Consider the following 133888-nt stretch of genomic DNA (forward strand, 5'->3'; position numbering starts at 1 on the left):
GGAGGAAGGATGAGCCAAGGCGGAGAGAACTGCTGGCTCCCGCATAGTCCTCCCTGCCTTCTAAAGCCCGACCCACGGCTGCCCTGGCTTGATACCGGCAGCACCTTGTTCTTGCAGGGAGGAATGGGATTGTAGTTGTGGACTTGAACGTGTAGGGTTCAAACTTTGTCTCATCTTATTTAACCTGAGCACTCTAACATTTGTGTCTGAAGCCTGAACTTTCAGAGAAAATTAACTCTATCTCAGCTGAAACCAGGACACCTCCTTCCTTGTGGTCTACAGAGAGAACGGCACTTCCAGGCTGTCATTTCATACCGTCTGGGTTTGGCGCGTGGTTTAGGAGGAGCTGAATTAGCTTCCGCAAGGACCCGTCTCTCGCCGAAAGCTGTGAGGAGCGTAGGCAGCTGGGGTAGGCTGGACTCCTAGCACTCAGGTGGGTTCGGCTAGAGGAGGTTGTTTGGATCCCATGGTTGGCCATGAAGGAGAGAAGGGTTGGGTAAGTCTGTCTGTCTCTATGAAATATCACCGTTCTAAGGGTGCTGCTTGGAATCTGGTGCTAAGAGTAATAGTGTTGCTGCTGCAGGACCAGAGGGTGCAGAAAAGGGTTAGAGAGGCCTCCTGGTGCTTTAGTCCGAAGAATATAAAAGTAAAAACCAGCAGAAGCTGTGCAGCAAAGTTGCTAAAAGATGCCAGGGAGGGATTAGGGAAACGGTGCAAAGGCTGAGAAAATTTTGCAGAAAAAGCACCAAGGGTAGTTTGATGCCTCGTATTTTGGGGGTTTGTCTCCTTTGTTCTCATGTCGGGCAAGGAAACTGCAAAATATCTCCTGTTGGCATGGGCTTTGGAGATCTGCTGAGCTTTTTCTGAAACCCTCATGGTTGCACTGCAGCCTGAAGATCCGAACCTGTCATCAGATTGTGGGTTAATCAGCTTCGCTCTGCGTCGTGCTGCTGGTTGGTTCTTCGGGTGTTAGACTGTATAGAAGAAAGAAAGAAAAAATAAAGAAATCAAGCCGGTTGTCGTTGGGCTGTTTGAAAGGACTGTGCTTGCTATCACCTACCAGTTTGTTTCAGTTTGGTAGCCGATGAGGAACTGGGTTGAATCGACGTTCCATACTGGGTCTTTTAGGCTGCGCTGGAGCAGGTGCCCGCGAAGTAAAACATTCCGCTTTCCGTCATTAGCTCCAGTCTGCTCGGGATGCTTCCTCTGCGTCTTTTTCCTGACCGCCTCTCTCTTCTGTCCAGGTTGTTGCTGGAAGGCACAGACGTGAACGCGAGGCACAAGCTGGGCTGGACTGCTCTCATGGTGGCAGCTATCAGCAGAAACTCCAGGTACGTTTGTCTCAGCGTTCACCATCACGTAGCGGGTCGGTCGCTTCACAGCTGCCCCACCTTCTCGTAAGGTCACACTGAGCTCCACAGAGAGTTTCCGTAAAGTTTGGGCTGGTTTGGGATGTGTTGTCGAGCTAAAGCCGAGGGAGCTTTTCACCCTTCCTTTGCCCGGTACGTTGTGTGACAGATGGAGGTAGGCTGCTCTGCAGTCCCAGAGAGGTGGCTGCTGAACTGGCAGTAGATTTTGGCCTCTGATGAGTCCGTAACCTTGGGATGTCATTGTGGTAGGTAGTCTAACACTCAGAAAGAGCTCCCACAAGAGCCGCCGCGTCCCTCCTAGCTTGTGGGGCCATTCCTGGGTCTTTCATGCTAGGCCTTTATGAAGCAAAAAGGCTGAACGCTGTGCCCTCCCTCCTTAGTTCCCATGATGATCGCTGTGGCTTCTTGTAACCTTTTAAAGACACTCTTAAATATATTCAGTCTACAACTAAATTCAATTAGTTTTTTTATTTAAGGGAAAAAGAGAAAAAGAAATCCAATTTTGGAAAACGTGGGACAGACGGGAGAATGAGCTTTGATGTTACAACCTCTCAGGGATGCTTTACTTAGTCACAAGTTCATAAGCAAAAAAGCCTAATTACTTGGCAAAACACAGGATTAAAGCAGTGCACAAAGGCTGAATATCCGCTCTCGGGTGACACGATTCGAATCCATGTGCCGAGTTCGTGTGTGGTGCAAACTTTGATGTGTGCTATGACAAGCTGAAAGTCGTGACCTCCTTGGGGAGCTCCTTAAGATGGGCACAGAGGCGGGGGCTTGGGTCTGTTTGTTTAACTTTGATGTCCGAGCAGCAACGGGCCCCGTTGTTTGCCCGTCCGCAGAGGGACAGGCTTTGGAGCCTCCCACCTTTGCCAGTGGACAATGGTCAGCAATGGAGTGTGACGACTGTTGACCATTCCAAGTGACTGGTGGACCAGAACAGGGCTTCCCGAGTTGCAAAGGCTAAGAGGAGAGAGGGAGAAAGGCTGTTCATGGTACAATAATTACCTAAAACCAGGCCTAAAATCAGGCAGAAATGCTAATGAAAACATCTAGGCAGCAAAAGGCGTCCAACACCCAGGCTCGTCCCTCGTTACAGACTGGCAGAGCGATAACGACGGTGTGTCTTGTTTGGGTACCTGGCAAAAAAAAAAAAAAAGCTTTTGGCTGCATTGGGCAAATTGTGTTTATTTTTCCCACATTTCGGATGAATACTGACTTTAATTGAAAATTAAGAAGGCCTTGAGTATCTGAAGCTTGGTAGGACTTGTCTCCGACAATATAGTAGAAGAGTAATTAGGTACTTCATGGAGGCAAACATAAATGCGAGCCAGACCTACTCCTGGTGTAGCAACTCTGTTGGTACCGCTGGGGTTGTGCCAGACGTGGTTTCGGCCCTCCGTACCGTTTCTAGCTCCGCACTGTCCGACAGTGGGGTCTCGCTGCTGGCTGGGAAATGTATTGAGCTGGAACATGACACAGGGAGTGTTTGAAAGTCCCTACAAATCATTTGCTCGCAGACGTAGTCCACAGGGTGACCTTTTTAACCCGAACCCGGCAGATCTGGGTGCTGTGTGTGCGGTGGGCTGTGGAAGTGGAGAAGGCAGAGCCTGGGGAGCTGATGCCTTTGACTCCGTGGCATGGGTTTGCCCACAGAATTTTCAATGTTTATTAACTTTTCCCTTCCAAATGCAGAGTGCCTGCTGGTTTTCTGAATCTCCTGCAATCCTTTTACATACATTAGGCAGGAACTAGGCTAAATATGACTTACTCTGCGTTGCAGCAGGATGCAGGATTTTTTTTTTATTTTTTTTTTAGAACATGGTCCCTCTGTTAAGAGCGATGATCTAAAATTGGGTTTTCCAGCCACAGCAGCTGATTTGGTGGATTATAAGTTGTTATGACTTTTGGTTCTTAACCCATCAGTCAAACAGCCTCCGGGGAAGGTGAGCCGGGTCTTTCTCTGGCTTGCACATCAGCGGAGAGGTAACGAGCGGCTCGGAGGTGGCCGAGATGCTGAGCGAGGGTCTGCACGTATTGTTAGCCTGCAACAAGGACAAGGTCATTCCATTGTGTGGAACCTGCTTGCTCTGTGACCGCTTCTGTTTTTAAGGTTGTTGATAGCTGAACAAGTTACCCAGCGTGGCTTTAGGGAGCTGTTGGTAACTGGAATGAGTGTTTTCAGCTTAGAACTGCTAAGAAAAAGTAAGCCTTCAGCCCCAAATTACTGTCTTTCCAAAGTCTTTTCTCAGAGAAGAACTATGTTTTCGGTCTCTGCTGTGCTGCTGGAGATTTCTGTGACCTGTCCGTTAGCTTGGTAATGTTTCCCAATTTTCACAGCCCTCACTCTTCCAATTAGACAGCTACAGTCCATATGTTTAATTTAATTTCGGAGGCACTGCATTAATGATGTTTGTCAGTTGCCATCAGCTACGAGATAAAACCCCGTGTGCCAGCAGGGAAATTTGGGGTCTGTCTTTCCTTTTTACAACAAAACAACCATCATTCTCTTCCTCTTGAAAATGTCCTGTACCCGAAACACGGCAAGGCATTCAGAAGAGTTCTGGTACGTTCCTACTAATAGGTTTCAAAGGGGAGATGGGTGCGTGGCTGGGAAGGAGCGGGGTCAGGACTTCATGTCTCGCTGAAGCAGAGCCTTTCTCCTGGGCTCCCAAAGGCTCCCAGTCCAGATGAATTTAGTACCCTGTGAACTGGGAGAGGCACTGGCACGTCCAGCAGCTCCAGGTCCAGGCAGGGTTTCCTTCCCATTGCCTGCGCTCCAGGGGATCGCTCTTCTGCAAGCCGGGAGCGTCTCTAGTCCTAGCTGGCATCTTCCCCTGCAGAGCATCCTGCTGTGAAACGCAGAGGCAGGGCGTGCAGCGTGGCTGCAGCGCAGCTTTGCCACCTCTCCGCCCGGGGTAGTTTGTGATCTACTGGAGAGGGACCGGGCTACCGGGACGCCTGGGACCCGCTCCGGTCTCTGCTCAGCAGCTTGCAGGAGTTATTTCTTTTTTCCAGTGTCCCTTATACCCTGTGTCTGTCTTTGCGTGCAGCTGGGGCTCTCTCTTGTGCTACGAACACGGTGCCAGCACGTTAAGCCCCCAAACATTGCTGTGGTGATAGTTATAAAAGTAAAGGGGAATGGCCAAATACTTCAGTCTGGCGTCTAATTTGGCGTTTGTGTTTTAAAAACACTTCATTAAGGTAATTTAGATGATATAAAAATATTGTTGAGAGAATTGTGTTCCTTTTATTTATTCTTTTAATTAGCTTATTACCTTGTTTCAGACCCATCCTGACGTGTGGATAGATTCGTTTATGGTTCTTTTTGTCTGTGAGAGGGAGTCCAGGTCCAAATTCCTTGGCTCTGTGATCATACAGGTTGTAACTGGGTTGTGGGCTAAAGACAGGTCAGCTGCGACCGTGTTTACGTGAGCAAAGGAAGATTTTACGCTGTAATTCCCATCGCTGGGGGAATTTACCTTAGCTTTAACACAGCTGATGGGGCAGCGACACTAGTTTTAGTCTAAGCATAGCGACATATACCTGTCACTGTAGTCTGCGATGCTGTGTTATAACCGTGCGTTTCTTTTAAGGCCTGAAGAGTAAGGCAGGCGAGTGGGTGTTCACGTACACACACACACACGTTCCACCTTACTTTTCATTTGCGTTTTTCAGCTGGAGTGACTCCTAGTCTGTTTTATTTTTAGTCTTTGCGAAAGCCTATAGCTCTTCTGGATTTCAAGACCTATTTTAAAGTGGTTTCTTAATTCTCCTGGAAAGACATCAGTTTTAAAAGGGAGGATTTATAGTCTGTGAAAAACACTGCTAGGAGCTTCTTTCCCTTGGCTGCACCTGCTAGCTTTGCACATTTAACATATTTATAGCAATTAAGCTTTAATTAAATGCTTACTGAGAGCTTTGTGGGGTTTGTGCCTTTGTTAAAATAAGCAACAAAACTATCATAAATTAAAAGCCAAAGCAGTCAGGACCTTAGCAGGCTAAGTATCTATGCGTTTGTAGCGTAGTGACCTTTTCTGCATACAGCTACGCTGTTTTTCATTGTTTCAGCAGAAATAAAATGGCAGTGAAATACTGAGTCATCCTCTCAGCCCCTTACAAGGTGGAAAACTGATTGCGCGGAAGGGGAAACTAAGGCGCAGAGCAGCACGGAAACGCAGAGTCCCGGTGGGATGAGTTTGGGCAGTTATAAAACACCGGCACCTGGTTCTGCTTCTCGTCCTCACCATCGCTGCAACCCCCGTGCACCAGTCCTGGGGGGAGCGAGGGGCTCGGAGCATGATTTTAGGGCTTCCGAAGTTATGTGCATAGCTCAGGTGGTGGGGAGGAGCACCCGGCTCTGCTCAGACGATGACCTTCTGCTCAGGGATGACCTTCTCGGAGCAGTTCAGGCCGCTGCAAGGCTCGGTAAGGGCTTTCTCAGCAGCAGCAGTACCCACGTTTTACAGGTGGAGAGAGAAGATAAAGAGAAAAAGTCTTGGCTGCAGCTGGGTCTGTGTCGCGACGAGGTCTCTGTTTGCTGGGACAGAGACACGTGCGGCTCCGGGGAGGGGGATGCGGGTGAGAGCGACGGGCACGTGGCTGCTTCCTTTAAGTACGTTTGTGCGTGTTTTCTCAGGTTTAACAGTCAATCCTCTTCTTTCCAGCTTCCCTTTTTCTTCTTTACTAATACACAGCTACAGCACTTCTGCCCATCTTCCTCCCCCCTTTTTGCACAGGCCCATCTTGTTTTACACATAAACGAGCCCTTCGTTCTCACCCCAGATGCCGTGAGCAACGTGGATCTCGGCGAGATACCCTCCGTGAGCGCAGGGAAGGCGGGAGGAGGGACCAGAGCAGCGTGCAGCTCTGCCTGAAGAGCATTTCTTTCGCTGAAGAGGTGCTTTCTCTTGGAAGCTTGTCCTCGTCTCCCCGCGCCCGTGGGTGTTCTTCTGTACGGACTGCTTCACGTTCTCTTAGAGCAGGAGGGGACAACCTTAATGCCCTGCGCTGGTGAACCATTCCTTCCATGTGCTTTTGAAGGAGTCCTGCTTGTTCATCCAGCTGACGGGATAAGCACCTCCCAGGCACGCCTATTCTTGTTTCATCGGGGCTTTAGCCTCTGATTCCTCTCAGCTATTCCCAACATCACCTCCTCTCCTCCATTTTCTTTTCGCGTCTTTGCCTTCTTGCACACCCTTTCTCCTTCTCCCTCCATCTTCAGGTCTGGATCTCTTTGCCTTTGCTTCTCAACACCTTCCTGCTGGGGATGAGCGACGACAAGTGACTCTTCCCTGTGCCTCGGCTCTCCTTTTCCTTCCTTGTCTTTCTATGTACATCGAAAGGGCTGTGGGTCAGAGGCTCTCACATAGAACCAGAACCGGCAGAGCTTGGCCCAGCATGGTCCTGTCCCTTCCCTTGCCCTCCGCCTCCTCCTGCAGCCTGCTCTCCTCCAGCCGTCCTTAAGGAGAGGAGTCGGGAAGCGGCTCGCTCTCTGCCTCGGCGCAGATTGCTGGCACTCGTGCCTCTTCTACGCGTGCCTAGACTTTGTGCATTGAAGGTGCCGTGTAGATGTTTTATATTGGTAATAACAGTACATCATGCATAGTAATATTCTAGTGGGTATGTTCTAAGACTTATAGCGAAGGGTGACCTATCTGGAGCTATTTTCTGTCTATAGGCAATGACATGATTAACTGGCGCAGTCTTGCTACCTATATTAGGTACATACATCTGTTCCGTGTGATTTTTTTCACTCCTTTCACTTCAGGCAACTCATTCAGAGCTGTCTGCAGCAGAGCTGGAGAAATATCTGGCTGCCTTTGAAAGCACGTGTGGCCCATAGTGTTGCCTGTCAAAGAGCCGAGGAGTCGAGCATGGCTTTCAGCTGTGATGACAGCACATTTTGAGGGCTCATTCCCACAAACCGGGACATTATCTTTCAACTACTCTCCTTCTGGGTCTCTTTGAGGGACAGTGTCCGCTCGGCCATTCCTGCGTTGTACCTGCCCACCTGAGGACAGACCAACGGCAACTGTTCCCCACGCTGCTGGTCGGCATCCCTCCTTCCAGGGATGAACCGCGTCCGCTGTCCTGCAGGTCAGGCACAATGAGGTGTCGTCAGCTTAGCAGGTTACTGCACCTCTCCGAGCCACAGAAACTTCCCCCCTGCATATTTTCTTACTAACAAGACTCCTTGCAACTCTCCTTCGCTGAGGGCCGATGCAGCAGCGGTGCTGTACCTTGACCGTGGCTCTGAAGCGTGATTCACCTGAGTCACCGTTGTGAATAATCTAACAATTATCACCCTTCAAGATTTTTTTTTTTTTTTTCCTTTTGGATTCCGTAATGCCTTTTTATCCCTTTTTTGGGGAGAGAATCGTTGTCATCTGGGTCAATAATAAACCGCCACGGAGTGAGGGAATGCCACGGCTGCCCTGCTTTCTGTGCCACAGGTAGGCGTAAACATGTTCCTGGGAAGGCGCACATCCACATTTAGACCTCATCTGAGAAAAAAAAGGAGAGAACAGGGGCTGGAGTGTAAACAGCAGCTCCCCCCGGCCCTCCTGCCCCTGCTGAGTTTTACAGAGAGTTAAGATATAGCCGCACAAGGGATCTCCTTTGTGTCCAGGCAGGACCTGTGGCTTCTGCCAGAGCTCGGGGCAGCCGCATATCAAAACGCGTCAAGGCTTTTGCATTGTGCTGATAACTCACGGTCATGGGGATCACTGGACTTCTTGGTTCACCAACCCCAGCTGCCGGCGCGTTGGTCCAGGCACAGTGCCTCTCCTGACGCAGCCCCGGTCACGTCCAGCCATCTTGTCATTGATTTCCCCACCCCCTGTATTGTACGTATGTATTTATTTATTTAACAATATGTTGGTCCAGCCATTAAAAGCAGAAAGCACTTTCTCCAATCGATTGAACTGCCCGGCCAACTTCAGTTAAGCGTTGCCCTCTGAGTCATCACCAGGGTCGATTCAGATTTATATTCACGCTGATGAATAGGCTCTGCCTCTAGCCTAATGAAAACTTGATCAGCAAATTAAAACTCGGCTTGTTGAGGCTGTTGAGCACAGGTGAGTTATGGAGGGAAGCTGGCCTCCCTGGGCCAGCTCAAGCCTGCCGTCGGCATCCCTCTCCCTCTAGGTATGTGGCGTGGAGTCTTGTTCTGCCCCAATACCTGGCAGCAAGAGGAAGAAAACAGGAGGTATATGGGCCAGGGAATCCTCCATTTAATAACTAATTATCCAATAACTAACAGTGGAGCTGGTATAGAAGAGAAAGATGCCTTCTGCCTTCTCTAGCACCTTCACCAGAGCTTCCTTAATTGACCCCCACAACTGCCTTCTGAATTGGGAAGTAGTTACGCCTGTTCTCCCTGGGAAACCTGAGGTTTTTACCCAGGGACTGGATTGTTAGACCACGCTTTGTGACTGTCATCTGATTTTGCAATTCCCTTGCTTATTCCAATGACATTCACATGCTTTATGCTGATGAGCGCAGTTACTCTGTATTTTGATGGCTACCGTTACCTTTCCTAAAGGCTAATTTGCTTGAATGTCCCATTACCTGCAAATTGGACAGGTACGATCAATATTTGTGATTCCAGGAACGTCTGGCTGGTGCAGAAGTGCCTGGAGGGGACAGCACGTCCCAAAAGCAGGAGGTTAGATTGAAAATGATTGGAGAGGGAGGCTGAATGTGCAACGCGTTGTTATTAGACCAGTGAGTCCTTCCTGTTTATGGAGCTGGATCGCTGCCCGAAATGGGGCCAGGCTTTTGGAACACCAGATCTTGCCAGTAAGAGATGATATCCGTGCTTATTAAACTTGAGCCTCCCAGCTATCTTAAGAGCTAAGGAAATGTTTCTTATCACTGGGGGGAAATGGTGTAGAGGGTCGTTAATGGAGAGAGCGGTATCATCACCTCCCGCTTTCATTCTTAGACCACCTTGCACCTAGCATTTGTGGTCCTCTGCTAAACTTTTCATGAAAGGTCACTTCCCAGAGAGAAATGCTGAAGGTGTATGCGATGAATGAAGAGGAAAGGGCTTCCTGAGAGTCGCTGAGAGCACATGGAGGTGATATTTGCTGAAATGCCTGGGAAGAACATTCATTTCAGCGTAGTCACTAAGAACCGGAAGGGAAGATGGATGGAGCTACCGAGGAAATGACAAGTCATTGTGTGTTATCGTATGACGCATTCGGTACCCATAGCTCATCCCTGGGCCGCAAGGTTGTGGATTAAAGTCCTACACTGGGACTTGGGATCATTTCTCTTAAAATGAGGAAGATACGTGGTCCTTAAAATACATCATAGCCTGTCAGCTAAAATTGGAGTAGAGGGATCTCTTAGGTGTTGCCAGCCATGAGGACAGGGTCCAGGAAGGGAGGTTTGACCATATCAGAACCTGTACTTCTAAGGACTTGAATGAGCAGAAAGGCCCGGCTTTCTGGTGTAGACGCTGGAAGCCCTGATGCAAGAATCACAAGTCAGCTGCTGGGGCACGGTAATCAAAGGCTTAATTGACTTAAGGCTTTGACTTAAAGGCTTAACTACTGCACATTGCACTAATGATGGCTTCTGTGCAGTAGTTAATGTCCATCTCTAGGAGCATGGAGGTCATCAACACAGATCCCATTGGGCAACAGGGCAGTGCCTGCCCCACCATCTTCCATCCTGTACCTCCTGCTTTCCACGGGCCCTACAGCTTCAAGATCGCTGATGCAGTTCTCTTGATGAGTGGGCTGACCGCAGTAGCACCAAGTACTGGAGATGCAGGATGTCTCCAGAGGAATCCAGCACGGGATCTTCCAGAAGGACTGTGCACAGATCGATGACCTGTGCTAGAGCTTTCCCAGGTAGAAAGCCTGGCTGTGGCACCTTTAGTTCTCCTGTTTCATAGACTTGGACAGAGGGCACACCTCCTGCCAGGCACCAAGAGTAGGATTGACAGGCCTCCTACCTGATGACCTACCTAATGACCGGAGGTGGAAGAGCCTGGGCTGGTGGCCTTTGACTATAGCTGTTCTATATCTACGCACTTGAGCTCACATGGCTTTACTCGTGGCCAGACCTCTCTTGCTTTCCATTTGCTTTCCGTTTCCATTTTCCACACCGTCTTGCTGTGGCCATAGAAGTCAGTGGTAACGGTCATGCAGCATCCCTTTAGGGAACATGTTGAGGCAACGTGTCGGAGGCAACACGTTGGAGTTGTGAAGTAGAGGTGAGTCTGGAGCTAGGCGTGCTGAAAAGCCCTCGCTAGAGGTGCTAAAGGACTTTTAGGGTAGGTTTTGTGCCCCGTGCCTTATTGATGCTCCTAAGGTGGTCCAGAAGAACCTACAGGCTTGTCGTGTGGCTGGAGAGATGGCACTCCTACGTAGATGTCCTCATTGATGAGGCCTTTAGGAGCAGTGTAGCAAGGCAGTGTAGACGTGGCTTTTCTGAACATGGGCGGGGGAAGATTTATATCAGCGTCTTTTCCCTGGCAGCAAATTGTCTGTTCTGAGAGGACTGAGGATGAGACAGTAAGGTTATATCTTGCTGAAACTATGCTGAAGATAGCAGATGATCCCACACGCTGACCCTTGCACCAAGACCAAAACCGCTGAACGAACTGAAGGAAAATTCAGGCTAGTTGGAGGGAGTTGACTGGTAGAGAGTGGGCACATCTATTATGGGAGGCTACTTCGGGCTTCACGTCCTCCATTGCTGATGTCTGAAAGCAGGTGAGATGATCCCCCTCCTTAGGGCCAGTCCTAAACCATCAGGTATCTCGTTCGATCATGGCTGTGCAACTCAAACCATTCGAGAAAATCTTCAGTGTAACGTGCTCCTGACTAGGTTACAATTGTGAAAGATCGTAGTTGGTAGTTGCCATTTGAGGAGTGAGATCCAGCGCATCTCAGCCTAAATATTTTAGAGCTAAGGGCGTTGTTAAAATACAGGTATAAATGAACTCTGTATGCTCACACGGGAGACGGCGGGAGGGTTTCCTGGCTCCCAGCCTGGTGCTTTGCTCACTAGAAGTAACTTTGTCCGTGGTGAAGAGCGAGGAGCTGGCCTCTACTGTGCTGTATTCAAAGAATAAAATAACCACCTTTTATTCCTCTAATGCATTTATGGGGTAAATGGGAGAGGAGCTTAAGTTAAATTCTAAATGTGACTTGACAAGGCACAGCCTGCAGATACGTGTCAGTCAGGCTGTGGTGCACGTCGCTGTCAGCCCGTGGGCCATGTCACCAGTGATGAATGCTAACTAACGAGTTACTGTCTAGTTGTCATGGAAAGCTGGGAAAAAAAATTAAGAATTAACTGGCTTCAAGCTGCTTGCAGAGGTGGTGAGAAATCTAATTCTTGCCTGATGATTGTTTGGGTTTGGAAGCAGAGGTGGAGGACTTCCACGCCAAAACTGCCTGGCCCGTGTGCCTCCTGCTGCTCTGTCCTGCTGCAGCGTGTTGGTAACTTTACAGGTCTGGAGACCGCAAGCCTCGGTCCCAACGCATAAGGAGAGTTGTCGTATGGGATGTCCTGCCTGTGCTGCCATGCTGGTCAGCCCTAGGAGGACCTGCCTCTCCAGTGAGCCCTGCAGCTACGCTGTAAAGTACCGGAGAAGTTCTCTACAAATTCAGAGATTAAATCTTTCAGAAGTCCTGGCAGCTGCTGGGCTGGTTGCAGATGGTCAGGCTGTCTTCGGTGGTGATCTCGTACGAATTGTCTGGTTCTCAGAGACGGGGATCTGACTGAACTTCATGCGGCAGTCAAATGCTTTTCTTCCAGACCTCCATATAATTAATGCGACTGAAATTTATTTTTGAAATGCTGAGGTCAGTGCTTCATCTTGCGAGGGCAGAAAGAGGCAAAGACAGACGGGCTGTCTCTCACAGCCAGTGTGGGTGCAAGAGATGTCTTTTTCAGGGTGGCTTCCATTAGCTGCATCCATGTAGAGGGACCGCTCGAGTGCACGCTAGAAATGGTAGGGCAGAAACCTCGGGGGTGAATAGTGCCCTTCCAGCCTTGTCGTGCTTCATACTGAAACGCTATGCGCTGCTTCTCTTGGTAGGATGGCACCTTTACTAAAGGAGCCTTAGGTGCTGTAGTGGTTGCATCCCCAAAGCAGAAGTAACAGCACAACGCAGTTTTGCTTCCCTTAACCTGAAGAGCGTTACAAGAATCTTCCTTTGCGCAGGGGCACGATGGCCTTGGAGCCAGGATCTGGCTCCGACTGTGGATTTACTGCGGCTGGGGACAGTTTCCACCGCTGATCCAGACCTATGAAGCCATGGGGAGGTGACTGATGCCCGTGGTGGACAGGGAATATGACTCATGCTAAGGGGGTCTTCTCTGCAGGTCTTTTTGGGAGGGCTGTGCTTCCCTACAGCGTCACCCCTGCCTCAAGTGCCTCCCACATCGAACTGGTTTCAGAATATGCTGGCGTGGTTGTTATTTGGTGAAATGTTCAATTACGGTTGTTGCTTTAACTTTCCCTGCGCCAGCTGGGAATGTTTGAGGAGGGCTTTCTGAGCGCTGTCTCCCTTCTCAGTCTCGGAAGGACTTTAATTACTCATGTTCTACCTCTGCCTTACTTTTTTTGTAATTTTTAACAGTGTGGTGAAGATCCTGCTGGCAGCTAATGCAGATCCAAACCTTGGAGATGATTTCAGCAGCGTGTACGAGACTGCCAAGGAAAAAGGCCTCCATTCTTTAGAAGGTAATATTGATTGTGTGCAGCTACCTGCATTTGCTTTTCAGGTCCCAAAATTTTGTTTCCTGGCTTTGAAATGGAAATTTGACCTCGTTTGGGTTTTTTAGAGCTAGCTTCAGCTCGCATTTAAATGCAGAGTAACTGATGGTACGTGGGTGAGCGTACGTCTGAAGATGAGAGAAAACATTCTGTAGATGTTTATGAGAAGCAATCCTTCAACGTCCTAGAGATAACCCGTTTTTATATAGCCAGAACATAACACAAAGTTGTAGATAGGAGCGTCAGCCCATTGACCCACATGCTGGGGAAGGAGAGGGGTTCAAGGCAGTGTATTCCACCAGTAGCCTCACTCCAGATCTTATAAGTAGATATAAAACGAAGAGAGACTTGTCCAACTGAAATAAAGCTGACTGATGTAACCGGTTGCGATGACTGCTGCTGGGTTTGGGGCGGGCGTTAATGCTAGCTTTCAGCCCTTGAAGTCTTTGCATGAAAACGAGGACATTTTCTGCAGCGTCATTTCATCTCGTTAGGATTTTTCTTGGCCCGTGTCTCAAGTTCCAGTCTCACCCTAACGTTATCCCCGTTGCTGGGATGTTGATGCAGACTTAGAATCGCAGAATCGCGGAAGGGTTTGGGTTGGCAGGGACCTTTAAAGGCCATCTAGCCGACCCCCCTGCCGTGAGCAGGGACATCTTCCACTGGAGCAGGGCGCTCAGAGACCTGCTCCGTTTATTCACACCAATTTAAATTTCCCAGACTGTTTCCATTTTTTATAACGATAAATGGTGGTTAAATTTTCTTGGTTTTGTGATTATCGATGGAATCTCAGGGGGGGATGTCTGGATTCTCGGTGCCCAGCTGTGCTTCAAAGAGACCAGCTGCACGTTTCAAGGATGCTTCTGGTCCCCAGGCTCACAGCTCCCGGGCTGGCAGGAGCGCTGGCAGGACTTGACCCCGCTAAAACGTCCCCGGCTGTTGCCTTCCCCGTTCCAGAAGCTTCTTCCCCACCCGAGCGCTGCGCTGACCTGCCGGCCTCGGCTCGGAGCTGGTGGACCACGGTACGTGTCCCAGCCATCCCCATCACCCTGCCAGAGCTCAGCCAGCTGCCGGGACTCGCGTTCCCGGGGACTGCTGCATCCGCAGTGACTGCGTTTGTGTGCTCTGACCTTCTGCTTTGAAGCTGAACCTTTTCCTAGCTACCCTAAGGAGGAAATTGGAGGAAACCACTCCGGTTGTCCAGAGCCTCCGTTTGCCCTGCGCGGTTTGCAGAGCCAAAATCACAGGGTGACGTTCTCCATCGGTCTGTCTGTGCTGTTTGCCTCACCGCTGAGAGCTGAAAGCTGTATAAAGATCTAATGAAGGTGTAATATTTGAACCTTTCATAAAACACAGGTTGAGTTAAGAAGATGAAGCAGTGAGGGGACAGTTTTGACAGGGCGTTATTTTATTTTTAAAAGCTCTCCGCTCTCATCCCTCACCGTAACCCACCCGTGCAATAGACCTGCTCCTTGATGGAAGTGAGAACACGCATATATCAGATCGCTGTCGCAGCGAATGCAAAATGGATGAAACAACATTAAAAAATGAACAATGGAATGCCAATACATAATGCACGTACATGGACTTTATTTAAGACAAAGTGTATCAACCAATAAAGTTAATTGTTTTTGTCTGCATTCATCCCTCTATAATGTTATATATTTTTGGGGTGAAGAAAAGATAAGGCCACTCAGGAAGAAGTTGCATTAATTCTTTGGTTGACATGTTTTATTAAAAAGAATAAATTCAGCTGCATTTTTAAAAAGAGAGGGAGAGAGAGAAACTGCCTTTGTTTTTTACTTTTTTTTTACCCATTTACATATTTTGTGTATAAATATTTTTTCATAAAAACATCCAAATCGAGAGGGTATGCTCCACAAACACTGCACAAAATATATTACAGACATTTATATGGATGGCAGGAAGGGAGACAGAGGGCTGAAAATTTCCAGGCACCCAGTGATTGATGGTAGACGAGGCTTCCCCTGACGCTTTATTGAGTTTCCGATGATTATCTCTCTCTGAGACATTTTTTACAGATGACGGCCGAGCTGTCACAACGGACCATGGGGGAAAAAACCCAACAATAATAACACTTTAATCTCTTTACTGCACTGCTCCCTAGTATCTCAGATTCATCTTCCCTGACGCACGCAGTTCATTATCCTGCTCCTCCCTGGGTAGGAAATGACGACAAATAAGTAAATATACATACTCACCCCGTATGCTTGGAGAAAAGACCCAGGAAAGGAAAGGAGCCAGGGCATTAATTGATCTTCCTGGAGGTACTGCGGTTCATTAGCGGAGATGCTGGGCTAGGACGGCATCAGGTATTCATTACAGCGTTTTTCTCTTCTGAACTTTTCAAATCTTCTGGAAATCTGTCGGTAGCTCTTAGGAGGGAGCATGGAGTCTGCACTGCAGGGGATCCACCGTCCGGGTCCGCTTGCTTTGCCGTGACAAAGTATTAGGAGCTGAGAGCCCTTTCAAGTTCTCGATGGCAGAGTCCCTGAACGTGGCCTTCCTGAGTTTTGGTTAGATACCCATTCACCAAGGAGCTGAACGCACCTCCAGGAGCAGAATTTGGCCCACCGGCTGGGTGGCATTCATCCAACAGGAGACAGCACATGCCAGCCCCGCCGTCGCTTAGGCTCCGCGGTGGGGCTGTGCTTGTGGGGCTTCCTCATCTCCCAAAGTTGGGGAGAGGGGTTACGGCCAGGCCTGGCCCTATTTCCCGTCCCCTCCAGCTCAGCGAGAGGTGAATTAGTCTCCATTAACTCTGGAATGGGTGCGACAGCCTCCCTTTCCTCAAAAATCAGATAGAAAGTGCAGTAGCTGTCAAAACCTGCAGCCCTGAGCGACAGCATCTCCTTGTCGATAAAAGAGCCAGTGAAGATGGTGAATGCTGAAGTGAGAGAGGGATCTGCCCTCCCTTCAGACACGCGAGAGGCATTCACGTTGCATTCCTGACGATGGAATACTTGACCTCTTTGGGGGCTTTGATTGTCCGTCTGGCCAGGCTTTAGACCAGGCTTCTCTCTGGTGTGCTGAACGCTCTCAGGACTGATGTTGTGAAGACGCCGTCTCTGCTCCCCTAAGTCTCCCTTCCTGCCTAATCAGCAGCCTGGTATTGTTATTTCCTTCCATACTTACAAAGAGCCACTCTTTTCTCCACTGTTCATTTTTGCTGATGACGAGAGCGAAGGGCTTAAAAACCAGGAGGTTTCCTAAAGCCTGACCCTGAGACCAGCTGCAGAAGAGCATCGGTGCTGCGGACCCGGGCAGGCTGCTGGGCCCCTGGGTGCCGGAGCCCTGCCCAGACACACGGGCTGATCCGCTGGAGACTCCCAGAATACGGAATTTTCTTGAAAGCCAAGCGATGGTGGGGCAGCGTCCTCCCCGGTCACAGCTTCCCTTCTGTTGGCTGAAGTCCCCGCTGCCTTGTAGTAATCGGTTTGAGTATCGGGAGAGAGTTTCTCCTGACTTGGGAGAATATTCCCTCCCATTGTAGAAACAGCATCTCAGACTAGGCCTTCGATTAGCACCGGAGCATCAGCACCGGAGGCACTTTCACCTCTCCCGCCGCGTCTCTGAGTCTAAGCTTGCACGTGAACGTTGCAGATGTCGTTAGCTCTGTGCTCGGGGACCGGCCGGAGCTGCGCTTAGCAGAGAAGGGCGATGCCATTAGTGCCATCCGAGAGGTGCCCTGTGCCTGGGCGGTAGCGGCACAGCCGGCTCTGCTAGCCACGGTGTGTTGCCCGAGCCTCAGCTTGCCTACGAATCTGCCACTTCCCCAGCTCCTGCCCGCGTCTGCTGTGGAAAGGGGATGGATCTAGCGAGAGCTGGGCTTGGAGCTGGAGCGGTGCCGGCTGCCCCGCGGAGAGCCTTTGCCTCTGTCCGGCGGTTTGATTTAACGCGTTCCTCCATCTTCCAACTTTGCAGTCCAAACTCTGATTTTGCACCTGATCTGGAAGATTTAGTGTTTCGGAGCGTCTGTCTCACCACACAGTCCTTCTCCTGTCCTCCTGGGAATGCCTTGGCCCAGCTCTGCTCTGGCCTGCGAGCACAAGTCGTTGGGCTTTCCCTTGTGCAGGGTATCCGTGCATGTTGGCATTCAGTAGAAGGGAGCTCAAGGGAAGAAAAAATTACAATTAATCAGCTTCGGAAAGCATCAGTTTCTCTTCAAAGAAACATCACAATTTCTAGGTCTGATTCCACACAACCTGCCAGGGCTTGGTGTAATTGCATTTGCTCAGGGGATTCCAGGCTTTCTAGCGAGTTGTAAAACGTGTTATTATGAATTATTCCCGTGCCGGTAGCGTCGAGGAATACACCTCGTGCAGCACACTGTACTGGTGGCTAAGCAAACGCGGAGTGAAAACTCCAGATCCCAAAGAACAGCCGGTTTCCACACCAGCCCAAAGATGGCAAGCAGGTAGATACGGACAGGAGCAGAGCTGGGTTGAGTATCATGCTCTGCAGCACCTTAACCCGTATTACTTTTCAGTTAACAAAAGAAGTATTTTTATAAGAGTTCCTGCTTTTAAATGGCTACTACTTGACGTTTCTGGGAAGTGTGGGATAGAGGAGGCAGCTCCTGGTGGAGACGGGCACATGAGCAATCAGAGCGGTGCGATAAGGGAGGCTGAGCATGACTCTGAGGAGATCCGCTGGGCATTCCCAGCTGGCTGCTGTCCCCCCCCCGAAACGCTGTTGTCCTTCAGCCTCTCTGGCTTTTTTCTCTTGGTTATGGCTTGTAGGTTTTGGTGCTTTGTGCTTCCAGTGGGTGCAGACTGCTGGGATCATGTTTTGGCTGGGGGAGGAAGGTGGGGTGGAGGAAGCATTGAATGGTTGTTCTCTGGCCCTTCTGGACAGTAAAAGGGGAAAAAAAAAAAAGGCAGAAGTCTCTGTATCGCTTGCTCGTGTTGCATCCTGGTTGCACTTTGAAGGTGCAAAGAGGCTGCGGTTGGAACAAGGCCGAGAGCTCTTCTCTTGGCCTTTCTCCAACCACCTCCTCCCCTGCCTGGGCGCTGTGAAGGCAGTCCCTGGGATTTGTGGAAACCATGTTGTCTTCATCGCCACTGCTGCTGGGGACAATAGCCACCAGAAACCCCCACCGGGGTCCTGATTGTCTCCTGGAAAAGGCAGTCAGGCCCCTAGCAAGCTTCCAGACCCGTGGTGGTGGTCCGTGCTGCTGGTGCACGTTCAGGCAAGCAGTTCTTTACTTTGTCTCAGTGAGCTGAGCTTTTGTTCTTCTTCCCCTGCAGTCCTTGTAACCCGGGAGGACGACTTCAACAACCGCTTGAACATCCGAGCCAATTTCAAGGGCTGCACAGCTCTACACTACGCAGTACTGGCTGATGACTACCTGACGGTCAAATTGCTGCTGGATGGAGGTGAGTTTCGTAGCTCCGACAGGCTCTTGGGCCAGGAGCACTTCTTCTGAGTAGGCCTGACCCACGGAACCGTCAGGCTCGGACAGGGCCCACGCTCTTTCATTGTCAGGCTTAGATGTGATTTACTGTTTGCTTTAATCTCTTTATTTTTTAGTTTCTGTGTTCCCGTTCATCTCCCATGGTTTTTCTCATGTACTTCTGGCGGCCGTTCTCATCTTAATCGTTGAGTCTTCCCTTCCTTCCTGCAGTTCCGTGGAGATGCATCCCCCGGTCTCTCTGTTCAGTACTTTGAACGTTTCCCTTTCGCAATGTGCACTCTACTCATCGGTCATATCCGTGACCGTACATATCGGTTATGTACCCGTGTGGTGTGGAATCAGAGATGGGAACGGAACTGCTCTGGAGACAAGGCACTGGATAGGTACCGGTACCCACGTTAAATGGTTGGGGCTGTTGGTACCTGGGCGATGCGGCTCTTGTGAGAATTGGTAGAAATTAGCTTGTGCAGTTATTGGTCCTCCCGGTTAGATCACAGACCCCTTCTTCTCCTGGGTCCTGCTCTACTGTCATCTCTTAGGTACTCGCAACTCTAGATTACAGATCCATAGATATACTTACGGTTGGACTCGATGATCTTAAGGATCTTTTCCAACCTAAATGATTGTATGATACTGAAGAGATGAAAATTGTTTGGATTATAGCATAGTTTGGGTTGGAAGACGTCAGGAGGTCTCTAGTCCAACCTCCTGTTCAAAGCGGGGTCAGCTGTGAGGCCAAACCAGGTAACTCAGGCCTTTAGCCACCTGGGTCCTGAACACCGGCAAGGATGGACACTGCCCAGCCTCTCTGGGCAACCTGTTGCCATGCTTGACTGTCTTCCTGAGGAAAAAGCTCATCAGCACCAGCGGAGGAAAAGAAGAAGATGCGGTTAGCTAACAGAATAGAGATGTGCTGCCATGACAACAGTTTTTTATATTTACCCTCCCACTGATCTTTACCAGGATGACATTTGCATCTGTGTTACGCTGTTACCCGGAACCGGAGCCCGCTGAACGTGTATCTAGATGCGCCCGGTGCTGTTAAATTAGCCGCGATGCAAATTGTTCTGCAGACCGCAGAGCTAGCCAGTAGAGTTCTGCTTTCCTCCAGGTTTGTGCCCTTAGCCCCTAGCGTTCCTCCTGCTTACAACAATTTCAACTCCTCTCTTCCCTGCGGGGTCACCTAGGGCACCTTTGTATGAGCAAGAAACAGCGATGCTGTGCCAGCTTTCAAGTGTGTGCTTGCCAGCAGCCTTCCGCCAAATGCAGCGTATAGCAGCTGAAGGCTGTCAGCCTGTCCCTGCGGCGGAGGGACTCTCCAGCCTCTCTCTAACCACATGCTGATTTCTGCAAAAATTTTAGGGATGTCATAATCTTTGTGGTGTGGGTGTCTCAGGAGTTCAGGAGTTAATTCGAGGGGAGCAGGCAGGCAGATAATTGTAGGACGGGCTCACGTAAGGCTCATTCCTTAAGAAAGCTACTAAAAAGATAATGGAAAGTAGCATCCGTGAAGGCTAAACATCCCCAGAAGAGAGGAAGAAAAATAATTGTAGGAACATTGAACCTTGATACTCCTCTGTACCATATGCTTGTTATCTTTCACAAATAGAAAAATAAGAGTGAAAGGTTGAGATTCAATACCACTGAATTCCACAGTTAACTCTGGGTCAGGATTGCTCTCTGGGAGCCTGCCAGATACCAGAACCCTATCTCTTGGCCATAAATTAACCCAAAAAAAAAGGAGCCACTGAAAGAAAACCTATTGCAAATGGATTTAGCCAAGGTTCCTCGGGGACGCTTGCAGAGAAGGGAGCTGAAAAAGCAGACAGCTGCTCTGCGGGCTGTGGGAGTATGTGCATGTGGTGACTGGGAAGTCCTCAGACAAAAATATTGGCCCGTGTGCGGTCCAGCACATTTGTCTGGTGCAGCAGACCGTCTCCGTGTTTGCAGCACACGCAGACACTGCACGAACACCGAGTCGGGCGCTTTCCCGGCGCATCTGACTCGCTGCACATCCACTGCACGTGTTCAGCGGTTGCTTGTCCACGGGCGCTGGTGGCCAGAAGAAACTGCTCCAGCAGGGACCTCTGAGATCCCGCAGTCGTGGGCAGGGATGCCCGTGGGAGGAGCGGAGCGGGCTTCACCCTCTGGAGCCGTGAGTTGTGAATGCACAGAGCAGGAAGGGCTTTGATGGTGAGTGCGACAGGCTCTGTGACATTCTAGAGAGCGGCAACGCGGCTGAAGTGCCGGCGTGGAGAAGTCCTCCTCGCAGCAGTGTTGTGAACAGATCTGAGCAGAGCGAGTCTGTGGTTCTTGAGGCTGGGGAGTATCGCACGTGTGTGAATCTCAACAGCAGTGTTTTATCTCTAAAAACACCTAAAATATAGACATGGACTAGCCGCGAGGGCAGAGAGGCAGTCCGCTGCGAAGATGGCACAGAGGCACAGGCCACGGCAGCGGCAGGGACGTGCGTATGTTGGCCGCAGTGGTTGTGAAAGAAGGCGACGGCAGAGCTGCCGAGGCTGAGAGCTCTTTTTCCGTCTGTTGAGTTTGGGCTGGCAGCCCCCCCCCATACCCTCTGGGGAAAAGCTGGAATAACATTTTTTACAAAGATACCTGCTTCTCGTCTCTGCCTTTGAAAGTCTCCTTGCAAGACGTGTGTGTTATTATTAGCTGATGGAAAGTACCGAGCCAGCTGCTTGGTTATCCTAAGTACAGGTAAAATATGGGTGCAAATAAGTGAAGTTGGCACTAAAGAATTTTGCCATACTGAATAAATAAGTGCAAGTAGCAAGTCCAGCTCATTTCTACAGCTGTCCCCTGCTCAGCTGTCTGCGTGCTGTTACAACACTTAATAGAGAGGACTGTTCTTTTTGTTCAAAAGCTGGTTTTGTATCCGTACTGCAGCCACTGCCGTCTTTGTGGATGACCACTTCTGCTGCTCGATGCTCATAGAGAGTTCTTTGTTCGTGGCAAAGTGTCTCAGCTCAGAAGAACTCGCTTGGATCTCAGCAAAAAAGCACGTAACAATCTGTAGGACTGTGTTTGAGTACAGCTGAGGGGATTGTGTACCAAATCTCAGTGGAAATTCTGGATTTAGGCAGCCATAGCGCTAAAATGTGACGATCGCTCATCACTGTTCCATTCTTAATCCAGCCCCACGGAAATCCTGGACACAGATTCAAAAGAGTCTACACTTCAGAATGCATTTCCAAATGAAAATCATCATCTTGCAAAGACAGGAGCGCGTCCCCGTGCTTAGACCCTGGCAATAGCAGTCTCCACCAGCACGAATCTCCGCTTGGCGCGTGATGTGGAAGATGTCACTGGAGTCCTTGTAGGATCCCGAGGCTGAGTTTGCAATGTTCTTCAGGTTAATCTGTACTCACCAGCCCATCCGCAACATCCACTTACCCTTTGCAGTCATAGTTGTGATGAAAATTTATGACGACTTACTTGCTAAATCAAATACGTCTCCCTCTTTTGTCAGGTGAATTCTTCCGAGCTGGTGGTGTTCCAGCCCACCCTTCCCTTCCCTTCCCTTGCAGTGAGTTTTGCACGCCGCAGTTCGATTTCACGATTGGCGCCTGACACGAGGTTTTCATCGCATTGACCGGGGCTGTTCCCCTCCTCCCGGTTCGGCGCGATAACAAAGCCGTCGGTCCCTGCATCCTTGTTAGTATAATCTGCGATGAATACATGGCTGAAGATCTCAAAGTGGAGATCGAACACCTTTCAAAGTGTGCCTGCCCCGGGCCCTTTGTGAGGGTAATTTCCCCATGCCGCCTGCCATTGACATCCGCGCCTAGGATGTCTCCTGTTTGCTGACATGGAACAGGCTCCCCTCGCTCCCTCCCTTACACTTCCCTACACCTGCCTTTTTACTAACTCTCCATTTACTCTCCCGAACACTTCCTTCGCTTGGCGCCCTGCCCTCGGGGCCAAAGCCATTAACTGCCAAGGCCCCTCTCTGCTAAAACAACTACCCCGTTGTGCGGCGCTGGGGTTTTTTTAAGGGAAGCCCCCGTGAGCTTGCCCCTCACCCCACATCCCTGGCCTTTTGTGGCCCATTCAGTGACTCGCTTGACCCCTCCAGGACCTTATCGCCTTGTGGTCAGCATGTGTGTGCCCAGCAGACCGCGAGACGAAGTCGCTGCTCTGTTGTCCTTTTGGGCAGTTGTTGGTGACATTTCACAGTCTCCTGACCTGAGCTGACACCATAAATATCGGTGTTTATGGGAAGGAGTGGGTGGGAGCTCACGTCCACAGAGTGCACCAGTTGCTACTGCAGGCACGATCGATTCAGAGGGCTTTGTGTTTGGCTTGGAGGAAGGAAGGCAGGGTCTCCAGCTCGTTGACGATGGAAGTCTCTTCATTTTAGAGGGAGCTTTTATTATGTCAGTATTTAAATCTGCTACATGAAATAGCCGGTATTTGGTTCACCTTTCTCCCTTGCCATAGAGCTCAGCCACCTTCTAGCACCCTTCTAAGTCTGATTCTGCTCCAGAACCTGTCGCTGAAATGCAGGTAGCCGGAGGAGCCCAGGCAGGCACTGATCCGTGGGGAACCGGGACGGGAGCTCAGCTCCTGTGAGCCGCAGGCCAGTCTCTGGAAGCACGGCGGGTGTATTCCTGCCCTCCTTCCTCCTCTTCGCTCCGGACGTTTGCTGATAGTCAAAGCGAACCTCCCTGATGGCTCTCGTTGCTACCAGCCCTCTTGCCCTCCAGCAAGTCTCTGCAGGAGACTTAGGAGCAGGCTGGAGTTCAGGACTGGCTTGAATTCAAAGCCTGGCCCTTCAAGCCGTGTGGATGCAGCGATCTCAAACCCTGCAGCATGATGGTAAAGGCAGCAAAGCCACAACCTGCAGCGCTTATATTTCCACGCGTAGAGGCCTGTCCGTTCTCACGCTGTCGGTGCTATTGCAGATGAGGGGCATGGGGTGTTTTGCAGTGGAATGAGCTGTGATTCATTTTGTTTAATTTCTTGGGACGTGCTTGTGTTCTTGTTTTTTGGATTCTTTTTTTGTTTTGTTTTTACTCCCATGGGACAAATACACAGCAGGGTTTTAGGTCCAAAGAATACCTGCAGGCTTTAGATTTGAGCAGCGAGTACCTGATATTACTTTATTGGGATAATGTGGGGAGAAGAATTCAGGTTTGAAATATTCTGACGATCTCCAACCTGGCGTGGGGCTCAGAAGTGGGGCTCTGAAGAAGGGCAGACCCTGACCAGGGGAACTGAGCAGTAGGAGGCTTGAAGAAGCTTAGAAACCAGAAGAGGCTGGAGAGGTTCACCAGAAGTTGTCCCTGTGCATCTCTGAGTGGCCCCTCCTTTATTAAACCAAGCACAATCTGCTTGCCTTCCTTGTAAAAGCCCTTCGCAGCCTGTCCCAGCCCCGTGCATCACGCTGTCATTTGCTATTGAGAGATCACGCTGCTGACAGCCACCGTGACGTCGGCCGCCACTGCCTTGTGGATAGACTTATCCAGCAAGCGCGTTCGCTTGGAAGGAGCTCACCTGGACGCTGCAGAGCTGCTCTTTTCTCTCCCCCAGTGCTCTCTCCAGCGCTCAGTTGTCTGCAGGAGACTTTGCAAGTGGCTTGGTGATGCCTCGTCTGTTGCTCAACAGTGTTTCATTGCTGGCATGTGTTCCTCTAACCATTTCCAGCTGCTGTCTCATACTTCACGCTCTGTGAAGAATGGTGTCTTTGCCCCCGACTAAAGCAGCGAGGTCCAAATATACTCTGGAATAGTCACGAGGGACAAAGAGGAAGCTGAGGGGAGAGTTGTGTTTCCCCATCAGGGTGCTGGGGCATTGTAGAACCCCAGAGACATGAAATCGCTGAGGTTGGCAGGGGCCTCTGGAGACCACCTAGTCCAACCCCTGGCTCAAAGCAGGGTCACCTGGAGCGGGTTCCCAGGACTATGGCTGGGGTTTGAGTATCTCCAAGGATGGAAACTCCACAACCTCTCCAGGCAGCCTCTTCCAGTGCTCAAGATCTGTTACGGTAAAGTTTTTTTCTTATGTTTTGAATGGAATTCCTTGCATGCGTTTGTGCCCGTTGCCTCTTGTCCCGTCACTGGGCACCACTAGAAAGAGCCCGGCTCCATCTTCTTCATCCTCTCCCATCAGGTATTTATACACATTGATAAGATCCCCCTGAGCTTTCTCTTCTCCAGGCTGAACAGTCCCAGCTCCCTCAGCCTCTCCTCATCTGAGAGATGCGCCAGTCCGTTCATCGTCTTCTTGGCCCTTCTCTGGACTCACTCCAGTAAGTCCATGGCTTTCTTGACCTGGGGAGTGCAGAACTGGACACCAGATGTGTCTCCCCAGTGCTGGGCAGGATCCCCTCCCTCGACCTGCTGGCAGCCGTCCTCCTAACGCAGCCCGAGACACCGCTGGCCTTCTTTGCTGCAAGGGCACCTTTTTGGCTCGTGGTCAACTTGGTGCCCCCCAGGACCTCCTCTGCCAAGCTGCTTTCCAGCCGGTGGCCCCAGCCTGTGCTGGTGCCTGGGCTTGTTCCTCCCCAGGGGCACGGCTTTGCACTTCCCCTTGCTGAACTTCATGAGGTTTTTGTTCACCCATTTCTCCAGCCTGTCAAAGTCCCTCTGGATGGCAGCACAACCCTCTGGCGTATCAGCCGCTCCTCCCAGTTTTGTATCTCCTGCCATGGGGCTCTGCCCCATCATCAGGGTCATTAATGAAGCTGTTAGACAGCTTCAGCATCAGTATCAGCCCCCTGCGGTACCCCACAGGCCTCCGCTGTCTTTCTGCTGCTTGTCATGACCCTTTGAGCCTGGCCAATGAACCAGTTTTCAATCCCACTTCACTGTCCACTTACCTAGCCTGCATTTTATCTGCTTGTCTATGAAGAAGTTATGGGAGACGGTGTTGAAAGCCCTACTAAAGTCGAGATAAACAACATCCACTGCTGTCCCCTTCATAAATCCATGCTGACTACTCCCAATCCCCTTCTTGTCCTTCGTATGTTAGGAAAGGGTTTCCAGGATGAGTTGTTCCATCACCTTCCCAGGAATCAAGGTGCCGCTGAGTGGTCTGTAGTCCTCTGGATCCTCCTTCTTGTCCTTCTTGAAGACAGCCGTGACATTTGGTTTCTTCCCGTCCCCAAGGGCCTCTCCCCATCACTATGACCTTTTAACCATCGTCAAGAGTGGCCTCACAGTGACATTGCTCAGGTCCCTCAGCACTCGTGGGTGCTTCTCTAAATGTTCCCTGCCCTCATCCTCCTCCACCGAGGGTCAGTATTCCTTGCTCCAGATGTTCCCACTGGAGCCCACACCCCTGCGGTCGGGGAGACCCCAGGTCCTGCCCTGTGCCCTGGGTGAGGCTCAGCAAGGCTGCGTGGGAAGGGGAGCAGCATGGGGAAACCTCGTGAGCTTCAAACCTAGGGACAGCACCGCTGCTGAGGGGTTTGCCCTGCAGGGAGATGTCCCACCTCCCAGCGTGGGACGCTTTGCCTTTCACAGCCTTGTGCCGGGAAGAGTTGTCGTGGCTGTGGTACCACTGTAATCAATTAAAGTTACGCTAAACAAAGCACGGAAGAAAATGCCGCAGAGACCCGTCTTGTTCTTGGGCTAGAGCTTATGAAATGCAAAATCAGAATATTGTGACCGCTTCCTCCCATACACACCTGAGAGACTTGAGCACGGAAAGAAGCGTAGAAGCAAGGTTTCCTTGGCGCGTAACAGCTCAGCTGCCATTTTTCTCGGGTATGGAATTGCTTTTCCAAGTGCTTTTCCAGGGCATGTTTTGTGTGTGTGTCCATGTAGTGAGGGGTTGGCTGAACTGCCAGCTGCTGCTGTGTGAGAATTCCCGGCTTTGCTGATGGCCGGGGGTAGGTGGGGTCTTACATCTCATGTCTTTGCTTAAAAGCAGAGCAACTCCCTCCTTCGGAGACCGACCCCTTGCCCGTTGGCGGGACCTCCGCTCTCCATCCCCATCACGGGGACAGACACGTCTCCCCATGGCAAACCTGAGCACCCTCATTATGTGTCTCATTCTCCCCAGCGCTCTCCGAGTCGTCGAGCGCCTTGCTTTCTACTTCCCATCTCCAGAAATCCCCTTTGCTTCCAGCTCCTCCCAGAGCCAGCGTTCAGGCTGACCAGGCTGCTCCTGCATGGGAAGTCCCTGCTCCGAAACAGCCTTTGCCTCCTTCTTCCTGCGTGGGACCCTCGCTGCGACTCCGGCACTGGTCTCTCGTCTCATACAGGCGCTTACTTCTCATACCAGCCCCTCATACCAGCTCTCTCCTCACACCAGCCTTTCTGCACCTCCCAGACCATCAATCCCAGTCTCTCGGATTTTCACAAGTGCACTCTTTAAAGCTGACCTTCTGATTGTTAAAGCAGTGATGTATTTTTTATTTTTAATTGATAATCCTGATTGGGGTGCACTTGGTAAAACAATTCGGTCTTTTTTGTAGAATGTTACATGGGTTTGAGACTAGCGCTGAGCCTGCACAGCATGTGTTTCCTACAGCGTTTTAAGTTGCAGGGACAAAATGGTCGTTTGGTGGACGCAGTACTGAAGTACTGCCTCGGCCTGAAGCTGGCTGCTGCAACAACCTGAGCTCCAGGCAGCGTTTGTGCGGGGAGTGGGTTTTTTAATTCGCACGTGCCCTCACACAACCCTATAAAGGCATTAAAAATAGCGTGGGTCTCCAGGCATCTCAGCCCTCTGCTGTAGGTAGAGGGCATTTACAGACCTCTCTGTTCTAGATGCAGCGTGGCTGCTTGGAAGCTGCGATATGGCCTGGTAAATACTATGCCAGTTAACAATTTTGGTTTCCTTAAAGTTGGCGGGTGAATGTCTTGGCACCATCAAGGACCGTGCCTTTGTGCCTTGTGACATCCGTTGGCGTGGAAGGGGAGGGGGCGCGGACCTACAGGACTACGTGTACGCCGAACGGTCCCACGGCGTTAGCCTTGTGCCGCTAACGCCGGGATGCTAAGGAACCGGTCAGAACGGCCTTGAATAGAGGAGCAGGCCTTCCTGGGTTGTGCCTGTCTTAATTCAGATACTCATTGACACTCTAGGTAATATTCCTATTTTGCTTCCTGAACATGTAGTTTTAATATTAGGCCGTTAAAATGTTTCATCGTAACAGTCTCTTGGACTGGGATTGATGGTCTCGGAGGTGCAGAAAGGCTGAGAAGGTGAGGTCCCGCAGCACGTAGCCGGGGAAGCTGGGAGCGGAGCTCGGGTCTCGACTCCAGCCACGTCTCGCTGGAGCAGCCTCACCGCCCCGCCACCCGGAGAGGCTCGAGCACGCACGCCTACGCCTCGTGCTCGAGTCTCTCTTGTAAAACGTGAGCGATCGAGTCAGCTCGGTGCACACATCTCTAATTAGAGGAGAGAGGAAGGAAAGAACATGCATTTATGAAAACATTTTAGCTGAAGCTGCAATAACCCAGACTTCTGAACTCGATTTGCCAGTAAATTTAGCACAGTACATTTGGTGGTAATGCTCCACGCTAACCTATTTGGTGCAGTATAATTGCAGATATTGTGAGGAGGATGAACGATGGGTAAATGAATTACAGAGCCGGCATTGCAAGGGATGGTCTTTTGACATCAGAAAGTGAAAGTGCTTGTGGTATTCTCGGGAAAAATCAGGTTGTAATTAGAGCTGGCTTTCTTGTGTTTGAATTCTGCATGATATGTCTCGGAGCGTTTTCAGTTGCATCCCAGATGGAAAGGGCTGTGTTCGTGCAGAGGGAGGGTGAAGGAGATCACTAGACAGCTGTGGCTCCCAGGTCCCCAGCAGCCGGCGCGTGGTGACACGGAGGAGATACCTTGGGCCTGATCACATCCTGCAAAGGTGACATCCTTCTTTCCCTGCCCTCAGTGGCATCACCAGCGTAAGCACGAGCAAAACTGGGGAAACTCCGTGAGAAGCTGAGGAAGTCAAGCTGGCAGAGGTCTGCTAGGCTGGCAGAACAGGAGGTCTTTCCTAACAGGTGGATCCCCCAAAATTTCCAGCTAAGGTGCAGATGCAACTGTACAGTGAGTTTAAACCTACTGAATTGTTCTGCTTTGCTTGGTTCTCCGTTGAGCCCTGGAGATTGATCAGCTTGAAAGGCGCTGCCCCGGGGCCCAAGACAGTAGATGGGGCACTCGAAAAGTTCCCACGTGAGCTGGTTCCCTTCAAAAATCATTTCATTCATTCTAAAGCTACCTTGGCAGCTTTTCCCGTCTCACCCTTCATCTCTGGTGGCTCTGCCTCTGCCTTGGCATCAGCCAGGGCTTTGGCAGGACCGGTGGGGCAGGTATGGCAGTGCCAGCCGACAGGACAGGGCGGCACAGGAGTCTCCTTGGTCCATGGCACCCGTTATAAGTGCACAGCGTTATAAATGCACAGTCTGCAGGGGGCTGGGAGAACATGCGTGTTTGTCTTGAAAGCCAGTGGTGTTGCAACTCGCTTTGGGGAAATGAAAACCCCAGGCTGCTCTGTCTTCACTGGGGTTTTTTGCCTCACATTAGCTTGAGTTAGGAACCTCTTTGTCTTGGGAAGAACAAGGCTGTAACTCAGTCCTCATGAGCAAAACCAGGCCAGGGTGAAATCATAACTCTGCCTTTGCTGTCCGGGATCCTGCAGGCATGCAAGTGGTAAGCGCTCATGCCAGGGGAGCATCCCTGCTCCCGCAGATCCCTTATTGCCCAGGCCCCGGTGTCGGAGGGAGCGTGGCTGAGTCCTCCCCTGAGCTCCTGCCAGCGCTTCAGAGGACACCGAGCCCTTCCTCAGCCCGAGGCGGCAGCGGGGTGTCAGGGTCGGTGTTTTCGGGGAGCCACGAGCGTGGCAGCTGCCCCCAGGTGCTCTGTCCTGGAGGTTTGCTCCAGGTCTGGCGCCTGCCATAACGCGTCCATCCCAGGGCAGCTGTTGTGCAGGAGTGCCTGAAATCCCCTCTCCCTCTCCATGCTCATATTTACAAGGGAATGTGATAAATTCAGTATTGATTCCTTCTGTTGCACTGTAAATTTTGCAAAAGATGATTAAATAGTGCAATAGAGTCTGCAAGCACCGTGGCTCAATAAGTTCTGGGCCAGCGTATCGACCCCCTCCATTTGAAGGCAGCAAGTTCCACTCCCAGCCGCGCCAGACCAGTAATTAAAATCCTGTGAGACTGGGATTTAGAAACCAATCATATCACAGCGTCGAAGCGTCTAACGTCCCACCGTGGCGAGAGCAATAAGCGTATAAGTGCAAGCACATTTATGTCCATGTCGGAGTGCTTAAGAATAGTTTCCCCATAGGGCAGGGGAGCAAATAGATCCCTCTCTAAGTGTTTCTGGGTACAAAACTCCACAGCGACATAATGTTTGTCGTGAATTTAATAGCTCTGCACACATGTGTAGAGATAGAGAGAGATGAGGATTCTTTAGTTTCCCTTCCCATACTGTTACCTTACAAACAAGAATAAGGTAGATTGTTTTCACACCCAGGTATTAAGTACGCATCAAGCAACATACCCGCACGTTACAATAAAGCGAGACTGAATGGAGCAGGTAGGTCAACTTGTTTTAAAAGGCATTGCAAAGAATAAAGGTTTTTTGGAGCCCAAAACAGAGAGTCCAAATTGCCCGAGCCTTTCCGTGCTCTGGTCCTTCCCGTGCATTGCTGGAGAAGATTGTCTTTGAAAGCAGTTTGAATTTAAGCACCTGTGCAAGTTGAAAGCAGCTTGAGATAAGACTTAGCTAATATTCGTAACGTCTGGAGGGAAGCCTGTATCTCCTCAGATACGTCAAGTCTTGTGCACAGAGTGCAAGAACTCGCAAACTTGGCTCCCCTTCTTCATCCTCATCATCAGGTCTGCATCTGAGCGGTACGTGCGGTGCTGTGTAAGGCACAGGGGACCAGCAGCGATCGCGGCGATCCCTTCGCCGGCTGCCCTGGTCCACAGAGCTGCAGGAGGGAGGCTGCCGTGCCGTGCCGTGCCGTGCCGTGCCGGGCGTGCACCAGCAGCAGGACCCTTGCTCAAAGAAGCACTGCTGGAGGGCACACTTCTCCGCTGGAGCTCTCGGAAGGCAGATCCAAAATAACGTATTTCTATTTAACACACACGTTAATTTATTTTTTTCTCCTTCTATTGCAACCTTCCCATTCGCCATGCCAGTGAACTGGTTTATGCATGGGGAGGGAGGAGGGTTTATGCATTCCCCGTGAAGGGAAAGACGGTCCTCTATTGTTATTTTTCTGGAGGGCAGGTTCTGGTTGGGATTGTACCTGTGTGCCGGGCATACCTCTGCAGAGCACTTTATTTTCCCGAGTTCCGCTGGGGCCACTGAAAGCAAATTTGATCCTTTTGTTGTATTTTGTAATTTTATACTGAGGTGAAAAATCTATGGGCAAGAGTCTACCCATAAAGAAGGGCAACAGCCCTTGTCCCAGCGCTGAACAGCGTAAAAGAGAGCAAGTAACTGTGAAGGGCTTGTTCTGAGTTCTGCAGTTCATACCCTGAGGTGTACGATGCTGCGGTACGCGGTGCTGAGGACACCGAAACGCCTTCAGGACACGACGTGCCTGAATAAATACATAAATAGATAAGCGTTGGGCTGAGTTTCAGGAGATCTGGGGTGCTGTTCTAGATATTCTAGGCTGATGTGGGCTCGCGGTTCTAGATATTCCTCTCTTTCTTCCATCCTTTATTGTTTCCCTCTGCCCAGCAAGCTCCTCGAGGCAGGTCGCTTACTGCTGGCGCCGAAGGACGCAGCCATGCAGGGCTTAGCACCGCGTCTGACCACGTCCCTGCACCTCCGAGAGCAGCCGGGAGCAGCGCTTAGGAGGAGAACTCAGAGCAGGGCAAGTGTCTGGCATTTTCTCCTTTCTGAACTAATTCCCACTTCGATTCAGCAGTAAGTTAATGTTTTCATAGAACTGTTCGTGGCAGCTCCAACGCCTCACGCCCGATTTCCCGGTGAGAGGTGGCTCGGTGCCTGTCACTTGTATGTAATTCAGATGGGTTTTTCCATGCGCGCAGTGGTTTACATGTATTATCTGAGTTGAGTTTCGCTTGCCAGCTCATCGCTGTCGCTCAAATGGCTCTGAATAAATTAGTATCGGTAGTCATCCTTGTCATGTTGGTGTTAGCCCTCACTCCGGTCGCCCGCAGAAGGTCTGGCATCAGCAGAGATCCCTTGGATGCCCTTGGGCAACTTTCTTCCCCTGTGGACACCGACGACTCCTTTAAATCCTTTGTTTTCAGTGTTTGAGTCATTATTTATCCGTGAGGAGCCTTTTTTTATGTAACAGCTTGCTTCTTAGGCGAGGAACTCTGAGGTTCTTGGACAGCAGAGGTGCATCTGCATCGAGCAGATCCCGGTTTCCACCCGACCGGAGGCACTGCCCCCGCCTCGGGAAGGCAAGGCTTTCTGCCCAAACAGTTGCGCTGACTTTTCCTCTTACGTGTTTTCCCCACGTGTCTGCTGCTGTGTTTCCTTGCATGAGCGTTTTTTACAGATTGGTGTCACGTTTGCTGCCCTCCGCCGTCGTCCCGTAGTGGATGTGACAAGCCGTCAGTCGTTAGCGCTGGTGGATAATTTGGTCTTTCGGCTCCTTCTGAACTCCTCAGTGAAAAGTCTCTGGGCCCGGCAATTTGTTAACACTCAGTAATGTTTTAAAACCGTTTCTGCTCGCTCTTCAGCCTGAGGCGGTTCCTGCGGCGTGGCCCCCTACGAGGTGCGGTGTGGGAGCCTTTCGGTGGCAACCGCAGATGCAGTGCAGTTAGCCGTTCCTCGCATCTTCTCAAGCCCTCCTGCTTCACCCTGGGCACCTCTGGAAACTCACCTCCTCGGGCTGGCTTCCAGCTTCTGACGTGGCTAAAGAGAGGTTCTAGTTTTCATTCCTGAAGCGAGGGCTTCTTTTAAATCCTTTTTGACCTGTGGTTTTTTCCATTTCACTTGCCAGAGCAAATGCTCCCTTGTGTTTTCCTCATCTGGACGCAGCTTCCAGGCTTTGAAGGATGGGGGGTGGTTTATTCTTAAGATCCTAACTTTTCTCATTATACAGACTGTTTAGTAAATAGCATGGCTTTCTTTAGCCTTTAACATCCATTTCTGAAAGTTTTCTGCTGGTGGGCTGCCGCTTTATTTCTAGCAAGGTTCTTGTGCTCCTCTTTTGGAACAAAGCTCCTTGGCAATGGATTCTTCATCGGGTTTTGCTCGTAATGAAGTTCAGCAGCAGCGTGTGTCCTGCTGCGGCGCGGTGCTTAGGAGCTAAGTTTTGGAGAAAGTCATTTGCTCTGTCCAAGACTGGATTAAGGCTTGCTTCTTGTCCCGTGAGCTTTCTGACGAGCTGCTTCAGGAAGCGCCTCTTAGTCTCCGGTTCTTACCAATTTATCGATTTATTAGCACCATGCTTTTCGCCCTTGCAGTCTCTGCAGTTTTTCTGAGCACGTCGTGCCCTTCAGTCTCTCAGAGGTGTGATCCTAGCACTGGATTTTCCCTGCTCGGTCAGGACTTTTCATTCCCTACAAATTGCGTGTTACTGGCTGGTACAATCAACTTACTTATCTTCTTTTTGTTTCCAGTCTTTAATACCTAACATCACTGCTGCACCCCTGGGACTTGTTCCTTCACTGCAATACAGTTTATACGCTGGCATTAAGGCATCCTGCTATTATCGGTCTCCTCTGACGCCTCCGCTCCAGCTTGCACGTCCTAGTTTTGGACTTTGCCGCTGCCGTCTGTCAGAAGCACGCGCAGATTCGTTCTCAGCCTGGTTCACGAGGTTTGTGAGCACTGGTTAAGCTGGAGGACCTCTCCCTGCTGTTTCTTACCTGCCCTTGTCAGCGTCTGCCCTTCATCTCGGGAGCTGGGGATGTTTCTGGTTTAGAGGATCCCTCCTTTCTGCGTAGACTCTCTCTACTCCAGAAACGTCTAGTTCTTAATTAAGTCTGAACCCTTCCTTCCTACATCACTTTTTCAACTGTGTATTGAGGCACCCTCTCTCCGTTTGGTCGTGCACGTGTTAAAATTTATTACAAACCACGCACAGCTGTAGTAGTGACCGAGTAAATACATTGAGAACAAATCCTCGAGAGATGGACAAGCTGCCAGTGTGGTCGGTTGGGACAAAATGTATTTTTAATGCCGTCGGATGCAAAGTTGTGCTCGTTGGGAGAGGAGTGCGGAGTGGTACCGACCCTTGGAAAGGGGAGGCTCTGGAAAGGGTGTGGAGTCACAGCCGGGTAAGCCGGAGCAGGAGGAAGCACTGAGAGCTGAACCACAGCAAAATGAGCCGCTCCTAGGCTGTATTAACAGGGGAGCAGTCAGAGGGCGAGAGGGTTTTTAGGAAGGAGAGGGAAGGAGGGGTAGGACGAGGACGAATGCACGATGCTGGACAAAGTCATACTGGAAAGGCTTCCTGTGCTTTAAGAGTGCGGGTGGACCAAGGGAGCCCAGATCCTGTTCCCCAAAAGCTCCTGGGTGCGGCTGCTGCCATGCCGGGGCCGTGCGTTAACCGGCCCTCGTTGTGATGGTGCTGAGCCGCGTTCCAATAATGCAATATTCTGCGCTGCCCGCGATATCGCACCCGCCGTGCCTGCTGGCCTCGGCCACCGGGAAACCAGGAGGGAGAACGGCATTTCACAGCCGTCTTCATCTGCACGTGTGGTTCTCCTGATGGAGGGTTTATGCCAGGCGAAAAGAAAGTTCTTTCATGTGGGTCCTCGTTAAAGCGATGCTTCATTCGGTGACAGAAGGAAAGGGTTCGAGGAACTGCCTAGAGGTAAGCATTGCAAATCCCACCGAACTGCGTGATATCGCCGCGTTCAGGCACAGCAGCACGCTTGGGAATCATTTCCTAAATCTTTTTTGCACCCTGTGCTTAGCGTTTGTGGTATCGTTGGGCCGTACAGCGCTAACATTTTTAACCAGGGTCTTACGAATCGCTAACGAGCGGTTCTCGTCGTGCGGTGCGACGTATCTGCAGGTGCCTTCTCAGCTATATTTGTAGTCCCCTCAAAGAGGGACTGCACGCGTGGACGTGTGTCCGTATACAAGTCCTTCTGCTTCCACCCGCTACCTTTGAAAAGTTTGCTCTGGCTCTTCCCGTGATGAGATTTGAGGGTATTCCCAGGGGAGCGTCTGTTCACATTGAAATTCAAGCGCTCGGGAAGATTCATTCGATGTAGGAGCAGGGGCAGGTCCTCAGCAAGAGCTAAAGTCATTGCCCAGCGAGGGGAGCCGTGCCCTGTGATGTGTCTCTTGTATTTATGGAAACACCGGGCAGGAAAAGGGTGGTAGGATCACTGGCTGGGGTGGCTACTTTCGTTTTAACGTCGTATGTTAAAAGCTGCTTGTGAAATACGTGTCTTATTGATTTAAAAACAGGTTTACGTTACTGGAAAAAGGGGTGATCATGCTAATTCAATCACTGAAGACTCAGGAGGACAGAAGTCTTTTTATATTACTTTAACTAGCCGTGTGGAGCAATAATAATGTCATTCCTTGTCAAAGCTGATGGCTGATGACATCGTGTAATCCCCAGCAGGTAGTAGGGGCTGCTTCCTCCTGGTGAATCCCAGACTATGGGATGTTTGAACAGGGCCACGGAGAGGTGTAACTGCAGGGGCAAATTGCGTTTAGAGCACCGGAGTTGTGCGGTTCGTCCCAGTGCTTGTCTGCCGCTCGGAGCTTCCCTGGTTCAGGCTGACAGCCGCTCTCTGTGCCCACCTCCAGCACCCTCAGCAGCCTGCCCACTGTGGGCTTGGGGATTGCCCGGCTCTTCTTTCTGGGATTTAGTCTGCTTCGCCAGAAAGATTAGTTTATTTCTTTATTCCTCCCAGGGGAAATTCTGGATTGGGGCTGCTGCAGGGAGAGGGGTGCTCCCCGAATCCCCTCCAGCGTGCTGGAGCACGGGGTGGGCAAGCGGGGCTGTGATGGGTCCAAGGCGGTGGTTTTGGCAGAAGGGGTGCTCAGGGAGCCTGCTGAAAGATCTTGGGGTGCTCCTCGGTGCGGGGCAGGGTGATGAAGCCTGCACAGTGCCGTGAAGAGCAGGAATAAGTGCCCCGGAGGTCCACGATCTGAATACTGTCCATCCCTCTTGCTGCGCCGAGGACGGGCAGAGCCCAGCTGCCGGCTGGCTGGCTGCCGTGTCCGCGCCCTGCCTCTACCTGTCCCCTTCCATTCGGGAGAGGCTCAGAGCTGGGGCTGAGCCTGGGTTTGTGCTGTGGCCAGGGCTCGGTCCATGCCGACGTGTCAGCGTAGGCTCGGCAGCCCTGCCGGCGCCGCGGGCGAGGGCTGGGCTGGGTGCTTTCCTCACCGGGAAGGGTCTGGTGAGGACCTGAACGAGTGGAGGGACCTCGAGGAACCCTTGCTGAAATGAGTTCCTGATGACTAGACAACTGCTGTAAAGAGAAGTTTGCAAGATCAGTCCCTGGTCGACAACCTGATGTAAGAAGTTAGCAGCTCTGCTGCTGGGAGACCGGAGGTGGCTTTCTACTGGGGAGAGTGGCTTTCGGTGGCTTTCTTGACTGAAGCTGTGCTGTCTTCTGCACCGGAGACTCGCCCAAGCGCTTGGTTGCCACCTTCACAGTATCATATCTTCAGGACCCAAGCAAAGGAAGACGACAAGACGTCGAACGTTTTGGCGTCTTGTCTACCATCCAGGTCACCACTTCTGTCCGGCTTTTTTGCAGACAGGACCTTCGGAGCGGCAGCAGGACAGAGACCATCTCGTGCTGGTTCGTAGAAGCTGCGTCCTCTGTGTCCCTCTGTCCTGTTGAGCCGTCTGCAGAAGCGAAGCTCAGACCCGAACACTCAGCTGGAGGTTACCTCTGGGGATGCCCAAGAGCAGCAGTCCATGCAGGAGATTTCACAGCATCTGAAATGATGTGCCACGAAATGAGGTCCTCACGCTTCCTCCTTTCCTTGTCTCAGTGCCCAGGGCTTGCCCAAACCGCGCCGTGTCCAGTCTTTGCAGAAATGTAGCTCTCTGCGTGTCCGTATGGGCCAGCTGGTGCCGCTGTGAGCCCCGCTCTCTCTGTCTGAGCTATGGGACTTGTTCTTGCTTCAGCAGGCACGCATTTGCCTACGTGCCCTGAGCCGGATCTCCACTCCTCTGCCCTGCCAGGACAGGCTGCGGCGGAGGACGGAGAGCAAGCAGGGCAGGGTGCCAGGGCTGCCGAGCTGCGGAGGACGCAGGGCTGCCCAGAGAGCATCGCCGGGCCCCTCCAAGCCCTGCGCGAGCCCTGCGAGCCCCTGGCATCGCCTGCGAGCCCCTGGCATCCTCCCACACCTCCCCGCCATCTCCCCCTCCTCCTGCCATCCCCACCTCCTCCCTGACGGCAGCGGAGGGCCCGGGTACCGGCGCCTGCCGTGTCGCGAGCTCTATTGACAGTTATCCAGAATCTGAAGGAATTCAAGACAAATTGTTAAGAGGATGGAGTTAATAAAATTTGAAAAATTGAGGCCTGTCACTCTACTAAACTTTTTTCGATACCGCTGACAGAAACATATTTCCCCAATGAGTGACCTTATGCAGCTGCTCCAGCGACGCGACGCTGCGCGGGCGCTGGGAGTGAACCAGCCTGCTATTTATCAAATATTATAAGCCGGGGCCTCCTAATATGAGCAGGGAGGTGTGGGAGGAGGCGATGGACTCGCACAGCCCGAGGTGTTGCCCAGGTGTCGATCTCCCGCTACAGACAGCTAGTGGGAGGTGACAAATTGCCTTCTATTAAGTCTCCAAAGGTTGGCGTCCCCTCCGCCGCCGCTCGAGCCAGCTGCCGGGGTGGGAGAGGGCAGGGGAGGAGGTGGGGATGGGGAAGGGGGTCAGGCCAGGGCGCTGACGAACCGGTCGCCACTTTTACCTTCTATTAGCAAGCAAAGTGACACCGTTATTTATTGCGGCGTAATATTTTATTGCTGCCGGTACTCGAGGTTGGAATCGACCAGTTGTAGGAGTCGGGTTCTATCAATTATTGCAGCAATTAGTCAAGTCGTCAAAGCCATTAACAGGGGGATTAGGCCAATATTGGATAGCCATTATTGATAGATCCAGGGGAAGGGAGAAGCCGAACAAACCCTCCACCTTCATCTGAAATGAGAGCAGGCCTAGCCTCGAGGTTGTCATCATTTGGAGAAGCCAGAAAACTTGCCCCCCTCCTCGCTGCCCGGAGGAGCACAGACCCGGGGTGGGTTTCGGCAGCGGGGGGGGCCGTGGGAGCACTGTCTCTTTAAAAGATATTGAGTGGCCGGCCTCGGCAGTATATAATCTCACCTGTCTCGATCATATTCTTTATTTGCAATGACAAGGCTTGCAATAGAAATTACTCTGTGTCGAATGTTTATGGAGCACATTTTTCATTCTGTAAGCAAATATAGATCCCTGATGCCAATGCTTAGAAATGGCTAATCTCTCTGGCTCCCGCTCGCAGAGTCCTCGCACTTCTTTCATATATTATGATTGCTGCTCGCTTTTATTGAGCGCTCCTGGTGCTCTGCGCTCCCCTGCCTTGCAGAAGCAGAAGCTGCAGCCTGGTTTGCATGTGCCAAGGTACCCGCTTCGCTCCCGTGTTTCCAGCGGGGTGGAAGATGTTTGCCAAGCCTCTTTGCAGAGCCGGGGATGCCGTAGCAGTGCCCAGGCTCATGTTTTTCGCAAGTCGGGCACAGGCACCGTCCGCCCGCCCTTCCCAGCAGCTCGTCACCGCCGTCCCCACCGTTTTACAGGCGAATGGGCCAGACCTACTGAGCAGAATAACGGGCTCTTCCCTCGCCGGGCCGCTTCTCCAGGCTCGATAAGCGCTGTGCCTTGGAAACCGGCGGGATGCTCAGCTCACGCACCAGCTTGAGGGGTTTGAGGCCGATTTGGAGGTTCGTTCTGATAAGCCTTGGTGTCTGGTTGGTGACAGCAAGCTGCCGTGGAGTCACAGAGCGCCCCAAGATTAGTGCTGAGTCCCTCCGCCTTAGAGAGATCTCCTGAGATGCCGAGAGCCATCTCGGAGAGATTAATCCTGTGAGGCCTTGCTTGCGTCGCTGGCTATTCCCCAGTACCCCTCTCTCCTGATCTCGGGCTGCCCTCTCCAGGATCACCTCTATGTCCTTCCCATCACTGCAACTGGGACCAGTTTGACTATGCGTGTTCTTGCGCAATCCAGTGTGTCTGGGAAAAGGGGACGGGGAGCTCTCTCCGTGCGAGTTTGTTTCTGTGAGGGTTTGTTTCCATCTGACTCCCTCCAGTTCAGTCTTTGGGGTTTGTTGACTTCTTTTTTTTTTTTTTTTTTTTAATTAAATTCTAAAGAAGGGTGTGATTTTCCCCCAGAAGCCGCTCCAGTGGCTTAGGGTGGCAGCTGTTTAGCGGACTACAGCCATCTCCAGCTCCAGCTCGGAGTAACAGAGAGGAAGGGCAGCGTGTCCAATCGAAGCCGTAATGGTCCCATGTGGCTCCCACAGGACGGGGAGCGGGTGCTTTTGTGAAGCTGTATTTTCTTCTGGTGACCATGTGCTCTCATCCCCCACAGCAGCTCTTCCCTGCCAAGCCAATTGTTAGCAGTGACAATTCCTTTTCTTGTTCCCCGGACACCCGTGCGTGTAACCGCTGGTTGTACATTGTCCCTTTCTGATCCAGATACCCTTTGGAGCAAAGGTTAGGAGGGGACACGGACCGGGACGGCAGGCACAAGATGTGCTTCCTGCTCATTCTGCCCCAAGACTGAACTCTGATCCCCTGATCTTATTAATTTCTTCCTGCCATCAGGTGCCAACCCCCTGCAGAAGAACGAGATGGGACATACGCCCCTGGATTATGCCCGTGAAGGGGAGGTCATGAGCCTTCTGAGAGCGTCGGAGACGAAGGTGAGCCCGAGATTCAGGTGACTTTGTGTTCCCTTTCCCGCTACAAGAACAGTTTTAAAGAAGACCTGGTGCGAGCAACGGAGGAGCGCCTTAGCACACCTCCAGCTCCATGCTTTTTCCAAAGAGGTCTGTATAAATTAACGACGCCTAAGGAAAAAACCCCACTTCTGAAGTGTTTTAGCTGCGTCCGTGGCTGTGTGCCCTCCTCTTCCATTTTAACATTTCTTCCTCGGCGGTGACCTGCCCAGGAGCAGTCACGCTGTTGTGTAACCCCCTGGCAAAAATGCAGTAAAGCCAGGGGGTTGTTTTTACTGTATTTTCTGAAACTCCTGGTAAAAGAACCAGGTCTGAGAATCCAGAGTCCAGCTGCAGGCCTGGGATCCATGCACTGACGAGCACCAGACTAAGGCAAAAGACACCCATTTCTGCTGTCTGGTTGTGAAATGCCCATCTCATCCCTTCAGCCTCGCTGTCTCCTTGAGTGGGCTGGAGCACACCGTGTCCTGTTCGTGAGTCGCTCTTCTAAGGTATTTTAAAGAGGGAAAAGAACCACGTTTGCCGTAGTGGTTCCAGGAGTAAGTAGATTTGCAGAGTAGCAGGTGATTAGACGAGGAGGGATCTGCAGCCTGCTGTCAAGGATTTAAAATTCCTGGGTATGACGTCTTATTCAAGTAGGAGTAACTAATTATCCATCGGTAGGCGAGGCCGCCGCAGCAGTGATGAGCGATGCCTCTTGAGCATCGTCTCTCCAATAATCTGCGGTCAGCCAGGGCGGGAGGGTCCCCCCGCTGCCCGGGGAAGGGGGGTGCCAGTGCCACCAGGTTGCAAAACTGAGGCACGAGGAGCTCAGGCTTGCTCACGGTCGCAGACTTGTCCTCTGACGTTGGGCACCTTGGAGTTTGGGCTACAGGTTTGCAATTTGAACTTGCATGCTGGAAAACCTGAGGTTAAGAACTTGCCCACAAGTGGAAGATGAAGGTAATTAAAACTGTCTCAATGGCTGCCCTTAGTAGATATTACCGTGAATTAAACCTGCCAGGCAGTCAAAACTGCTGCGCTGTCTGTGCTCGCCTCAGGAAATCTTTGCTCGAGCAGGAGTTCAGACCACAGCCCCGAACGCTGAAGCTCCGTCCTAAGCAGGGAGACGGTGCTCCTTCCTCTTGGCTCTCCGCGCTCCGTCACGGCAGAGGAAACCCTGACCGTGGTGCTCCTCTGCAGAGCGGACGGCTTCTCGCGTTAGCCCGAAGCGCTGCTTGGTGGCCTGGACAGCTCTCCAAGCAAGTTTTAAGGAAGAAAAGTTGAGAATAAAATACTTGAAATCTTTCCGAGAAGGAGGTGGGGGGGAATTATCTGCCGGGCAAATGGTCTCTGGAGTCCCGCATTGGCAAGGAAACCTGCCCCTAACAGCTTGAAAAGCGGCGTTGGTTTTTATGCTTAACTAATAGATGGAGGAGAGAAAGGAAATATATCTGTGGAGATGTTCCTGATGAAAATGATTGTACTTGTATATAAAACAGAAGGCAGTCAAGCCAGCTCGGGATGAATATTCAGCTGGGGGGCATATGGTGCTCCCGGGGTTGCATCCACCCCAGTATCTGCATTCCACCGAGAGTCTTTGAGAATTTATTGCTCATTTTAATCACTGCTAGAGAATGAGTTGGCAGAACTATTACTGGATGGGCACATCCCATAGATTTTATTTACATATCCTTGTGACAGAATAACAAGGAGTTTTCATATGTATTTTTAATTTATTTTGATTTCCTTTATTCTTTTAAAAAACCAAAATTCCGCGTGTGCTTTCCCTGTGCTAAACCACGCTTGCCTGGTGTTCGGGACTCTCGAGCTAGTTCACATTGCTAAGCAGTCTGGTGAAATTTAAATAAGCTGTCGTGGATCTAGGGCTGAAGGGAAGGGAGCAGCCCTTGAAGCGAGCGTCTTCTGTATGGAACGGGAAGGGGAGCAGCCCCGGGACTGCTCCCAGCTCTCCCAAGTCTTTCTTTGCCATCCAGCTCCTCTTTCCCCTGGTGTACTGGGCCCAGTCCGATCCATCCAGTGCTCTCTCCTGCCTCCATCAGTGGCTGCCAAGGGATTTTTAAGGAGCGTTTCAGCCAGGACGAGCATGCGGTTGCCCTTTCCCCAGGCTCTCTTCCGACAAGCAGTGGTGTGAGGACCTCCTGAACCGGAGCTCCTGTCCCCTTCATCGTATCGAATCGCCTTTGGTGGACCTTGTAAAGAAAACAAACATCCGGCTGTGGCTCAAGCGTAGGCTGCTTTCTCCATCCAGAGCATCCCCGGGTTGTTGGTTTGAGCGCATTTTATGAGAAAAATGTCTTCTTTGGGTTGTTCGCAAAGCGTCTCTTCGTCAAGCCGCACACAACCCTGTATGTAGCGTCAGGGGCAGAGCAGCCTTGCAGTGAAAGCTGATTTTACGCTTTCTGCAAACCCACGAGAATTACCTCGAGACGGCGTTTGCAGAAGAACCGCTCTCCAGATCTCCAAAGGCTGGCACAGCTTAGTTCACGTCCCTGACATCTTCTGCAGTTTATCATCCTGCTTTCCTTTAATCTTTTAAATTCCTTTCCCTGTAAGGCAAAAGATACCGCCCCCTCCAAGTCTGCAAGTTTTCGGCAAAGGTTTGGTTCCGCCGGTGCCGTGCTTTTGAACCTCTTCCCTCTGCGTATTTTCCCGTGAATGCGGTCCTGCTTGGGAGGGATGCCGTGCCGGATAACGAATAACGAAAGCCGGTGAACACGAGTGCCGTGCCCATCTTCGTGACCGGCAGGCAGCTGTTATTATCTCAAGGTGAGCTCTGCCAAAGCACGGATAGAGTGAACCTCTTATTAAAAATTAACATCTCCCGTGCTTTTGGCATCGCGGCAGGAGACCCTCGTAGCCCAGGTGAGCGCAGGAGTTCGGTTGCCTTCGACGCGAGAGCAGGGTGCCGCTCCCTGCATTTCTCTCAGAGCACGTAACGCCGCTGTAACCCGCTTAAGTGCCAGCGACGTGCCGTAAAAGTTTCGTCGGGAGAGCCGAAGATCGCTTGTCGGAGGGTGAGGAACACAGTCCCCGCTGACACCATTTCCCACCGCAAACCAGGATCGGGCGTTGCTTTCTCCGGCTGCTGCTTTCCTCACCGCCAACGCTGAGGACTGAAGTCAAATGCAAACGAGGTCGAAATTTCCGGCAGAAATGTCTGGCGGGAGCGAGCCCCGGGTCAGATGTGCCGCGCCGGCTGCCCCTGGTGTCAGGATAGCGGGGAGGAGGTGGGAGAAGCTGGGTGCGTAGCTATGCAGGAGGATGGAGGAGGAAACGGAAGAGAAAGGAGTGGAAGCTTGCGTCTCGCATAAAACCCCAGATTGGTGGGGCTTTTTGTCGCAGGTTGTATCACAGACTGATCTAAAATACGTTTTTCTTGGTGGATTTTTCTCCTCCCGGTGTCCCCTGCTCGGTGTGGGTTCTGCCAGCCGCTGAGGGTGCCCCAGGCTGGCAGCACGACCTGGCTGCGAGGTGGTGGTGGCACTGCAGCTCCCGGAGATGGCACGTGGGAGGACAGCTCTCTCCGGAACAGATCCTGAGCAGAAAACCGTAGCGGGACAGCTTGGGAAAAGCACTGTAACTGGTGCAGTCTTTTACCCATGAGAGGGACGTTCTTCCTACCCAGGGACTTTTACAATGTCGGTTTTCCAAGGAGGGAGGAGAGGGCGTTGCAGAAGAGGAGCGTCCCCTCCTGCTCGTCGTGCATGTCTTCCCACCTCTCCGTAAACCCCTGCGAATCGTTCGGTATCCTGACGACACAGATCACCTTCTCTGCACCTTAAGAAAGGCAAGAAGAGGAGGGAGGAAGAAAAGATTTGTCCAGATATAGAGAAAGACAGAGATACACGGCAAGAGCAGCGCTTTGAGCCTCGTGGTGTACGCAGAGCCGGGGGGAGATCGCTGCAGACGCAACGGTGTCTGTCCCGCAGTGCTGTTCCGCTGGGACCCGCAGGGAAGTTATTGCTCCGAATGAGGCATCAGGGCTGATGGCATCTCTCCGTTACACACGAGACTGATGGCACTGGCCAAAATTGGATTGTTTACTTTTTTTTTTTTTTTTTTAACTTCTATCAGAGTCAGTACTAGCCCAGGAAAAAGGGGCAGCCTGGCTGGGGGGTTTTATCCGCTCTGGCTCTGGCAGCAGGACCCTGCTGCAGCTTCTGTGACCGCTCTCTGGTTTTGTGAGAGGTGTTTCCCCTTCAGGAAGGCGGGTTCAATGCTGGGGCCAGTTACGTGTCTTAAGTTACTCACTCTGCAAACCCTGTGGGCTCTTTACGTTCTGTCCTTAGCTAAGTCTGGGCCTGTGGGACGCTTGTTTCCAGAGCAGTGGTTTCACTGGGGAGATGGCCAACCTCTGCTTGTGATGGGGAAGGGTGCTCAGCAGAAAGTTTTGCAGCGTTTTCTAAAGCTGAGCAGGGGCTGGATTCATCCTCTTTCCTCTACGAGTTCACCGCACCGTGAGACCTGCTCCCGCTTTGGGATTCTGCCTGTATCCCGTCCCCAAGCGTCTCGGCGGTGTGCTTGTGTCGCATGTCTCTGTCAACTGCTCTGTCTCAGCCTTCAGCTCCAGCAGATGATCTGGGTGGAAGCAGTACACAAACCACTGGCTCTCGAAGGCCCTGCTTCCTTGTGAGCTGGAGGTGGAAGAAAGCAAATGTCCCGAGTAAAGAGCTTTTCCCAGTGCCGCCCTGCATGCTGCTGTGGCTTTGTCCGCACAGCAATGCTGTCCGACTTCCCCAGCGTACGCAACAGGACACAGCGATGCTCTTCCGTCCCTATGCGATGTTGTTGGAGTCTTTAAATAGGAGCTGTGTGGAAGGTGGGAAAACAAATAGAATAGTCAAGGCCTTATTTTTCACAATAAGCGAGCTCATAATGCGTTACGAGCTCATTAGGAAACTGGAGCAGTGTCAGCGTTCCCTCTGTGGCACCGTTACAGAAGCAGTGCAGCGTCTGGTTTTCCCATCAGCTGCAAAGCCAGTTCCCGAGTGCTGCCCACGGCGCGGCAGCTCGCCCACTCTCTCCATTCCCGCTTACCCCAGCCCCTATCCCCGGCAGATCCAGAAATTTCCTCTTGCCGTGGCTCGTGCTGGTGCTTCCAGACTGCTACCGAGCTGCATCTGCCCCGGCTGCTTTCCGGTGCCAGGGAGCAGTGCTCTGTCCGTCGGGGCGTCAGACCGCTATCCGTGCAGGGCTTTGCAGTCCTGGGGTGGGGAAAAACTCCATGTACGTACATGATGCTCCTGTTGTTGCTCCGAAAAGCCTCTGATCCCAACGTTTTCTTCCCTCCCACAGTTCCAGGAGGAGCAGCGCCAGAGGGAGGTAGAGGAACGCCGGAGGTTTCCGCTGGAGCAACGGCTAAAAGAGCACATCATCGGTCAGGAGAGCGCGATAGCGACAGTGGGAGCAGGTAGGACCCCTCACCCGCCGCCCGCTCTGCCCTCCCGCATCTTCTGCTCCACGGGGAAAGCGAGCCGTTCCCTCAAGCCCTGACCTGGGGCTGCCTCCGAGCAGGTCACCGAGGTTGGTGGGGGACTCACGGTGAGATCCAGCAGGTATTTGTTGGCTGTGAGAGAGAGAACATTTGCTCTTCATCACAAAAGAGGCTGTTTCACTTGCTCTTCATCACAAGAGGGGCTGCTTCAGGTGCAGCAGCAGAGCGGACTGTCAGATGCTTTCTTCCCAGGCACTGGAGTGAGGTGCCTGCAAGCCTTTTCATTCAGGATGATTTCTCCCCAGACTAAGCGTAGTGGCTCGAAGGTCAGAGCTGGCCACCGAGATGCCCACTGCGGACCTTCGAGCACGCAGGCAGCCCTCAGCTAAACACCGTGGCTGAACGCGACGACGCTTGAACATCGAGCTATCTTTTTACAAGACCGTTTGTCTTAAGGCTATCGCTCATGAATAATTCACGAGCAGTTCTGTACAGCTTTACGTACAGAAGCCCCTCACGCACGGGCTGCTTTGGGGAATTTTTCTCTGTCCCTTACAGATTTGGGGCTTCATTCCACATAAAATACAGGCACATACTTCAGCCACACTTCCCTGGCCCTGCGTGCTACGTCAGATCAAGGCCAGTGTCCTGTCACTGGTACCAGGGAGCTTTAGCAAGGCAAATACAGTGTGGTATTTCCCCACTCTTCTCTCCCGATGTCTACCGATTTGCAAGCCAGGAATACCCTGCACCAGAAGTTACAGCTTTGTGTGCAGCAGCCCTCGAGAGATTTTTCTTCCGTGAATTTGTCCAAGTTTCCCTTGGATCTCCTGTAAATGTCTGGCCTCTGCAGCGTCCTTTGGCGGGGAGTTGCATAGCTAGTGAAGAAATAGACCCTTTTACTCATTTTAAATCTGCCTCCCGATAGTTTCGCCTGGTGCCCTCTAGTTCTTGCGTCAAACGAAGCGTTTGCTGCTGAGGAAACGCTTGCTCAGCCGAAGCAGCTGCAGTTTATGGCACAGAGCTCTTCTTGCCTCCTAACAGACTGATTTCAGCTGGAGTTCAGAGCCTGGCCCCGTTTTGGTCAGCGCGGGTTGCGATCCTGAGCTCTCAGAGTGTGTTTGGTGGTGGTTAGTCGTAAGATACCCAGGCTTTGGGGGAGGATGGGGTGGGTGATAGCTAACAGAGGGGTTATTTCCCTCCTGAGCTCTTTCCATCTCCACCTTTCTGGAGGTGTTGCCAGTAAATACCGCAGATAACATCAAAGCAAAACCTTTTGCAGCAGCACGTCCCTGCGACGTTCCCTGCTGCATCCGTGAGCCCTTACAGATGCAAGGGGACACCATCTTCTCTTGCTATATCCACTGCCGAGAGAGGAACGCCGCACGAGGCGCCTCCTTCAGAGGCTGCGCTTTAAAGCACGTTGCCTTTACGAGTCTGCTTCCGTTGCTTTCTGCCTGCGTTGTCTGTGCTATCGATCAGGTACGACACGTGGTGGCTTCTGTCTGAGTCCGTTGCAAATAGGGTGAGCCCGGAGTATTTCGTTAGCTGGTGTTTCCTTGTCTGGGTCTGCTGAAGCCCCTCGGCCCTCACTCCCAAATTAGGGCGCTGGTGCCTTTTTCTTCAGGTGTTTTTCCTGCACTTCAAATTCTAAGTTTTCACTGTTTAAAAAAAATTTAAATAAAGACAGGGAATAAATGAGGAGTCTGGCCTCTTGTGGCTGTGACGGAACCGTACAAGTGCAGCGAGGTTTGGAGGAAAAGGTAACGGCTTATATCAGGCCAGAGGATGGAGTTGGGGGAAAAACCAGATCAGCTTTTAGGCACGCGGGCCGAAACGGAATTTCAGATGAGCACAGACAGTTGCTCCGAGCGTAACTTCGTTATGTTAATCAATTAGGCGCTTTGAAACGAAAGGGTGTTGGGCATCTGTGGAGCAGAGGGGGATGATGTCTGACTGTATCGGTTAGCCTAGTAAATGCTATTATCTCTCGCTCAAACCTTGCTTTGCTTATACCACCGCGGCTCCGGCAGCAGCACCCTGCAAAGCCTGAGCCTGGGGCATCAGCCTGGCCCTGCAGAGAGCCTGGGGCTGCGGCTCCCCGAGCTCCGAGCCACTCGCTTTCCCTCCCGAGGAGCGCTGCCCTTTGCCTCTCGCCGGAGGCACCGGCCAGGGAGCGTTGCACCTAACGGAGCCCACGGCCCTGACCAGAGCACCCGCAGGGGAAGGAAAAGAGGGGTTGTCGTGGTTTAGCCCCGGCAGCTGAGCACCACGCAGCCGCTCGCTCACTCCCCCCCGGTGGGATGGGGGAGAGAATCAGAAGAGTAAAAGTGAGAAAACTCGTGGGTTGAGATAAAGACAGTTTAATGGGGAAAGCAAAAGCCGCGCACACAAGCAAAGCAAAGCAAGGAATTCCTTCCCTCCTTCCCATGGGCAGGCGGGTGTTCAGCCATCTCCAGGAAAGCAGGGCTCCATCACGGGTAATGGTGACTTGGGAAGACAAACGCCATCACTCCAAATGTCTCCTCTTTCCTTCTTCTTTCTTCTTCCCCAGCTTTATATACTGAGCATGACGTCATATGGTATGGAATAGCCCTTTGGGCAGTTTGGATCAACTCTCTTGGCTGTGCCCCCTCCCAACTTCCCGTGCGCCTGCCAGAGCATGGGAAGCTGAAAAGTCCTTGACCAGTGCAGCAACAACTAAAACATCCCTGTGTTATCAACACTGCTTCCAGCACAAATCCAAAACACAGCCCCATACCAGCCACTATCAAGAAAATTAACTCTATCCCAGCTGAAACCAGGACAGGGGTCCCAGTCGTTTGTGCGAGGTGGTTTTCCTTGGTGTCCCAAGTGGGTCCAGCTTGGGGCAGCCTCTCAAAACTCAGGAGCAGTTTATTTCATGCTGGGCACTAAAAGACTGTAAGGAAATCAAGGCTCCAGCAAACTGGGCTGGGTTCGGTTTGCCAGTCCAGAGCCTGAAAGCCTCTGGATCCTGTTAATAATTCCTTGAACCACCCGTGCATCCCAGTTTAGTGCCTGAAAACAGGACAGCGAGGTAAGACCGGGCTGAGGTCAGGGCAGAACTGCGAGCAACGTGCTGTCGTAAATACAAAAACCATAGCGGTCTAGTTAACAAAGACGAGTCCTGCGTGATCTGGAAGCCCTGGAAAGAGCCGGCTCTCCCCCTGCGAACACAACAGACCCCCTCTGTGTTTGGAGAGCGGCTGTGCCTGGGGGCAGCAGGACGGGCTAATTGGGAAGCTGTGATTAATGGGTAGTGCCTGTTCCTGACACAGGTGGTGTTTCTGCACATTAAAGTGGCTGCCTTTATGGAGGTTCCTCTTATTGAATTATAGGGAATGTGCTTGATACCCCCGCAGCCTCGGGATATCAGACCACAAGGTAGCAGGAGAGTCTCCGTCCCCTCCTCCCCCTCCTCCCTTCTGCCCCATTTTTGTCGTTTTCTCTCAGGAAGGGTGAATGTAGAGACATGACTTGTTCTTGCAGGCACTTCCCGTCTATTTTTGTTATTTATTTTATTCCCAGCTGGTTTTGCTGCCACTTTGCGGACTCCACGTGCCTCCTCTTTTGCACTCGCCGATGCGAGTTTGTTGGCTAGGAGACTTGCCGCACACCACGTCTCGAGATTTACCCAGCCTAGCTGATATGTTTAATTTATAACTGCTGCCTTAATTGAATAATCTGATTTAATCCGTCACTCGGTGCATGATCCAAACAGTCTCCAGAGAGGCTCAGCCGAGAATACAAAGGGAATGTGCGCTCTGGGGTTTGCTGCGCAGGTCCGGGGTGGTGGGGATGCACGGGGGCTTGCGGCTGCCGGGATGCTTGCACAGAGCTTGCCGCAGTCGCGGCACCAGCAGCCTGACGTCTCTACCGCAGAGGGAAGAAACCCTTCCCTGTCGTTTCCACGGGATATATCCGAGCCCTGCTGCTCTCTTTTCTGCTACGTGAAGCAGGACAGGCGACGGCAGGACAGCGAGAAGGTGGATGATGATTAACCCGTCAGAACAGGGCATCTCCGAGGGTGCAGGATTCCTCCTGGTGCTCTGGCTAGGGACGGCGATGGTGGGAGGCAGCTTGGCCGTGGCTGAATGACGCTCTCCCCTGTGCGGGCGTAGGTGTTTGTTTCATTTTAACAAAATCCAAATTAAATATTCCATCTCCTAACATGTCCGAAAGAAACAGGCCGTTCCTACGCTCCCAGGAACGTGGATGCTACGACCGGTTCATGCAAATGAACAGCTCGAAGGCTTGCGATTGCGTTTCCAGGGCACTTTCAGAAATAATCATGCCCTGAGTCGGGTTAGGTCTCATTTGCCTTTTCACTTGAAGATGCAGAGGCACCAGGGTGAAGCAGCGCATGCTTCTGGGGGATCAACAGAAAGCATCTCTGGTCTGAGGTTCTAAACCAAAGGAGGGCATTTTTTGAAAGTACATTTTTTATTGTTTTGTGATCTCCTATCCTAAATATCATGCCAGAGAAAGAATACTCTTCTATACAGACACATAGCGTTCGCCAGGCAGTGGTCACTTAGAGGCGGGGGGGTTCAAAACCACCGCTTCCCAGTGCTGATTTTCTAAACCTTTTGGGTTGAAGTAATCTGTTACGACTCATCCAGAAGTTGAACAAAGAGGGAGGAAGGAAAAGCGTTGTTTATTTTTTAGCGTAGAGATTTTGAAGAAAGGGTAGTGCAGAAAATCTACTTTTTCATTATAAAATTGCAAACTTTGAACACGCCGAGCAGCTATAATATAGAAAATCAATCGGTGTTTCAAAGCTGAAGGAAAACAGGTGAGCAGGAATGTCATCCTGCCCCCGTCCGAAGGAAATTGGTTTTATTTTGGACAAGATAGGATCCTTTACAAGTTCGGTGTTTCAGAGTGCGTAGCGCTCGTTATGGCGAGGCAGGTTGCCTGCAGGTCAGGTCAGTCTTTGCGAGGAAACGGCTTTGGTCTGGTTTGAGGTTCATCTTCTTCCGCATCCCAGAGCCACCGACAGTGGGGCCGGACGGGCGGTCCTGCACCCGCCAGCGCCTTCGTCGGGGATGCGGCAGGCCCCGGACCGTGGCTGCGGAGCCTGGACGGAGGAGAGCGATCCCACGGTGGGTATGGACCTGGAGACATCACCCCGTGGTACCCTGAGCCCGGGCGGTCTGAGAAGCACCGCTGAATGAATTGATTTGATAAATGGACATTTATTACACTCACAAATTGGCTGAAACCAATTTTGGTCACATCAACCCCTGATAACTGCTAGGGTATTGATTTGTGTAAAGTAATACAGTGAATTTATCAGTTCAATAGCAGGCTGAAGGGCCTCTCGGAGACACCACGCTACAGTTACGCTGTTACAGATGTACAAAATAAAGTGAGAGCACTGCAGCGACACTGGAAATGGCTCCAAAGAAGAAGGCCCAGGCGTCATCATCAGCCTCTTTGCTTGGACATTGGGTCTGAATGTCTTAATGAAATTTCGGTAAAGCAGTGTGACCTACCGTCTTTTATTTATTTCTTTCTGCCATCCCCAAAGTTACAGGAGGAAGGGGACAGCTTTCCAGGAGGCATAGCACGGATTTCTTGCGTGGCTATCGGCGTGGTCAACGTGGCCAGCGGCTGCTTTGTGGGTACAGACCCCAAGGAGAGGAGCGCTCCTGCGGGCTTTCCTAGCCGCGGTTTTCATCCTTCGACCCGGCGCTGATGTCCTGCGCTGCCCTAGGATGGCATCTTTGTTCCTCTTGCTGAAGCTGAACCGTGCAGCGGCCAACCTAGGAGAGCTGCCTACAGCCGTGGCTGCAAGACCTGGGGGTGCGGTGGCCCCTCTCTGGTGACACCCGGAATTTTTCAGGTTTTCCAAACCTCAAGAGCACTGAGGCAAGGCTGCTAGAATATCTCGTCCTTTTAAAGCTGCTTATAGAAAAGGTTTTGCGCCTCCTCACTCTGTCGACCGAGCTAACCCACTAATTAACGGCGATCAACAACCTGCCAGCCGGGATCTCACACCGAACCACAAGCACTAACTTTATGGTAGTTTTTTATGGGGTGGTTTATATCCCTGGAGTTGCTATGAGCGAGACGAGCGTTTACCCATAAAGTCTGGTATCCTGCTGCAGAGGGGAGTGAAAAAAGACCGCACTTAACCTCGCTGCCTTCGGACCGTTGAACGTGCTGACCCCTGCAAGTGGTCACTCCGTGCCCCGAAGCAAAAGTTTATTACCTTTATTATCTTAGCTGAGATAGCTGCAGAAATTGTCGGCGGTCATGTTATTCCCCATCAATTTTTTAAAAATATATCCACCCCGGGTATTTGACCTCACGTTTGCTGCGATAAAGGGCAGGGAAGGAGCACGTGCACCACCGGGAGGGACACGCGGTGGGATGCCCTCGGAGATGTGCAGGGGCTGGGACGGCTGCAGCACGCCTGGGCTCGCACAGACCCTCCTTGCACCTCCGTGTCAACGGCACAGCTGCATCCTCCTCTTCCTCCTCCTGCGGCGGCTGTTCCATGGGGGGGACGTGGCCGGTGAGCGGCTGGAGGACAGGACTGGATACCCGCCGAGCTTTGCCCCCGATTTCCGAGAGAACAAAGCCGCACCGCCGGCCGCAACCTGAGCTGGTCCGTGGGGCCGCGCGGAGACACCCGGGCAGGGTGAGACAGAGCCGGACGCAGGCCGGTCCCGCAGCCTGGCTCTACGCCCGAGCTAATTAAGCCTTGACAGGAGTCAGGACTTATTAGCGTGGCGAAGGCACGGGGTAATGCTTCTCGATGGCGTCCAGGCATTCAATGGCAAGTCCTCGTGGCGCTGGGGCTTGAGCTCCCACTAACTTCACAATCCCTGCTCTCGGTCCCCTTGCGCTGGGTGGATGCGCCCCTGGATTTTAAGGTTAAATTGGGCTTTTTCGACTGTTTGGGCTACTTTGCGTAGCGCAGCGATGCAAGCCTTCATCTTCTGGCTGAGCTACCACCAGCTTTCAGGAAGACCCCTCATCTTTCCCTGCAGAGCCCGCAGGGATTAGGGATTCGGTCACACTCCTCTTTGTAAGTCGCTGCAATGGTTAATTACCCTCATTATTAAAAAACGTCCTGCCTTATTTCTAGCTTGAATTCACCCGGCCCCTGGAGCACGTTAATTTTGTCTGCTAGATGAGTGAGTTGTGTGCTTTCTTGTGGAGATACTTAACGCCTGTGGTCAAGTCAATCCTCAAACCTCTCGTTGTTAACCTCAGCAGATTGATTTTTTTTCTTGCCGTTTTCAGGCTCACTTGAGGCTTCGTACTTGTATTCCTCATCCTCACCACATCTATCAGCTTCCGCCCTACCTGGGTCTCCTCAAACACAGGCACGGGCTCAGAGGAGCTCGGCTGCGTGCAGGTCTTCTCAGCAACAGGAGCCACTCCGAGAGCTGCGTGGCAAATTCACGCCGCAGCTGTACGATCCAGCTGCTGGAATGTTTCACCTGAGCTGCTGTTATTTAACATCTTCCCACCGTGGCTCCTGCTGGCAGAGCCAGCATGGCACCGTCAGGCTGTAGGCTGTGATTTTTGACATGCAAAATGGAAATATTTGTTAAATGGTTTTACATGCAAATCTTTTTCACATGCGAAATGGAAATATTTATTAAATATTTCCCTTGTCAGTTTGCTTTCCCTGTTCCTGCAGGAAGACGTCTTCGCGTGCCACGGCTAGGATGCCTTTTCTTAGGGAGCTTTTGTTTTCCCCACCAAGCAGAGGGTTTAGTGGTCAGCCTTTCTTTCTTTCTTTCTCAGGTCAAATTCGGATTTCCCCATTTATAAAGGTTACTGTCATGCTCTCCTGCCAGCTCCAGGGAAAAAACAAATCCGCAGCTCCCCGCGGTGCCATCCAGTGCCCCGTTCCGGGGAGACATGGGCAGCTGAGGGACAAGGACAGAGGCTCAGTCCCAGGCTGCATTTTGGCGATGGCGGTCACAAAGAGAGGAGAAGCGGTTTTATTCCCATGTTTGCTGTGGAAGCCACCGAAAGGCAGAGACCGCAGAGCTTTGCGGTGCCACCTGTGCAGCGGCGTTTAAAGAGCTTTATTTTAAAAGCGCGGTCGAGCTGCGGATCTCTGAGTGATTTCTCTCTGTTCTTCATTCTACCTCTGATGCTGCTATTTTCCTCTGCTACCTTAAAAATAACGTAGAGTTATCATTCTCAGGCATCTTGCCCATTCCGTGCCCTACTTCTATCGAACATAACGTGCAGCATCTTCGGTCTCGCTGACATCTGGCAGCTGCCGTGCGCCGTTCGAAAAGCACGCTTGCAGGGACCTTGTTCGGCGGAGCCTCCCCGTCATTTATAACGGTTTTAGTTTCTGTCGTTCCTTACAAAATACCACAAAAGGCTTTACAACGTGCACCGAGCCGTATGAAGAATAACTCTTTTTAAGAGCTGTAATACAGGCCATGTTTAAATAATGCAGATAAATCAGGAAGGCTGAGATGTGAGTCTGTCTCCCTGCATCCGAACTAGGGGCTGGGAATTCGGTGGATTGCAGTGCCGCCGTGGTTAGCTCCCAGGGCACAAGCTGTGGTCTGGTGAGGTCTGCGCTCTGCTCTGGAGCCTTGCACCACGTCGTTTTGCTGGAGACAGTTGCCAAATTATGTCCAAGCCGTGGTCCCGGAGTGTTTCATGTCCCGTGGTCCCTTCCAGCTCGGTCCCAGTCCATCCCCGGCGCTCGGTGGGAAGCAGCACGTGGTGCTGCACCCAGAGGGCTGCTGGAGCAGAGCAAGCTCAGATGATTTTGGTTTCCTGGGGCTGGGGTTTGGTTCGGGGGCAGAGTCAGCAGTCTGGGCACGGGGATAACTGCGCTGCTGTCCCCCGTCAAGGCTTGTTCTGCTCTCAGGGGGAGAGCCGTGCCCTTGGGCAGCGCCTGCTCCCCCACTTAAGACAAACTGGGAGACAAATCCCAGCAATGCTTTCCTTACGTGTCCCCAGGGCTTACCTCCTTGAGGACATCCTGAAACAAGAGCTTGGTTCATCCCTTACAAAATCCGGGAGAGATTTTTTGGGGGGAGATCTGAAGCCCCTGCAGATCAAAATTCAGAACGGAGCCCACAAAATACCTCCTCCTCTCCCTGCCCCCTTTAGCCACTGCCTGCACTGCGGCAGATTAGCCACCCTACCCGCCTGCACCCCTATTTCACATTTACTGGTGGTCACTTCAAAATGTTTCAGGGTGCAAATACCCGGGGAGCCTGTTTTCCATAGGCTGTGCTCAGCAAGGGCTTTGCTCAAGGGTTCGCGGCGCTGGCTTGGACTCCAGGGGAGGCTGGGCAGGTACTTGGAAGCGAGACCGTGGAGGATCCACGCCACGGCGGGCACAGGAGATCCCCAGAGCTGAAGATAGCTGGGGGGCAGCAGAATACGGGAGGGGGGGTCCCACTGAGGGGACTTACTCGTCCCTGAGCCTCCTTCTGTGGCTGCTGCTTCGCACACCGCTCCGGGGAGCATCGCTGCACCAAGCTGATGCCCGCAGCGGATAGAGGAAACACCTAGTCCATCTCCCGGTGCCCACCAACCACCAGATATCAAGTCCCGTCCAACCAAGGGGGTATCTAATATTAAAACGCTGAGAATTATTTACTCAGACAAAAAGCCAAGCAGCAACGGACCCTTGATCTGAACCAGGGCAGTCGATTTTGTGCCCCACGGGCCAGATCCAGCCCGCAGGTGACTATGTTTGATCCTCTTGACCTCAAAAGCCGTTCCTTATCTTCCAGATAAGCCTTGTGCAGTGCTGTTACGGGTTTGGTGATCGTGCTCACAGGGTCTGAGGCTGCTCAGTGGGGCTGAATCGCACCTGGGGTGGCTGTGGGCACCCACGGGGGTGGGAGGCATCGCCAGCTCTCATCCCCTGTGTCTGTCCTGAAGAAGGGTGTGCTGTTAGGACTAGGACTTTGGGAGGTTAATTGGGTGTTTCGGTTTCCAAACTCTCCTTGCCTGTTGTAAAATCTTCCCTGGGTATCAACCAGGACGCCCTTGGACGTCGCCGTCCAGACGGGCACGCAGATAACCGGCTCTCCTTCCCCAGTCCTTCTAGACTTGCACCGGTTCAGAGCTTTTGTGACCTTCAGTCACCTCCCTCTTCCCATCTGCACGCGAGAAATAATGCAAAAACCCCTTCAAACCTGCTTTTTTGCAGAAAGGTTGCGCTTGCGAGCTGGCAAGGCGGCGTGCCTCTCGCGTCCTCCCCTCGCTCCATCCATCCGTCCGTCCGTCCGTCCATCCCTCCCTCCATCCCTGTCCCCCCTCCTCGCCGTCTCCCTGGCAACGCTGAGTGCACATCCTGGAAAACTTTATCCGAAATCTGCTCTGGGCAGCTTTCCAAATCCATGCTAACCTGATTAGGTGTCTCTGGGGCCTTGGCTGGCTAATCAAATTAGATAGCACTAATGGCAGCGAGGACTTGGAGTGGGCAGAGAGCAGTAAAACATAGTGTATACTTAGTGATAATTATACTTGCTTTTGTGTCATTGATTTATATGCCTTTCCCCCTCCCTTTTTGTTTTCGGTGTCTTTAAATGCAGCTATTCGGAGGAAGGAAAATGGCTGGTACGACGAGGAGCACCCACTGGTCTTTCTTTTCTTGGGATCCTCTGGAATAGGTAACGGCTGGGTTGCGGCGAGAGGGACAGAGAGCCCGGTTGGAGCGGCTGGGCTGGGAGAGGGGGCTGCGGCAGGGCTGCTCCCCGGGCTCACCGCATGCCCGTAGCTCTTTTCGCCGGCTCTGCATAAAATACCAGTTAAAAAAGTGCTGTCATCCTCCCAACTGGTCACCCAGCCCGTGCTCGTGCCGCACAGCCACCGCCGGACTCCAGCACACACGTCACCTCCCGTGCTGGGGCCCAGGCGGCCTCACGCTGAGCTGTCCCGAGTCTCAAGAAGGGGCGATTTTCACAATAAACATGTTATTTAACAGCCCTGTGCTTTCCAGGAGGAATGCCTCCGTGGGTGGGGTAATAGAAATCTGCTGCTTGCAAACCGAATCTCTGCTCATCTTGGTCCTGAGGGCCAGGATTGCTTTGTAATGACGGGATTTTATTGACACCGATAATATTTGTCCTCAAGCACAATAAAATGCAACACGACAGCTGATCAGTTCACGAAATGGACAAAATGACTTTTAGTCAGGGAGGGGAAAAAAAAAAAAAGGCAGCTTTAAAGTAACCGACCTGTGACACTTGAAACAACCTCGGTGCCTCTCCTGCATCCGCCGACTGCCGTGGTCCTTGGGCAAAGGCCGGTGCTGGAGGGGTTAATGCAGCGGGACGCACACACCGATTGCTGCCTGAGCAGGCTCCTGGTATTAACTCTAAATGAGTTGCTATAAAGCTGTATAAAAACCGGTAAGAAACGTTTTTGAGACTTCATTGCACTGCCTATAGCAGGTCTGAAGGCTCAGTCATGTAAATTGTCAGCTCTTCAACTCCCGTGTATTTCCGTGGGGTTTGGGTTTTTTTTCCCCCTTCTTTTACTGCCCTAAAAATGAATATTGAAATAAAAAAGCAAAACGGTTGACAACTGCATTGTATCCAACAGATATTTTCTATAGGTCTTGATGTAACAGCAACCTGGAGGCCCAAATCTCTGCAGGCTAAAATACCTGGTGTGTCTCCACGTTTCAGTGGATTCCCACAGCGGTGAAGCTCTTTAAAGACCCTTTCATCTACCCGTATATATATATATATATATACACACAGTAGGTGTCAGGACACAGGCAGACCCTACGCGCACACGGTGGGGTCTACGATATCGCAACACACGAAGTCAGCAAAGCTTGCACTGAAGTAAGAGGCTGAATGTTGGCGGAGGTTTTACCTGCCAGCGCAGGCTGCCGAGCACAGGGATCAGTCCCCCTCTGTGCAGCCCCTTGGCGGTGCTCTGATTAAGTGATCCTGCGGCTCTGACCCGCCAAATCCATCGTCACCGAAGTACGGCTGTGGCGGGGTGGGGCCGCGGCAGACGTGAAATACGCCGCTAAGGCTGTCCTTTTTTTGGCTTTTTATATAAGGTACAATCTTTTTATTTAAGATACAGTCTTTTTATTTAAGATACCATCTTTTTATATAAGATACCATCTTTTTATTTAAGATACAATCTTTTTATTTAAGATACAATCTTTTAATATGAGATACAATCTTTTTATTTGATACCATCTTTTTATATAAGATACAATCTTTTTATATGAGATACAATCTTTTTATTTAAGATACCATCTTTTTATATAAGATACAATCTTTTTATATGAGATACAATCTTTTTATTTAAGATACCATCTTTTTATATGAGATACAATCTTTTTATATGAGATACAATCTTTTTATATGAGATACAATCTTTTTATTTAAGATACCATCTTTTTGTATGAGAGACAATCTTTTCATTTAAGATACAATCTTTTTATATAAGATACAATATTTTATTTAAGACACAATCTTTTTATTTAAGATTCCATCTTTTTATTTAAGACACAATCTTTTTATTTAAGACACAATCTTTTTATTTGACACAATCATTTTATTTGAGACACAATCTTTTTATTTAAGACACAATCATTTTATTTAAGACACAATCTTTTTATTTAAGATTCCATCTCTTTATTTAAGGCACAATCTTTTTATTTAAGACACAATCATTTTATTTAAGACACAATCTTTTTATCTTAGACACAATCTTTTTATTTAGGATTCCATCTTTTTATTTAGCGATATGGCATATTTTGTGGCATATCTCTGTGCCCGCTCTCTGCCCTACCACATCAGAGGGTTTATTCTCCAGTTAAATATGAAGCGGATCTATGTGCAGTGCAGCCGGACCGGGTGCGAGGTACCGCTGTCGCCCCTCAGAGCATCCTCCGTGGCTGTGAAGGGCTGCACCTCGCCCTCGCTGGTAATCCCAGGAGCCGAAATCAGCCCAAATTCTCCACCTGATAAACCTGATAAACCCAGCAATTACGCGCCAGCGGGTGGCAGCAGGGAAGCCCCAGGGAAGAGGGGTTTGCTGGGGGCTGTCTCCCACCCAGGGTAGAGCCTGGCTGTTTAATGCAGTTTTTTTTCCCTGAATGGATGGGTTGGGAGGACAGGATCCGGCCTTTCGTGAGCTGGGGTGCGTGTTCGTCCGTGTCAGTGTGGATTTGCCCCGTTACCGATTGGTCCTATCCTAGAATTTTATGGCAGGCACCTTGTATAAATCAAAAAAAAGAAAGAACATCCCATTTCCCTGAAATTCCTTATCCAGAGAGTAAAAGACATTGCACGTGAAACTTAGAATATAGAGAGTAAATGTAGCAAAAACCTCATCTGACCACACCTTTTTGTGGAAAAAAATAAAGATCTCTCTGCCCATCATGTAAGAATCAACTATTACAAATGAAGCAGCCGGCACCGCCATACCGCTCTCCTTCTTCACTGCCCGGCTGCGTCCGGCCCAGGGCCCTCGGCAGGGCGTTATCGGGGGTCCGACAGCGATACCCTCTTCCCACGAGCGCATCTGCAGCAAAAAAAAATACGCGTGTGGGTTACGCCTGGCGTTAGCACGACGGACGGACGGACAGACGGCGGGCAAACCTGCTTTAACACGAGTCTTTTCTTCCCGTCTTTGCAACAGGTAAAACCGAGCTGGCCAAGCAGACAGCCAAGTACATCCACAAGGACGTCAAAAAGGTAAGGCCTCTCCCCTTCGCCTTCCGCCGTCCGTGTGCTTTCGGTAACGGGCTGGGTTGGGTTTCTTGGCGGCAGGGTCGTCGTCGGGCTTTGCCGGGCTGGGAGTCCAGCTCGCCGCTCAGCCCGGCTGCGTTGCGGCGGGCTGAATTCATCCGCAGAAGAGAAACGTGAGGCCTGTCCGTGCGCAGCGAGAAAGGGCTTCCGCTGCGGCGAAACGAGCCTGGGAAGGTCCCTCTCCATGTTACCGGTGTATTTGACTTGTAAAAAATCTAAATGGATTGAACGGTATCTTGCGTTCCCCTTTGGGTGTTGCTGTCATTTTGACATCCCGTGTTGCGAACGTGGTTTTTTGCCTCTGTTACTAACAACACTGTAAGTCGTTCGAAGGGTAGAAATACTGAAAATGCGTTTTACGCGTCCCCGGCTGCAGCACTCGTCGCGTTGGCCCAGCACGGCCGGTGGAGATGGCAGCGTTGATCTCGTGCTCGCGTTCTCGGTGCTGAAATGTTTGGGATCCAAACAGCAGAAGCAGTTTGTGTGGTTTAGTTCGTTACCGGCTGGGCAGTTTTTAGTGAAGATGGGTTAGAATTATTTCTAGGTGGTAGTGACGTAGTAGGGGGATAGTTGAGGGATGGCTGAGATTTTTTAGACCCCAAGCATTTAAAACCGCGCTCCCCGATTCGCATTTAAGCCTCTTTAAGCCTGCCTTTGAGAGGTGCCCAGCGGAGCTTGGAGCTGGGGAAGAGGAGGAAACGCAAGCAGAACTGCCCCCTGCGCCGACGCTAGATTAATTCCTCTCCCCCACATCCTCCAGCGGAGAAGGGACACAAGATAAAATGACCCATGTAGAAGGAAGATCAAAAGTAAAACGACGCTGTAAAAAATGGCTGCTCTGGTTTCTTTTCCTCATCCTTCTATAATTGCCTTCCAGAAGCAATAAATCCCGGCTCCTGGGTCTCAAGCACCTTCCATCCCCGACTCCCACACCTGGAACTGGTCAATGCCCGGCCAAACATCAAATGGAGAAATCAGTTAAACGCTGAATGTTGTGTTAATTCAATAGCATGCACAAATCGGAGTTTTATTGGTAATGAATCAGCTTGGCCGTCAGTGCAGTAACGAGCGGTGCGAGGGGGGTCATAAACCCCACGGGCGGTTATGGGGGTGCAGCAACTCGCAGGAACTGACGGATTAGGAAAAGAAAACCCGTAACCGTCCCATTTTCATCCTGCTAGAGAGGCTGCAAGGTCGTGACAAATGCTAACCTCCTTATCCGGCCTGCGTGGTACGAACGCGGAGGCAGGAGGACCGGGAGCAGGGTCGGACCCCAGCGACGCAGGTCCTGCAGAGCCCGGCTCCGCTTTGCTTGTGCCAGCTGTTTGCCAGGACGCTGGTGGGATGCTCCTCGGCGTGCACGGCCCCGGTTTTGTACACCTCGCTCTGCCCTGGGCAGTTTGTTGGGATTTTAAATATTTTGCAGGGAAATGTGGCTGTTTTGAATTGCAATCTGTCCTAAACTGGCCTGGTCTTACCACCACCCCCCCCTAAAATACCGGCATTTCACGGGAGAGTGGCAAACCAGGCAGATCCTCCTGCTTTCCTCCGTTCCTCGGGAGTTCGCGGCAGCACCGTCTTGGTTTGGTGCCCCTCGGCATCACCGGGGACCAGAAGAGCCCTGGGCTCCCTGTGTGCTGGTAAATGTCCCAGCTCTGAAGCCGAATATTCACGGCCAGGTTGGACGGGGCTCTGAGCGCCCTGCTCCAGTGGAAGATGTCCCTGCTCACGGCAGGGGGGTCAGCTCGATGGCCTTTGAAGGTCCCTGCCAACCCAAACCCTTCCGCGATTCTGCGATTCTATGACCCCTGTGAGCGTCCGTGCTGCGTACACGTGTCCGGGTGAGGTGCATGCACAGACACACGTCTCCTTCTACGCGATTCCTGTTCTTGTTCCCAGCGTCTGCGCGTCCTCCCACCTCCATCCGCTCTTCCCGGTAAATAACTGTTCCACCTGGGTCTCTGGCTGTAGCTGGAGGGTAATATCTGTGTTGGCTCGTTTGCAACCGGCCTCTAAGGGTCTTCAGCAGCACGGGGGATCGCTGCCTGATCCCGCCTGGGAAGAGTCGCGCGGGGCGGAGCGGGGAGGCGCGGGCTGCCATGGGTGGGTGTTGATGAAGAGCCGCCGTGGCCGGCTGACCGTGCCTGCGCTGACGCTGGGGAAGTTCAAGCTTGCCTTCTTCTTAGGCGGTTGGAGTAGGTGATCGTCGTAGGTCCCTTCCAGCTGCAATACTCTCTTCCAGTCTGTTCTGTTCTGTTCTATTCTCCTACCTCTAGGAGCGAGGTTATAGCTGCAAGCCCAGGAAATTCAGTGTCTGCAGTGAATCATCGGCTTTTCAAATGCAAAAAGGAAGCTTGGGTAGTAGCTGTAAATTCTCTGACAATCTCATCTCTTTGAGATGATCACCCACGGACCTAGTTTACCTCGGCTTTATGATTTTGATTTTTATTTTATTTTTGCGGAGAGGCATTACCGCCTTCTCATTATTTATTTCTAAAAAGCTGAACAGCAATAATATCCATTTTATTTAGCAAATTGCAAGTTGCTGGTTCGGTCCCATCTGTATCGCCCCGGCTCTAGCGACGAGCAGAGCGTCTGGAGTGAATCTCGGCCAGGGGGGCCGTGAGCCGGCAGTGGGAACTGTTCCTGGCTCTCTTTGAGAAACTGCCATCATCTTCCTCTTCCTCAGAATAACCCTCAGTGTCTTGTGGTGGATCTGGCCACTCCACTCCTTGGGAAGCACAAAACCGTGTGTTCAGCCAGCCAGCCCCTTGCCTGGCTCCAGAGGAGCCTTCTAAATGTAGCGAAGCTTTGAGCACGTTAATCAAATCCCGAGTTAAGTATTTCTTTCTCTTGCAGGGTTTCATCAGGCTGGACATGTCGGAGTTCCAGGAGAGGCACGAGGTCAGTAAATGGGCTATCTCTGCTTCCGAGGGGTGCAGCTTCGAGTTTAATGGGTAATTTAAACCATTTCGGTCAATGCCCTGCGTTTGGTCTCTGTCCTGGGTGGTGCTGAGCATCTCCCCGCTGCCGCTGAACACGACAAGCACCTCCTGTCTCACCCTGGCAGCGGCATCCAGGACCTTCCCGAATTAATTCCACGTTCTCCAGAAAACGGGCAGTTTGGTGTGTCAAAGACACAGAGCAACAGCAGTCGCTCCGGGCTGTGCAGTAAATTGCAATATGGGAAATACCAGCCCAAAAAAGCAAACAGAACTCAAAAAAATCAGGATCAGAGACCAAGGAGCAAGAAAAGCTCCAATAATTCGTATCTGATGTTGTGGCTTCTGCACGCGGCGTCGACCCTTGGGGGGAGAGCGGCTGAGAAGAGATCACATTGTGCGTGAAAACCTGCAGCCTGGGCACAGCCACGTGCCGTGCGTCGCCCAGCCGTGCCGGGGCTGTCTGTGCACCCGCACCCGGGCAGGCACGGCTCAGCCCCAAGCCCCGTTCCCCGCCTTACCTCCGACTCGTTGCCGAGCCCGGTGCGGGATCGCCGCCTCAGCGTGCCTCCCACGGGGGAGAATCCAGCAGAAGACAGGACCACGGCGCAGCGTCCACCCCTCCCGTCACACCTCCTGCCCAGTTCTGGTGCCGCAGGAGAGGTGGGACATCGCACCAGGGTCACCCCCGGGGCTGGGGGGGCCCTAAATCCCTTCGGAGGGCTCTGTCTCCCCAGAAAGCAGCAAGGTCCTAGCTGAGACAGGTTCATAATATTTTTATTTTGATGGCTGTGTACTTTTTATGAAAGCAGGGGATGAGAAATATCCCATGAGGGATCTGGGGATCATCCCCATAAACGTCGGAGCTGCTGCGTTGTTTTACGGAGGCAGGGAAGAAGGAGGAGGAGGAAGACTCGCTGGCTGGGACCTGGGAGGATGATGTCTTGAAGGAGAGGAGGAGGAAGGTGCTGGGGAGGATCTCAGAAGGACCAGTCCGAGATGGGAATACCATTTTTTTGCATTTCTTGCTGCTGAGGGCTGCAGCCAGGCTCTGCTCCCTGCAGACCAGGCTGCGAGCGGGCAGGGGTCAGGCAGACCCTCACGCTCGGCGTGCCGGGCTGTGACAAGGGCTGTGACAAGTTTTGACCTGGCGTGAGGCAGTGGGAGCCTCAGCATCATCATCAGGAATTGCAGGGCCCTCGGACGGCCAGGGCTAGAAAAGGTCAGGAAAAACGTGTTATTTTATCCAAAGCAGTGAAGCGAAGGGGTGTGGGAAGAGAAAATAAAGACGTGCTCGCAGCTGGCCTGATAGATCGGTTATGATAGGGTCCTACACCGTAGGAGTAAAAAATAGATAAAAATAAAGCCATGTTGATGATTCAGTAGAAAGAAAGAGGACTTAGGAGCAGCAGTAGAAATGTAAGATATAAAATACTGCACCCTGACAAAGACAAGAGGCAGAGCAAAGGGAAGGAATAAAGTAGAGAACTGCGGCGAGAGCAATATAAATTTTTCGAGCAAACAAGGATCAGGAGGTCAGCCCAGGAGACGGCGTCCTTTGAAGGAGCCTGGGGAGCCTCACGTAGCCCCAGGCGCCGTGAAACAAATGCACTGAATTAGCTGCCGTCGGCTAATTTCTGCCCTCCTGTTCCCGAGTCGGCAGGACCCCTCACCTCGGCAGCCCGTGTCCGTGGGAGTGGGCAGGGGCGGCAGCGGCGGAGCAGAGCGGCTGTGCTCGGGGAAGGGAGATCGCAGCTCTCCCCGGGCAGCCGGATCGCGTCGCTCGGCAAAAAGGAGACACTTGAATGGGAGAATCACAGAAGGGTTTGGGGTGGCAGGGACCTTTAGAGGTCACCCAGTCCAACCCCCCTGCAGTGACCAGGGCCATCTTCAACCAGAGCAGGTTGCTCAGAGCCCCGGCCAACCTTGGATGTGTCCAGGGATGGGGCATCCACCACCTCTCCGGGCAACCTGGGCCAGGGTCTCACCACCCTCAGCGTAAGACATTTCTTCCTTAGACCCAGTCTAAATCTCCCCTCTTTTGGTTTAAAACCATCACCCCGTGTCCTGTCGCTGCAGGCCCTGCCAAAAAGTCTGTCCCCGTCTTTCTTAGAAACGCCCTTTCTATCTCGAAAGGACGCAAGGGCTCCCCGCAGCCGTCTCTTCTCCAGGCTGAACACCCCCAACTCTCCCAGCCTTTCTCCACGGCAGAGCTGTTCCAGCCCTCGGACCATTTTCGTGCCCTCCCCTGGACCCGCTCCCGCAGCTCCACGTCCTTCCTGTGTTGGAGAAGTTCGGTGCTTGCCGGCGCTGGCTATGGAGGAGCTGCCGTGGCTCCTCTCCTCTGCCAGCCCCGCGGAGCCAGGCTCACCGAAAGGGGACACACCGGCGCGGCCGTCCCACGGCACACTCGGCTTCCGTCGTTCGCCAGCACTGAGGCCACGACAGAGTCACCCTTCAGCTGTGCTGCTTCCTTCTCCTGGATTAAGGAGAGGAAATTTCTTTATTTTATGAGGATTCAGGATTTTGCTCCGTGAATTCCTTCTGCTTCCCGTTCAACCAGCTGGCTCTGCACGTCCAGCGTCCCGGAGAACCACGGAGAATTAACAAACCGATAATGTTGTTCTTTTCGACTTTTATGAACCTAAAGGACTGTGACTTCGGATGCACCCACAGACCCGGGTTGCTTGAAAATGCTCCAAGCTGTACGTCAAAAATTACTTGTCATTTTTGCCAAAACATTTCTGTTGTCGAAAATATTCTTCTCAATAATCTTCTACATTTTTAAACTTCATTTAAAAAAACGCAGTGTCGAGAAGCAACGAAGCCGGTTATTGACACAGGAAAAATATTTTCCTTGTGGCCTCTTCCCAAGCTTTGATTCCCCACCAGAGCCACCTGCCACTCATAATCCTTTGAATTCTTGCTCTTAAAAAGGCTAAAGGACACAAAAATGGGTCTTGGACAGCTGGGATAGGTGACTCGGACAGCGGTTAGAAAAGCAGGGGTTGTGCCTGGTCTCCTGCCAGTGGAAAACTCTGGGAAAGGTAATTGCTCAGCAGCCACCAGTCTGCATTTTGCCAAATTGTTGCTCATTAAGCTGATTTTGGGATACCCGGGGTGCGATAGATGTCACAAAGAATATAGAACGTGATTTGTCTGCAGCAAAGAGTCGTGGCTGCCTGCTGAGCTGCTCGGTACCGGGAGGGCTTCGTTCCTGGCATCCACGCATCAGCTTTCACGTGTCCTGTGGCTTTCTCCTAGGTCGCCAAGTTTATCGGCTCTCCGCCTGGCTACGTGGGCCATGAAGAGGGCGGGCAGCTCACCAAAAAGCTGAGGCAGTGTCCAAATGCTGTGGTGCTCTTCGATGAGGTTGACAAAGCCCACCCAGACGTCCTCACCATCATGCTGCAGCTATTCGATGAGGTAAATCCGTGTTTCAGGGTCAGAGTTTGCACGGGGGCCGTTGGGAAGGTGACGGCGAGCGGTGCAAGGGACGACGGCTGCGGGAGATGTCCTGGAGCGGAGCTGAAATCCCAAATCCAGTCCCTTCCAAAAAATGTGAGCTAACCAGTCAGCCTCTTCTCCATTTTGACACCAGGAAACAGGATGATGCTGTGGTCTCCTGGTGGAATAAATGAGATCTTTGGGCAAAGAAAAAGCCGATGATGGGAGGGTTGGAAACTTGGGAATTGAGTTGTTTTACGTCACCGGGAAGGTGTGACAGTGAAGACTGGGATACCGCTAAGGAAAAACCACCCCAGTGACAGGTCGGTGCAGGAATAGTTGGGCTGCCGGTCCACGGCAGGTAGCAGGAGCGACGAGAGGAGGCAGGATGGCGATGGCCCTCTTCACGTGGGTGCCCTGCGCCCACCTCCCACGTGCATCTCCATGGCGTGGAGGAAATCATCTCCGAGGTCCCAGGCACGGCTCAGGGTCTTGTCACAACACCAGAAAAGCAGGGTGGTCTGGGGACTTCGTCGTCCACCAGTATCCTAACGTTTGGCGTCAAATGTATTTTCCAGCTTCTTTCTCACTGTCTCTTCCTTTTTTTTTTGAGAACTGGATGCCAAAGCTGGCTTAACTCAGAATCTTTAAACTTCAAGCAAACTAGGTAAAGGACAAATTGCTGGGTTTTAGCTCGGGTTGGTTAATTTATGACTTTTCAGGTGGCATGTGATTTGTCTCACACCTTTCCTCCCCCAAACATAGACTCACAGAATGGTTTGGGTTGGAAGGGACCTTAAAGATCATCTAGTTCCAACCGTGGACAAAACTCTTCAGCTACCTACCTAGGAGGATTCTGGGGCTGCTTCCCAGGATTTCAGCTGTCTCCAGAGGAAGCCAGAACACTCTTGGAGATGCCTGGGAGGAGTCCTGAAGAGCTACCGGCACGGACCTGCCTTAACATACACAAAACTCCTTGGGTAGCTACCTTGGAGGAGTCTGGGGCTCCCGAAAGCATTGTGTGTGCTGGGGGAAGGTCCGTGCCCGGCCGCTCTCCAGGAAAACTCCCAGGCGTCTCCAGGAGTGTGTTGACCTCCTCTGGAGACAGCCGGAGTCCCACCTAGAAGCCCTAGACTCCTCCAAGGTAGCTCCCCACGGAGTTTTGTCGATGTTGGAGGTAGGTCCATTCCCGGTAGCTCCACGAGACTCCTCCCTGGCATCTCCAGGAGCATTTTGGTTTCTTCTGGAGATGGGTGAACTCCCCGGTAGCAGCCCCAGACTCTCACAAGGTGGGTACCCGAGGAGCATCGTGCGTGTTGGAGGCAGGTCCGTGCCCGTGAGCTCCTCGGTACTCATCCCAGGCATCTCCACGCATGGCACTGCCCGATCCTGCTGGCAGCGGGCAGGAGAGCAGAAGCTCGCTGTCCGAGGAAGCGAAACCAAAATCTATGACGTTGGGAGTCCTTTGCTGTCTGCCGGTCTCTGGGGGATGCTTTGCCTATGCCCTGCCTTGGGCAGCTGCGGCTCGCTCGCACAAGTCGGTGGCAGCCGGGGACAAACGCCTGTCTCCAGGCTCGGCATCTTCTGCTGAGCCCTCAGCCTGTCGCCTCCGAGCTTTTCCGTTTATTTTTAAGGTTCCCGGTTCTGTCCTGAGAGGCAACCGAACTCCAGAGCAATGCGCTGGGAGGTCTTGGGGGTTGGGGTTTTTTTTTGTTTTTCTTTGAAGGATTAATAACACAATTTTTTCTTGCATAGATCATCGCAGCAGCAGCTAAATGTGAAATCAATTCCTGTACCACGCACTTGACAGGGCAATAACCCAAATGTTAATCTCAAGCACCCAACAAGGATTTGTGTCATTGTGCTGGATATCTGCTGCTGGAGACGTATCGAGGAAAGAAACTGCCTGGGGACCTGCTTATTTTTTCCTTCTTTTTCTCTCTTTTTTTGTTTTATTAATCAAGAGAACTAGTACTTTTGAAGGGTTCCTGCGTTGGTTCGGTAGGAGGAAGGGTTGATGCCACAGCAGGCGGCTGCGGCGGCGGCGGTCGCCCCCGCCACGGAGCGCGGTGCTGGGCTGCCCTGGTTTGGTTTGCCAGGCGATGCCGCAGGCGTGAGGGATGCTCAGTTGCCTCTTGCTGTCACGGCCTCTCCGTTGCTTACTTCACTCCGTTATAGCCATAACCCGGTTATTTCTGCAAGGTTCTTTCGGCTTTGCTTATTTTCGGTCAGGCTACTAGCAGCCTGTGCTTCCCCGTGGTGTCTTGGGACCACCGCAAAGCCCCCTCCGAGCCCTCCCGGATGGCCACGGCGCCGCGGGGAGCTTTGAACCGACTCGTCTGGAAGGCTTTGGTGACCTTCTGGGTGATGTTGCTGGAGCTGTTCAAGGCACCGACGCCTGCAGCTGCCCGCCGTGCCCCCAAAAAGAGCCCGCACGGGGGAACGGCTCACGGCTCAGCCACTCCAGCACCGAGCCCGGCATCCCAGCCTAAACCCCAGGGCTGAGCCAAGAGCCCGGGCTGCCGCTGAGAGTCCTTCGAACTCACCGAAGGGGCAACAGCCTCTGTTAGAGGGGTGGGACAGAGGCACGAGGTGACAACAACTTCACCTGCACTCGTGGGGTTCACCAGAGCTCACGTGTCGGACCCAAAACCACGGCAGGGAGGAAGGGAGAGGATCAGAGGCGGCCGAGTGACGTATGGCAGCCATAGGGGCTGCCCCAGCCCACCTCCCCATCTGCCAGGGCTTCCATCGAGCGTGTCCTGGATGGGGCAGGCTGGGACCACGTGCAGGGCAGGTCACTGCCCTTCCTCGGAGAGGTGGGGACGTCTTCAGCCCTGCCTCCTTCCTGCCTGCGTCCCTGGGCGTCCCTGCAAAAACAAATCCGCTCAGGGGCAAAACGGGACCCGTGTCCTTTTGCCTCGTGTTTTGGCCATGTCCTGTGGCACCTGCTCACGCTGCTTGTGTTGACTCGGTGTTGTTGCAGGGCAGACTGACGGACGGGAAGGGGAAAACCATTGACTGCAAGGATGCCATCTTCATCATGACCTCCAACGTGGCAAGCGATGAGATCGCCCAGCACGCTCTGCAGCTCCGACAAGAGGCCATGGAGATGAGCAAGAAAAGGATGGCAGAAAACTTAGGTACTGGTCTTTTAATGTCGTACTCCAAATCCCCAAAGCATCCCCCTCCTTCCTAACGCAGCGGGTCCCTCTGGTTTCATCTGACACCAGCTCAGCCATCCCTCTGCCGGGGGGAGCACCCAGACCCCTCCGCTGCTCGCCCCTGCGGCTGGTCCGCACCAACACGTCCTCCCGGCACTGCGGCTTTGGGGCGAGCCTCGGGGATGCTCCTCTGCCAGAAGGGAAGGCAGCTGCCTGATCTTTTGTGTGTGGGTCCGGGAAGTCGTGCTGTTGCCTTCTAGGATGGCTTCTAGGTTGCTGAGAAGTCCCACACCCCCATCTCCACCGTTCTCCCTCCTGTGATGCCTCTGCGTCGGGCTTGCCCTGTTCTGAAATCCTCGTTATTCGAGGTCGCATCCTTGAGCTCTGCCTTTGGAGAAGGCTTTATACCCCACCTCGCAGCCTTCCTCATCCTGCGCTCCTTTATCTCCTCACCCTTTTCCTTCTTTCAGGACCCTTCCAAATGCTTCCTAGAAAAGACTGGGCCTGGTACAGGTCCTCCCATTAAAGAGCAAGAGTTGCGTTTCCTCACAGCCCTTCCAAAAAGGACTGAGCTCAATCAGTTCTGCTTCACCTTGAAATGGGAGCCCTGGACCCACACATCAGGGTCCTGTAGAAAATTTTCCAAAAACGTGAATTAGGTAATAAAAGGAGAATTGAGTAGGGTAAGGGCAGCCTCCGAGATGCGAACTGAACAACTCTGAAGGCGGCAGAGTCCCCGTTTGTCTGCAGCCCTCCACCGCCTTCGCCCACCAGTTGGTGACGCCACCAGTGGCACCAGCAGGTCCCAGTGACTGGTAGGTCTCTGCTGGGCCAAGGACGGACGGACGGACGGACGGCGACGCCTGCACCGGGGGCCGTCCCCTCTAGCTCTAAAATGGGCGGCAGTTTGTGAGCACAGACGCTGGCACAGCGAGAGGTGCCGTGCCTGTGGATAACCAGGCAGCCACGAACGACGGCCGCATCCCTCGTTTTCTCATCGGTTCTAAAAAACTCATCAGGTTTGGTTCTCTAAGACCCTTTTATGGTCTTAAAGGTCTGGACACCGCATCTTCCGTAGGGTATCTAGCAGCAGGTGCCGGCACGGATACACCGTATTTCCTAAAGGTCGGTCTCGAGAGCTGCGCTCACCAGTGAAATGCCCGGCGCAGCTGCGGTGTGCGGTGTGCGCTGCGGCTGCGCCCGGGAACCGGCTGCGTCGGCTCCCCGGGAGCAGAAAAAAATGTTGGGTTTTGGCGTCAAATGTATTTTCCAGCTTCTTTCTCACTGTCTCTTCCTTTTTATTTTGAGAAGTGGATGCCAAAGCTGGCTTAACTCAGAGTCTTTAAACTTCAATCAAAGTAGGTAAAGGACAAAGCATGCCTGCAACTGAACTTTCAAGAATAACATTTTAAAATGCCAAGCGCTTTTCTGCTAAATGAGGAAAGCATTGAATTTTAATTTCTAGAACTGTACAGCAGACAGCTGCAGTGAGCGAGCGGCGGTGAGAGAGCATAGCCGGCAAATGCATTTCGCCTCAGAATCCTGCCCTCAATTGAGTTTCGCGGAGCTCCTTGCAATTTCCTGAGTTCTTGGCTTGGAGATCCTCGTGAAGCAGCGGCCAGGAGGTCAGCGTAAATGCCTGGGTGGGCAGATAAATGGAAAGATAGAGGGAAGGAGCTGCTTCCGCGGCGTCTCGGCATCTGTGAGGGGAAGCAGCAGATACTACAGGCGGCAAACCCCGATACTGGGGGCAGCTCTGTCTCTTCTGCCTTCCCCAGCTCTCCTCTTCCAGCATGCCGTGCCAAATTCCTCTTACTTACTCAAAAAACCCCTTGGTGTCTTTTAGCAGAAAACAGAAAAGTGAAACGGGCCAAATCCTTAGAACCAAAGACCCCCCCCCAGCTCCATTTAGACCTCGCGGCCGGGCTGCGCTGTCCCTCTCCCCCGCGCTCTGCAGCAAACTCCCCACCCGGGACGCACCCCGCGCCGGCGGAAGGAGAAGAGGTGATTTCGGAGCGCCCGGCACCGCTTCCTTGCGTGCCGGCACCGGTGTTGGTCCGCTGGAGCCCGAGAGCCCCTTCTTGCCGCTGCTGGGGATGCAACGATCCTCATCGAGGCTGCAAAGCTGGGACGGGATCCCAGCACCCAGCACCCAGCGTGGGTCTTTCTCCACCGCCCTGCGTGTCAGGATCCTCTCCAGAGCGCCTTGGGTGCAAGGGATCTCCCTGTGAGCGTCCCTGCGTTAAATAGTGCGTGGAGTTAAATGCGTGAAGGTGTAGGAAGAAGTGAGGCGGTTAAAGACAAAGAGCGGAGGGAATTTGGGCGGCAGAGGGGCAAACCCTGCGTTTGAGCTGCCTGTGGTAGTTCCGAGCTGGGATTCGGGAGCCAGCCAGACCCTGGCTCCATCTGCAGTCGGCGCAGGGAAGTAGAGTCCGGCCAGAACGGTCTGAGCGTGGGTTTTGCTGTTTGCTGAAGGGACCCGGGACCGTTCCTGCGCCTGACAGAGCCGCGGGAGCCCACGCAGAGCAGCCCCGGGTGACGGCGTGCTCCGTGCGTCGTGTAACCGGCACCGGCTCCCGGAGCCCAGCCGCCGGGCAGGGTCCGTGCTATGCGAAACCTGCGGGAGGCAGCTCCTGGGGCTGTAGGGCGGAGAGCAAGCGCAAGAAGACGTCAGCGTAGGGTGCTCTCCTCGGGCACCCGACGTGTGCAGGGGCACCCACGGGAGACCCAGACCCTCTGTCCAGAGCAACGAGCGCAGGGACATCCCCTACCAAACCAAGCGTGGGGCGGGCGCACGTGCGGGGTTCCAGGTCCGCCAGGCTGCTCTGCTCGTCCGTCCTCCAGGCGCCGGGCAGGCGGGAAGCCCACGTCCCGCATTACCCACCGACACCCCGTGTCCTCCTGTCTTTCAGAGGATGTCCAGATGACCGACAAGATAACCATCTCCAAGCAGTTCAAGGAAAAGGTTATTCGCCCCATCTTGAAGGTAGAGGTGATTTTTTTTTTCTTTTTTTTTCCGTGGCTGATGTTTCAGGTGTCCTGAGCTTTGGTCACCGAATCATTCGATGCGGTATCTGCGTTCCTCACCCAGCTGCGAGATAAGCGACACGACGTCATTTTTAAATTTTCAGACACTAAGAAGTAAGGTCAGAACCCAGCAGAAATAGATATCAGCATCTTATTCACTCCCTGTGCTCTTTTATTAGAGCAACGACGTGAGACAAGAAGGGGGACGTGGGGTGGGACGTGCTGCGGTGGGATTTGGGGGCTTAAAACGCCGCAGGAAAGATTCGTTTCTAGTTCCTCTCGCCGTCTCCAGCAGAATTAATTCCTCCCCTCAGCCATGCTGAGACCTGGAGACCCCCGGATCGGGCAGGACGGATTTCCAGCTCCGTGGCGTGGGGTGGGATGGCTGCCGGGGCCTCTCCTCGTGGCTGCGTGAGCTGTCGGAGGGGGGGTGATCCCTGGGGAGCTCCTCCTGCAGCGTCACTGTCCCTAGCGGGGTCACCAGCCCTGTCCCCGCTGACCTTCACCCCTTGTCCCTGCAGGCTCACTTCAGACGAGACGAATTCCTGGGGAGGATCAATGAGATTGTCTATTTTCTCCCTTTTTGCCACTCGGAGCTCATCCAGCTTGTCAACAAGGAGCTGAATTTTTGGGCCAAGAAGGTAAAAACCATCCATGGCTTTAGAGGTAACTTCTCCCGAGACGCATGAGCAGGAGAAAGTCCCTGCCTAAGCCTTCATCCTCCTGATGTGGAAGCAGAGTGGATGTAGATCTTCACCGTAGTCTTCCACGCTGTTCAACACGAGGGGACCCTACTCGGGAGGGTAGGGACCTCGTGGGGAGGTGGGGGACGGTTCCTCCTGCGTTGGGGCAGGGATGAGCTTCGGGCCACCTTCAGAGCCGTCATCTGTCCAATTGGTCTTTGCACATCTGAGCTCTCCCGGGGGGGCTAAGTAGGAATTAGGGGACTTTGCTTTGGTGGGTCTGGCCTGGCGGAGCTCTCGGTGCCCTTTCTTCCTCGGCCCAGGGACGCTCGCACCCCACCGTGCTGCCCGCGGCGTCCCCACGGCTCCAGGAATGGGGTGCCGGGGACGCTCGAAGGCTTCGGTAACTCTTCCTCCTCTTCCTCACCCGGCAGGCCAAGGCGAGGCACAACATCACCCTGCTCTGGGACAGGGAGGTCATGGACGTGCTGGCTGACGGCTACAACCTGCACTACGGTGCCCGGTCTATCAAACACGAGGTAAAGCCAAGGACGGAGCACGGGCGAAGCCCACGGCATCACCGCCAGCCCCGCTCCGCGCGGGGGGAGTCGGGAGGGTGATACTGTTTGGGTCTGTCCCGCGGAAGAGGGTCCCCGCGGCTCCCGAGGGGAGATGGCCGTGGTCTGGGGGAAGAAACGGCAGAACCGGTACGCTCCAGAAAGAGCCGGGGAGTAAGGAGGACGAGCAGGAGGCCGTGGGATCCTGCGCTGCCCGAGGGTGGGAAGGAGAGCTGCCCGGCTCCCCGGCAGGCCGCTCGCAGGGGTTTTCTGATGGGAGCTTGGTTTTTCGTCTCCAGGTCGAGCGGCGCATCGTGAACCAGCTGGCAGCTGCCTACGAGCAGGACCTGCTGCCGAGGGGCTGCACCCTGAGGATCACGGTGGAGGACTCGGACAAGCAGCTGCTGAAAACCAAGGACAGCTCTTCCCCGGGAGCGGAGAAAACTAAGATGCCGACCCTGCGGTTGGAGATAGTGGAAAAAGACAGCAAATCCCGAAAACTGGACATCCAAGCGCCTCTGAACCCAGAAAACATCACTTACTTCTTGTAGGCAGCGACGAGCGCTCCTGGAGCACGCTCTGCCCGCGCGACGCTGCAGGCAGCGTGGGTCGACAATAAAATACCGCCCGACTCGCAGCGTGCGATGTGGCCACGTCGGTGAGGGCGGGGAGCGGTCGGGGCAGGGGAAAAGCCGTGCTCCTGCTTCCTCCGCTGCGCCGGAGCCGGGCACGGGGCCGGTGGGCGCTGGGGGGGTCTGGAGCTTGCAGCTATGGGTGCCGAGGTGCCGCGCTGCCGTTCGGGGACGTAGCGGTGGAGGGTCCTGGGCTTTCACTTGGCACAAGAGAAGGGGCCAGAGCTTTTTAAGAAAGGGGAAAACTGATTTCAGACCGTACGGGAGCCGGGGTGTCCGGCTCGGGTGGGATTTGTCATTCGCTCCTCTCTGTGGAGGCTGGGTTTGCTGGCGTGGGCTGCGGCCGCAAAGGGGTAAGGACAGGGACCGAGTGTGCGACGGAGTGATTTTAAAAGCCACCAGGCGCTCCGACTCTGTATTTCGCCCGCTTCTCTTTATTTATTGCAATAAACACGGCGTGCACATACGACCTGCTGCGTCTGGCGCGGGCAGGGGAGGACGCGTGGAGCAGCGGTGGGGATTGCCCGTGGGCAGGACACGTCCCCGGGGAGCTCCCGCGTCCCCTGCCCATCACCGGGAGCCCTCAACGCCACCGGCACATCTCCCCGTCCCGGCCGGGCGACATCCCGGAGCAAACCCTTCACTAAATCCTCTCCCCGCTGCTTTCTGACCTGCTTCTGGGACATATTTAATATCTCGGGCTTCACCTACCTGCCCGAGCCGTCCCCGGTGCCGGAGCTGGAGCAAAGATCCCCGGCCCAGACAAATTGAACCTTACGGTGGCTCTCGCCGGGCAGAGTTGGATTTTTCCCGCGTGTTCGTAGGTGGGAGGTTTCGCTCTCCCAAGCCGTGGTTTGCAGAGCGTCCCCGTGAGCTCTGCGGGGCCTGATCCTGCCGCCGGCCGTGTCTGCGGGTCCCCGGGGCTGGCTGGGGCTGGGGGCTGACCCTGAGCCCCCCACGGTCACTCCTCCGGGGACGGGCCGGCAGTGGGACAGGGATGGAGGGCTCCAGGGGTGAGGGTCTCCTTCGGGGTGCAGCCCTCTCTGCCACCGGTGCTTCACCCCCACAGCACCGACTCCTCCAGCCTCAGGGGCGGATGACGAAGAGCAAGAAATGAAATACAAAAAGAAATCAACCCAAATAGCCCTCCAGAATTAACGAGCCGTAAGTCACGGTCGCAGTCGGAGGTGGCAGCGAGCTGCCGGGGTCCCCGTCCGACACGGCCAAGCCACGGTGTGAAGTCCCCCGGGCCGAGCGTCCCCGCTGGCGCTGCCGGGCCGCGGCGTGGGTTTGGTTTTGGGGCTGGCACTCATTTTCCAGGGGCTACGTGGAGGTTTTGGGGGGCTGCCTTGACCCGCCTTTCCATCCCTGCCGCCTTTTCCTGCCGCGGGGCTTAATTCCGTGACGCTGCTGGGGACCGAGCGCTGCCTTCGGCCAGGGCTGCCAACTGGGGGGGCGGGGGGGAGGCTGGAAAAGGGGGAGAGCTCTGCCGAAACGGAGCCGCTGGGGTGGCAAGGGGAGCTGCCGCGACCCAGGCGTCGCCCGTGCCGGTGGCCCGTGGGTGCCCTGCTGCTCTCAACCCCCATCCCGGTGGGTGACGGAGCCGGAGCGGCCGAGCCCGTTCCCACCCAGGCGCCGGGATGCGGGGGCTGGCAGTGCCCGGGGATGGGGCTGGATGGGGAAGGGGGTCTCCGGCGGCAGGGTTTGGCCTTTACGAGCCACTCAAGGTGCCCAGCAAGAGGCCGGCAGGCCGGCCGGGGCGGGTTTCTCTTCCCCGAAACAGTTTTGGAGCTTCCCCGGGCTTTGCCGGACCCTCTCAAACTGAGATTCGCTCCCGGTGGGGGACCAGTGGCGGGGACGGCCGAGGCCAGGGGAGCTCGCCCTGCCTCTTCCCCCCGTGCCACGGCCGGGGAATCACCCACACCTTTGCCCACAGCTTCGCGTCCTTGGCCCAGGCGGGCAGGGGTGCGGGGGGGGGGCCAGGGCTCGGGGAGGGGGTCCCCGAAAACACCGGGGTGCCTCGCAGGACAGCGAGTGGCATCCCCAAACCTGCCGTCACCTCCTGCAGCGACGAGATGCCGGCCAACACCAGCCCCGCGCTCTGCGTGGACGCGGGGGCTCGGCTCCCTCCGGCCGCAGTCCGGCACCACGCCGGGCAAAGCCGGGATCGCTGGGGCCTCCGCCGGTGCCAGCCAGGCCCCAAAGCCGGGGGGCTGCAAGGAGAAACGGGGCTGAAAATGGTGGTAAAGTGTGTGCCAGGGTGTGCGGGGGTGCGCACAGCAGTGCTGCGTGAGGCTGACCCCAGGGATGAAGGCAGGATTCCCTCCTTGCAGCCCCAGGGAGCTGCTCCCTCCGTGCCCGAGCCACCCCAGCACCGGCGTGCCGCGACACCGGCACCCCCACAACACCGCCGGGCTCAGGGCACCCGATGCCGGGGCTCTCGTGGGTGCTCCTGCACCTGACGGGAGAGCGGGGAGCCCACGGCCGGGCGTGCTGTGCCACGCCGTGCCATTCTGTGCCACGTCGCACCGTGCCGTGCCAGGTCACACCACGTCACGCCGTGCTGTGCCGTGCATGCTGTGCTGCCGCACTGTGCCATGCCGTGTCACACCACGCTGTGCCGTGCCATGTCAGCTTGTGCCGTGCTGTGCCGTGCCGTGCCACGCCGTCCCGGCCCACGCTATGCCAAGCTCCGCCATGCCGTGCCGTGTCGTGTCACGCTCTGCTGTGCCACGCCGCGCCGTGCCATGCTGTCTGTGCCACGCGATGCCGTGCCACGCCGTGCCACGCTCTGCCCAGCCACGTCACCCTGTGCCGTGCCGTGCCGTGCCAGCCCCCCAAGGAGTGCGGCCACCGGGGCCCCGGCCGGGGCAGCGCTGGGGGGCGGCCGGGGCCCTCCCCGATCATTTTATTTGTTTTTAATGGTGCTGGAGGCGCGGCGCCGGCGTCCTCTGAGCAAACAGCAGCGGGTGAAAGGGCTCCCTCTGACAGATCAAATAAATGTGCCACCGCAGCCGGGCCGGGAACAATAAACGGGAGGCAGGATCTGGAGGGGAGAAACATCAGGCTGTGACGGGGGAAATTCAATTACCGCCAGCCTTCAGCCCCGTGCCGGGCTCCTAATTCGATTAGGGGCAGGCGAGCTCCAGCGAGCGGAGGGGCCTCGGTGCAGCCCCGGCGTGGGGCTTTGTCACCGGGAACAAAGCAGCGGCAGCGGCCGGAGGCCTCTGGCACCGTTGGGCCGTGCACGGTGCGGGACCAGGCGTCGGGGCCGGGACCCGCCGGGGGTCCCCGCCACAGCACGGGGGTCCCCGTGGGGTGACGCAGCCCGGACGGGCCGCGGGACGATGCCGTGGGTGCCGCCATCGGGCGCGTCGTGGGGCACGGGCTGCGCCCGGTCGACGACCCCGACAAAGCTGGGACTCGAGCTGCGCAGGGACCCGGGGTGGGCCCGAAGGGGGTCCCGCCAGAGGGGGTCCCATCGGCCCCTCCGGCCCCGACCCGCCTGGGCACACGGACACGGCCCTCGGGTCATGGGCGGCCCCCCCGAGCCCAGCAGGACGGAGGGACGGGGGTCCCTGTCCCCGGCTCCTCCGCCGTGCCCAGCCCTCCCCGCTGCCATCGCCACCCGGTTTGGGGGGCGGGGGGGGTCAGCCTGCGCCCCCGCCCCGTCGAGCGATGCTGGGCACAGCCGCGTGCCCCTGCTGCCAGCACCCATCTTCCTTCACCCACCCAAGTCAGGAGGCGTCACCCACATCGGCACCCCAGCTCCCATGGGAGCCGCGGGGATACGGGGGGGCTCCCGGCGCTGCCCCCCACCGCCGCCCGCGCGGGGACGGGGAGCCCTGGCTGCCCCCATCCCGCTCCCCGACCCCTCCCCCTTGTCCCCCTCCCTCTCCTCCCCTCCTTCATCCCCTTCATCCTCCTTGCTCCCCCCGCCCCGTTCTGCCCCTGGCTCTGGGTAGCAATAGCAGCAGCTCCTTGCGTGGCAGATTGCTGCCTAATTAGTTTAGAGGGAAAACTTAATTGAATTAACTTTTTCACAACTCCAGCAGCCTGACAGTCGGGGCTCTCGCTCAGCCGCCAGCCTCCAGCTCCGTGATCTAATTAACTTGTTTAGCAACCTGCCCGCTCGGCCGGCGCAGCTGGGGTGGGCTTGGGTGGGGAGCACCCACCGACCCCTGCCCGCACCCACGGGTGTCCCGAGGGTCCCACGCGAAGGCCCGGACCCGGACCCGGCCCACCCGGGTGGAACCGGGGGCACCCGGCCGGCGAGGGGAGCCCGGCCGGGAGCAGGGGCAGCAGCTCTGCCCTGCGGGATGTGGGGCAGGATGTGGGGCAGGATGGGGCAGAAGATGGGTCAGGATGCAGGGAAGAGATGGGGCAGGAGATGTGGCAGGGCACGGGGCAGGACGTGGGGCAGGACGTGGGGCAGGATGGGGGGCAGGATGGGGGGCAGGGCATGGGGCAGGACATGGGGCAGGATGCAGGGCAGGATGTGGAGCAGGACAGAGGGCAGAGATGGGGCAGGATGTGGGGCAGGACAGGTCCCAGGCAGCCCCCAGGCCGGCGGGGGCCGGTGCTGAGCACCCCAGCCCCGTCCCTGCGCCCCAGCGGGGACAAGCCCCGGGTCCCCCGGGCCCTGGGCAGGGTCCGGCCTTTCCCCCCCCCGGGGCCGGTGCCCACTGGGGGGGCAGCGAGCCCCCTCCTCCCGGCCGGGGCACAAAGCCCTCAGCCGGCCGTAATTAGACTTTTAAATCCTCTTTAGTGAAAGTGTTTGTCTTGAAAATGTCCCCAATCCTCCCCAAATCCTCCCCAAATCCCCCCCGCGCCCCCCGGGGCCGCTGAAAAGGGGCGAAGCCTTTACCTTGGCCCCAGCGGGGGGGGGGCCCAGCGGGGGGAGGCGCTTTGAGATTCAGCCGGGCTGCAAATTGGGGGGGGGAAAGGGCAGAGCCCTCCAGGGAGAGGAGGGGGCTGAGCACCCCCACAGCCCCCTGCTCCCCCCCTGCACCCATGGGTGGTGGGGTGCCTCCGCCGCCCTCCTGCTCCGGGGATGCTCAGCCCCAGAGACCCCCTCAATGAAGGGGACCCCGGTGCAGGGGACCCCCCCGGTGCAGGGGACCCCCCCGGTGAAGGGGACCCGGACGCTGGTCCCAGGGGACGGCGAGGCCTTCCCACAGCACGTGGCCGGGACGGCACCTGCGAGGGCGGCCGGTGCTCGGGGACACTGGGGACACAGTGGCTGCTGGGGTGCATGGATGGATGGAGGGCCCGGGAGGGGGTGACCGATGGGGGAAGGGACAACCGGCGGCCTGGGCCCCCCCACGCCGGGGGCCGCGGCCCCTCGCTCCCCGGTGCTGGCGGGGCATCGCCTGCCCTTGGCCGGCGAAGCCGCAGCCGGGCCCCCCCAGGAGGGGTCTGTCCCCGAGGCCGGGGGTCCCCTGGGTGCGGGACGGAGGTGGGGGGGGACTGCAGGGCTCGGGGTGCCCGGTGCCCCCCACCCCGGGGTCATCCCGTGACCCCCCGGGGCTGGGCTCGGGGGGCAGGGGCCCACAGAGGGCCCAGGGACTGACCGTCCGTCCGTCCGTCTGTCCAGCCCCCCCCAGCCGGGGTGACCTGCTCTGAGGATGGGGGGGGGCTGTGCGTCCCCCCGAGCATCCCCCCGCCCCGTCCCCCTGCACGGGCACGAAGGAGCCCCCAGCCCCGCTCCCCGTCCCCGCGGGACCCCTGCGAGGGGGGTGGGGGGGGCGGGGGTGCTCCGGGCCCCCCGGTGCTGGGCTCCGGGGCTGCGCTGGCTGGGGGCACCCCCCCCCAGCTGTGCCGTGGGTGGGTGCCCGGAGGGGCCGGCCTGGGCGTGGGGCACCCTGGGCCCCCCCTGTGCTGCCGTGGGGTGTGGGCGGGTGGAGGCGCCCGGGGGAAGGGGCTGTGGGGTGGGGAGGGGTCCGTGGGGCTGGAGGGCAGGGTGGGGTGGGGATGAGGAAGGGAAGAGGGATGGGGAAGGGGATGGAATTGGGAAGGGGAAGGGGATGAGGATGAGGATGGGGAAGGGGATGGGGATGGAATTGGGATGGGGATGGGGGTGAGGATGGGGATGGGGAAGGGGACGGAGCTGGGCTGGGGCCGGGGGGCCAGGGGTGGCGGACGGCACCGGGGATGGGGGTGGCGGCGGGGCCGGGGCCGCCGCTGCCGGGCCGGGGGGGCCCCGCCGCGGGCAGGACCGGACCGCCCGCCCCGACGTGCGCGGCTGCGGGGCCGGGGCCGGGGCCGGGGCCGGGGCCGGGGCCGGGCGGGGTTGCGGGGCTCGGCGGGCGCCCGCGAAGGGTTAAGGGCGGGGGCGGCGGCGGGGCGGGGGGCGGCTCCGCCCGCTGCCGCCGCGCCCGCCGTCCCCGGGAGATATTGTCATGCAAAACCCCCGGCGAGCGCGGGCTTTGTCCGCCGCTCCCCCCGCCGGTATATTTACGGGGCGCGGCGGCCCGGGGCGGGCTGGGGCGGCGGATGGCGGGGGCGGGCCGGGGGCCGGCGGGCAGGCGGCGGCGGTGACGGGCGGGCGGCAGCCGGGGCCGCTCCGCGCTCGCCATGGACTACTCCTACCTCAACTCCTACGACTCCTGCGTGGCCGCCATGGAGGCGTCCGCCTACGAGTTCAGCCCCTGCAGCCAGGCCGGCTCCTTCCAGTACAGCCCCATGCGGGGGGGCTTCGCGCCCGGCCCCGCCTGCGCCCCGCTCGCCCCCGCCAGCTGCGCCCTGGGCGCGCTCCGCGACCACCAGCCCTCGCCCTACGCGGCAGGTAACGGCCCCGCCGCCGCCCGCCCCGTCGGGGCTGGGTCCCGCCGCCGCGCGGTACTGCCGGTCCCCGCTGCCGGCGGTCCCCGCTGCCGGCGGTCGCGGCGGTGCCCGGCACCGCCGGGGCTCGGGGCCGTCGGTTCCCGCTGCCGCCGGTGCTCGGTAACGCCTCTACCCGCTGCCGCCGGTGCCCGGTACCGTCGGTCCCCGCCGCCGGCGGTCCCGGCGGGGCTCGGTCGCGGCGGCGCCCGGCGCTGCCGGGGCTCGGGGCCGTCCGTAACGGCCGCCGGCGGTGCTGCGTGCCGGCCGTGCTCCATACCGTCGGTTCCCGCTGCCGCCGGTGCTCGGTACCGTCTATACCCGCTGCCGCCGGTGCCCGGTACTGTCGGTCCCCGCCGCCGGCGGTCCCGGCGGTGCCCGGCACTGCCAGGGCTCGGGGCCGTCGGTTCCCGCTGCCGTCGGTGCTCGGTACCGTCTGTACCGGCTGCCGCCGGTGCTCGGTGCCCCCGGTGCCCGGTACTGTCGGTTCCCGCTGCCGCCGGTGCTCCGTGCCGGCGGTTCCCAGTAGCGTCGGTGCTCGATAACCGTCGGTTCCCGCTGCCGGTGGTGCCCGGCAGTGTCGGTGCCCGCTGCCGCCGGTGCTCGGTAACGTCTATACCCGCTGCCGCCGGTGCTCGGTGCCGGCGGTGCTCGGACCGGCGGCTCCCGCTGCGGCCGGTGCTCGGTGCCATCGATTCCCGGTACCGCCGGTGCCCTTTGCCGCCGGTGCTCGGTACCTTCGGTTCCCGGTACCGCTGGTGCTCGGTACCGGCGGTTCTCGCTGCCGTCGGTGCTCGACAACCGTCAGGGCTCGATGCCATCGGTAACGACTGCCGCCGGTGCTCGGTGCCACCGATTCCCGGTCCCGGTACCGCCGGTGCTCGGTACCGCCGGTGCTCGGTGCCACCGACTCCCGGCACCGCCGGTGTCCGCAGCCCCGCAGCCCCGGGCCGTTCCCCACCGCGGTACCGGCCGGGCGCCCCGGGCGCGGCCGCGGAGCCCCCGAGGTCCCCGGGGCGGCGGCGGCGCCGGAGCGGGGCTGGGCGGGGGTCGCCGCCGCCGGGTCCCCCCTCCCCGCTCCGCTTTCGTTGTCGCCGCGGACGCGCTGCCCGCGGATGCGCCGACAACGACGGGGCCGCCGGACGGCACCGGCCGCTCCCCCCGGCCCCGGCCCCGGCCCCGGTCCCGGTCCTGGTCCCGGTCCCGGTCCCGGTCCCGCACCGCGCTTCCCCCCCCTCCCGGCACCGCGTCCCGCCGAGGGGGCGGCGGCGGCAACGAACGAACGGGACCGGGGCCGAGCTCTGCCGCCACCCTGCCTGCCCTGCCCGGTTCATCCCTGCCCGGTGCCTCCGCGCCCGGTTCATCCGTGCCCGGTGCATCCCTGCCCGGTTCATCCCTGCCCGGTGCCTCCGTGCCCGGTGCCTCCGTGCCCGGTGCCTCCTGCCCGGTGCCTCCTGCCCAGTTCATCCGTGCCCGGTGCATCCCTGCCCGGTTCATCCCTGCCCGGTTCATCCCTGCCCGGTGCCTCCTGCCCGGTGCCTCCTGCCGTGCGGGTCCCGGCCGGTGCCCCCCTGCCCTCCCTGCCCCCCGGCTCCCTGCCCCCCTGCCCGCTCACCCCCTCCTCTCCCTCCCCAGTGCCCTACAAATTCTTCTCGGACCCGTCGGGCATCAACGAGAAGCGGAAGCAGCGCCGGATCCGGACGACGTTCACCAGCTCCCAGCTGAAGGAGCTGGAGAGGGTCTTCGCCGAGACCCACTACCCCGACATCTACACCCGCGAGGAGCTGGCCCTCAAGATCGACCTCACCGAAGCCCGGGTGCAGGTGAGCTGCCGGGGGCACCCAGGGGCCCGGGGACGGAGCGGGGGGCTCTGGGCCCACCCGAGCGGGAGCTGGGGTGCAGGTGGCCGCGCCCCAACCGCGGGCTCCGCGGCCTGGGGACCCTGCCCGGGACCCCGCCGCTTTGCCGGGGTAGCGGTGGGGACCCCCTGCAGGGTCCCAGCGCGGGGACCCCCCCCCGGCCACTCGAACGCGTCCGTGAGTTTGCCCGGTGCCGGGCCCGGGGCGTTTCCCCCGGCGGTGCCCAGGCAGGCCCCCGGGGATCGGCTGGGACGGGGGACGGGGACCCCGCTCCGTCACCGCAGCGGCGAGGGGACGGGATGGGGCAGCGTCGTGGGGGGCTCGGAGGAAACCCCCGGGGCCCAGCCCGGCTGCCGGCAGAGATGGGGGCTTTGGTTTGTGCCGCGTCACCGTTGCGGTGGCACCCACCAGCCGCGGTTTATCACAGCCCCAAATGCACCGAGGGCGGGTGGGGTCGTAAAGGCAGCGGGGGACGGAGACCGGCCCCACGGCGAAGACCCCCCTTAGTCGGTGCGGCCCCCCTTCCTCGGGGCAGCCCCCCCTTTGTCAGCACCGCGGTCCCCACGGGGCACCCGGTCCCGCTGCAGGGAGAGGCTCCCCGTGGGACGATGGCCCTCGGAGGGACGCGGCCAGTGTCACCCCTCCGGAGAGGGGGGACGCTGCTCGGGGGGTGCTCGATGGGGAGGGAGACTCCCCGCAGAGGGAGGGGATCTGTCCCTCGGCCCCCAGCCCGGCTGCCGCAGTGCCGGCCGCGGGGCGTGCAGGGCTCGGGGCAGGGGTCCCCACCCGGCCTCAGCCCCAGCTCCTCGCCGGTTTTGGGTGCAAACCGGGTGGGCTGGGGCAGCTCCTGCCCCCCAGCGCGGGGCTCTCGGGCACCGTGGGGTGATTCCCTTTGTCAGCGCTGGGGGGGGAGAAACGGCGGTCCCCCATTTCCACGGGCGAAGGGTGGGTGCCTGGGAGTGCCACGGGGCCGTGCCGGGGGGCTGGGACCGTGCCAGGGTACGGGGGGGCTGAGAGGGGCCGGGCGGGACCGGAGCAGCGGGCACGGCCGGGGAAGGGCACGGGGAGCGGGGTTTGGCCGCTGCACGCCAAGCCGTGGCGACCCACAGCTCGGTGACGTGGGGACAGCTCAGGAGGGGTGTCTGGGTGCCTTTGGTGGGTGCCGCTGCACCCCAGCCCCGGCTCTCCCCCTCGGTGGGTCCCAGCAGCGAGATCCATCTCCAGCCAGCGCCCGCGTCCCCGGCACCCCGGGGAACGTCCCTGGGCCACCCCCCGGCGTGTCCTTGCACCGGGGATGCTCCGGGGGTGAAGGGCCCCGTGGGACCCCTCTCCCCCACAGCGTCCCCCGGTGCGGTGGCGCAGCCAGGGGATATGGCCGGGCTGGCGGTTGGCACTCACCGGGACGGCACGGCTCGGCCCCGGCAGCCGCCCCTCCGCAGCAGCGGCGCAGCCTGCCCTTGGCCTTCAGCAGCCCGCAGGCAGGACGGACGCTGCAGCCCCACGGGGCCGTGGGGTCCTGACCCCAAGGATGGGGGGCCGGGCGGCGTTCCCAGGCCCGGCCGTTTCCAGGGGAGGCCGGTGACGTCCCCAGCCGGCCGCGGGGACAGAGCCTGCTGCGGTTCGGGGTGGACCTGGTCCTGGGGGAAAACCGCTGGCAATGAAGTGGTGATGCCCACGGGTGATCCCCGTCCTGCCGGGACCGTGCGCTACCGAGTCCTCGCTGGAGAGAGGGGGTCCCACCTCTGGGGTCACCTCCCTCCCCGGCAGGGACACGAGCAGGGCCGATGCCACGGTGGGCACCGCGGGGAAGGTGTGTGCCGGGGAGCTGGGGGGGGGCACAGGCTGGGTGGGGGGGGCTCTGTCCCCACGAGGTGCAGGCGGGGTGCAGCCTGGGCCCCGGCAGGGCCCCCTCCCCGTCAGCCCCCCGGCATCGCCGGTGCTCGTGCCGCAGCACCGCAGCCGTGCCGGCGCCCGGCGTCAACGCTGCAAAGCTTGTAGCTGGTTTTAAATATATTGACCCCCCCCGCCCCGGTGCGGTGGAAAACGTTTCGCCCGTGGGAGTGGGGGTGCTGCAAGGGGCACCCCGGGGCGAGCACCCCGGCATGGGGGGGCCGCGGAGCTTCGGGTTCCCCGAACCCGCCGGGACGGTGGCGCGGGGTCCTCCCGTCCCCTCCGTCCCCTCCAGGTCTGGTTCCAGAACCGCCGAGCCAAATTCCGCAAGCAGGAGCGGGCGGCCAACGCCAAGGGTACCGGTGGCACCGCCGGCACCGCCAGCAAGAAGTCAGAGCCGCGCTCTTCCTCGGAAGACGACGAGTCCAAGGAATCCAACTGCAGCCCGACGCCGGACAGCACGGCATCCCTGCCCGCTGCCGGCAGCCTCGGCAGCCCCGGCAGCAGCCTGAGCCCCAGCCCCGGTGCGGGGCCACCCATGGGACCCGGCCACCCCCCCCAGCCCCTCAAGGCACCCATCTGGCCCGGCGTGAGCACCAGCAGCGGTGCCGCCAACGCCGCCGACCTGCTGAAGGCCTGGCAGCCTGCCGAAGCCGTGCCGGGACCTTTCTCCGGTGTCCTCTCCTCCTTCCATCGGAAGCCCAACGCCCTCAAGACAAACCTCTTCTGATGCGCCGGTCACCGGATCCGGCTGCCCCGAACCCCCCCCGGCCCCCCACCGCCGCCCCACGCCCCCCGCCCGCCGCGCCGACGCTCCCACCACGGACCCAGCGATGATGCTCCGGCAAACGGCTGCCGGCGAGGAGATGGACCGGGGACCCTGCACCCCTGCCTGGCCGCCTGCACCCGAGGCTGCTCCCCGGGGGGGCCACGGGACCCCCACCCTCTCCTGGACCCCACTCCGGCATCGTGGCAGCCCCCCCCGGGAGACCCCCCCCGGGGTGAGGAAGCACTTCAGGGTTGGGGTTCCTGGGGGCCGCAGGGGGAGCAGTGCCGGGGAGTTTGGCAGCGAGAGCCCCCTCGGCGCGGGGAGGGGGTGATGCCCCCCCCCAGATCCCACCTGCGGACACGGATTTGCCCCCCCCAGCAGCACCCCGGCCCGGCAGGACTGGAGGGGAGGAGACCCCCTCCTCCGGATGCGATGGGATTTTGGGGGGCAAACACGGGACGGGGGCTTCGCGCTCACCGGCAACGCCACGATGCCGCCAACGGGGACGAGGCGCCGGGAACCGTCACCATCCTGCTGTGCCAAGGACGAGCCGCCCCGGTGATGCCGCAGCTCCCCCGGAGAGGGGCTGGCGTGGGATGGACCCCCCCGGAGCAGATTGTGGGACCCCTTGGAGGAGCCGTGACCCCTCGCCAGCCGTCACCGCTGTGCCAGGAGCAGGACGGGTGCTGCCAGCGGTGCCGGTGCGGCTGCAGCCGGGACCACCCGGCACATCGCCGCCCGGCAGTGACCTTGCGGAGGGGCCGGGGGGGGCCGGGGGTGCAGCTAGGCCCCTGGCACCCACCACGCCGGTGCTGCCCGTGCCACGGACTTCGCCAGCGTGGTGAGCATCGGCGTGGCCGTGCCAGCGTCCCTGTCTGTGTGTCTGTGCAGTGGCGGCAGCCGGACCCCTCCCCGTCCCCTCCCCGCCGAGGGTCGTGTGTCCCCCCCCCGTCCCAGCTGAGGTGGGTTTGGGTTTCGCCTTTTTTCTTTCTTTTTTTTTGTTTTTTTTTGGTTTTTTTTAACTGTTCTGTAATTTATTGACCCCGTTTGCAAATGACACTAATCCAAATAAAACTTAATTTATTGAAGACGCCGCCAGCCCCCTGCCCTCCCCCAAACCGCCCCCAGGGCTGCGGGGGGAGGGCTGCACGGCCACCCCCCCCCCCCGAGCCCCCCAAGACTCCCCTGTGCCAGCCGGGGGCCCCCGGGCAATGCCAGGGGTGCCGCAGAGCCCCAACCCCGGTACCTGTGGGGTGTTCCGGGCCCCCCCCCCCCAAAAAAAAGGCTCTGAGCAGCTGCAGGGACTTGGCGTGGCACCCAAGGCCGGGGGGAGGAGGGGGTGCCCCATGCACCCCCTGGCACCCTTGGGTGGGTGGTGACGGGGAAGGTCCCCGGGGGCAGCGGGATGGGGCGCGGAGCATGTGGGGTGCCGTGCGGTGAGGGGGGGTGGGCCGGGGTGAGGAGGGGCCGGGGGGGCCTGGGGCCCTGAACCCCCCCAGGATGGGCAGGGAGCGGGCAGGGGGCTGCAGGGTGTGCAGGCAGGGTGCTCAGGGCGTGCAGGCAGGGCGTGCAGGCAGGGTGTGCAGGCAGTACAGGCAGGACGTGCAGGCAGTACAGGCAGGGTGTGCAGGCAGTACAGGCAGGGCGCTCAGGGCGTGCAGGCAGGGCGTGCAGGCAGTACAGGCAGGGCGTGCAGGCAGGGTGCTCAGGGTGTGCAGGCAGGGCGTGCAGGCAGGGTGTGCAGGCAGTACAGGCAGGGTGTGCAGGCAGGGCGTGCAGGCAGTACAGGCAGGGTGTGCAGGCAGTACAGGCAGGGTGTGCAGGCAGGGTGTGCAGGCAGGGTGCTCAGGGTGTGCAGGCAGGGCGTGCAGGCAGGGTGTGCAGGCAGTACAGGCAGGGTGCTCAGGGTGTGCAGGCAGGGTGTGCAGGCAGGGTGTGCAGGCAGTACAGGCAGGGCGTGCAGGCAGTACAGGCAGGGTGTGCAGGCAGTACAGGCAGGGTGTGCAGGCAGGGTGTGCAGGCAGGGTGCTCAGGGTGTGCAGGCAGGGTGTGCAGGCAGGGTGTGCAGGCAGTACAGGCAGGGTGTGCAGGCAGGGCGTGCAGGCAGTACAGGCAGGGTGTGCAGGCAGTACAGGCAGGGTGTGCAGGCAGGGTGTGCAGGCAGGGTGCTCAGGGTGTGCAGGCAGGGTGTGCAGGCAGGGTGTGCAGGCAGTACAGGCAGGGTGTGCAGGCAGGGCGTGCAGGCAGTACAGGCAGGGTGTGCAGGCAGTACAGGCAGGGTGTGCAGGCAGGGTGTGCAGGCAGGGTGCTCAGGGTGTGCAGGCAGGGTGTGCAGGCAGGGTGTGCAGGCAGTACAGGCAGGGTGTGCAGGCAGGGTGTGCAGGCAGTACAGGCAGGGTGTGCAGGCAGTACAGGCAGGGTGTGCAGGCAGGGTGTGCAGGCAGGGTGCTCAGGGTGTGCAGGCAGGGTGTGCAGGCAGGGTGTGCAGGCAGTACAGGCAGGGTGTGCAGGCAGGGCGTGCAGGCAGTACAGGCAGGGTGTGCAGGCAGGGTGCTGGCACAGTGTGCTCGGTGCAGGGCTGCGCTGCTGGGTTGGGGTCTGGGGGGGGGGACGGGGATGGGGGGGGTCTGTGCACTGGGGACACTGGGCAGGGGGGCGGGGATGGGGGCTCTTCCAAACAGGGCAGCAGAAGTGTCCCCACACGGCCCCGCTCCTTGGGGAGGGGACAGGGGACCAGGTCTCCACCGTGCTGGGACCAGTATGGCCAGCCCAGAGAATCCTCGATTATGCTGGGACCAGTATGGCCAGCCCGGAGGGTCCCAGGCCATGCTGGGACCAGTATGGCCAGCCCAGAGAGTCCCAGGTCATGGTGGGACCAGTATGGCCAGCCTGGAGGGACCCAGATTATGCTGGGACCAGTATGGCCAGCCCGGAGGGTCCCGGATTATGCTGGGACCAGTATGGCCAGCCCGGAGGATCCCAGGCCATGCTGGGACCAGTATGACCAGCCCAGAGAGTCCCAGGTCATGGTGGGACCAGTATGGCCAGCCTGGAGGGACCCAGATTATGCTGGGACCAGTATGGCCAGCCCGGAGGGTCCCGGATTATGCTGGGACCAGTATGGCCAGCCCAGAGGGTCCCGGATTATGCTGGGACCAGTATGGCCAGCCCGGAAGGTCCCGGATTATGCTGGGACCAGTATGGTCAGCCCGGAGGGTCCCGGATTATGCTGGGACCAGTATGGCCAGCCCAGAGGGTCCCGGATTATGTTGGGACCAGTATGGTCAGCCCGGAGGGTCCCGGATTATGCTGGGACCAGTATGGTCAGCCCGGAGGGTCCTGGATTATGCTGGGACCAGTATGGCCAGCCCGGAGGGTCCCGGATTATGCTGGGACCAGTATGGTCAGCCCGGAGGGTCCCGGATTATGCTGGGACCAGTATGGCCAGCCCAGAGGGTCCCGGATTATGCTGGGACCAGTATGGCCAGCCCAGAGGGTCCCGGATTATGCTGGGACCAGTATGGCCAGCCCGGAGGGTCCCAGATTATGCTGGGACCAGTATGGCCAGCCCGGAGGGTCCCGGATTATGCTGGAACCAGTATGGCCAGCCCGGAGGGTCCCGGATTATGCTGGGACCAGTATGGCCAGCCCAGAGGGTCCTAGATTATGCTGGGACCAGTATGGCCAGCCCGAAGGGTCCCAGGTCATGGTGGGACCAGTATGGCCAGCCTGGAGGGTCCTGGATTATGCTGGGACCAGTATGGCCAGCCTGGAGGGTCCTGGATTATGCTGGGACCAGTATGGCCAGCCTGGAGGGACCCAGATTATGCTGGGACCAGTATGGCCAGCCTGAAGGGACCAAGACCATGCTGGGACCAGTATGGCCAGCCTGAAGGGACTCGGATTATGCTGGGACCAGTATGGCCAGCCCGGAGGGTCCCGGATTATGCTGGGACCAGTATGGCCAGCCTGGAGGGTCCCAGATTATGCTGGGACCAGTATGGCCAGCCTGGAGGGTCCCAGATTATGCTGGGACCAGTATGGCCAGCCCGGAGGGTCCCGGATTATGCTGGGACCAGTATGGCCAGCCCGGAGGGTCCCAGGTCATGGTGGGACCAGCATGGCCAGCCTGGAGGGTCCTGGATTATGCTGGGACCAGTATGGCCAGCCTGAAGGGACCCAGACCGTGCTGGGACCAGTATGGCCAGCCTGGAGGGTCCCGGATTATGCTGGAACCAGTATGGCCAGCCTGGAGGGTCCCGGATTATGCTGGAACCAGTATGGCCAGCCCGGAGGGTCCCAGGCCATGGTGGGACCAGTATGGCCAGCCCAGAGGGTCCCGGATTATGCTGGGACCAGTATGGCCAGCCTGAAGGGACTCGGATTATGCTGGGACCAGTATGGCCAGCCCGGAGGGTCCCGGATTATGCTGGGACCAGTATGGCCAGCCTGGAGGGTCCCAGATTATGCTGGGACCAGTATGGCCAGCCCGGAGGGTCCCGGATTATGCTGGGACCAGTATGGCCAGCCTGGAGGGACCCAGATTATGCTGGGACCAGTATGGCCAGCCTGAAGGGACCCGGATTATGCTGGGACCAGTATGGCCAGCCCGGAGGGTCCTAGATTATGCTGGGACCAGTATGGCCAGCCTGAAGGGACCCAGACCATGCTGGGACCAGTATGGCCAGCCCAGAGGGTCCCAGGCCATGGTGGGACCTGGTTCCTCATCCCGCCCCCGCCCCCCGGCGCGCGCCCAGAGCCCGCAATGACGACGGCGTTGCACACCCACAAACCAGCGCAGGATTTTACAGAACCCGCCGGCGCGCGGAGCACGACCCGACGGCGGCTTCGGCAGGACGGGGTTCACACCGAACGCCCCGTTAGCCAACGCGGGGGGCGGGGGGCTGCCGGTGGGGGTCCGGCCCATCCTTCATCTCGGCCGGGGCGGTGGGGCCTGGACGGGGGGGCGGGGGGGGACGAGGAGCCAGGCCAGGGGGTGGGCATCGCCCCTCCGCCACCCCTGGGCCGCAGCCCACGGGGACGGGGAGAGCCCGGGGGTCACCCCGGGGGAAGGGGGCGGAAGGCACGGCTGGGGGACCCCCGCCCCGGGGACCCCCCTGGAAGGGCACTTGGTGAGGGGGGGGTTGAGCACCCGTGGGGGGACCCGGCTGAGCACCCACGGGGGAACCTGGGTGCCAGCCCCGCTGCCACCGAGGGTGACGCAGCCCCCGGGAGGGGACGGATCCAGCAAGTACCTACTGGGTAAACTGGGAGGGGGTGGGACACCCCGGAGGCACTGGGGGAGGGGGGGGCTGGGTGAAGGCACTGATCCACAACCTGAGCAGGGACCCCTGGGGGGGGAGGGGACCCCCAGGGTGGGGACGGGCACCCCGAGCTCTGCCCAGTGTCGTCCGCAGGGGCTGGCAGAGCCCCCCCATCCCATCCCATCCCATCCCATCCCATCCCATCCCATCCCATCCCAGCACCGGCCGGGCACCATGAAGGCACTTGGGTTGAAACATGACTGCTCAGAGCCTCCTCCTCCTCCTCCTCCTCCTCCTCCTCCTCCTCCTCCTCCTCCTCCTCCCCGGCTGTGAGGGGCCGCAGTGGGAGCCAGAGATCCCCGGGGTTCACCCCAAAAACCTCCCCCGCCTGCAAGACCCCCCGCCACGAGTCAAACGCTCGTCCCTTCTCTCAATAAATAAATAACTTAAACGAGGGGAGGCCCCACTGGCAGGACCCCCCTGAAATTGTCTGACCAGGACCCGCCGCCCCCTGCCCCCCAATCCCCCCCACCCCACCATTACCCAGCACCCAGGGGTGGCGGCCGCGGGGGTCCCGGTGCTCCCACCGGCTGCTGGTGCCGGCTGCTGCTGGTGATGGCGGGACGCACGGATGCGGGATGCGCGGCCGCGGGATGCGGGATTTGCAACCGCGGGATGCGGGATCCGGGATGCTCGGCCGCGGGACGCGGGATTTGCAACCGCGGGATCCGGGATTTGCAACCACGGGATCCGGGACGCGCGGCCACAGGATCCGGGATTTGCAACCGCGGGATCCGGGATGCTCGGCCGCGGGATGCGGGATTTGCAACCGCGGGATGGAGGGCCGCGGCTACTTGCGGAGCTGGAGGCTCTCCAGGAGGACGCGCTTGTGGCCGGGGTCCAGCACGCCGGCCTCCTCCAGGTCCTCCTCCGTGATGTCGCTGGGGAGGGGGTGCAGGCGTGGGGCTCGCCGCCCCTGGGGGGGTCCCCCAGCCCCGGGGGGGACCCCGTTCCGTGGGCGCAGGAGCCCCTGCGGGGGTTGCTGGGTGCCCACTCAGCCTCCTCCCCAGCCTCCCGCTCAGCGGGGACCCCCAGGGCAGCCCTCCCGCCCCCCCCCCGGGGGTCTCCCCACGGCAGGGGGTCTCCCCACGGCAGCGGGGGTCTCCCCACGGCAGGGGGTCTCCCCACGGCAGGGTGCCCCCCCCACCCCCAAGGGAGGACGTAGACCCCGGGGTGGGTTGGGGTCCCCCCCACCGCCCCGGGGGGGGCCGCTCACCTGAGGAACTCCAGGTCGTCCCAGCCGTTGCGCACCAGCCCCTCCTCGTACCGCTCCAGCCCCAGCGCCCGCAGCCACTCGCCCACGCCGGGCACGGCGCCCACGCCACGGCCCGCCTGGCACAGCGCCTGCGCGGCAGCACCCGCACCGTCGGCCCTGCGTCGCCCCCGCCCCGCACTCCGGGCTGGGACCACCACGGGGGGGGCTCCTCCCGGTGCTGGGGGCCATGCCCAGACCCCCCTGCCCCATCCCGGCTGCTCCTCGGGGCAGGGGGTGCGGGCAGCCCCTGGCCCCAGAGGCGGGGGGCTGAGGCAGGATGGGTGCCCGTGCCCCCCGGCTCTGCCCCACAGCGGCACAGCCCCACGCCCCGACGCAGCCCGAAGCATCGCTGCACCCCCTGATGGAGGGTGCCGGGGGTCCCAGCACCCTGACACCCCCCCCCACCCCAAACACCCACCTCCTCAGCCAGGTCCTCCTGGATGCTCTCCCGGATGGAGTGGGGGGGGAAGGCAAGGGGGCGGCCGTAGTCGGGGTGCAGGCAGCGGGGGGGCAGCTCCAACCGCCCCCCCTTGGCCAGCAGCGGTGGGGGGGGGGCCGCTCGCCCCTTCCCGCCGGCGTAGTCCACCTCGCTCAGCGTCTTGGCCATCTGCAGCACCGAGCAGGAGCGGTCGTCCAGCAGCCCCCCCGCCGCGGGCAGCCCCCCGGGTGCGGGCAGCCCCCCGGCAGCGGGGGTCCCGCCGGGCCCCTCCAGCCCAAAGCCGGCCCCGACGGACGCCGGGGGCCGGGGGTGCAGCTTGGGCGGGGGGGACTCGCCAAAGGCGGCACTGCCGGCGGCCGGCCGCGGTTTGGGCTCCTCGCGGCCGGTGGGCACCGGCAGCTCCTTGGCACTGCCGTAGAAGGGGCTGGGGGGCAGCTCCAGCTCCCGCGGCAGCGGCGGCGGGGGGAAATCCGGTGGCGGCAGGTTGAGGGTGCCGGCGTCCTCGTCCGAGGAGCTCTCCTCACCGCGGCACGCCGGCGGCTGCCCGGCCGAGGGGTGCCGGCGTCGCTCCGGCACTGCCAGCTGCACCTTGGCCTTGGGGGCAGGGGGTTTGCCGGGGTCCCCGGGCGCCAGGAGCTGGTGCGGGACCCCCTCCAGCACGTAGTACGCCGGGTTGTTGAAGCTGTTCTTCAGCGGCCCCCCCGCCGGCTCCGGCATCGCCTCCGCCTTGGACCTGCGGGCACAGGGGTGAGCGTGGCACCCCTGGGTGCGGGGGGGGCCGGCGGGCGTCCCCCCGGCCCTGCCCGCCCCCTCTCACCGGCTCGGGGCGGCCTCGTCCCTGGTGGTGCCGCGGGGCGGGGCGGGGGGCCGGGGGGCCGGGGCGGCGCTGCCCTTCTCGGGCTCCTCCGGGAGCTTCGCCGGGGCGGTGGCGGGCGGCTCGGCACCGGTGGGCTTCCGCCCTGCCGACCTGGGCGACAAGAGGTGTCGGGTGCCCCATGGGGCTCGGCCACCCCGGGACGGGGCTCAGACCCCCAGCGTGGGGCCAGCGCCACTCTCGGAGGCACCGAGCCCCCCGGGCCCTGACCCCGCGGCACAGAGCCAGCACCGGGACTGTCCCCAGCCACGTCACATACGCCATGCCGGAGGGATGCTCGGAGCGATACCTCTGCTCCTGTGGCACCGCGGGGGTGCTTCAGCCCCCCCGGCCCCCCCCAGGACCCCCAGCCGGGGGCCACTGGTGCTCCCCCACCCCACCCCGCCGAGCCCCGGCCCCCGTACTTGGCATAGTCCTGGTTGGCTCTGGCACCCAGCGGCGCCTTCCCTTTGCCAGCCGCCGTCTCGTCCTTATCGATGCTGATCCACTCTGCCAGGGGACAGCGGCTCAGCGGGGGGGGTCCCATCCCCGCCGTCCCCCCCCGGGGTGGGGGTCCTCACCGTAGAGCCTCTCACGGGTGCCCAAGCGCTCGGCAGGCACCCGGACCTTCATGGAGCCGCGGATGTTGCCCGTCTCCTCGCCCCGGTGCGACAGGTAGGTGAGGAACTGCTGTGCCGTGCTGCCGATCATGGACTTCAGGGCGATGACGCACTCCCCTGGGGACGGCAGCGGCGGGGGGATCGGGGGTCCGCATCCCCAAGGGAGGGACCCCCCCCCGCCCCAGGAGGACGGCGCGGTGCCGGGGAGCCGGCGCGGGCACTCACCGTAGGACTCGTAGCCGTCGAGGGATTTGACGGTGAGCAGGAGGTGCTGGTCCTGCAGGTACTCGATCTCGGAGAGGATGGGCTTCAGCTGCGGGCAAGGGACGGGACGCTGGCACTGGGGGGGGTCTCCCTGCCAGCAGCATCCCCTCCCCACCCAGCGCCAGCCCTGCCCGGCCCCGGCCCCTCCTCACCGTGGGCAGCTGCCGGGACGACCACTGCACCTTGAGGAAGTTGATGTTGTCGCTGCTCTGGCTGTCGTTCTCGAAGCTCTTCTTGAACTCTGCGGTGGGGACGACCACGACACGGCACGGCCCCCCGTCAGCCCCCCGGGGACCGACCGTGCCGAGCCCCTCCCCGGCAGACCCCCGCCGCCGAACCGGCCCCTCACCTTCCAGGCAGGTGGAATAAAACTCGATGAAGAACTTGGTGCGGCTGGCCGTCTTCACGATGGCCTCGATGCTCTCGAACTCGATGTACGCCTGCTCGGAGGACTTGGAGAGCCCTCCAGGGAGAGGCGAGGTGTCGGGACCCCCCCCCCGCCCCCGGCAATTTTCCAACCCCCCCCCCCAACTCTTGAGGGAGGGGTGGGACCCGCAGGGAGGGGAGCGGGGTGTCCCCTTTGGCACAGGCACCTTTTTTGGAGACGAACTGGGACGTCACCCCCACCTCGAAGGAGCCGAAGACGGGCGAGTGGTCGCTGGTGACGATGTCGTCCGTGCACCCTGCGGCCAGCCGGGATGGGGAGGGGGTGTCAGGTGGGGGGGGGGACAACGGTGTCCCGGGGGGGGGACACACACGTGATGTCCCGGGGGGGACACACGCAGCTCACCGTAAGCGTTGCAGTTGATGTGCGTCTCGGGGTAGGACTTCCAGAGGATGCGGTCGCACCAGGACGGCACGTTGGTGCGGACCTGGCAGGGGCGGGGAGGGGGTATCAGGCTGGGCTGTGTCCCCCCCCCCGACCCCCACCCACCCCAATACTTACCCCCGTGGGCTTCTGCTTGTGCCAGACGTAGGTGTCCCGGGAGCCCCGCTCGTAGCGGTAGGTGGGGGGGAAGGTGATCTCCTCCTCGCCTGCACCCACAGCGGGGGGGTCAGGGGGGTCCCGGCAGCGGGGGCTTCCCCCCAGAGCCCCCCCCAGCCCTCACCGAAGCGCAGGAAGACTTTGTGCTTCTCCTTCTCCAGGTTGAGCTGATCCACCTTGAGCAGCGGCTCCAGCTCCTTGCGGCCGATGTAGTTGAGGATCTCCTGCGGGACAGAGGGGCTGGCACGGGGCCCGGGTCGGGGGGACGGACGGACACGGCACCGACAGCACCCCCCCACCCCACCGCCACCCTTCTCCCCACCTGGATGTCCATGTCCAGGCGATAATTGAGGTCCCCGAACCAGAAGAGGTGGGTGAAGCGGAGGGAGATGTCGAAGGAGCTCAGCTGCTTGTCCCCCAGCGAGAGCAGGCGCAGGATGTCCAGGTAGTTCTGGTTCCTCCTGCTCGGGGGTGGGGGGGACACACGGGGACGGGGGTGTCACAGCCCTGGGGCAGGACGAGGCCCGTCCTGGTGTGCGGGTGCTCACCGTGCCGTCTTCTCGTTGCCAGAGGTGAGGTGGCAGTTGACGAAGCCGAAGGACGTGCCGTTGAACATGAAGGAGACGCCCACGGCTCCCTTGTTCCCTGCAGGGACGCGGGGGCGGTGGCAGGATCAGGCCCCGGTGGGCGGCTGCCCCGGCACCCACAGGTTGTCCCCCCCCGGGGGACAGGGACCCAGCTGTCCCTAAGCCCTGGTGACAGGGCACAGGCTCCACCCCAGACTGCGCGGTGCCCAGGCTCCCGGCACGCGGTGCCCAGGCACCCAGAGCCCTCCCCGTGCAACGCACACGCGCCCAGACCCCTCCTCGTGCAACGCACATGCACCCAGACCCCTCCCTGTGCAACGCACACACGTGAAGACCCCTCCCCGTGCCACACACACGTGCCCAGAGCCCTCCTCGTGCAACACACACACGCGGGGACCCCTCCTCGTGCAACGCACACATGCCCAGAGCCCTTCCTGTGCAACACACATGCGCCCAGACCCCTCCCTGTGCAACGCACACGTGCCCAGAGCCCTCCTCGTGCAATGCACACGCGCCCAGACCCCTCCCCGTGCAACGCACACACGTGAAGACCCCTCCCCGTGCAATGCACACGTGCCCAGAGCCCTCCTCGTGCAACGCACACACGTGGGGACCCCTCCTCGTGCAACGCACACATGCCCAGACCCCTCCTCGTGCAACGCACACATGCCCAGAGCCCTCCTCGTGCAACACACACACGCGGGGACCCCTCCTCGTGCAACACACACGTGCCCAGACCCCTCCCCGTGCAACGCACATGCACCCAGACCCCTCCCCGTGCAACGCACACACGTGAAGACCCCTCCCCGTGCAATGCACACGTGCCCAGAGCCCTCCTCGTGCAACACACACATGCGGGGACCCCTCCTCGTGCGACGCACACACGTGGGGACCCCTCCTCGTGCAACGCACACACGTGAAGACCCCTCCCCGTGCAACGCACACATGCCCAGAGCCCTCCTCGTGCAACACACACACGCGGGGACCCCTCCTCGTGCGACGCACACACGTGAAGACCCCTCCCCGTGCAACACGCACATGCCCAGACCCCTCCTTGTGCCACGCGTGTGCCCCAGGCCCCCTCCCCATGCCATGCCCTCCCCCTGCAACACGCACGTGCCCCCGGCGCAGCGCCCGTCCCCGTCCCCGCGGCGCCCACCCAGGGTGTTGGCGATCCCCGTCTTGACGCTGGAGGTGCTGACGTGGCTGATGCGGTTCTCGTGCTCCGGCTTCACCAGCACCACCACCTTGATGTTCCACAGGGACTGCATGGCCACCTGCGGGCCCGGGGCCACCGTGAGACCCCCGCCTCCGCCGGGATGCACCGGGGAGCGGGGGGGGGGGTCCCTGTCCCGTGGGCGCACCCACGGGGGGGGGCTCGTTGCTCCTTCCCCCCCGGCCTCTCCCACCAAAGAGACCACCCCAAAACAGCCGGCGTCGGCAGAGCCGGAGGGCCACCGAGCGTCACCCAGCTCCGTCACCCGGCGGTGCCTGCGTCCCGTGGCCGCCGGGACCCCCAGGTTCCTACCGGGCGGTACTCGACCTCCGTGAAGTCCTTCAGCACGGCGCGGAGGAAATCCACCCACTCCTTGTCGCCCAGGGAATTCTCCTGGGTGCCGAAGACGTAGATGTCGTGGGGGATGGCGACCGTCACCTCGTCCAGCGTCTTCCCCAAACCCTTGGAGGTGAACCACGACGTGATGCTCTTGGGCGGGGGGACGCTGCCTGCGGCGGGGAAGGGAAGGGGAGGGGGGGGGGCGGCACAGTCAGGGGGGGACCCCAGGGCTCAGCCCCCCCCCGGCCCCGCAGCGGGACCCCCCCGGCGCCGCTCACCCATGTTCCAGGTGCCGATGAAGACGGAGATCATGTCGGGCTCGTCCTGGTGGGAATGCTTGTTCTTCATCAGCTGCAGGAGCTGGCAGAAAGCCTCTCGCTTCTGGGGGGGGGGGGGGGGGGGCAGGCAGCGGTGAGCGGGGGCAGAGGGGCTCCCCACGGCCCCCCCGACTCGGCTCAGCCAAACCCGACACCTCCCCGGCACGGGGGGACCGGGCAGGGACCCCCCCGGGGACATCCCCCAGGCAGTGGGCACCCAGCACCCACCCCCGTGGGGGAGCAGGGCTTAAATCCCACCCCCCCAAATCCCTACGAGGGGGGGGACACACACACCCCAGAGCGCGACCCACCCGGGCGCTGACGAAAACGAAGTCCTTGCGTTGCGTTTTATCCTTTTCCTTCTCGAAAACGATGCCCAGTTTGTTCTGCACCCGCTGCGACTTGATCAGCTGCCGGACTGGGGGAGAGCGGGGAGAGGTTGGGAGGGGGACGACAACGCTGGGCTCCGTATGCCCCCCCCAGCTTGGGGTCTGGGGGACGCCCAGGGCATGGGGACACCCAGCTGCTCCCACCCCCGAGCCCCACAGGGACGCTCCCCCTCCGTTCCAGCGCAAAGTCAGCCCCCGGGGCGCAGGGACCCCCCCGCGTCCCCCCCTCCCCACTCACTCTTGTCGTGGGTGAAGGTGTTCCAGTCCTCCTGGGAGTCCTTCTGCTTCTTCAGCACCACCAGCTTCCCCCCCTCCACGTCCACGCTCAGCGTGTACTTCTGCGACTTCCCGATCTTGGTCAGGTCCCCCAGGGTGACGTCCAGCTTCACCTGCCGCGGGACACCGGGTGCTGCGGCGGGGGACGGGGGACACGGGGACACCCAAATCCCCGCCGGGGACCCTTCTGCCGCGGGGCGGGGGGCCGGGACTCACCTCGAAGGTCTGCACCGGGATGCTCTTGGCCTTGCGGGAGAGGGGCTGGGCGGGGGCGGCGGGGGCGGCCGAGCTCATCTCCTGCAGGGCTTTCAGCGCCTGGCAGAGCCGGCGGCACCGGTGGCATCAGCCGAGCACCGGGCACCGCGGCCCCCAGCCCCACCAGTGCCCCCAGCCCCACCAGTGCCCCCCAGCCCCACCAGTGCCCCCCAGCCCCACCAGCTCCATCAGCACCCACAGCCCCCCCCACCCATGGGGTCCCCTCTGTGCCACCCAGGCGGCTCGTTTTGGCCCCGGCAGGAGCCGGCGCAGACCCCTGCCACGGGACCCCCAGCCCGGCACCCGCGGCCTCACCTTCTTCTCGATGCCGGAGAGGAAATCCTTCAGCACGGAGAGCTTCAGCACCAGGCTCTCCAGCTCCTGCTCCCCGCTCTGCCCTGCCGTCTGCAACCCCCGGCACGTCACGGCCAGCGCCGGCACCGGGACGGGACCCCCGGATCCACCCCAGCCCCCCGGCGGGGCACGACCCCCCCCCCCCCGCACCCCCGGCACAAGGGCGGGAGGGGTGGGGGTTTCTCCGCTGGCTTTCCCACCGCCCGCGCGTCCCCGTGGACGGTGCCGTGGGGGGCCCGGCCCCCGGGGGGTTTGGCACCCCCGCGTCCCCCTCACCTGCTGCAGGATCTTGGAGACCATGGGGGAGCTCTGCTGGTCAAACACCTTGGAGAGGATCTCCAGCCCCGCCAGCACCTTGTCCACCTCGCTGGGGAGGGCGAGAGGAGCGGGCTCAGCTTGCGGCACGGCCGGCCGGCCCTCCGGCCCGGTGGCCGGCACCCACCTGTGTAGCCGTTTGCAGGAGGTGACGAGGGTCTTGTTGAGGTGGGGGAGGCTGCTGGCCCCCCCTTTCACCGCCTCCAGGTCCAGCGTGTAGCTGCCCTTCAGGTACTCGTGGGAGATGCTGCTCAGGCCGTTGGTGCTGCCGGGAGGGAGCACGGAGGGTGAGGAGCCGGCAGGGACGGGCAGGGGACGGGCAGGGGCGCAGACCCTCACCTCTCCGCCGGCCCCTCCGGCACGGCCGGCCCCGGGCCGGTGGGGCTGAGCCCCGCCGAGGTGCCGGAGAAGCTGGTGGAGCCGGAGCGCGGCGGCAGCGGCGGCTTTTCGTCCTCTCCATCTGCAACGGGGCGACGCGGGGGGTCGGTCACGGCCCCTGTGGGCACCGGGGGTCCCGGGAGCCCAGCCGGCCGCCCGGGCGGCCCTGCCGTACCCGAGTAGTCCCTGTCCTCCGCCGTCTCCTTCTCCTTCTCCCTCTCGACGGGGAAGAGGAGGGTGCAGACCAGCCCCTGGTTGGGCTGCAGGTACAGGGCGATCAGCTCGCTCAGCGTCTTGAACCGTCTCACCTGCACCCCCTGCGACGTCTGCGGGGACACGGGCACCGTCACCGCCCGCGGCCGGGGCACCGTCACCCCCCGGGCAGGGATCCCCACCGGGCAGGGACCCCACCGGGCAGGGGTACCCCCCGCGCAGGACGGGGGGGGGGGGCCGACCCCGCAGCCCCAAGGCCGAGCCCCACGGGGAGCGGGACCCGGTGCACGCGGCACCCCGCCGCGATGCCGCGGCTGCCTGCCGGGAGGGCTGGCAGGGTGCGGGCAGCAGGCAGCGGCCATCCCTCGGCCTCCTCCCTCCCGGGGGCGGCTTTTTCCTGCCCGGACGGCACAAAGGGGTTTCTGTTGCTCTAAAAATACCCAGCGGCACCGGCCAGCCGAGACGGGCGCTGCCAAACTGCCCAGCCGTGCCGGAGAGCCGGGCACGCTCACGGCACAGGGCCAAGGCCGAGCCTTGCCGAGCCGCCCGGCCGTGCCGGAGAGCCGGGCACGCAGGAGCCGGGTGCGAGCTGGGGGGGGGTGGTGGGGGGGGGTCCCGGCACCCCGACCTCCCGCAGCCCACCCGTGGGGGGGTCCCGGCTCCCGAAGGGCCGGGGCGTGTCCCGTGTGGCGGGGGTCCCTGCCCACCTGCACGGCCAGGAAGTCCTCCTCGTCGGGCAGGATGCGGTAGGTGTGGACGTGCTTCTGGAACCTGCGGGCAGACGTCAGGCGGGGGACAACGGCGGGGACGGCGTCCCCCCACCTGCCTGCACACACCCCCCCCCTCACGCCCCACGGGGACACCGGGCACCCGTCCTGCGGGGACCCCCGCGTCACCGGCCGGGCACGAGCAGCCGCGACGAGGAGCTCCGGTAGTGCCGTTGCCCGTGGCGTGCAACGAGCTGCCAGGTCTCAGCCCGGCTCCCGTAGGAAAATACCTTCGGGACGGGTGCTGGGGGTCCCAGAGTTGACCCCTCCCGCTCGCTCCGAGGGGGACCCCGCGATCGACACCCCCGTGTCCCCGGGCGGTGCTGCAGCCTGCCCCGCGCCATGCCACCCATCCCGGCCCCGCTGCCCATCCGTGCGCCGGAGCGGGCGTCCCCTGCCCGCGCCGCCGGCAGGAGCAGGCAGCCGCTGGCAGCCGGGAGGCCAGGAAACAATTTATTTTTCAATGGAAGCTCACAGGAACCGGGGACGCGATCCCGGGGCAGGGGGTGACGAGCGGCGCTGAGAGACGGGGTGCCGACGCCAGCGGGCGCAGGGAGCCGGACCGGGACCCCGCGCGTGTCCCCGTCCCCTCTGCGGCAGGGGGACACCGGGAGCCGGGGACCCCCGGCACGGCCAGACCTCCCGCCCCGGTACCGGTGGCAGGGACGGTGGCTCCCGGGCTGGCCCCCGGCCACGGCGCTCGCGGAGGTCACCGTGAACATAGAGGCGGCTGTCACCGCGCCAGGGCCACCTGTCAGCGGGACCGAGCTCGGCTGCGGTGTCCCCTGCCCCGGTGGCACCCCACCGCAGGGCTGGGGGACCGGGGCCAGGCAGCGTCCCCCTGCCGCCATGCCATGCCCCCGGAGGGGGTGCCATGGCCTGCGGTGCTGGGTCCCCTGGTGCCACCCCGCTCCCTACGGCGTTGGGTCCCCTGGTGTCACCCCACATGCCACATTGCTGGGTCCCCTGGTGCCACCCCACTCGCCATGGCGTCGGGTCCCCTGGTGTCACCCCACGTGCCACATTGCTGGGTCCCCTGGTGCCACCCCACTTGCCCCATGGCGTCGGGTCCCCTGGTGTCACCCCACGTGCCCCATGGCATCGGGTCCCCTGGTGTCACCCCACGTGCCACATTGCTGGGTCCCCTGGTGCCACCCCACTTGCCCCATGGCGTCGGGTCCCCTGGTGCCACCCTGCTCCCCACAGTGCCAGGTCCCCTGGTGTCACCCCGCTCCCCAGGGCACTGGGTTCCCGGTGTCACCCCACTTGCCACATTGCTGGGTCCCCTGGTGCCACCCCACTCCCCACGGCGCCGGGTCCCTGGCCCCTGCCCCTGCCCCTCCAGCCCCCGCAGCGAGCAGGGGCACGGCGCGAGCATCCCCCGACGGGCTCCAGAAAGGGGACCCCCCCATCTCTGCCCCCCCCCCGGGGTGCAGCACCCGCTCCCCCAGCACCAGGGCTGCTCCTGGGTGCCCCGATGCCCAGCCAGGGGTCATGGGGGGCCATGGAGAACCCCTAATTGGGGGGGGGGGGCTGAACGGGAACCTTCTCTGGGGGGCCATAGGGAAAACCCTCCGGGGGGAGGGTAAGGGAAACCCCGCTGAGCGATCTGGGGGTCCCCAACACAAAGGAATCCGGCGGGGGGGTGTCAACATGGAAGACCCCAAACTGGTGTCAGGGGGCTCTGTCTGGGGCCCCCAGGTGGTGGGATCGGGGGGGACACACACAGAGACCCCCAGCTGGGGGGTCACAAGGGGTCTCCCAGGGAAGCCCTAAAGCACAGGCGGAGCCTCCACAGCAGAAACCCCACGGGGGGCGATGGGGGGGGCGCATGGGGAACCCCGAATGGGGGGCAGAGGGGGGCCCACAGGGGGAACCCCGGGTGGGGGGAGCGCAGGGGGGGTCTCTATGGGTAACCCCGGGGGGGGACCCTAAGGGGACCCCAACTGGAGGGGTGGGAGGCTGGGGGGGACCCCCACGCGTGCCGTGCTGGGGGGCCGCCCCCCCGCCCGCCCAGCCCCGCACGGCTCGCGGCTGCTATTTTGGCGAGTAATCCCCGGCGGCCGGGGAGCGCCGGGGCTGCCGGCACAAAGAGCCATTATGTGGGAGCGTGGCCGCCAGCGAGCGCCGGGGCTCCCCGCCGGCACTGCCACGCCAGCCGGCATCCCGCCACGGCCCGGCCGGCACAGCGCAGACCGCCCCGCACCCCCAAAGAGGGGGCACCCACCGCCCTCCTCCGCCGCGTGCCGAGAGCGGGGTGCAGACGCCCCGGCGACGGGCACACCGCACGGGGATGGTCCCCACCGGCATCGCCCACCAGCCGCCAACCGGCGATGCCAGCACCGTCACCGCCTGCTCCGGTGAAGCCCCCACGTGCCGTGGCCGGCCTGGCGGAGGCCGCAGAGCGTCGGCGGGAGGGTTAAAGGAAGACGGTGCTGCCGGGATCCCGGCGCAGTTCCCTTTCCTCCTCCTGCCCCCGCAGCTATTTTTAGGCCCCTGCGGCCGCTGCCGACGAGCCCGGCAGCCCCGGCCACCCCCACGCCGGCAAGGGGGCTGCTCGGTGGGACCGCGGCACGCTCCTGCCCACCGCCCGGGCAGGGACCCCCACCGGTCCTCACCATGGCAGGGTCCGGCACAGCCGCCCACCATGGCATCCCCAGGCCCAGGTCTGCCCTGCTGCGGGGTCCCAGGCCCTGGTGCGGCCACACGGCACCCGCAGCCGGGCCGGTGGCATGGAGGTGGCGGTGGAGGCCGGAGACGGTGAGCCCCCGGGAAAAACCACTGCCGGGCCAGGCAGCCTGCCAGGGCCAGCGGCGCAGGAGGACGCCGGCCTCTGAGCCGGCTCCATGGCGGGGACGCCACGTTACCACCGCCAGCACCAGGCCAGGCGGGGGAGACGCCGGTGCCGGACCCCCCCTTGCCCTGGCATCTGCACCGAGATCCTGGCTGCAGCCCCCTGCCACCCACCCAGGTGCCCCCGCCCTGCCGCCGGTGCTGTGTCCCTGGTGCCGCCGGCCACCCTGGCTTCACGGCGCGGAGCTGGTGGCCACAGTCACGCTGCACCCACACGGCCGGGAAACCGAATTTGCACGAGCCACCGGCCGCGGGGAAGGAGGATGGTGCCACCGCAGAGGCTGCACGCCCTGCACCGGCACGGCACACGGCACAGCCCCAGGCCAGGGCAGGCCAGCTCGCGGCGGACTCCTGGTTCTCCCTCATTTGCCATAAGGAGCCAGCGGCTGCCAGCGCCCACGGGCTCTCGGGGAGCGGAAAAGCCTCATTTCGAGGTGCCCTTGCCACCGCGCCGCACCGCCTGCCCCGCAACCACATCAAGGTCCCGGCGCTGGCACAGGCAGCCAGCCCCGAGCAGAGCCGACGGCGCGTCCCGGGAGCACCCCGGCACGGCACCGAGCCGCGCTGCCAACACGCCGAGGTGCCGGCGAGGCCCAAGGGACGGCAGGGCGGCCGGGCTCTGCGGCACGGTGACGGCCGGGCTGCTGTCCCGGTGTCACCGCGCACTCAGTCCCAGGGCCGGCACGGCCACGGGGCAGGGGGTGGCAGCGGCCTGGGGACCCCCGGGCTGTCTGCACTCACCCGTGGCCTGGCACCAGCCGGCGTTGCCGCAGGAGCCCCCGAGCCCCGCAGCGCGACCCATGGGCACAGAGCCGTCCCCCCCAGCAGCCCCCCTGGGCTGGGGCCCCCCACCCGCGGCTGTGGGCACCCACTGCCCACCCGGCCCCTCTGTGCCCATTTCCCAGTGCCGGTGACCCCCGTGTCCAGTGGGGCCCCCCGGGGCGGTGGGGGGGTCCCCCCCGTGCCTGCTGCCCTCTGGGTGTCGGTGCCCCCCGGTGCTCCCCCAGACACCCCGCCCGTGTCCGCCGCTGCTCCCCCCGCTACCCCACCAGTCTCCCCCAGATCCCCACCAGTCTCCCCCCAGACCCCGCTGTTGCTCCCCTGGATCCCCTCCGCTGCCCCCACCGTGGCCCCCGGTACCTCGCCGGTGCTCCCCTGCTGCTCCCCGGTACCCCCGCCATGCCCCTCCCGGTGCCCCCCGCTGCCACCCACTGTGGCCCCCAGACCCCTCCGGGACCCCCGGCCCCCTCCAGTGCCGCCCCGATGCTCCCCGTTCCCGCCCACCGTGGCCCCCCGCCACCTCGCTGGTGCTCCCCACACCCCCGGTGCCCCCCGCTGCCTCCCCGTGCCCCCAGACTCCCCGGTGTCCCCCGCTGCTCCCCGGCCCCTCTCCGGTGCCGTCCCCAATGCCCCCCGTTCCCCCTCGGTGCCGCCCACCGTGGCCCCCGCCACCTCGCCGGTGCTCCCCAGACCCCCGGTGTGTGTCCCCCCCCGCTGCTCCCCAAGCCCCTCTCCGGTGCCGCCCCGGTGCCCCCGTTCCCGCCCCCGCGGCCCCCAGTACCTCGCCGGTGCCCCCGCGGCCCCCCGTCCCCGCCGGCGCCCCCGCCGCCCCCGGCCGCACTCACAGCAGGCACAGCGCGTAGGCCCCCGCCACGCTCTCGCTGTCCCGCACCAGGAAGCTCCGTCCCGCCCGGCCCGCGCCAGCTGCTCCTCGGCCGCGGCCCGGCTCAGGTCCCGGTGGTACCAGGGCGGCGGCGCCGGCCCCCGCGCCCCCGCGCCCGCCATGCTCCGCCGCCGGGGCCGCGCCGCGGGCCGCGCTCGGCGCTGGGGCGGGCGGGGGCAGCGGAGGAGGGAGGGGAGGGAGGGGCGGGGCGGGGAGGGAGGGAGGAGGGAGGAGGGGCGGGGAGGGCGGGCGGCGGCACCGGGAAGCGGGCGGCGGCACCGGGGGGCACCGGGGACACCGGGGATGGGGACACCGGGGGGACGGGGACACCGGGGGACACCGGGGATGGGGACACCGGGGGATGGGGACACCGGGGGGGAGCACCGGGGGACACCGGGGATGGGGACACCGGGGGATGGGGACACCGGGGGGACGGGGACACCGGGGGGGAGCACCGGGGGACACCGGGGATGGGGACACCGGGGGATGGGGACACCGGGGGGACGGGGACACCGGGGGGGGAGCACCGGGGACACCGGGGATGGGGACACCGGGGGATGGGGACACCGGGGGGACGGGGACATCGGGGGGGGAGACCACCAGGGGACGGGGACACCGGGGGCGGGCGGCACCGGGGGCGGAGCACCGAGGGACACAGGGGATGGGGACACCGGGGGATGGGGACACCGGGGGGACGGGGACACCGGGGGAGCACCGGGGGGAGACCACCAGGGGGACAGGGACACCGGGGGCGGAGCACCGGGGGACACCGGGGGATGGGGACACCGGGGATGGGGACACCGGGGGGACGGGGACACCGGGGGAGCACCGGGGAGCGGGCAGTGGCACCGGGGGACGGGGGACACCGGGGGACGGGCGGTGGCACCGGCGGGAGGAGACCGGGAAGGGCGGGTCGGGGCCGTGGAGCCGGGGGGGGCCGAGGGCAGGAGCGGGCACCGGGCTGCGAGGGGGGCCAGGACCGGGGCCGGGGGCTCAAAGGACGGGGGGGGCATGGCCCGGTCTGGCACGGGAATGGCAGCGCCGGGACCAGGGACCCCCCCACGGCGGCGGGGCCGGGAGGGCTGCACCCCGCTTTGTCTGAAGCCGGGCACCCCCCGCCCCCCCCCGCCGGGAGGGCACCCCACGGGGGGAGGGCACCCCACGGGGGCACGAGGCGTGAGCCCGTGGGGACGGGGCTGAGCCCCCCGAGGTGGGCCGCGGGCCGGCAGGACCCCCCGACAGCCGCGTCCCCCAGCCCGGGGCAGGCGGCGGTGGCAGTGGGGGTGTCCCCCCCCCTTTCTCCGCCACGTCCCCACTCCCACCCTGCGCACCCCGGGGTGCCGGTGACCCCCGGGCTCCGAGAGCCGCCGCAGGCGCTGGGGCGTCTCCAGGGGGTCCCGTGTCCCCGTGTCCCCGTGGCGGGGAGCCCCGTGCCCCCCGCTTTGCCGGAGGCGGCGGTTCGGGAGGCGATGCCACGTGGCCCAGCGGGTCGGCACGGATGAAGGGGGGCGAGGTCCCACTTCACCCCCCCAAGGAGCAGGACCAGACCCCCCCTGTGTCCCACTGCCCCCCACCCATCCCGCCTCCCCCAGCCCCACGGCACCCCGACACCGAGCAGGGCAGGAGTGTTTATTCACCAGCCACATGCCGGGGGGGGGGACAGGGACAGGGACACGCCAGCGGCCTGTGCAGCTTGGGGACATCCCCCGGGGGGGACCCAGGGCAGCCTGGACCCCCCCCTCCCCCCGCCCACCCGCTGCCCGCTCCTGCCCGCAGCTCCCCCCCGCTCAGAGCAGGGCCAGGAGGGCGGGGGGCAGCAGGGCCAGCAGGACGGGGAGCGGGGGGCCGGCGGCAGCGCCGAGGGCGTAATAGCGGGCCACGGCGACGTTGGGGTTCCCCTGCGCGGGGTCGAACCACATCTGGATGCAGCGGCCGCTGCCGCGGCGGTGGAGGGTGTAGCGGTAGGAGTGGGACCAGACCTGCTCGCAGAGGTCGGCGGCCGTGGGGAAGACGAACTTGAACTTCTGGCACATGGCACCCCGGGGACACTGGTTGGTGCCTGGGGGAGGGGGGTGGGTGTCAGAGGAGGGGGGGTCTTCGGGACGCGGGGGGGGTGTCGTTCCCCTGCGTCTGGGGGAGTATCGGGGTCCTGCCGGCTCCCGCTGCCTTTGCCGGGGCGGGTTTGACCCTGGGGGACCCCCACCCCGCTGCCAGCACCCCCCACCCCACGGGGACCCTCGCGCACCCCCAGACCCGCTCGCAGCCACCGAGGAGGGGGGACGCGGCCGCCTCCCCTGCGGCGAGACGGGGGGGTGACCGGGGACCCACAGCGGGGTCCAGCCGTGGTGGGGGGTGTGGGGGGGGGGTCCCCGCACCCCCCCACTCACCTGTGGTCCAGTTCCAGCCCTTGTGCCAGTTGACCTTGCAGGTGACGGCGTCCTGGCAGTCCTCCCACCACTGCTCGCAGTCCTCCCGGCACAGCGGCACGTGCAGGATCCGCTCCTTACGCCAGCTGGTGTCCGTCTGCGGCGGCACCCCGCTTCAGCCCAGTTCAGCCCAGTTCAGCCCGGGGAGCTCCCAGTCCTCCAGCAGGTGTGTGTGTGGGGGGTGCTGGTGCTGGGAAAGGCGGGGGGGGGGGCCTGCACCCACCTGCTCGATCCAGGGCCCCAGGTTGGGGGAGCACTCGTAGAGACACGTGTCCTGGATGAAGTGACGCTTGCACTTCTCCGGCATGGCCCCGCAGTGGTCCCAGTTGAAGTTGTACAGGTAGGACTGGTCCTGGTGAGCCTCCAAACTGGTGTTGGCGGTGCAGCAGGCGTTCTCCTTCCACAGGACACACTGCACCGGGGCTCAGCCGACGCTCGGCCGCGACCCACCGGTGCTCCCCGACACGGGGCGGGGGCCGGGGAAAGCACCGGCACCGGGTGACGGAGACGCCGCCGGGGTCAGGCCCGGTGACCCCACGGTGGGCGATGCCGGTGCGAGGACCCTACCTGCCCGTAGAGCTGCCCCTCGGGGCCGGGCCGCGTTTTGTGGTGCTTGGCGTCCATGCAGACGTTGAGCAGCGAGTCCCGTGCCGCCGCCACGGTGGCGGCGGCGGCGGCGGCGGCCGGCCAGGCCAGCAGCACCAGCAGCAGCGTCCGCGCAGCCGCCATCGTCCTGCTGGCAACGACGGGGGGGGGTCAGGACGGTGGCACCCAGGCTCCCCGGCCGGAGCACCGTCACCCGTCCCCGAGGGGACACGGTAGCGGTGGGGGACAAAGTCCCCCACGCGGCACGTGGGAGCCCGGTGGCACGCGGTCACCGCCAGCTCTTAGCCGGGACCCCCGGCGAGGGGTCAGGGCTGGGCCGCGGGACCCCCGGCGGGGCTCGGGGCTCTTACCCGGGGGGGGGCCGGGCTCCGGTTGCCACCGGGCGAGCGTGGCTCATCTCAAAGGTCGCGGCGCGGCGCAACCCTTGGCCACCGATCCCCGTGCGCGGGGCACGGCGGGTTGGGCGCGGGTGGGCCGGGCCCCGGCGTGTCCTGGGTTGACCCCCCCGCGCCCGCCCCGGCCCTGCGTGGAGCCGGGACCGGTCCTCCCGGCGCCGGGCTGGGGCCAGCGCCGGCCAAAATCCACGCGGGGCTGTTTGTCCTTCCCTCCCGTGGGGGGGGCGGGGGTGGCCCCACGCCCCGACGGCATCACGAGGGGCAGGATCGGGCCCCCCCGGCACCGCGGGGTCCCCACGGACACCCGTGGGAGGGGGGGGAGAGATGCCCCCGGGGGGGCGGGTACCCCCGTGGGGTCACAGACGCCCCGGGGGGGGGTCACCCCCCCCGCCCCCCCCCACGGGTCACGGATGTCCCGGGGGTCGCGGAAGCCCCCGCCGGGGCCGGTCCCCGGGCTCGGACGCGCTGGAGGGGGAGCTGTCAATCAGGCCTCGCCGCCACGCCCCTCGCCACGCCCCCGCCGCGCACGGCCCCGCCCCTACTCCTCCCCTCCCTGCGGGCGTGGCCTCGCCGGGCGCGCCCATCCCTCCGCGCATGCTCCGTGCTGGGAGAAGTGCTTCCGGTGGGGCGCGGGCCGGGTTGTACTTCCGGGGCGGCGGCGGCCGGTCCCGCTGCCGGTGTCCCGCGCCCCCCCGTGCCATGTCCACGCTGTTCCCCTCGCTGCTGCCCCGCGTCACCGAGGCCCTGTGGTTCAACCTCGACCGGCCCTGCGTGGACGAGACCGAGCTGCAGCAGCAGGAGCAGCAGCACCAGGCCTGGGTGGGCCCCGCGGGGAGCGGGCCCGGCGGGGGCGGCCGGTGCCCTTCAACGCGCCGGTGCTGAGCGGAGGCTGCTCCGGGGATTAATTAATTACCCTTCCCGTCCCGGGAGCCCCCGAGCAGCCCGCCCCGGGAGCGCGGTCCGGTGCCGCGGCCCCGGGGCGGCCCCCGGGCGCGGGGGAGAGGCATCTCCTCGGTTAAAACGCCCAAGCCCCGGAATCTCGGGGGTGGGGCTGGTGTAATTACAGCGCTCCCGGCGCTGACGAGCGCTGCGGGAGCCTCTGGGTCCCTCCGGGGGGGAGGGCTCTAATCGAGCTGTAATTACCTGGCGTTGGGCTGTGCGCATGCCGCCCGGTGGGGTTAGTCTCTAGTCTGTTTTTTGGTTAAAAAAAGAGATAGCTCCGTGTCCGGGCCCTGCTCGGGGAGCGCAGGCAGCTGCCCGCAGCCGCTCTTGCCCGTCGCCCTGGGCCGGGCGGGGGGATGCCGTGGGCAGGGGGCTCCTCCGGCAGCTGCCGGCCGGGCTCGCCGCGGCGAGGAGCGGCACGGGGGGGCCGGTGGCCGGGTGGGAAGGGCCGGTTTGCCGCGGGGGGGGGGGGGTGTCGCGGAGCTGTCGGGGTGCTCACCCGCCTCCCCTTTCTCTTCCCTCCCCAGCTGCAGAGCATAGCGGAGAAGGACAACAACCTGGTGCCCATCGGAAAGCCGGCGTCCGAGGTGGGTGCAGTGCTGTGGTGGGGCGGGGGTCCCACGGCCCTACCCACGCGGGATGGGGGGGGGGGAGCGGCGGGAGTGGGGCACGGAGGGGGGCTGAGGGGCTGGCGGGGCGCTGGAGCTGTTGTATCGGCAGCATTACGACGAGGAGGAGGAGGAGGACGACGAGGACGACGAAGACAGCGAAGAGGACTCGGAGGACGACGAGGACATGCAGGATATGGACGAGATGAACGATTATAACGAGTCTCCCGATGACGGGGAGATCAATGAGGTAAATAGCCGGGGCTGGGGGTGCCGGCCAGGGGCTCGGCCCCACCGCGTGCGGCGCGGGGGGGGCCTGAGGGTGAACCCCGGGGGGGCTCTGCTCTCCTCCCCCCTCTGCCGGGTCCCTCTCCGCGTCTCCCTGCCTTCGGGAGGAGAGGGAAGGGCCGGCTCTGGGGAACAGCCTGGCCCCCGCTCGGGGTGGGGGGGGTCCTCAAACCTTTCCCCTCCCCAGGTGGACATGGAGGGGGCGGAGCAGGATCAGGACCAGTGGATGATCTGATTCTGCCGGGGCCTCGCCAGGCCGGAGCCTGGGGACGGGAGGAGGCTGGGGCAGAGCCCTCGCCCACCATGGCTCGGGGGGCAGAGCCCTCGCCCACCGCGGCTCGGGGGCCCTGGGGTGCTGTTTGGTGAAGCTCCTCCTGCCGCGGGGGCTGCGTGGGGCAAGGGGGGCTCGGGGTGAAGCCGCCCGGGGGGCCGGAGAGCCGCTGCGGCTGCCGGGGCAGCGCCGGGGAGGGCACGGCTCTGCCCGGCACGGCGGGGGTGCGGTGTCTTTTCTAATAAACTCAAGTTCTCAAGAAACCAGCCCCCGACTCTGGCGCCCGAGGCACGCCGGGGCGGGCGCTGGGAGCCGCGGGGATGCCCCTCGGGTGAGGGGGGGTCTGCGCCTGCCGGGGAGAGCCGGGCTCTCTGCCGCGCTTCCCCGGCGTCTCACGCGGACCTTCCTGCGCGGCCGCGGGGGGCAGCGGCTGGGGCGGGAGCCGTACGGGGAGCGAGACCCCCTCTTTCCGCCTGCTCCCACCGCCGTGCTCCGCCACAGACCACAGCAGCCACCGCGTTTCCTCCAGAGCCCGTGTTTACAGCCAAGCGTGCTTCGGCAGCGACCCGGCGCTCCCCGGCCCGGCTCAGCAGTTCCCGGTGTAGCGGAGCTCGGCGATGCCGTCGGGGATGGCGCGGAAGTACTCCAGGCTGGCGCGGTGCACCTTGCAGCGGTATTTGCCGCAAGTTTTGGCGTACTGCAGGAAGTGGGGCGCCCCGGGGAAGAGGACGTTGTCGGCCAGGACGGTGGCCCCCTCGGCCAGCAGCTGGTGGCTCTCCAGCAGCCGCAGGTCCCGCAGGTAGCAGCGCTTCCAGTGATCCATGAAGACGAAGTCGGCCCTCGGCAGGCCGTGCTTCTCCCGCAGCCGGGGGATCACCTCCTCCGAGGGGCCCACGATCAGCTCCACCTGCGCCGGACCCCCCCACCCCCCTCAGCCCCTGGGCTGGGGTACCGGGGTGCCAACCCGCACCCCACGGGGCCTCGGGGAGCAAGCGGCCCCGAGGGACCGGCAGGGGAAAGGAGCCGGCCTTTCCCTTCCCCGCTAGCCCGCCCGGCAGCGGGCGCGGGCTGGGAGAGGGGGGCGAGGTGCCGGGGAAGGGAAGGGTCCCCCCGGCAGCGGCGGGGGGGAAGAGCTGGGCTTTCCCGCCCCGTCCCGCCGCCCGGGCCCGGTGCTCACCGTCTGCTCGTCGAAGCCGGCCAGGCGGATGACCTTCTCGGCCACGGCGGCGTGGCGGGGGTCCACCTCCACGGTGTAAAGGCGGCCGCCCGGGGGCAGCCCCTGCGCCAGCAGCACCGTGCCGTAGCCGCAGTAGGTGCCCAGCTCCAGCACCCGCAGCGGCGCCCGCTCCTGCAGCAGCCGCTCCACGATCCTCCCTGCCGCGGCCCAGAGCCCTCAGCGCCGGGGGGCTGCACCCCCACCGCCCCCCCCCTTCCCGGGCAGGGGGAGGGTGCCAGCTGGTTCCCCGGCGCCAAGGGGGGCAGGGGACGCGGCACGGCACGGCGAGGGGGAGGTGAACGGCCGTGCCAAAGCTCCCCGTGTCCCCAGCCCGCCCTTGCCAAGACGCCCGTCCTGTGTCCCCAGCCGCGCTGGGGCTGCCAAGCCCTGACAATGGCGCCGCGGCTGCGCCGGCAGTGCCGCGGCCCATATCAACAGTGCCACAGCTGTGCCAACGACGCTATGGGCACACCAGCAGTGCCATGGCCGCACCAATGGTGCCACAGCCACACCAGCGCTGTCACGGCCATGCCAATGGTGCCACGGCCACACCAACAGCGTCACAACCATGTCAATGGTGCCATGGCCACACCAATGGTGCCACGGTTGTGCCAATGGTGCCACAGCCACACCAATGGCGTCACGGTTGTGCCAACGATGCCGTGGCCATGCCAATGGTGCCACGGCCACACCAACAGTGTCACAGCCATGTCAATGGTGTCATGGCCATGCCAACAGTGCCATGGCTGCGCTGATGGTGCCATGGCTGTACCAGTGAGTCCGTGGCCTCGCCAACGGTGCCACGGCCACACCAATGGTGCCACAGCCACGCCAACGGCGTCACGGTCGTGCCAACGATGTCATGGCCACACCAATGGTGCCATGGCCGTGCCAATGGTGCCACGGCCACGCCAGCAGCGTCATGGCCACGTCAATGGTGCCATGGCCACACCGACAGTGCCATGGCTGCGCTGGTGGTGCCACGGCCACGCCATTGGTGCCGTGGCCTTACTAACGGTGCCGGGACCCCCGCGGCGCAGACGGGCGAGGGTCGCGCTCACCTTTGACCGGCCCCACGCTGCTGAGGTGCTCGCAGCGGTAGCACCACTGGTCGAAGGTCTGCAGGAGGTGCCGGGGGTCGCCGGGGATGGCGTGGGCCAGCAGGTACTGGAAGGCGCGCTGCTCCCGCGGGACGCCGGTGAGCCGGTCCCGCAGCCAGCCCACCAGCACCGCCCGGTACAGCAGCACCAGGTAGTGCCGGTAGCGGATCAGCAGGGTGACGAGGAAGGGGAGGAAGGCCAGGGCGATTGCCGGCGACACCATCGCGGGGGGCTGGGGCTGTGGGAAGGGCCCCCCCCACGGGGGATGCTGGCGTGGGGGGGGTCCTCCCAGGGTGCCGGCCCCGCAGCTCCACCCGTGCCACGAGCTGGCCGTGCTCTGCACCCCCCCGGGAAGCGCCTCTCCCTGGGCTCCGGCGCTGCCGGCACGGTTTGCCCGGCCCCGGGGCTGCAGGGCTGTGGCCGGAGCCGGGCGGGGGCACCCTGGGGTGCTCTGGGGGTGCCGGGGACCCCCCCTCTGCGGGGCTGGTGTCGCGGGGGGCCGGGCTGTGGGGCTGCTCGGGGGGGGGGGGAGGGGGGCCACAGCCCTTCACACCCCCCTCGTCCCAGCTTTGCTGTCCCCGCGCCCCATATCCTGTGCTCCACGCCCCGCGCTGCACCCCACAGCCGGGGCTGTTGGGGGTCCCCAGCCGCAGCCCAGGGGGGACAGGGCCGCGGGGGTGGCACCTACCTGTCCCCACGCGGCAGGCAGGCGGCAGGCAGGCGGCAGGCAGGCGGCAGGCAGGCAGCAGGCAGGCCTGCGTGGCCCCGAGCGGTGCCAAGCCCTGCTGCCCGCTCAATTATTGATGGTGTCACCTTAGCTGCAGCCGGCACCGGCTCCGGTTACCGGTGACCGGGCTGAGTGGGGCTGGGGACAGGGACGGAGCCAGGCTGGGGCTGGGGGGTGGCCCTGGGGCTGGGGTCCCCTCACGGGCTGGGGGAGCAGAGCCTGGCGGGTGCGGGACCGGGGGGGAAGGACGCAGGGTTGGGGGGCGAGGGGCGGACGCTGGGGCAGGGCTGGGGGCAGTGTCCCTCGGGGACCCCCGGCCGCCCCGGGGAAGGCGCCTGGCCCCAGGGATCCCCAAGCCCCACGGACCCCCCCGGCGCGTCCCCCACCCGGCACCGCGGGGCCTCGGTCCCCGCACAGCCGGAGCGAGGGGCGACGTCCCGCCGGGCTGAGCACCCACGCTCTCATCGCAGCGATGGGCCCGGGGCGGGGGCCGGCAGCCCCCGGGAAGCCGCTCCTGTGCCCGGCGACGCCGCGGGCACCTGCGAGATGGCGCGGGAGGGCAGGGCGAAGGGCATCGCCCCTCCGACGGCCCCCCAGATTCCCCCGGCCCCCCGCCTCCCCGGAGGCCGCGCGGTGAGGCCGGAGCGAGCCATCGCGCCGTGGTCCCCGGTGCCGGCGGGGCTGCGGGCAGGGATGTCCCCGCCACCCGTGTCACCCAGCGCCAGGCTCCGGGGTGGCAGCCGCCCCCCTCCTCGTCCCCTTGCACCGGGGGCCACACGCCGGTGGGGCCTTGCGGCGGCAGAGCCGGGAGGGCTCCTGGGGGGGTCACTTGTCGGGGGGGGCGGGGGGGGTCCGGGGCTGCAGGGCAGGCGGGACCCCCGGCGTGGGGCCCGGGGCGGGCACCCGCTCTGCACCCCGCATTTTCCACGCACGGAGTGGCACACGGCCAAGGGGAGACGCGGGGGTCCCCACGCCGGGGGTCCCCATGGCGGGGGTGGGCACGGGGCAGGGGGTGCTGGGGGCTGGCCAGCGGGGTCCCCCGGCACTGGCAATGCTGCCCGCACAGGCAGCGGGGAGCTGCGGGCAGGATCGGGGCCGGAGGAAGGGGGCTCAGCTTGGCCCCCCCCAAGGCGGGATGCCCAAACCTGCAGGGGGCGGCAGGGGGAGGGGAAGTCCTCGGGCTTGGGGGCTCAGGGCTCGGGGGCTCAGAGGGTTCAGGGGGCTTGGGAGGCGCAGGGGATTGGGGCGCAGGGACGTCAAGGCTCAGGGCGTTCGGAGGGCTCAGGGGGCTTGGGGGCTCAGGGCTCGGGGGCTCAGATGGTTTGGGGGCTCGGGGCTCAGGGCTTGGGGGGCTCAGACAGTTTGGGGGCTCAGGGTTCAGGGTTTGGGGGCTCAGGGTTTGGGGCCTCAGGGGTCTCAGGGCTTGGGGGGCTCAGACAGTTTGGGGGCTCGGGGCTCAGGGTTTGGGGGCTCAGAGGGTTCAGGGGGGCTTGGGAGGCGCGGGGGATTGGGGGCGCAGGGACGTCAAGGCTCAGGGGGTTCGGAGGGCTCAGGGGGCTTGGGGGGCTCAGGGGGCTCAGACGGTTTGGGGGGCTCAGGGTTTGGGGACTCAGGGGACTCAGGGCTCGGGGGGCTCAGATGGTTTGGGGGGCTCAGGGCCTGGGGGGCTCAGGGCACCCACCGAGGTCCCGGCAGCAGACCTTCTCCAGAAGCCCCTGCCCGGCTGCCCCAGGGGGCTGCAGGCAGCGCAGGCAGGGCCCGGCGGGCAGAACGGGGGGGCCCGGCACGGTGCTGCCTGCGCGGGGGTGCGGGCAGGGGGCTGCGGGGCCGGGCAGAGCCCGAGGCGCCGGAGCTGTCCCGAAGGGCTGTGGCTGGGCGGGCAGCAAAGTGCGGGCAGCAAAGTGCGGGCAGGCAGCGAAGCGCAGGCAGCCAAGTGCAGGCAGGGCTCCCAGCACGGCCCCCGCCCCGCCCCGGCCGTGCCTCAGTTTCCCCACCCCCCCGGGCTGCCGGCTCCTCCGCGCCGGGCGCCCCGTGGGTCCCCCCGTGGGGCCGGGCTGCCCCGTTCCCGTCCCACGCGGCCGCCCCACCCGTGGCCCGGGTCAGCTGGAGTGGCCGTGGGCCCCCCGGAGAGTCCCCCTGCACTGGGAGCGCTGGGAGCACTGGGGGCGCTGGGGCTGTCGGGGGCACTGGGAGCGCTGGGAGCATTGGGGCTGTTGGGGGCACTGGGAGCACTGGGAGCACTGGGGGTGTTGGGGGCACTGGGAGCGCTGGGAGCATTGGGGCTGTTGGGGGCACTGGGGGTGTTGGGGACACTGGGAGCACCGGGGGCACTGGGAGCGCTGGGGGCACTGGGAGCATGGGAGGTACAGGGGCACTGGGAGTACTGGGAGCACTGGAGCACTGCTGTCACTGGTGTCACTGGTTGGTGTCACTGGGAGTACTGGGAGCACTGCTGTCACCAGTGTCACTGGTGTCACTGGTGTCACTGGTGTCACTGGTGTCACTGGTTGGTGTCACTGGTTGGTGTCACCGGTTGGTGTCACTGGTTGATGTCACTGGTGTCACTGGTGTCACTGGTGTCACTGGTTGGTGTCACTGGCAGTACTGGGAGCACTGCTGTCACTGGTGTCACTGGTTGATGTCACTGGTGCCACTGGTGTCACTGGTTGGTGTCACTGGGAGTACTGGGAGCACTGCTGTCACCAGTGTCACTGGTGTCACTGGGAGCACTGCTGTCACTGGTGTCACTGGTTGGTGTCACCGGTCGGTGTCACTGGTTGATGTCACTGGTGCCACTGGTGTCACTGCTGTCACTGGTGCCACTGCTGTCACCGGTTGCTGTCACCGGTTGGTGTCACTGGTTGATGTCACTGGTACCACTGCTGTCACTGGTGTCACTGGTTGCTGTCACTGGTGTCACTGCTGTCACCGGTTGCTGTCACCGGTCGGTGTCACCGCTGTCACGGGGGCTCCCGCCCCGCCCCATCCGGGCGCTCGCGCGTGCGGACGCCCCCTGGCCGCAGACGCGCACGCGCGTGGCCCCCGCCCGCGTGACGCAGCCCGCGCGCCGGCGCCGCCCCCCGCCGCTCCCGTGACGCAGCTCGCGCGCTCCCAGCGGAGGGAGCGGCGCGGTGCAAGGGCGGGGCCGGCGCGCGCTCCCCGCTTCCCCCCTCCCCTCCCCCGCCCCGTTCGGCGCCGCTGATTGGCTCCCCTGCACGTGACGGCGGCGCCTTGAGGCGGGGCGGGGAGGAAGCGGGGCCCTTCCCTTCCCATTGGCTGCCTCCGCCCACGTGACGGGATGGCGGGTCACGGGGCAGGCGGCGGCGGCGGGGGGAGGGGCGCGGCTCCGCCCCCCCGGCGCTCACGTGACCGGGGCGGCGGGGCCCCTGCCGGACACCGTAGCGGCGCCGCGCCCGGCCCGGCCCTGCTGCGCCTCGCCATGGGCTGCTGCTACAGCAGCGAGGCCGAGGCCTCCGACCAGGTGGGCCCCGGCGCCGGGGGGGGGGAGCCCGGGGCCCGGGGGGAGCCCGGGGCCCTGCGGGCTGGGGGCGCGGCCCGGGCCCGGCCGACGCGGCCCCGCCGTGGGGGGCGGCCCCGCCGTGGGGGGCGGCCTGCCCGCGCCCCGCGCCGAGGCCTCGGCCCCTCTGCCGGCGCGGAGGGCCTCTCCTCCCGGGGCGGCGGCGGCCTGGGCGGGGGGGGTGGGGGGGGGCGGCTCTCCCTGCCGGGGCGGCGAAGGGCGGGTGCCTGCCCGCCCGCCCTCTCCGGGGTGGGGGGGGTCCGCGGGCAGCGCCGCTTCCCTTCCCTTCCCTTCCCTTCCGTCCCCTTCCCGGGGCCAGGCGCTGGCCTGGGCAGCCCCGCCGGCACCGTGACAGCGGCGGTGCCTCTGCCTGCCGGCCCGGCCGCCGGGCCCCGCTCCCCTCTCGCTCCTGCCGGTGCCCCCCCGGTGTTTCGGGGGGGGTCCGGCCCTGCTGCTGCCTCGGCCCCGGTCTGCTCCGGCCGCACCCCGCAGTTCCCGTCCAGGCCGCTGGCGTGGTGCCGGTTGAGGCCGTGCTGGGAGGGGACGGGGCAGCCGGTAACCCCGGCCCGACCCCCCCCCCCTCCGGTGCGGGGCAGCCACGAGCTGCCGCCGTGGGGCCTTGGTGCCAGGGTCCTGTGGCTTTGGAGCCGCAGGTGGCCGTCCCCAGAGAAACCCGATGGACCCCGGGACCGTGGGGCCGTTCCCCCGGTGCTGCCGGACCCTCGCCGCCGTGCCTGACGCTGCCTCCGTGTCGTTATTTCCGCTGCCAGAATCCCCGGGGAATCGGCTGTGGCGTTGCCCCCCACCCTGGCAAATTCGGGGCGGCTCATTTCTTCCCGTGGCCGCTCGTCCGCCCGGCTAGTGCCAGCCGCCCCGCTGGCCCTGCAGACCTGGGGCTGGCTCCTCTCCTAGAACAGCCCCAGAGAGCGGCTGTTGCCCCCGACCTTCTTACCCTCCCTTTTGCCTTGCGGTTCTCCCGCTGCCGGACTTGTTCCGGCGTTCCCGGCCCTGCCTGGCAGGAGGAGGGGGCTTGGCGGATCGTGCAAGACGAGCCCCCCACCCCGCAGACCCCGTCCCGGTGCAGGTGTAAGCCCAGGGCCCCTGACAGCCGCGGTGCCAGTTTTTCCTTCCTGGGACGGAGCGACCGTCCCCGCTGCCACCTCTTGCTGAGCAGCGCGGGGGGCCGGTGCAAAATCGGGGCCGTCGCCTGTGCCGCAGAAACTTAATCCACGGCCGCGGTGTGGGCAGCCTGTCCCCGTGTCCCTGCCGGGGAGCGGGGCTGTGACAGCTCGTCCCCGGGGCAGCCCGGCCCGCGGCCGAGCCGTCGTGCTCCCGCGGGTGCTGCGGGGAAGGGGAAGGGCCCTGGGCTGGAGGATCGCAGCGGCGTTTCCCGGCAGAAGGAAGCGGAGAGGGGGCTGCTGGCCAGGGAGGAGCTGTGGAGATGTCACCCACGGGGCGTGCGGAGGGGTGACCGCGCTCCCGGGCTCGCCCTGGGTCACAGGCTGGGCGTCCCGCTCTCCCGGGTGCTCGTGCCCGTTGGCTCCCTGCCAGGCTCCTCTCCCGGCCCCTGGCGTCGCTCCTGGGCCAAGCCGGAGGATTAAGGCCCGAGCCACGGCTGGGGGCTCTGCACCCCCGGAGCTGAGGGAGGGGGGATGTGCCCCACGGCTCCGCTCCTTCTGAAAGCCTCCTCCAGGCACCCCCCACCCCGCGGTGCCCCTGGGCTGCGGCTGGTGGGGTTCACCTGGCCCGGACGAGCCCCGTGCTGTGCCGGCGCGGACGCGAAAGGCTGGTGGGGGTCTCTGGCCGCCGGGCGGGGGGCGCGGCTGCCGTATGTGCTGCGTAGGCAGGTTTGGGATGCGACGGGCGCGTCCTCGTTAGCCGCAAGGTTTCGGGTAGGGTGACGCTGGTGCGTCAGGCAGGCGATCGGGATCCTCTGGGGGAGCAGGCAGGGCTGTGGGCTCCTGCCTGCGGGGTTACCCGCTCCAGGCGTGCTGCCGCACGCTGCCTGCTTTCGGCCGCGCTTGCTCCCTTTGTGGCAGTGGGGGCTCTGGCTGGGAAAAAGCGAAGGAATTGGGGAAGCGGAGCCTGGCCGTCGCCTCGGCGGAGCCGGGGCTGTGTTGGGGTTACACCGGGATGGACGGGGAGCCCTCCCGGCAGGCGTAGGGCGAGACTCGCCCCGTCCCGTGTGGTGAAAGCTGCTGGCGCGGGGGAGCCGGGGCTGATTCTCCTCTTCCCTTTCCCCAGGAAGAAGAGACGAAGCGGCTGCTGGAGCCGGCGGCCAGCCCTCCCAACAAGGTGCTGAACGGAGCGGAGCAGAGCTACCACAACCTCCCGTCGGCGCGCACCGACGAGCAGGCCATGCTGTCCTCCATCCTCGCCAAAACGGCCATGTAAGCCTCGTGCCGTAACCGCCTCGGCACGGCGGCGCAGCGGGTGGCGTGGCCGGGCAGGCAGGGCGTCTGGGGCAGCGGCGATGACCGCAGGACACGGCCACGTGCCGTGGCAGCCTCACCGGGGGTCTGCCTGGCCAGGACCCTCTGCCCGTGCCTGGCCGGAGGTGCCGAGGGAAGGGGGGAGCTGTGGCAGTGCCCCCCGCCTCCCGCTGGCAGCCCGCCTCGGGGTTGGGCTGCCTGTGGATGGCCCCCCCCCCCCCCGATTTGAGCCCCACAGGGACGCAGAGACGAGACCCTGGGTGTGAGGGGACCCCTTGGCTGCTGGGCTGGGAATAGGGGAGGGGCTGGGGAGCCCCCCGCTCCAAACTGGGGTGAGCGAGTGAGTCCTTGGGGATGCAGAGAGGGGGACTGAGGGGCAGCGTCTCCCTTCCGGGGGCGGGGGGGGGGCCCTCTGTTCGCCCCGGGGAGGCCGCTCCCCGTCTGCGCGGGGGCAATGTGGGGAGGGGGCTGTGCCCAGCCTGGCTGGGGGGGGCTTTGGGTTCCTCGAGGACGCTGCTGCTCCCCTGCCTGGCACGGAGGGGCTGGTGGCAACCGGTGCGTGTCCCCCACATGGTATCGCGGCAGCCCCGAGCACCTCTGGGTGCGGGTGGCGTGCAGCTGGGCTGCGGCGTAGACCTGGGCGAGTGCCCAGCCCCGCTCTGAGCCCGGGGCCCGGTACCAGGGCTCTCGGGACATCTGCCAAGCGCTTAATCCTCGCAGCCCTTGCGGCATGGCGGAGCGTCCTTCCCCGAGCGGCTGTGTGCCGACGTCCCCAGGGTACGGGCCAGCCCGTGCAACAGGAGGCTGCGGACCAAAGCCCCCGGCTCTCCGTGCTGCCTCCGTCCGCATCTGCCCCGGGCCGGTTGCAGTCCTTGGCGTTTCCCTCCCGGCAAGCAGCCGCTCCAGCCTGGCACGCTCCTATCCAGCTGGCCGCAGCCCTGCCGCCAGTTTGGCTTCGTAACAGCCCCGAGCTGCTCATTTTGTGGTGCCAGAGGGTGCTGAAGCCCTGCCTGCCCTCGTCGGAGGGTGCTGGGTCTGCCTGAGGGGGCTCGGGGTTGGGGGTGGGGGGGGGAGGAATGACAAACCCGCAGCGGGGACCCGCTGTCTTGTGTCTCCGCAGCAACATCATCGACGTGTCGGCAGCGGATTCCCAGGGCATGGAGCAGCACGAGTACATGGACAGGGCCAGGCAGTACAGGTGGGCCCTGCCCTGCTCCCTCGGGACGCTTGCAGCCCCTCAAAGCCACGTCCCCAGGCGGGGCGGGAGGGCAGCGGGCAGGACCTGGGGGTTTTGGCCTTGGGAGGGTGACTCCGCACGGAGCAGAGAGCTGGTGCTCAGCCCCGCTCCTCCCCTCCGCCCCCCCGGCGCTGCTGGGTGAGGCCAGCGGCAGAGCCCTCGTCCCGGCTACGGGCTCGGGGAGGGCGGCCGCGCACAAAGGGCTCCTGTGTTTCCCCCCCCCGCCCGGCGCTCGAGGCAGACGGCGGGTGGCCGGATGCGATTGCCGCCGCTTGAAAGGCGCCTGTGTCGGAGAGCTGGAAGCTCCCTCGTCCTCCCGCCTCGGGGAGCGAAGAGGGGTGGACGCCGGCAGCGGTGTGGCGCGGTTCCCCCTCGGTGGTGCGGCACCCATCTTCTGCCGAGCCTGGGTCTCCCCGCGTCCCGTCGCTCCCCGGGGTGGGCTGGCGTGCTCCTCGCCGGCGCCGACCCTCGCCGCTCTCCCCTCCGCAGCACGCGCCTGGCCATGCTGAGCAACAACCTGACGCACTGGAAGAAGCTCCCGCTGCTGCCGTCTCTGACCAACCAACCGCACCAAGTGCTCGCCAGCGACCCCGTCCCCTTCGCAGACCTGCAGCAGGTGAGGGGCTGGGGGCCAGCTCTGCCCCGCAGCCGGCCCCCTCGGTGCTCCGCGGAGATGCGGCGGGGGGGGGGGGGGCTGAAGCGTCCTCGTCCCGGAGGAGCAGCGGTGCCGGGAGCCCTGGCAGCTGCGGCAGCGACCGCTCCAGCTTGTCTGTAGCAGCCCGGCCGTGCCGGAGGACCCCGGGCGGGTCCTGGCGGCCGCTCTTGCTGTCTTCGGCTCGGTGTGGCCTCGGCAGAGGAGCGCGGACGCCACGGGCCGTGCCGGGGCTCCCGTGAGCGTGGAGGTGGGAGTGACGGTGCCGGTGGGCGATGCCGTGGCCAATGCAGAACCATCCCGAGTTTCAGGCAGCCCCATAAGGACTCGTTAGTGCTGAAGGCGAAGCCCGGTCACGGGTTTCTAGCGCGGTAACTGCGTGCAGGCGGCACAGGCAGCGGCTCTGGATGCCTTCCAGTCCCTTCAGAGCATCGTTTGCGGCAGCGGGGTGTTTTGCGTAGCCCAGCGCAGCACCCAGGGGCTCGCTGCGGCTCGTGGTGCTTCCTCCCCGGCCGGGGTGTTTGAACACTGAAGCGTGCGGGGAGAGGAGACTGTCCCTGGGCTGCCAGAAACCCCTTCCCGAACGGAGATGGGCTGGCGTCCCGCCACGGCTGGTGTCCCACCGCAGCCCTCCGCCCTGCCGGCGGGGCGGCCACGGGGGACGGCGGAGGATCACCCCCTCCCGGGGGGCACGGCCTGAGCCTGGCATCGGCCTGGATCTCGGCAGCGGCCGCGGGTCCCGCTCGGAGGGGCCCTTCCTTGGGAGCGTCGTTGCCGTCCTACGGGCGCGCTGGTGCGGCCGAGGGCGGGAGGGCTGTGGGGCGGGCGTCAGCGGGTGCCGTGCTCGGGGCGGTGGGTGCTTCCCCCACCCCGTCCGGCTTCCGAGCGATGGCGGGCGGGATGTTTGCTTCGGGATAACCGCGTTTGCCGGAGCCGCCGCTAACGCCGGTTGCCGCGGTTGTGCCCGCAGGTGTCCCGGATAGCTGCCTACGCCTTCAGCGCGCTCTCACAGATCCGCGTCGACGCCAAAGAAGAACTGGTTGTACAGTTTGGCATCCCCTGAGCCTGCCCCGCAGCACCACAGCTTCACCCGTTTGGGGTTGTTTTTCTCTTTTTTTTTTTCTTTTTTCTTTTTTTCCCCCCCTTTTTTTGTTTTTGTCTTTATTTCCCCTCCCTTCCCTCCCCACGGTGCCGCGACAGAACTTGTACAGACACCCGGTTTCCTACTAATCGCCGAGACGCCCGGCGCTGCGCGGAGGCTTTCTCCTCCGGGTGGGTGGGTGGGTGGGTGGGTGTCCCTGGGGACGGGGGCTGCCTTTCGCCGGACGCCACCTTGCCGCAGGGATGACCACAAAGGGAACGCCGGCGCGGGGAGGCCCGGCGTGGGTCGGCACCGCTGTGCCGGGTCGAGGCGGGCTGGAGCCAGGCGGTGCCGGAGCTCGGGCTGCTGCGGATGTGACGCTCTGCGCGGGACCTGGTGGCTTCTGACGCCCTCCCCGCTCATTTTTACATGTTTGGACCTTTGTTTTGGGTTTGGTTTGTGTTTTTTTTTAATTATTATTTTTGGCCACGGTAGATAAAACCATGTTCATCCGGCGCCCGTCTCCTCTGTTCTGCGCCGGCCGCGGCCCGGCCGCGGTGGGAGAGCGCCGGGGCAGCCGTGCCGTCGTGTGTTTTGGGGGGACGCGTGTCCCCCCCCGCCCCTTTCCAGGGATTTTGGGAAGAGGGATGTGCCTTGTTCTGGTGAGGGGGTTTGCGCTGGGCTCCAGTGCTCCCCTGGAGCTCCGCTCCGCTTTCCCAGTTGGTTACTGGGACGCACTGGACCTGGCTCCTCCTGGCAAAGGCTTTTGGGGCCGGGCGGGGCCGTGCCCAGGCTCCCAGCCCCACGCAACCAGGCTGGGGGGGCTTCCATCCCGGTGCCTGGGGTCGGAGGTGGCCCCATGGCTTCTCCCCGCTCTCGGGGGATCCCCGTCCCTTGGCACAGCCCCTCGCCCAGGCCTTGCCCTGCGGGGCCGGTCCTCGGGGTCCCCTTTTGTAAAGAAGCGACCCCCGTGAGCCCTCCTCTGCCCCCAGCCCTGCCTGCCAGCCCCCGGCCGTGGCCGCTCCCAGGGCCGTGGTGGCTAGGAGGGCCGGGGGGTGGCGAGGGGGGTCCCTGGGAGGCAGCGGGACCCCCAGTGTCACCCCGGGAGGCAGCCGAGGCCGGGGTGGGCCTGCGAGGGGTCTCGGGGTGCTGGTTTCGAGGCAGACGCTGAGCCTTGGCCCCCGCCTCCTCCCTTGCCTCCCCCTGGCAGGGGGGGCCGGGGACGAGCCCAGGACCCCTCTGGGCCCACCCAGGTGGGGTGAGGCCCCGCGGGTGGGTCGGGGCCGCTTTGGGGGCTGGTGGCACCTGGGGGCTTTCAGGTCCCTCCCTCCCCCCTTTTGGGGGGCTTCAGCGGGGCGCAGGGGCTCTCCGGTGAGGGTGGCCCCCCCCCCCCCCCCTCCTGAGGCTACCTCTAGCCCCTCCACCCGGGCCAGGTTGCCCGTGTGGGCTCTGCAGGGCGCGGAAGGGGGAGGGCAGGGCCTGCGGACCCCCCCGCGCCCCGGGGAAACTGAGGCACGGGGTGTCCGTGTCCGATGGCGGTCGAGCCGGCGGGGCAGGGGGGTCCCACGGGGGAGCGGGGTCCGGCCGTGCCCCCCCGCCCTCCCGGGGCGGCGTCCCCCGCCGTGGGGCAGAGCGGGCCCTCGCTGCCCCCCCGGCCCGCCCCCCCCACCCCCGGGGCCCCACGCGTGTCCCCTGCCCCACCGTGGGCCTCGCGCGCAGCCCCTGCGCTCCCCTCACCCCCCACGCACCCCCGGGGCCACAAATGCGTCCCCGTACCCCCGCGGGAGACCCCTTCCCTCCGCCCCACGCGTGTCCCGACCCCCGCCATAGGGCCCCCCTCCCCCCCGCCGCCGTCGCCTCGGCAACCCGCTCCCGGCGTGCCCCGCGGCTCTCGCGAGATCTCAGCCGCGCGCAGGGGCCGCCGGGATCAGTAGTCCTCCCCCGCCCCGCCCCGGCGGCGGCCAATGGGGAGGCGGCGGGGGCGGGCGCCGCCGTTTGAATCGGGGCGGCGGCGCGGTACGGGGGGGCGGGGGCACCGGGAGGGGGCGGGGGCACCGGGAGGGGGCGGGGGCACGGGCACCGTGGGGGTGGGCCGGGGCTGAGGTGACCGGCGGGCCCGGTGGTTCCCGAGTGGGCCTCAGCGGGGGCCTGGGCCTGGGCCTGGGCCTGGAGTGGGGCCGGTGCCCGTCCCCGGTGTCGCCGTCCCGGGGTAACCGGGGCCGGTGCTCGCTGGGACTGAGCCCCCCGGCTCCCTGTCCCCCCGCCGGCCTTGGGGCTGGGTGAAGGACCCTCCAAGAGCCGCCGCCGCCATTTGGCGGCCCCGTGCCGGTGCCCACCGGCCCGGCACCGGGCACCGCTGGAGCCGGAGCGGCGCGTTGCTGGAGAAAGGCCCGTGCCCGCCGCGGGTGCCCGCCGGCTGCTGCCGCCCCGTCCCGGTTTATCGGGAGCACCTGGCGCTGCCCGCCGCCTGCCCGCCGCCGCCTGCCCGCGCCTCGTCCTCGCGACGCCCCTGGCCGGGCGCGTCCTCGCCTCGCGATCCGGTAGGAGACGCTGCTTTCGGGAGCCCCGACCGTCTGCGGGGCAGAGCCCCCGTCCCCCGCCGGCGGTCGGAGCCGGCACGCTGCCCCGCCGGGGTCTCCCGCCTCGCCCGCCGGCGGCTGAGCCTCCGGCCAAGCCCCGCGCTGTCCCCTTCCGAAGGCGGGGGGACCCAGCCGGGGCGCGGGGCTTGGCCGGCGTCTCCCTTCGGTTCCCGGCTCTTTCACGAAGCCCGAGCTCGTGCCAGTGGCGTTCGGTGGCCGCGTCCCGCCGCGGGCTCTTCCGCTGCCCCCGGGGCCGGTTTAAAAGAACCTTCTTGGCGGCACGCGGTGCTCCCCGGCCCCTCCCCGGCTGGCGCGGTGAGCGCCGTGCTCGGCGCAGCCCCGTCCTGTGGCTCCGGGTCTCCTTGGGCAGCCCAGACGCCCCGGGGGTGGCTCCCGAGGGTCTCCAGCTCAGCAGCGAGGGACGAGCGTCCCTTCCTTGCCCGCTCCCTGCCGGCGCCGGCCGCAGGCAGGGCTCTGGCAGGAGGCCGGGGTCCCGCAGCCCCTTCGGCCAGCTGCCTTCTGAGCGAGCGGCCGTCTCAGCTGGCGGTGGGTCGTGGCATCGCTCCGGTCCCTGCCGAATCCGTTGCCGTTGGTGGCGGGGGGTGGAATTTGTCAAGAAGCGGCTGGGCCGTGGCTCCAGCCGGGTTAGCGGGTGACGGGGGCTGACACCGGGGGCCCCAGCACTCTTCCCCGCTGAGCCCCCCGCTCCCGGCGAGCAGCTGGCGGTCGTGGCTGGTGCTGCCACCGCGCTGGGGCTGGGAGCGGGTCTGTGCCGGCCCCGCCAGCCGTCCCTCACCCAGGGCCCTGGCAGGGTGACGGCCGAGGCCAGACGTCACCCCTTCCCCGTGGCTGCTCTGGCGGCAGCGGCGGCTTTCTGTGCCGTGCGCCTTTAACGAGCGCGGCCTCGGCGCGGTGACGTGGGGTGGCCCAGGGCCAGGAAGGGGAACCGTCGCCTGCCAGCCCCGCCGAGGAGAAGCCCAACAACTTTTCTTTTGTGCGTGGCCGCTGGCTCCCCGGCCCTCCCCGGCTGCCAGCGCTCATGGCGGATTAAACCCCGTGCGCCGACGGCGGCCGCGCGCCCCCGGTAAGGCCCGAACAAAGACTTTATCCCTCTTCCTTGTTTGTTTTCAACAGGGCTGGGGAGGAGGAGGAGGAGGGAGGCGGGGGAGGCGAAGCTCGCCGTCTCCCAGCCCCGGCGCCTCGCCGTGGTGTGCGGCTCCCGCCCCAGCACCCCGCGAGCCCCCGAGGTGCGAATCCCCCGCTGGCACTGGGACGCGGGCAGCCCGCTTGGGTTTGCCAACATCCGGGTGCTCGAGCTCCGGGGTGGCGGCCGTGTCCCGTCCCCCCCCCCCCCCGCCGCCTCCTACCCACGCCGGCCGTGGGCCCGTCACCGGAGGGGGGCTGCCGTGGGTCACCCACCCTGCCTGGGCGAGCTGCTGGGCGCTTCCTGCGGCGGGGCCCCCCACCCTGGGACGGCTGGGGGGCCGCGGCCGCGTCCCTCCAGCAGGTTGGCACGTCGGGAGCTCCGGAGGCGCGGGCTTGCGTAACGCCGTGTTTTGACCGGAGCGGGCGCTGGGGGAAAACAGCGAAGGACAATGCCGCCGCGGCCGTCGCCGCCGCCGGGGCTCGTCCCCCCTCCCGCCAGACCCTTCTCCACCGACTCTCCGCAGCTCCCCTTCCTGGGAACGCGGCTGGAAAGCGCTCACGGCCGCTGCCGCGCTTTGTGCCGGTGCGCCGGGCTCCCCGACCGCTTCCCGTCTGCCGTCACACGGATCCAGGCGTAACGCGAGCGGCATCTCCCCGCGGAGGGTCATGTTGTTGTCTCTGGCGCTCGGCGAGCGCGGCTCGGGGAAGCCGACGTCGCTGGCGACGAGCCAGGCTGTGACCAGGGCAGGAGCGGGCAGCCCTGCCCGTCCCGGCCTCTCGCTGGGCGCTGGCACGTCCGCAGACCGGCTCCGGTAAAACCCAGCTCGGTGCTGGCGGGGTGTGCTTGGCAGGATGAGGCCCTCCGCGGCGGGAATCTGCGTTCAGGACTGGCACGCGTGTTTTGCCCGCAGGCTTTGGGTGGATTTTTGGAGAGAGGTCCTGGCCTGGGCGTGCTGCCCCCCAGCCGTGGGGCCAGAGGGGCGGTGGGTGCCGAGAGGCTGTGTGCCGTGGCCGCGGGGCAGAGGGGCTGGTTTTTAGCCAAATCGGAGGGAGGACCTGTCCTGCCAAGGATCCTGCGCTTCCCAGCCGAGCTTGTGGAGGCGGTGGGTGCTCTGTGTCCCCCAAAACCCAGGTGGCCGGTGGCCGTGGTTCTCCCGGGCTCTCCCGTGCCGGGCTCTCCCGGGAACGGCTGCGGATCCCAGCCGGGCTGGTGGCCCGTCGCGGCGGGGGGTGTCAGGGTGCAATATGGGGCGAGGAGCCGAGGAGCACCCTCCCCATTTGGGTGAGTTTTGGCGGGGGCCTCAGTCGGCCCCCACCTTTGCTCAGGTCTGCTCCCAGCAGCTCCCTTGCCGGGAGGATTACCGGGCTGGCACCGGGGACAGCTGGTGCGGAGGCAAATGTTGCCGTGGAGGGCACCTGGCAGCGCTCCCAGGGACAGGGGGGCGGCTCGTCCCTGCTCCCACCCTGCGCGGTGATGCCTGGGGGGTCCCCCCGCTCCCGGCAGGAGGGTCTCCTTGGCGCTGGCAACACCGGGAAGGGGAGCTGGCAGCGCTCCGACGGCTTGGCCGCTGCCTCACCGGGCTTGTTTGGGGCTGGGTGACCTTTGCAGGCTCCTTCCAGCCCCCGCGGCGGTGTCCCGGCCGGGGACAGAGCAGGCAGCCTGCCTGCCCCCCGAGGGTCCCAGCAGCTGGGGGTGCTGGCAGCCCCGGCTCCTGCCCCGCCGGCGTTTCGGTGGCCGCGGAAGCCAGAGCAGCTGCGGGCAGTACCACGGTGGGAGCTCAGCCGCTTCCCAGGCACGGCCGGCTCCCGACCCCCAGCAGCCTGGGTTCCCTCCTTTTTCTTTCTTTTTTTAAAATTTTCTTCCACCGTGAGCTGCGCGGGAGATCCCTCCCCCTGCCAAGGCCTGGCAGCCTGCGCTCTCCCCAGCTCCACCACGCTCCTGGCCGGAGCCGGTTGTCCTGCCCAGTTTGGGTGCTTGTTTGCCGATGGTCCCTGGTCCCCTCTGCTCCCCGAGGGCCGTGCCACGAGCTGTGGCTGCTTCGTCCCACTGGGCCCGGCTGCCTCTTGAGGGGTTTTTTCCTGCTCCTGTCCATCCCACAGGACCACCGCGGCTCTTGGCGCGGCTTCCCTACGCATGCCAGATTTTTGTGCTTTCAACCACGCTTTCTCTCTGAAATTGCTGCTCGTGTTTTCTAGAGGGAGGTGAATTTTCCTGGGATGCTGACGGTCACGGCAGCAATGCCGGTGCTCAGGCACAACCGGCAGCAGGGGCAACGCCATTCCCAGGTGGGCAGCAAGTACCGACGAGCTGCCAGACCCTGTGCCAGGAACCCGCTGGGTGCCCGAGTCGGGACAGCCGTGGTTCAGCACAGCCGTGGAGAAGCCCTCGGCCACCCGCGGTGCCCCATGGCGACGCAGGATCCCTTGGGGTGATGGCAGCCGCCGGTGCCGGCTGGCCAGAGCCGCGACCGGTTGTTTTGCGCCGCCGTGGTGCAAAAGACAGGCCCGACGGGATGCTGCCCTCCTCCCTGAAACCGCGCGGCAAGAGGGTCCAGCCCGGGCACAGGGTCTGAGCAGGCTCCCGGGCTGCTGGGCTTTTAAATTTCTCTTAAAAGAAATTTCAGAGAAGTTTGGGGGCGAGGGGGAGGGAAGGAGGCACGGCAGGAGGAGCCTGAGCAGCGCTTTTCCCTGGAGCCTTGCTCTCGGGATCCCGGCCTCTGGGGGTAAATGCTGGGGGGCTGCGGGAGAGGACCCGGCTGCTGCTCGGCAGCGCCGCTCCCCGCTTGGTGCCTGCCGAAAAGCAGGAGGATGCCGGCTGCTCCCCTCCGTGCAACCCCCAGCCGGCCAGGCGCAGAGCGTAGATCCTCCCTTGATGAAGACAAACGCCTGGTGCTGTGTGCAAGCAGTATATTAATGTAATTACTATGTTTGGCCTTAATTGCTTTTTTCACCCCCCCGCCTTGTCGGTGTTCCTAGGTCCAGTGACCCGGCAGCCTCGCCAAGATGCCTCTTCACGGCGCGAGAGCCGCGGCTCTCCTCACTTGGGTAAAGGCTCCCTCTCCTCCGCCGTAGCTTGCTCCGTAGGTGGGACGTGCTGCCCGGGTGGGTCCCGGCTGCTGCCGGCACCGGTGGCTCCCCGGGGGCACGATGCCGGGGCCGGCCAAGGGAAGGATTGCGGTTGGGGCAGGTCCTGGGGCAGCCGAGTCCCTGCCGTTCCCGGGCAGGTGGGTGTTTGCGGGAGAAGCCTTGCTCGCCGTTCCTGTTGAGTAACCAGAAATGCCGGAACAGCTTGGTCCGGCCGTGGAAACTGCCTGGGAGCCGGAGCCGAGCCTGGAGCAGGCAGCACGTTTGGGAAGGGAGCAGCAGCTGGGCCATAAAGGGGCCGCGGGATCTGCTTCGCAAAGCAGCGCCGTGTCTGAGCAAAGCATCGCAGCGTGATAAACGAGGCCCGTGCCGGCCCCTCTGGCTGCGGGGCCGTGGGGATTGCGTTCAGCTTTTGCCTGGGCAGGGCAGGGGCGGTCGGAAGGGCTGGCTTTGCTCTCGCACCCACACCGGTCTCGCTGTCCCCTGCCGGGACTGGGAGGTGGTGGGTGGCACAGCACGGCGCGGCGTTGGCTTCTGCCTTCTGACTGTCTCGCCCCGTTTCTAGGTGAACAGCGCCAAGGTTTGTACCGATCCCCTCGATGATCTGTCGCAGCTCCAGGACTGTAGCGTCTTCATCCGGATCATCAACAAAATGTGAGTACGGGGAGCCGGGGTGCGCTCTCCAAACCCCCCCGGCTGGCTGCAAGGCGGCAGTGAGCACGCGCTGGGCCCGCAGCCACGGCCTCAGCCCCCAGAGCCTCCTCCGGCCGCCAGCGCGGTCCCTCTCCGGGCACGGCGGTAGGGATATTCCTGCGGTATTCCTCCTCTGGCAGACCTGGCGCTGGATCTCCGGCTCCTCTGTGCGGGGCTCCGGCGAAGCACAGCACCTGCGTAAGCAGCGCTTGCCTCCAGGCGTGCTCTGAAGCCCGCTGCGACGAAACGTGGGCTCCTTCGCCCGTAAACCCGCCGTGCGCGGGACGATGAGCCTTTTGGGCTGCCCTGCTCGGGAGCCTCCGTACGTAGATGATGTACCGGGGCTCTGCCGGCAGCTCAGGCTCGAGACAAACCTGCTCGAGGTAGCTGGCAGAGCGTCTGCTCCCCTGCCTGCCCCACAGCCCTGCAGGCAGGGGCTGCCCGTTGTGTGGCCGGGCAGAGCTGTCGGGCCCCGCAGAGCCACCCGGGCGGGATTTTGGCCAGAGTTTCTGTCGTTTGAGGCTTGCTGTCGCATCTGGCGCTGACGTCTGGGTTGAAGCAAAGAGCTGAGCGCTGATGCCAGCGGTGCGCGGGCTCCCGGAGCTGCACGGGAGATGTTTTATTTCCATAAATGCTGCTCGGGTGAGGAAACAGCCCAGCAAGTTTTCCTGAGCTGCAGCCTCGGGATCCTGAGGAAGCCTTGGGTCTGTAAAGGAGCTTAAAGAATGACAGCTCCCGCCCCGCGAAGCGCTCCTGTTCTCTGGGGACATCAGGCTGCTTCCGAGTACGATACGGGCAGGACGGAGCCTGTTTGCTCTGTCCTGGGACCCGAGGTGGCCAGGCAGGGCTGGGAGGAATGCCTCTGTCGGGAGCCGCATTCGTTGCCCGTGAGCAAGGGTGATTAAAACCCACAAGCCGTAATGGGCACCGGAGCTAGGACCGAGCACGCTCCGCTCCGGCTGCGCGTCCTTTAATGAGCTGGCGAGGCAAATTGGGAGGGTGCGAGGCTGCCATTCGGCGCGGAGTGCGGCATCGCTTTCAAACCCTTCCGGCGGGAGGCTCTGCGGGAGCTTGTCTGCTATAATTACCTCCCGTGTGGTGTAACGAGAGCCTGCTCGGAGCTGGGATCTGCCTGCGGTGGGTGGGGAGGAAGGAGCTGCCTGCACGAGGGATATATTTAGTCAGACCTGGTTAATCTCCTGGGTCCGTGCTCCAGCTTAGATTAGCTGGGATCACCGGCGGCGTGTGCTCGCTAAACAGGCCTGACCGTAGCTTGATAAGCGGGGCAGCAGCGGGGCGGACACCGCCGCAGCCGGCTGAGGTGGGGGGGCTCCCCGCAGCACCGGGGGACGGGCTGGGAAGTCCGTGAGGATGAGAAAATCCTCGTGCCGGCCCCTTCCCCGGGCAAAGGCCCTGCTTTCGGTGCCTTGGGAGTAACTGAAGGTACCAAAGCAGCGCCGGTCGAGCACGGCTGGCTCGGGTTTTAGCACGCGGTCTCAGTTTGAGCTGGCGGCTGTTGAGGAAGAGCGTGGTCGTGAATAAGAGCTGCAAGAGGCAGCTTCGGCCCCCCCCAAAATCCAGCGTGGGCTCCAGGGCAGTGACCCGGAGGGGAGCAGAGTCCGCCCGTCTCCAAAATGCCGTTTCCCACAAACGGTGACGCTTTGAAAAGCATAACAAGAAAAACGCCCGGCTCCACGCGCGACCCCCGGCCCCTGCGGTGCCTCCCCGGCTGGCTGGGAGGCTGCCAGCTCCCTCTGCCACGCCGGATGCCGGGGCTGGCGGGCAGAGGAGGAAGCGGCGGAGGCCGGCAGCGCTCCGGCGCACGGCACCGCCACGGAGGGGGCCGGCTGCCTGGCTCTGGCTGCTCACCAGACGCAGCCATGTTTGTCGGGGCTGCGGGGAGCGTCTGCGCCTGCTCCCGGGCACGGCGTGGTTGGCTTTTGCTTCGCCACCCACCCTGGCACGGGCGCGTAGGGCAGACCGGGGCCGTGTTGCCCGAGTGCCTGCCCTTGCTCGGCAAGCTCTGTTGCAAAAAAAACCCAAACCCACCCTTCGTTTAATCCCTCGGCAAAGCGTTAACGCAACCCATGCGCTCTTCTAGCCACAGGAGCGAGGAGGGGGAGTCTGTGCTGGAGCAGCCGCTGCCGGAGAGGATCTCCTTCATCCGCGGCTTCCTGCAGAGTAAGAGCCGGCGCCGGGGGAGGTGGCTGCCCCTGCTCGGTGCCCCCCACCCCTGCGGGGGTCTGGTCGTGTGTCTGAAGGCTTCCCCCTCCCCTAAGTGACCCCCTGCTGCATCGGCAGCTTCAAGGAGGTGCAGGCAGAGCTGCCCTGACCCCGCGGCAGCGTGCGGGAAGGAAATCTCCCCGATGGAAATCCTTGCCAGAGCCTGGGCTTGGTGCGAAGGAGGTCCGGGGGGTGAAGGGCAGGGTGCAGTGGTGACGCTGCTTTGGGATGGCATTCCTAGCCCAGCGCCTGGCCCCCAGCTGCTCAAACCCCGCTGGAAAACCTTTACCCGAGCAGGAATCCTGGGAGGGGAAATGAGAAGTCTCTTGCACTTTTGCCCAGCCTGTCCTGGAAGGGAAGACACCGTATCCCACCTTGTATCCCACCCTCCATAGATGGGACTGAGTTTGTGCTGGTGGTGGAGGAGCAAAAAGCGCAGAGAGATGCTGAGGGCGAGGTGGGGAGGCTGGGCCCGAGGGGGAAGTTGCCAGGGAGGGGGGAAAAAAAAAGCCCGTCGGAGTTAATGGCAGAGGCTGAGCCCTGGGGGCTCAGCTCCGGAGCCCAGCCCACCCTGTGCCTCCCTGCCTGTGCCCCTTCTCCTTGGGGATGCACCACGGTGTCCCCCAGCCCAAGCGTGTCACCTCGGGGGATGGACACACGCCGCGGGCTGGCAGGCGGCGTGCCCAGCGGCAGGGGCTCCTGCGTGACTGGGAATCCTGCTTCCCGTTGCAGAGCACTGCAAGCACAAATCGGCCGCGGAGAACCTGGTCTCGGCACAGAAGCTCCTGGAGGGAGAGGAGCTGGCGTTGGCCAAGGTAACCGCGGGGCACGCTTTATTCCTAGCCGGCACCGATGCGCCGATGCCCGACCTGGGGTCGGTGACGCTTACCTGCCTCGTTTCAGGTGGCCGTGCTGCTCCTGTATCACACCTCCATGAGCTGCAAGAGCCCCGGGGACTGGAATGAGTTTGACTACGAGACCCAGGTAATCCCTTCTGGGTTCCCCCTCCGGGCCGGGGGCGCAGGGGGAAGCGGAGGTGCCTTTTGCGGGGTGCTCTGAGACCTGCCTTCCTTTTCTGGGTCCCCTCGAAAGACGGTGCGGGGTGAGCGCTGCGGTGCTCGCCAGCGCGTCTGGCCAACCAAAGGCTCGTGACTGCGAGCGTGGGCGCTTGCCGGTGCAGGCAGGGAGTTGCCTGCTGCCTCGAGCCTGCTGCGGTCGCTGCCTGGCCGGCACCGCTCTGCCTGCGAACCGCAGCTGCTGCAGCAGAGCTGCTGACCCCGCGGCTCCTCCGACGCAGGTTGAGCTGGCATCCATCCTCAAATTTGTGCTGGACAACGAGGAGAGCCTGAATGAGAATTTGGAGACGTTTCTGCAGAGGAAAGGTGAGCGCTGGGCCCTGGCTGCCTGTGCTGGGGCAGCAGCCCGGAGTAAGGGGCCAAGCCTTGTGCAGGCAGAGCAGGCATCGGGCACGTCTTTCTCCTAGCCGGCACCAGTGCAGCAGCCTGGCTAGACCGGCAGGCTAACGCGCTTGCTGTGGTGATGTCCAAGTGCCAGCTTGGAGTGGGACAGAAACAGTCCCTGAGCTGCAGCGTGGGATATTGCGAGCGCTGAGCACTGCCGGCATCTTCCTTCACAGCTCCCGTGCCGGCAGCACCTTACCGGCACGGATGGCTCTTTCTGGAGCATCAAAACATTGGTGTTTTTTTTTTCCCCCCGTTTGTGCTGCTATGGCTGCCAAGCCATAAAAGCATCACCACCATCCAGATCCCCTCACCCCAGGACGGAGCTCTACAAAACTGTCCCCTGTAAGCTCTTCTTTAAGAGCAGGGCTGCCTTATACCTGCCGGGCTCTCCCCTCTCGGGAGCATCCCGGCCTTTGCGGCACACGCCGCTGAAAAGCGCTTTCCCCGGAGGAGCGAGGCGGGTGGGATGCCCACAGCTTTGCGGTGGGAGCGGAGTGGCAGGGCAGGACCGTGGAGCTGGCAGGACAGGGATGTCAGGCAGGTTTATGGCTTTCTCGGCCGGGCTGATCCGTCCCCGCTGGAGTTTGTGGTTCCTGCGGACCAGGGATTTCAGCTGCTAAACCCTCCCTTCTGGTATTAATGTGAAGATCACAGCCTGCTTCTCGCTTGTGATTTCCAGCGCCGCCGTCCTCGTCCAGCGCGTCCAGCAGCAGCTCCGAGGAGCACTCCCCGCTGCTCTCCCTCCCGCAGAAGCGAGAGGTGCGTTTCCTGGAGCTGCAGAAGATTGCCTCCTCCTCCGGTGCCAACAAGTACGTCCCCAGCCTCTTGCCTGCCGGGGGGGAACGAACAGGGCGGCTTCTGGGACCCGGAGACGTAGCCGGGGTGCACGCTGACCTGACAGAGACCCCCTTTCCGCCGCGCTGCTGTCCTGTCGCAAACTCCTCGGGCTTGACGTGGGGATGTGCGGTGGCGGGGTGAGCTCGGGCTGTAATTAGCCCCTTTCAGCCCAGCTCGTTTCAGCCTAACGAGCACAGACACTTCCCAGAGCAGCTTGTGGTCCTCCCCTCTCTTGGGGTGGGTTCGGGAGGACCGGGCTCGTGCCGCTGCTGGGGGTCTGGCTGCAAGTGCTAAAGGAGTCTCTCTCTAGCGAG

At 61.3% G+C, this 133888-nt stretch overlaps 8 protein-coding genes across 14 annotated transcripts in view; 5 read left to right on the plus strand and 3 right to left on the minus strand.

Moving 5' to 3' along the window:
• Positions 1–1244: 1244 nt before the first annotated feature.
• Positions 1245–73512, plus strand: CLPB (ClpB family mitochondrial disaggregase; the record flags this gene model as incomplete). Its single annotated transcript, XM_072851007.1, is given in 14 exon segments — positions 1245–1331; positions 12980–13083; positions 18387–18515; positions 39270–39367; positions 44702–44816; positions 55409–55486; positions 58488–58543; positions 61457–61501; positions 64804–64965; positions 67973–68129; positions 71063–71136; positions 71699–71818; positions 72295–72399; positions 72717–73512. Coding segments are annotated over 14 exon segments (1582 nt in total), but the record flags the coding sequence as incomplete, so codon positions are not given.
• A 6063-nt stretch (positions 73513–79575) lies between these two features.
• On the plus strand, positions 79576–84670 carry PHOX2A (paired like homeobox 2A). The gene is made up of 3 exons (XM_072851009.1): positions 79576–79836; positions 81507–81694; positions 83916–84670. The coding sequence occupies exons 1-3, from the start codon at positions 79626–79628 to the stop codon at positions 84348–84350; spliced, it is 834 nt and encodes a 277-aa protein (XP_072707110.1). The 5' UTR covers positions 79576–79625; the 3' UTR covers positions 84351–84670.
• A 5462-nt stretch (positions 84671–90132) lies between these two features.
• INPPL1 (inositol polyphosphate phosphatase like 1) lies at positions 90133–104221 on the minus strand. The gene is given in 29 exon segments (XM_072851010.1): positions 90133–90594; positions 90930–91057; positions 91387–92140; positions 92225–92374; positions 92686–92770; positions 92842–92997; positions 93106–93193; positions 93297–93385; positions 93494–93607; positions 93738–93827; positions 93935–94016; positions 94091–94179; positions 94254–94353; positions 94452–94590; positions 94678–94774; positions 95876–95993; positions 96245–96441; positions 96550–96652; positions 96900–97006; positions 97216–97366; positions 97470–97568; positions 97824–97913; positions 98139–98229; positions 98305–98442; positions 98517–98637; positions 98731–98881; positions 99476–99539; positions 104014–104068; positions 104071–104221. Coding segments are annotated over 29 exon segments (3840 nt in total). The 5' UTR covers positions 104174–104221; the 3' UTR covers positions 90133–90503.
• Positions 104222–105676: 1455 nt separating this feature from the next.
• LOC140646683 (folate receptor gamma-like) lies at positions 105677–108090 on the minus strand. 2 transcript variants are annotated; one of them, XM_072851012.1, is made up of 5 exons: positions 107434–108090; positions 107045–107210; positions 106701–106889; positions 106439–106574; positions 105677–106110 (listed from the first exon to the last, which is right to left on the minus strand). In XM_072851012.1, exons 1-5 carry the CDS (start codon positions 107478–107480, stop codon positions 105839–105841), a joined length of 810 nt encoding a protein of 269 aa, XP_072707113.1. In that variant the 5' UTR covers positions 107481–108090; the 3' UTR covers positions 105677–105838. The 2 variants fall into 2 exon arrangements, with proteins under 2 accessions (XP_072707113.1, XP_072707112.1); XM_072851011.1 differs by having other exon boundaries at positions 107045–107213.
• On the plus strand, positions 108086–109753 carry ANAPC15 (anaphase promoting complex subunit 15). The gene is made up of 4 exons (XM_072851013.1): positions 108086–108297; positions 108948–109007; positions 109141–109278; positions 109504–109753. Exons 1-4 carry the CDS (start codon positions 108178–108180, stop codon positions 109549–109551), a joined length of 366 nt encoding a protein of 121 aa, XP_072707114.1. The 5' UTR covers positions 108086–108177; the 3' UTR covers positions 109552–109753.
• A 420-nt stretch (positions 109754–110173) lies between these two features.
• TOMT (transmembrane O-methyltransferase) lies at positions 110174–112126 on the minus strand. Its single transcript, XM_072859617.1, has 3 exons — positions 111865–112126; positions 110765–110961; positions 110174–110494 (listed from the first exon to the last, which is right to left on the minus strand). Exons 1-3 carry the CDS (start codon positions 112124–112126, stop codon positions 110174–110176), a joined length of 780 nt encoding a protein of 259 aa, XP_072715718.1.
• A 3826-nt stretch (positions 112127–115952) lies between these two features.
• On the plus strand, positions 115953–122064 carry LAMTOR1 (late endosomal/lysosomal adaptor, MAPK and MTOR activator 1). Its single transcript, XM_072851014.1, has 5 exons — positions 115953–116111; positions 118392–118537; positions 119700–119777; positions 120306–120432; positions 121439–122064. Exons 1-5 carry the CDS (start codon positions 116070–116072, stop codon positions 121529–121531), a joined length of 486 nt encoding a protein of 161 aa, XP_072707115.1. The 5' UTR covers positions 115953–116069; the 3' UTR covers positions 121532–122064.
• A 1890-nt stretch (positions 122065–123954) lies between these two features.
• NUMA1 (nuclear mitotic apparatus protein 1) overlaps positions 123955–133888 on the plus strand; it is a 24653-nt gene continuing 14719 nt past the window's right edge. The window contains exons 1-8 of one of the 6 annotated variants that reach the window (XM_072851016.1): positions 123955–124089; positions 128251–128319; positions 128924–129012; positions 131153–131232; positions 132007–132089; positions 132178–132258; positions 132572–132656; positions 133417–133546. In XM_072851016.1, coding sequence (XP_072707117.1) covers positions 128278–128319; positions 128924–129012; positions 131153–131232; positions 132007–132089; positions 132178–132258; positions 132572–132656; positions 133417–133546 — 590 coding nt within the window. In that variant the 5' untranslated portion in view covers positions 123955–124089; positions 128251–128277. Of the gene's footprint in view, positions 124090–124922; positions 125213–125354; positions 125376–125500; positions 125636–128250; positions 128320–128923; positions 129013–131152; positions 131233–132006; positions 132090–132177; positions 132259–132571; positions 132657–133416; positions 133547–133888 lie in introns of those variants that run through there. The other 5 variants (XM_072851015.1, XM_072851020.1, XM_072851019.1 and 2 more) reach the window with 5 other exon arrangements.

The sequence above is a fragment of the Ciconia boyciana genome, chromosome 1, assembly GCF_034638445.1.
Source record: "Ciconia boyciana chromosome 1, ASM3463844v1, whole genome shotgun sequence".
NCBI classification, from domain to species: Eukaryota; Metazoa; Chordata; class Aves; order Ciconiiformes; family Ciconiidae; genus Ciconia; species Ciconia boyciana.

What these genes read in the sequence shown, in the direction of transcription:
- LOC140646683 (XM_072851011.1), bottom strand. Translation starts at nt 107,480, where the DNA reads ATGAGCCACGCTCGCCCGGTGGCAACCGGAGCCCGGCCCCCCCCCGG. An exon ending in GGAGCCCGGCCCCCCCCCGG is followed by an intron (nt 107,214 to 107,433) that starts GTAAGAGCCCCG and finishes CGTCGTTGCCAG; the next exon opens with CAGGACGATGGCGGCTGCGC. An exon ending in TGGGGCCCTGGATCGAGCAG is followed by an intron (nt 106,575 to 106,700) that starts GTGGGTGCAGGC and finishes GTGCCGCCGCAG; the next exon opens with ACGGACACCAGCTGGCGTAA.
- LAMTOR1 (XM_072851014.1), top strand. Translation starts at nt 116,070, where the DNA reads ATGGGCTGCTGCTACAGCAGCGAGGCCGAGGCCTCCGACCAG. An exon ending in AGGCCGAGGCCTCCGACCAG is followed by an intron (nt 116,112 to 118,391) that starts GTGGGCCCCGGC and finishes CCCTTTCCCCAG; the next exon opens with GAAGAAGAGACGAAGCGGCT. An exon ending in GACAGGGCCAGGCAGTACAG is followed by an intron (nt 119,778 to 120,305) that starts GTGGGCCCTGCC and finishes TCCCCTCCGCAG; the next exon opens with CACGCGCCTGGCCATGCTGA.
- TOMT (XM_072859617.1), bottom strand. Translation starts at nt 112,126, where the DNA reads ATGGTGTCGCCGGCAATCGCCCTGGCCTTCCTCCCCTTCCTCGTCACC. An exon ending in CAGCGTGGGGCCGGTCAAAG is followed by an intron (nt 110,962 to 111,864) that starts GTGAGCGCGACC and finishes GGGCCGCGGCAG; the next exon opens with GGAGGATCGTGGAGCGGCTG. An exon ending in CCGGCTTCGACGAGCAGACG is followed by an intron (nt 110,495 to 110,764) that starts GTGAGCACCGGG and finishes GGTCCGGCGCAG; the next exon opens with GTGGAGCTGATCGTGGGCCC.
- PHOX2A (XM_072851009.1), top strand. Translation starts at nt 79,626, where the DNA reads ATGGACTACTCCTACCTCAACTCCTACGACTCCTGCGTGGCCGCCATG. An exon ending in GCCCTCGCCCTACGCGGCAG is followed by an intron (nt 79,837 to 81,506) that starts GTAACGGCCCCG and finishes CTCCCTCCCCAG; the next exon opens with TGCCCTACAAATTCTTCTCG. An exon ending in TCACCGAAGCCCGGGTGCAG is followed by an intron (nt 81,695 to 83,915) that starts GTGAGCTGCCGG and finishes CGTCCCCTCCAG; the next exon opens with GTCTGGTTCCAGAACCGCCG.
- ANAPC15 (XM_072851013.1), top strand. Translation starts at nt 108,178, where the DNA reads ATGTCCACGCTGTTCCCCTCGCTGCTGCCCCGCGTCACCGAGGCCCTG. An exon ending in TCGGAAAGCCGGCGTCCGAG is followed by an intron (nt 109,008 to 109,140) that starts GTGGGTGCAGTG and finishes TTGTATCGGCAG; the next exon opens with CATTACGACGAGGAGGAGGA. An exon ending in ATGACGGGGAGATCAATGAG is followed by an intron (nt 109,279 to 109,503) that starts GTAAATAGCCGG and finishes TCCCCTCCCCAG; the next exon opens with GTGGACATGGAGGGGGCGGA.